General features: G+C 44.2%; 1 protein-coding gene and 3 long non-coding RNA genes across 6 annotated transcripts; 2 read left to right on the forward strand and 2 right to left on the reverse strand.

Annotated features, from left to right (window-relative positions):
* Positions 1-1,446: 1,446 nt before the first annotated feature.
* LOC146210113 (uncharacterized) lies at positions 1,447-5,236 on the reverse strand. Its single transcript, XM_084581913.1, has 2 exons — positions 5,017-5,236; positions 1,447-3,057 (listed from the first exon to the last, which is right to left on the reverse strand). Exons 1-2 carry the CDS (start codon positions 5,129-5,131, stop codon positions 1,934-1,936), a joined length of 1,239 nt encoding a protein of 412 aa, XP_084438039.1. The 5' UTR covers positions 5,132-5,236; the 3' UTR covers positions 1,447-1,933.
* A 20,939-nt stretch (positions 5,237-26,175) lies between these two features.
* LOC146210114 (uncharacterized) lies at positions 26,176-56,928 on the forward strand. Of its 3 annotated transcripts, XR_014708286.1 has the most exons (5): positions 26,176-26,305; positions 26,655-26,759; positions 28,648-28,758; positions 51,794-51,873; positions 54,477-56,928. It is a non-coding gene; the product is annotated as an uncharacterized LOC146210114 (long non-coding RNA). The 3 variants fall into 3 exon arrangements; XR_014708284.1 differs by lacking the exons at positions 51,794-51,873; positions 54,477-56,928 and adding an exon at positions 48,232-49,085; XR_014708285.1 differs by lacking the exons at positions 51,794-51,873; positions 54,477-56,928 and adding an exon at positions 31,107-32,426.
* A 7,825-nt stretch (positions 56,929-64,753) lies between these two features.
* Positions 64,754-69,416, reverse strand: LOC146210115 (uncharacterized). The gene is made up of 3 exons (XR_014708287.1): positions 69,282-69,416; positions 68,825-68,931; positions 64,754-67,763 (listed from the first exon to the last, which is right to left on the reverse strand). It is a non-coding gene; the product is annotated as an uncharacterized LOC146210115 (long non-coding RNA).
* Positions 69,417-116,290: 46,874 nt separating this feature from the next.
* Positions 116,291-118,595, forward strand: LOC146210116 (uncharacterized). The gene is made up of 2 exons (XR_014708289.1): positions 116,291-116,690; positions 118,200-118,595. It is a non-coding gene; the product is annotated as an uncharacterized LOC146210116 (long non-coding RNA).
* Positions 118,596-123,409: the final 4,814 nt, after the last annotated feature.

Below are 123,409 nucleotides of genomic sequence, written 5' to 3' on the forward strand. Positions count from 1 at the left end.
CCTAACACATCCAGAATACTCCATAAGGCTTCTTGAAGTACACTGTCATAGGCTCCTTTGATATCTAGAAAAGCTAGCCATAGGGGTCTGTGTTCCTTTTCTGCTACCTCGATACACTGTGTCAATGAGAACAGATTGTCCTCTAACCTCCTTTGTTTCCGGAAGCCATTCTGCAGCTCTCCCAGCACCCCCTTGCTCTCTACCCATGCCTGCAGTCTGTCCTTTATAATCTGCATCACCACCCTGTAGACCACTGATGTTACTGTTATGGGACGGTAGTTGCCTATGTCAGCTTTGTCCCCCTTTCCCTTATATATCATGCTCATTCTACTTAGTCTCCATTCATCAGGAACTTTGCTATCCATTAACATTTTGCTCACCACCTCTCTTAACGTTTCCTTAGACTTTGGGCCCAACATCTTTAATAACCTAACAGGAATACCATCTGGGCCTGCTGATGTGCTACTTGGTACTCTCTTCTCAGCCCTTTCCCACTCTCTTTGTCCAATTGGAACAATTGCACTAACCGGTCTATCGTCCTCTACTAAGGCACCTACTACATTTCTTTGTTCTTTAAACTTTTCTGACATTGTTAGTCGTATATGCTCTATTGCCTTTTCCCCTTCTAGCCGAATACCTTGATCTGTAACAATAGACCTCTGCTCTAGGCTAGTCTTATTATTCAGGGAATTCAAGTGTTGCCAGAATTTCTTAGCTGCATTTTTATCCCTTTTGTTTACTTCTGACAGCCACTGGGAACCTTGTCTTCTAATTTTCTCATTGATTAAGTAGGATGCCTCCCTTCTACATTTTATGTATTTATCCCATTTTCTCTCAACGTCTGCTTCTGGGTCTCCCCTATGCTTAGAATATCTGTGTTCCCTGGAGGCTTCCTGGCGTTTCTCTATGGCCTTCTTCACCTCCCCATCCCACCAGCTCTTTGGTTTTCGTCTTGTCCTTTTTTTCCTGACTCGCACCTTAGCCAACTCTAGCCCAAACAGTCCCATTAACTTTGTGTATGTCCACTCTGCTTTCTTATCCTTAGAGATTACTGCTTCAATTTGGGTGCTTGCTGTTTCTATTTGCTGCTCCGAGTAAAAGATCCCATCTGGCTGGTCATCATGTTTCATTCCTGAATTAGTTTTTATTCCAAAACTCATCTTGATACGTTTATGATCACTGCCTAGACTCCTGGCACCATGTTCATCTATGTTCATGACCCTTAGCCTATCGTACATCCTGTGTGACATTATCGCATAATCTATTGTCGAATGCCGACTCCCTACCTCCCACGTTATGACCCCGTCACACTTCTCAGTACTGTTACAGACAACTAAGTTGTGTCTTTCACACATATCCAGCAGCATGGTACCTGTCGAGTCTGTGTATCCATCTATATCTTCTATATGAGCATTCATGTCCCCTACTATAATTATTTCACATCCTTTTCCTAGCTCATTAATGTCACCTGCTATACATTCTACCATTTTTTTGTTTTCCTCTTTGGCAGTTGCTCCTGTCCACAGGTATACAAAGCCAAGGAGTGTTTGCTCCCCTGCCACTTTTCCTTTTAGCCATAAATGTTCCTTACATTCCTGTTTGACTCTTTGCCAATTTGTACTTTTATGGATGAATACCCCAATTCCCCCTCCCTTTCTGCTGCCCTCTGTTCTGTTGCAGTATTCCCATGCATAATCAGGGTTACAGGGTGGTTGCTCCATGTCCCGAAGATGCGTCTCCACAAATCCATAAACCATTAACTTCTCCTGCCTAAGCTGCTCTTCTATTTCCTCCCATTTTAGCCTATTCCTGCCTCCTTGCATGTTAATATACCCTATGTCTGAATTAATTTGGCTCTTGCGCTTATGCCTGTTGCTTCTCCTATGGCTTCTATGTTTCCCTAGTCTATGTTCGTCCTCTTGGTCGCCTTTGTTTAAACTGGTGGCTTCAGGGCCCTGGGCCCTCCTAAAAAAGCTGTTGCCTGGCGGCCTATCCTGCCTCCTACCCTCCTACTGGTGGCCCGGCTGTAGTGGATGCCTTCTCGTGCAAACGAGTGGAGGCCGGCCTCGTACACATCCCTGTTAACCTCCATTGTGGTGTACCCAAGTCGTCGGCTTAGGCTCCTAACGACCCGGTTGGCTTCGACTACTCTCCCCTCTGTTCTGCTGGACTGCCCTTCTACTTCCGGGATTGTGCATACAGTCACGTGTACTTTCTCAGAGGCCTCCTTTATGTTATTTATACCTACCTCTAACTGCCTCCCGAGATTCCGGCTCGTCCCCTTCAAGACATCATTGAGTCCAGCATGGATGATGACCAGGGTTTCTACATCCCTGTTGTTCCCTACCACCTCCTGGGCTTTGGTCATCGCTTCAACCATACCTTTCCCCGATTGGGCCTCCACCTTCAAACGCCTGTCACCCTTCACTGTTGCTAGGACAGCTTCCTCAAACCTTGCTACATTTGAGTCCCCCACCACCAGAACTCTCCTACGATCCAGCCTTTCATCTCCAGCTTGCGCTAACTGCCGCCCGGTTCGCTCTCGCTGGTTCTCCTGTCGTAGCGGCGTTTCACCTTTCTCGCGCGATTCCGGGCTTGTCGCTAGCCCTCCCGCCAACTGTTTTGCTACTTCGCTGTAGCATCGTGTAGCCGCCTCTTGCGACTCCACCGCCACCGGGTGATCTTCTCTGCCCGCCTCCTTTCCATCTCCGTCATCATGAGGGGTCTTAACACTGGTCTCATCCACCCCCTGACTTTGCTCCGACCCGGGGTCTTTCGCTGTCCGCGCCATAAGCGCCTTCACCTGACCTTCCAGCTCGGCTCGCTTTTGTTGTTCTTCCCTGAGCTGAGACCCTATCTCCTCTAGCTGGTCGGTCTTTGCCCCTTCCATCCCAACCAGCTCTACTGCCTGTGCCTCCAGCGCCATCCTTTTCTCCCTCTCAACCTTCAGGTCCCTCCCGAGCTCCTGAATCTTTACGGCCCATTCACCCTCCAGCCTCAGAATGGTCTCCTTAAACCTAACGCACAACTTGCACGAGAAACTAGTCTCCCCCGCCCCTAGCAAAAAAATCCGATAGAAAACTAATAGCCTATCAGATTATTGATATTGGTTTTATAGGTCTACCAGAGTATTGGTCTTATGGGTATCCTAGCCGATTGGTTTTACAGGTCTACTGGAGTATTGGTTTTATAGGTCAATTGTTTACTGGTCGTATAGGCTATGGTTTTATCGGTCCTATGGCATCTGATAAACTGATAGGTCTGTAATGCTAGTACACCCATAGCTGTCAATAATCTGATAGACCTACAAAACCAGTAGGCTTCCTATTGGTTTTGTAGGCCCTATGGAATATTGGTCTCCTCGAGTAGCTGCGGGTGTTTTACCTCTCCGGACACCTGAAAGGAGAGGGCAGCTATGTTCCATTTTCTAGGGATGAGTTACGCAGCAGGTGCATGTATACACATTTTAATCCACAATGACAGCGGCAACGCATACTGGCACATAATCCAAACATTGACTGCATCCAGGTAGCCCTCGACTCCAAGATTGCGGATTTCGGCCCGATGATGTAGTCTCTCGAATGCTAAGGCACCTGAAAGAAATAAAAAATTGCGTTACAGCTTGAAAAATAAGCGATTTCAAGAACGCGACACCACCATGACTTCAAAAAATCGGTCCACACATATACCGGCAACCGCGATTGCGCGCGTATTCATGCGGAGGCAGTTAGGAGAGGCGCCGCCATTACTGAACGCCGAGGTAGCTGCTGAACCAACATTCCGCCTTGCGCCTCACCACAGGTTCTGCTACTTAAACACAGTGCGCACGATATTCGAAAACAGTTTAACGCTAAAAAGTTTCATCAATACTTTCAAGAAATCGTGCCGACAACTTTAAAACTCGACGCTGCGTTATATCACACCGCGCGATTCAAATTCCTTTGTTGGCGTGCAGGCAACGGCATTCTGCAACGCAAAGCCACATCATACACTGACAAAGTATAAACGTCAGCCCGAAGTTGCAAGTGATGCACACGCACCTGATCAAAAGCTGACCGTGCGCTGGAACGTTGATATCCTCGAGAAGCACCCCGAAAATCGGCGAAAACTTATAAACACAGGGCACCGACCGAACTGCCGCCCGATCAGCGATCGCGCCAGCGCCAATGCCTCTACGGAGCTGCACATGCGCGCCCAGAGGAGAGGTGGAAAGGAGGATGAGAGAGGCCAGCACGGGAACGCTAGCGCGGGAGTGGGAGTGAGAGAAAGGAAACCTACCTCTCCGCTGCGAAGCGCCGCCGGGATCGCGCTACCGCGTCGGCAGCTTGAGCCGTACTCGTCGCGTGCTCGATGTCGACTCCTCTCGCTTCCGCGGCGGTTGCAGCGTTGCAGTTGCTTGGACGCGCGCCTCTCAATCCATTTCACCGTCCTGCTCTGCACATGTGGGTGATTGGACTGAGCTGGGCCCCGACAGAACCGTGCTATATCCGCGTGCTTTCCCATCTCCATTCAGTGATCCAGTAGCAACAGCGTCGCGCGTCTTGCGGCTCCAACCGTACGTAGTTTGTTGAGACCGCGCGCAGCGTTGCGGCTCGTTGCGGCAACACTCAATAAACAGGATAAATGCGTGAGTTTTGGGGATGTGTCCGAGATGGAAAAGGAAACAATGACAAAGACCTAAAATCTCCAACGTACTGATCCTGCATGCAAGACCCATAAACAAAGGCATACTGATGTATCAGACACATGAACCAATATGTAGTAGTCTACAAGACAAGCATGTATCAGCCTATAAGATGTATGGGCTTCTGCACTGGTCTGATACTTTTCTTATACAACCCACCGATAAACCTATGAAACCAATACTATTGCCTATAGGACAAATATGTACCAGTCTATAAGATTTATGAGTTTCTGAATAAGTCTCATAGAAATGCAGATAAAACACATAGAATACCTACAGAACCAATACCGATTCTTATAAAACCAATAACGCACCCTATTGGTCTTTTTTGCTAGGGGCGTCATCTAAGCTTTCAAAACCAGTTTCGTCCATGTAGCACCAGCGCCTGCACTCGTCACATTGCACCAGCCCCTCGCCCCCCATGTCTTCCTTAACTTTACGACCCATAGGCAGCCCGCCCACCTACCTAGGGAAAATCGGTTACCTCCGCTTTCCCTGGTCCTATGATTGAAATTAGTGCTTTAACGCATGCAGGAGAATACGCTTTCAAAGCTAAACAATAAATATAAAAGTGCACTTAGCTTCGGACGACGTCGCTGGCAAATTCCCTCGGAGTCCCCAGAAGTCTGCACGTGGTCCGCACAGAACAAGTAGCAAGTAGCCTGAGCAAGTAGCAAGTAGCCTTCAATAGTGTTCCTGTATATGCTCCCGCAGGGAGCATATACAGGAACACTAGCCTTCAAGTTCAAGTAGCGCCACCTCCCGCCGGCGCACCCATATGTGGTATGTCTGCTCGTCGGAGAGAGGCGGCGGAGTGAACGCGAAGTCTACTCTTCTCGGCAGAAACCTTGTGAGAAGAAAACTTTTGTCGGTCATTTCCTGCCTCGTGTCACACGCGTACATAACTGACACATGTACCATGTGTGTGTGTTGAAAAATAAACCAAAAGCAAAGCGAAGAAAGCCGCTACCCATTCACGCCGTCTGAGAGAAGGCCGCCGGCGCTTTGGGCGCAGCGCATCGTGCGCGCGCGAGCGCGTCTGCTGGCAGCTCTATGGCTTTTTTTTTTTTCCTTTGAAGTAGGAATTCGGAACCCGAACAATATGGCACTTTGAAAGTAAAGACAAATAAAACAAAAACTAAGCAGTGTGCAATGCGCAGCACTGGCTTTTCCCCTCGGTGGCAGTGTATGTGGAAACGGCATGCTAGACCCCCAGAAGCGACAGCCGAGAGCTGGGCTCCGTTGGTCAATAGAAAGGCTCTTCAAAAAAAAAAAAAAAAAAAAAAAAAGCACGTTTTCCCCAGGACGGGACGAGCAGGCTGTATATGGAGATGTACCCTAAGGCGTCGGGCCTTGCGTGCACGTGCTTTTTCGGCGCTTGGCAGCTCTACCGTAGTTTTTATTTTCTACTCGATGCGTCGAAATAAGTGGTGACGGTTCAGTGCGCGGAAAAACAGCCATGGCTGAGCAAGCTCCACAGCGCGTGCTGTGTGGGGGATTTCGCGTGATCGGGAATTTTGAGACTTAATTTAAGAATGGCTGTGGCTAAAGGTACGTCGGACGGACCCGATCAATGGTCTTAAAGGTACGTCCGACGGACCCGGTGCGTTTTTCTTCGGGATCCGTCCTACGGATCCGGGAAATATTTTTCAGAGGTACGGCGGACGGACCCGATCGGTAGGGTTCTTCCGACGGACCCAACGCATTTTTCTCCGATATGGGCCTTGGGATCCGTCGGGAAAGCCGGACTCAGATGTGGTTGTAGCAACAACATGGTAGCCATATGTAGCCAAATCGAAGTTGGTATGAGGTGTACGTGCGAGGTGTAAGAAGTACGCACTACATACTGCATGCGTGAAATGTGAAATTACAAAGAATAGTACAGTGGCAAGAATAGTGCCTAGAATGGGTGATATACTACGTGATGTCATGATGATAGGTTTACGTGAGTTGGACCGCGGCAGGGTGGCAAGCACGACCAGAGCGCAAGCGCATGTAATCGCGGTGTTGACGGCCAGCCCGCGGCCCGCACGCCCGCTCATTTGGTCCTCGTTATTATGTGGATTAACGTCTACGACGGTCGTTATGTAATTATGTAGTTTTGATTCTTCAAAGTTTCCTCACTTCCATCTGTGATGAGATTCGTCACGTAACGCATCGCTTTCTGCTCGCATTGAGGTTTGATGCTGCAAGTTCTACGTAGTACAAGCGGCGCTGAAAAAGCTGGGCACCGCCGGCGTGTCTCTAGCCCAAGCATCGCGTCATTCGTGTTTGTTGTACAACTGGAGGCGTGGTTTGTGCTTACCGTGAGATGCTGTGATTACGGATTACGTCCTACTAGAGTGCTGTGTGAGACTACGAAGAGTGCTGTGATGAGTGCGCCGATGTCCGGACGGACATCAGTGTGTCCGTTTATGATCGGCGATGTTGCACGTGCATGTCAGTGTTTATTAGGTGCAGTGGTAATTTATTTACACGCGCTGTGCAACAATCAGACGAAAATAAGTCATCGACAATTTGTTAGCCTGTACTACAGAGCTCAAAACTCGGAAAATGGGAATGCACGATGCAGTTTTCGCATGTTGGAGTGGACCGAAAAATAAGTGCCCAGCCCACACCGCCGGGATGCGTATTACTACAGGTGAAATGGTTCAGGTTTCTGTAAAATAGCTGCCTGGCACAGCACCTTTCTAAATGTTCAGGCTTTGTACTATTGTTGAAGGCCACTTTATCATTAATAAAGGAACGAATATGCTTTATGTGTTAATGACTAATGCTTTTTCAACATATTATGTTCATTTTTTTTTTTCGTTTTTCCTTAGTTTCCTTTGTTTTTCATGCTAGACAAACACAAATAGTACACTTTTAAACTTGTCAGTCCAAAGCTGAACATGAATATCTGCCATGCATGTGACAGCTTTAATGCTAGAAAGGTTGACATGTATAGCATGTACGTACACGCTGCGACATCTTAGTGGCACGTTAGGCTACTTGCCCCAAGGTCGTGATGTTTAATACCAGTGATGGCAGTCGCACTTTGGTGCAGGTGAAATGCAAATGCTTCTGTTTTCTGCAAGATGTCAATTCAAAGTACAAAGCCCAGGCAGTCAAATTAGTCTGGAGCTCTCCACTACGGTATTCTTCATAGCTACATATGTCACTTTAGGATGTGAAACCCTACATGCCACAGGTAGGCTGCATTGTTTTTTAGATTTTGTAACCTCTCATCTATGTTTTGCAACATTTGGCTAATTTTAGTTCCCAAACAGTTGCTAAAGATGAAACCGAAGCAGTTCTTGGCATGGTTTGCTGCTTAGATTAATTTGCTAATTGCAGTTCTTTGAAACTTGCATCAATGCTGGACAGTTCAAATAGCAAGCAGTTGAATTACAGAAATGATCTGGATCATGCATTTCAGTTCTGACAAGTGGAAAGTAACGGTCCCCTCCTTGCATGCATAGGTGCCTTTAGACAAATACATACTCGGGTGTGTGATTGTGACGCATATCAAGGGTCAACAGAAGGCCATGTGGAGCCAGTGTGATATTCTTCATGAAGGCTAAAGTAAAATTGTACAACAGCTGCTGTACCACGCAGAAAAAAAATTGATCATTTAGTGTATGATTAACTGACCATGAATAGCATCTTACTCAGAGTATGATGTGATATATATCTGGTTTAGCATCCCAAAATAATTACGGCTATGAGGAACACAATAGTTGAGGGCTCCGGTATAATTTCGACCATATGGGGTTCTTTTACATGCACTGACACCGCACGGTGCATGACGGCCTATTGTTTCGCCTCTATTAAAATGTCCCTGCTGTGGCTGGAACCAAATCTGCATCTTTGGGTTCAGCAGCCAAGCACTCTAACTACTGAGCCAGCACAACGGGGCCAAGTATCAAAATGCATGCCATTACATTTCTTTCTAGCCTGTGGTTTTCTTCACAGAACTAATGTATACAAGGAAAAGTAAACAGCAAGAAAACACTAGTTTTATTGCACATTATATTCACATTTCAGCAAACATTCTCTAGGAAAAAATTTCTCATAATGTTTTCATGGAAACCATGAACAAAACAAAACAATGCACTTACTCCACTCGAATTATTAATGGGCAAGGTTGCATCTATGCTACTACACTGTGCTTATCACAAAACCACAAGCCCCATCTGCTTTGGCCAATCACTTGATGGAACTAACGGAGACAGATGTCGCACACCACAGACTGGTCGTCTCGCAACATATCTCTGCATATGTTGCATTTCAATTTCATGCCTTTCCACTTAGTTTCAACTGTTGCCAGCATTACTAGTCACCCATCTTTTCTGAAATTCCTTTTTACGCTGTTGGGATCAGCATCCTTGTTAACGATGGTCTCTGGCATTTTAGATGCTATCATTTTCACATCTTCCTCATCTGGAAGAACGAAGGAAATGACAAGCTTTGAGCAGACAAAAAATTAGGGAGACTCCTAATCTCCACCTGTAAGGGTATGGTGTGCCAGCGTTAATGGTTCTTGTCTGCAGATCCCACTGTGGATTCTCGTTAATTTACATGCCCTTTGCTACAAACATTACTACTAATTCCTTAATTCATGTCTGTTATCTCAGATATACTCATTAGCATACGGTCGTAGGCTGCCCTGTTAGGTGATAGACAACCTGGCATAGACCTCTGTAAGCCTCAACCTTTCTTAATTGGAGCTGAAACGTTGAAGCTGAAATATTTCAAATATAACTTTGTAAGCTTGGCTTAACAGCTCCTGCCATGTCGTGTGGCCTCGTGACATTTGGCTCGTGGCACTTTTGGCTTGTGCACAGGGGTCATCTGTTAAACACTGGTTAACATGCATGAAAAATACATTTTCACACAAACTGGTGGCAAATGGTCAAGTAAGTGGTGCACTGCAGATTCTGAAATGTATACCTATATTCATGCAAGGATCGCATCATCACATAACATGATCAAGAGTTCTATCAGTACCTGTAGTTACATAGCATTTCAATGCCCATTAAAGGACCACCTCAGACAATGGTTGTTGTTATCTCAAGACCTGTTCTAACAGCGTACTGACGCCATTCCACTGAGCGATGGACATGTATATGCATACCCTAGATAGCTCATGATTGTGGATCTAATTTATTTCTATGACTTCCAAGGAGTTCCTGTCGTCAGAAACTTTATGAAATCGGGAAAGTAGTCTTGAAAGGTGATGAAAAGAAATAACCAGGTTACCTTGACGCAATGCTAAATTACAGAGGGTGAATATGCTGCATGAAGATACCAAGAAGCTTGTACAAAGAAAAGTGAGAGTGAAATGGCAGGATTTTTGAAACATTGAAATAAACTACAAACTATACTTGTCAAACCTGTCATTAAGGAATGGAAATCATGCAGTAATCAAAAACACAACATGGAGGACATTTTAGGTCATCTTCACAAAACACATACCCAAACCTCACACACAGCTTCATACTTATGAAAGAGGACAAACCAATATGCAAGGAGTGTGGAGATGAACTAACAATAAACCATATCTTACACATGCGCCAGAGTCGAGAAAAGAGGAAACATTTTGTACAATTTCCAACAGATCCATTTCCATCCCAGCATGATCCTAGGAGAGACGTGCAAATTTCCTGCATTTTTGGTTTCCTAAAATGTTCCTAAACAAGCTACATCCTAAAGAACATTTTAGTCATTACACACAAAATAAATACATTAAACCTTGTTCTTGGTGCATGGCAGCATTAGTCGCTTAGGCACCATAAAAATCAACACAATGCTGTAAGGTATACCTTGGTTAGCTATGTTATATGAGACAAGCTTTCGGCCTGGTGTGGTCCTTATTCACATGACAGCGCTGTCATGAGGGCCTATGTCCCAGCGATCGGAAAGTGACCTATTCCAATAATTTTACAAACTGAAGGTGATTGTACAGATTTCTAAAGACTGGAGTGCTCAACTGTTTTATCAACGTCCGCCTGCTTTGACAGCCTGGAGTGAAACTGTTGAAGAGAATACATTTTTGAACATTTAACGCGTTTCTGAAGGCGTTGCTTTCAATTACGGGGCCAACAAAATGCAGGTGAATGTCAAACGCCGCCTAGATAGGCTTTCTAGCAAGACAGCGGTGTAGCGTGGAAAATCGCTCCGCCGATCCATCGCTGGCGCCGCTGACTTGAAAGGCGAACTGTTCAAACTTATATAGCTACTGACCACACCTGAAACACTGAATTGCGCATGATCAAGGCAGAATTTCTCTAACACTGAGCACTGGTAGCTATCGATTTCGCGCCCAATATTGTGAAAATCTGTCCTCTCTTCGATCATTGATACGTCCACGGTTGAACATTTATGCGCCTCGGGGTAGGCCAGCCGTGGGAACATGGATGCGTGCTTGTAGCAACGATCGCTTGCATGGTACACTCTGCAAAATTCCAAGAGTCAGCTTCTTCAACGAAATGTGCAGCGCACATTTTCTACCGCGTACCTAAGCCCGGCGATGCATGCATATCGATCCCGATCGTTTCAAAGCTGCGCGGCCGTTCAGTCGGGTCACGCTAACCTCGAGCATGCGGGGGTTTAAACTACATGTACGCAAACTTCAGCGACAAGAAAAAGATGCAGCCTAAGCACTTTAGTCTAGTAATCCCCTATATACCAAAGAACATTGCTGTTCACAGGGAATTCGGATCATTCACGCTTCCGGCTTTCCGGTTGTGCACTCTTGCGGTGCGGTGCAGTAGGTCTTCACCTCGACGAGTCGATGTGCAGGCCTCTAGTAGATTCGGCATGTCTTCTGCCACGGCTCTGAGGTAGAATTTAAACGAAGAATTTAGCTAAAAACATCCTGTTTTCTCGGTCTGCATGTGAGGAACGAGCATAATGCCATTTCACATACATACTTTGGACTGCCGAATGTTCTGCACGGCGAGGTGTGTGTGTGTTGTGCCGGCGCTAGATCTTCAAAGGTCGATGCAGGACCTAAGACAGTGTAAATGCTAGGAATAGCTCGCTCGCATTACGGGCAAATCGAGGTGATAGTTTAGTGCGAAGCGAAAGCTACTCGTGAATGTGCGTATCGCGATGCCAGCTGGTGGAGCTGGTGCAGTACGTAGCATCGCCTGCAGCTATATGCGATATACGTTAGAACGGATGCACTCTTCGTAGCACCTCATCGAGAGTCGCGGCTAGCTGATATCATAGAGGATAAGATTCATTCACGCGTAGCACGCGGAATGTGGCCGCGTTCGACGTGCATATAGCCATGAGCCTGTATATCGACGTCCGCCGTATCTTTACGAGAATCGAATGGATCCGTCGGACGTACCTTTAGACACTTCGTTTAAGGCTAACTGCTTGGTGCGCGGTCAGAAACAGTACGAAGCCAGCATGTGCGTGGAGTGCGCGGGGAACTTCACAGTGCAGAAGAGCCCTCGGATATCTTCAGAAAATGCGCTAACGAAATGAAAACCGCCTTCTATGAAGTCAGCTTGGAGGTAAGTTTTATTCGGCCCTTTCGGCGTCTCTTCACCACATATGTAATTCATTTTTTTGTATGTAGTTGTTGGCAAACCCACGCAATATCACGGATGCCAGTTGCATCTGCAAGGCCGGGTGCCACTGTTAAAGATGCTATACATCGCTCTCGTATGATTTCCAAGGAAACCGAAAAAAAAAAAAAAAAAAAAAACTTGATTTTCGATTGCCTCCCGACGGTTTTTTTTTTAATAACTATTATGACACCCATAAACACAACAGCAGATAGAGCTGTTAGTTTAAAAGGACGTTTTCTCTTTGCGGGGAGCCATGAACGTGTGTCAAGTCAGAAAGCGCGCACTCCTGCAATGTGCTTCGCTCTCCATGTCGTGCTTCTACATCTTCTACGTACGTCAGGCTAGGCTTCCCAAAAGCGAGCGCCGAGAACAGCTGGAAACTATCATTAGGAAGTCGTTAGAAAAAAAAAAAAAAAGAAAAAGCTTCCGTTGGGCAGGAAGGCTCCGCACTCTCTACAACACAGGCCGTGTCCGAAGACCTGCCAGCGCTGGTTACAACAAATTTTAGTAGTTGTTACAGCGAGCTGGAGTTGGGTCCAAAAAAAAAAAAAAAATGACGCGTTTTTTTTGTGTGTGTGTGTGTGTGTTTTTCGCGTGCTGCGCGCTCAATACAAATCAGCGGTCGCTCGCGCATGCTTGAAAAAAACCTAGCGTGAAGTACTGTACAAAAAAAAAAAAAAAAAGTGGGAAATGCACAGCCGAAACGAAAAGCAATGGGTGCGATATGAGATTCGAAATGACTAAGTACAGGCCCTTATTTTAGTCGCTGTTTATTTTTTATTCTTACGGGGAACCAAGAAGAAATCGGAACACAGCGTTGGCGCTACCCACGGTTGCGGATCCAGACAGCCGCCTTTTACAGCGACGCCTCCCAGACGGCGCCACATGTTCGGCCAAAGCTGCAGCGCACCAGGCCCATACTACAGTGTTCTAGAATATTGTAGTGTGCTCACATGGCGGCGGCGCGTGACGCACTTCATGTCGACACCGGCAGATGGCGCGCTTCCCAGCGTAACCTGAAGCTAGACCGCGCGCCGAAGTAGAACGGGTACCGTTCACTGCTGGATTTGCCGAACGAAATGCGATATTCATGGCGTCTGATGCACGATACATCTTTTGCTGCATCTTACCAGTATGCAGTGACCTATGGGGCCGGGTAAGTTTTGCACCGCAGACAATGGCGAAGGGTGCCTTCAGAATGCGCAATGATATTTTGATAATATAACGGTAATGGTCGCCGCATTTTCGCAGTGAGAATACCACAGGGCCAATTTTAACGTAACCCTTTTTTTTTTTTTTACAACTACCATCGGCTGCGGAGATGCATGTTATTAAGCAGTGTTCTTCCCAAACTATGCGCGCGAAATTCGACATCAGCGCATTGCTGCTTCGAGAAGCTATTTATATGCATTGCGTCGCTCTAAACCCAACAGAACATGTAAAGGAAATAAACACAAGGCACTCTTATGTAATAACGTTTATTTTAAGACTTGGAACACGTGCAGCCGAAAAATCTGGCCGAATATTTACAAGTGGACATAATCCTACACCATGCAGACTAGGAACTTTTCGCGATCTTCTTGTGCATGGTCCTCTTTCTTTTTTCGTTTCTCTCTGAGTTAATGCCCTTTGTAAAAAAATGAAGCCGCGTTGTAAGGTAAAAGCTGATCACATTCTTGGCGAGCTCAGCTGAATGCTCAGTGCAACCAATGTTGCGCATGCATCTTGCCTTCACCAGGCTGAGCACATCTAAAATGCTATCGGTATGCAACTGTTTTTTGCTGAAGCATTCCGTGAACACATCCTCAAGAGTTTTCACAAAAGAAAACAGTGTGCTGTGCGGGTATAGAAGCCCGCCTCTGTCTCTGTATCGTATTAATGCAGCCAGCCCAAGACTCTCATCTTCAGATGACACGGTCAGAGCTTTCATGCATTCCTGGCACTTAGTTTTCATTATGCACTTCCTCGCGACGTATCCTGACACATAATAAGTTAAGCGAGAGTCGCTTCTCTCTATGTGTTCGTCATGATCCACTGAAGACAACATCGCTTCAGCATCTGGCAAGTTCCCCGAAGCAATGAGGGCATCCACCCGGTCCCACACATTGCTGGGGGGACCACCTGCACTGCTGTGCTCAGCATCAAGCAAAGCACTGAGTGCACATGGATCTGCATTGCCATATCTCACAGTTTTGACTAAACTATAGAATGACATTCAGTTCATTGTTATGAGAAACTGAGTGGGAGTTGGATGGTCATTACAGCCTAAGGCTGGTCTCACGATTCCAAACAAATTTTCGATAGGATCCTGACTAAGCCGAGATGTCATAAGATAGCATACCCTAAATTGTCTAGGTATGACAGTAGCTCTAGAGTGCTTGGGATTGTCACACGCAGACCATTCGCTGTTGACTCGCTTAAGAACCCTCCTGCTCCACCAGCGTGCTGCTCCCAAGACGTGATATAATTCAGAAAATCCGAGAGTGCTTTGGCTGATGAAGAATTGGGTCGCAGAGCTTCTGCCGGGAACCTAGAAGTCATGATGCTGATGAGCCGGTTGATCCTCCTGTGAAAACAATTTTCTCATATTATGAGTTCAGGTCCCTTGAGATACATGCCTTATATTTTAAGTTTTTATTTTTATTTTATATTTTAAACAAAGACGCCTTCGGCGCGTCTTTCACACGGCTGTAGCCAGTTCTGCACCCAGGAGCGAAGCAGTAATTTCGACGACGGCCAGGCATTTTTCACTGACATAGCACGCTAAAAAAGCGTGAGACACAAAAAGACCACACGGATTTAGCAGGCGATAGAGGACTAACTGATCAAAAGGGGCTGTGAAAAGCAAACCGTCGTTGCCGCTGCCGCGAAGCAAAAGAAGCGACTAGCGAGATCGTTCAGGTGACGCTGGCAGCAGCGCCCCTGGCGGGCGCCGGAGATATCGACACTGAGTGCTTCACGGCGGAGCGGCGCATGGATACGGCAGTGAGCCCACTGCCCCCTTCTAGAACACTGTACCCATACTTACGCGGACGCCGTCTACGAAACAAAGAAAGTGAAGAGAGTCAGCAAGCCACTGTAGTATGGGCAGCATGCCTTTCTTGCTACCCATGCCTTCCGAGACAAAAAAAAAACGTGCTACCAACCCATCAAAAACAGCATTGCTGCCTACCCACGCCTTCCTAGACAAAAAAAAAAAGTGTTACCAACCCATCAAAAACAGCACTCGCCATCTGTTTCAATATCGTAGCCGAGTGGCCGTGTGTAGCCGTGTTCCCAGGTGTTCCTTTCCACTTGTTATATTACTCCTTGAGCTTCGGCCTCGCGTACTGCTGTTCGTCGAGCGGCATGCTGTGATAGCACCGTCTCCGACCTGTGGACTCTGCAACGATAGTTCTGCAATGTGTGTCAGCCCGCCCTTGTCGATGGAACATGCCTGCAGTATGTTGCATATAGACCGTTTTATTTTATCATGGGCGCTGCCATTTTGTGTATGTGGCGCCATCTAGCGGCCGAGTTGTGAACAACCGCCATGCTGGTATGTGGGGTCCCATCCGCGGAACAGGCGACGAGTAGTGAAAATCGGTATTTTGGAGCTTTCGCGTGCAATGTTTTGCTTTCTGAAAGTACCTAGCAGAAAGGAAAAAAAAAATTTCAGTAGCAGCGAAGCTGTTCGGTCAGAAATTACAAAAAATTGGGGCCGTCTGCTGCGACCCGGTTGCAGTAGCGATGCTTCCTGCAACCGGGGGCCCGATCCTCGACATTCGCCTTTTCGGCCATGTTGTGACGTACCCGTGACGTGTAAATTGGGGCGGTGCTAAAACGCGTGTACACAGAAATTGATGACGAAATTTAAAAAACTGGGAAAAAAAGTGACAAAAAATTAACGCCGTCGTCTGCTACTTGGCGCCGATTACAAAAATGCCAACGCTGCGATGCCGAGAAGCTGAAGGGTCGGTGCGAACCGTGTTTACGCTGCAGGGTAAGGCTGAGGAGATAGTGAGATACTTACGTATACATTGCGGCTGTACTGTACTATTAGTTACGGTCGTTGCGACTGGTTGCGACCACAGTAAATCATAGTACACACGCTGTCGGACGTCCAGCAGCAGCTAGGCTGAACGAACGGCGGTACTCGACGCAAACCCCACAAACAGCCGGTCGTCAAGTGTGAGCGATGCCTCACTTGAGATGCCTGCATGTGGCTAGCTGTGCGTGTTTCATTTATGGACTTAGTCGCGCAGAGAAATCGGCGAGTATCAGGATTAAAGAATTTGTTTACGAATACTGAGAATTGGAAGCGCCCAACAGATTTTCGGGCTGCAGTTGCCTCTAGAGAAGAGACGCACCTGTCCGACGACAACGCTGGCCTTCTCAGGGTATCACTGTCGTTGGAAACTGCCGGCGGCAGCCCACCGTTTCCATCATGTTAGCAAGTCTGCTACGGCCGGGTATGCGTGTCGGCTTCAGTGGCGTAGCGTGCGGATATCGGCCCGGTGGAGCGGCGTAGTGAAAACACGCATAGTGGAGAGCTCGATTAGGCCATATATCTGGCGATCTTAGCATGCGCTGACATCGGACCACCTCGTGTTAATTCCATCGAAATGCGATCGTCGTAGCTGGGCTACGCACATATTGCGGGTCAGAGAGTCGAGCGTCTATAATCATTACTGAGCCATCGCGGCGGGGACGTTTTCACGCAGCCGCAAAAATAAGATAACATTTTCTGGCAGCAATGAAAATGCAATAAAAAGTGTATACCCAGATGCCCACTGGCAGCAACAGGTTAGCTTTCACGCTGATGGCATTTAATGTGCCCTGAATTAGACATAGCACGCTGTATGCACATTTCACCGCATGCAGAGTGTCACTGTGTTGTGGCAGATGTATTAATTACCTCGTTAAAATAAAATAAAAAAAAACTGTCGGTATTATTCTGCTTGGTTTCTGAGCATGTTGCATAAAAACATTTTATAAAAGTAGCAACACTGCTCGTCTGATGCGGGTGCACATCACACCACAATGTCACAAGAGAAACCTAGTTCCTTGCTACTGTTTACCAGTTTTTCACTTACAATAGCATCCGGCACTTTCTTTCAGTGCAGCAAGATTCCTCAGAGGAGAGAAGGGTGATGAGGTCGGCTAGAGAAATGCCTTCACATATACTATTTGACGATCAGGAAGTGAAGGAACAGACATGAAGAGTGAATATGATATATGATGCCTAATTACAATGAGCTAGATGCAGTATGGAAACCATTTTCTTGAAGCAATTGTCAATTGAATGTAGCATTCATGCACACATTAACCAGTGCACATGCTACACAAAGCCCGAACCTGTCTCTGAGTGAAGCAAGGGAGCCAAAGGGGAAAACAAGCGTGACTTTAAGGACACCGTAAGTAAAAAAGTAACAGCAGCAAAAAAGAAAAACAGAAGCATGCACGGGGACAATATTAGACAAAAAGAGGCATGAATTGCAAGGCTGATGTGGCCTGCAGCACATTAGGGTGGTGTTCTGGATTTTTTGACAAAGGTTCATTAATGCCAGGTGATAATACTATGATTTGTATTGGCTTTGCCATCCCCTGTGTGCTCTTCCAGCAATGCATAATGTCCAACGTGCAACTGTCTAACATCCACTCTCTACACTCTGACTCAAAAACATGCTCAAATGAACCTCACCTGAATACGGGCATAAATATGGGAACTTTTTCGACATTCTGATTGCATATCATTGGAAAACTAAACGTGATTTAAATGAGCGTATGATTTGCAGCTAGTGTGTCTTGTATGCATGGTTTTTCCAACAGGTTGCAGTATAGCTTCTGTCCTTTATTTTGGTAAAACATGCACACTTTAAGAGACCTGCTACTCACGTAACACATTCCCTGTAGCTTTAAACAGCTCTTCGTTGATTAACAATTGATGTATCATTTGCTTTCGGTACTTTTTGGCATTTTTTTTTACATGCACCTGACATGAAGCCTTGCTTATAAGAAAACTGAAAATTACAATATACAAAACAATACAAAATTTATTTACAGCACTGCACACTCTACAATACACAGCCTAAAATGAAAGGCTGTCACACATTCAAGTAATTACAGTATTGTACTTGTACAGCTCATCGCCATATCTGAAAGGTGGCACGGCCTTGGAGACCAAAGAAGAGAAATTAGTTATACAAAGCAAGGGAACACAAGATAGGGTCAAAAACCCATTCTCCAAGTGTTTGGCCCAAGATAACCCCAGCACCAGCAAAGCAAGCACCCACTGTTTTACCAAAGAGTACCCAACACCACTGAGGATTGGTCCCCAAATGCTCAAACCACTAGGCTGCAACTACAGTCAAGGGATGCTATGCGTTCCGCAGTATTACCAGTATCAAAGATTATGGAACTCAACGTCATTTAAATGGTAGTCGGCACCTGGAACAGAGCAAGTATTCCCTGATTCTGTTATGGGCAGGGCAAAGGTAGTTATAGTGTGTGTAAGAATGATTTTATCTGTGCATAAATGCCTGCCACACCTAGAATGTTCCCTTTATGCAGTCTACCAAAAAGCAGAAATGTTTGTCTCAGGAAGACAAGCCTTAAGCATTATTTCAGCAAGTCACTCAATGTGACAGCTATCAGGCAAACCGGCACAGCACTTGAAAACTTCATGCTCTAAAAACAATTGTGGGGACACGCAAGCTCAGCATTTACCGCTATGACACAACAGCTTTTATGGCTCCTGTCTGCAGACTCTCATTCGTGTGAATCGACTTTGCTACTGCTAACACCTAGCATTTATTCTATGATACATATCAGTGGCATATGCCTGTAAGTTATCCAATTATGTGGAAGACCACTTGTCTAGATACCTATAAAGCCCACTCTAACCAAGCTGTACGGATGCGTTTCCATGGCCTAAGGGTTGCCTGTCTTATTACCCAAAGATCCTGCAAGGTTTATCACCTCACACATTCATCTCAAAGGTGAAGCCAGAGACATCACACTGAGTACTCGGCCATGTCACCTGTCTGAAATGTGCCCAAGGTTTTCCCCTCACAACGTCACATTTTGTGCAGAAAAGAGGCTTTAACGTTGCTGCATCAAAAAAAAAGCAAGAAGCCAATAGCTGAACATCTATGCTACATTAGGCTCTGCTGGCTCGCAAGACATTTGACCACAGTGCCAACGGCCAAGTTATAGATGTAGCTGTGGCAGAGGCTGTACCACAGAAACAACAGACGAATGTGGTCAAGATAAAATGAAATTGCTTTGTTCACAAATTCTTCAATACATCATGAAAAAGAATGGCTCATTTATGGATAGTATGACGTCTACTGTGTTCAATAGGATTGTACCTTCAGGAAGTTATCTTTTGAATGCAATCTTAAGAATATATTGTATTGTTCAATTCAGGCTGTACACATAGCATACGTGCAAAATATGGAACACATTCTGAGGGTTAAATGCAGAGAGGATTGCTGAAGCTGATATAATAGGAAAGCATAGGGATACTAGATAACGTAGAAAACACATGTGACAATACGATAGGTGTAAGTGAAACTAGTGCAGCTGTCACTTATGAGAGCAAAAAGTTATACAACTCAGTACTAGCACAATGGTACAAAATGTTGAAAAGTGATGATGAAACACAAGTTTCCTTGAAAGTGCTTCTACATAAATGAAATGAAAGTGATTGGCATAAAATTTATGCCCCTTCCTTAAAATTCTCAATTTAAAGCTCACAAAGAACAAGAAGATAAGGCTACAAAAGCAACTAACAGAAAAAAAGTAATGAAGCAGTTATACACAGCTCCAATCATTCGATAAACATCTCGAGTGATGAAGCCATGCTCCAGTGGCTTAGAGCATGAATATGTGAGCTTTACCAACCCTCTTTTAACATATGTGAGTGCCGGAGGGCATGTGGCAGCAGCAAGAATGTGTCAAGAAGCAACTGGCCCAGATAGCAGCCTCATAATAGGGGTACGAAAGGTCTACACACAACGCTATCATGGAGGGAGATATTTTATGGAACAAGACATGTAGCAATGCACAAATTTTGTAGAGCTGCAGTCAAAAATTTATGAAGGACAATCTTATCAAAAAGTTTTTATTTCATTCCTGCGCTTGTGCATCATTATTGTGACTATGGGTTATATAGTGAAACATGAAATGTCAAGCAATTTATCTTGTACACAAATGAATGCATTCTTTCCCCTGCAAAGCCACCTTCAAGAACTTTTGCCAGTGGGTGCACATGCACATCAATATCACCTAGTTACAAAACAGAGAAGTCAATAGTTGCCTTTGTGAAAAAACTGAAGAATACAAAAATGTTCATTGATAGCCGAGCCACACAAATGATGCAGAGGTTAAGGGGGGACACGGGTCTTGAGGACCAAAAAATCGCGAAAAAATCACTTTTTAGAAAATGTGATTTGCGAAATCAGTAGCTCTTTATCTACCTATCTGCTAAGTTTTTCATCTCTAGGGTCGGTATTTTAGTCACAATGCCAATTTATATAATCGATGTCGCCCAAATTTGGGCCGAAAACGACCCCCGAAACAACCATTTTCCGCGAGGCGTAGCTCCCATTTTGTGCGCGGCACCGTAGCCATCTTGGTCTCATTCGAAAGAGCCGCCTTTCGTTTTCAAATTGCCGCCTCTGCTGTTTACATTCGCCCATTGGTCGCATAAAAAATAGCAAAAAAGAAAACGTGGCATTTGCAATCCCATTGGCTTTCGGGGTGCACGTGACGATAAGGCGTCCCCGCATTGGTGGAGCTGGCTGACGGCGTCTGCTCGGCGCGCCCGAGCCGCGGGGAGACGGCGGAGACGTGACGCCGGCCGCGCTTGGTTCCGAACCGCGAGGTGCGTTCATGGCAAGAATTTGTGAAAAAAGTAAAAAAAAATAGTTGAATAATCATCTCAAGTGATGCCCTGCCCCGGCTGTGCGCGCTCAGGCCGACGGAAATCGTGCGCCGAACGATCGTGTGTACGAGCATGGCTATGGTACGAGCCTGAAGTAGGCCTAGCGTGTTCCCCAGCACGGGGGACTGCTACTGCCAGCGGTCGCACCCGCCGCGACAGTGATAACGCAGGCCGCAGATAAGCAGAAAGATAAGCTCAAAACAGGAAAAGCGCGCCAACTCCAGCAACGAAGCGGTAGACGGATTGTGTTCGTAACGATGACGGCAGCGCGGCGGACAGTCCGCTTGGCGATGCGGAGTTAACGATCGTCAGATCTAAACAGTTTGCCGAGATTGGCGAAGCGTAAGACATACGGCGGCGATATTGGCATTTAAAAAAGTGAACGGGGATAAGGAATCGCCGTCAAAACTTATTCTCCAATGCGTAAACTGCGGGACACGTAGTCTTCGTAGAGCTCGCCGCGCGTTTGCGCCGATCGGACCTCGTTCATAGTCCTTAGGGAATTCACTTGCTACCAGTGCAATGCAGAGCACTGGGAAGCAGCAAACAGCTCCAAATTACATTTCTTTTCCGCAATAAACGTTACTCACCGCGGTCTTGATGCGAGGACGTAGCAAAACGACGTACGTAAAAAAAAAAGAAAAAAAAAACGAAAAAGTGACAACTGAATGTGCTGCAACTGCAAATCAAAATGAAAGAGGCGACACTTGGACGTTGGAAAGCAAAGAGACTACATTCCTGGAGGTTTATAGCCATTTTAAATTGTAAACGTGTGCATTGCACCAGTGAATGTCTGAGATCAGAGAGGAAGCGTGCTTCCTCTGCAGCTTTTCAGACTGCAGCAAAACGAAAGCAGAAGGGCAAACCCAATGCAGATTACTGTCCAGGAGCCTTCTAGGCCACAGTGGCCTTCATTTCTACAGTTTTTGTTTGATTAAATTAGTGTTTGACATTGCAATTCGTTTTTTCCATTTTTCTCAAAATGAAAATTTTGCCTACCCTTCTATTTTGCGGGTGGCATTGTGGCTCTCCTACTCGTTAGATTGTGATGATTTTTTTTTTTACTGGCTCGTGAGTGTTAAAGGAACACAATAAAGCTATTATACAAGGTCTCAACTGCATGAAAAATTTTTAAACATAAGAGGATGTAGAAAGGAGGTGGTTGCACTTGTGAAGCTGTAACTTAAAACTTCCATAACTTTGGCTTGTAGTAAGGCAGGAGCACAAAACTTGTTTTATTGTGTTCCTTAGACATTCAGGAACAGATCCATGTGCATTTTAGCAATTTCCCTTCAGTAGATATTTTTACAAGCTTCCCGCAAGTCTGGAACAGCAAAGTTGCTGTATCTACTCAGCAAATTTATGTAGAAGAAAACTAACAACATATTTGAAACCAGCACAAGAATTTACATAAGCCCTGCAAATTTCGTACTGATAGGACAAATATTAAGAAAATTTTGCTCAAGACCCATGTCCCCCCCAGGTTATCTGGGATCTTGGTTAACATCACTACAAAGCATCAGTAATTGCAGTGCAAAATGAAACTGGCAAATTTTGCAAAAGTGGAATCTAAAATTGCCAAAATGGGTTGACAAGTTCGCGGGGGCCTCATTTTCCGTGCATACAACAATGAAAGACAATGACCACCAAATAGATGCACAAATTATCCTTGGGAAAACTAGCTGATTGCTGTTCATCTACATTCAGCATATGAAGGAAGCAATAGAAAACAAGCATAAAGGCAACCAAATACAAAGAAGCACAGCTCGCTTCACTCTGCAGTTTGTGGAAAAACACAGTGGGCACCTCATGTTTCACCCTAGTAGCACACAAGATAGGTGTAACGAAATGGACTCTGCTATGGTAAACGACTGCAGACACATCCACCAGGGTGCACGTATGTCAAATATTCTCACTGAAGTAGTACATCGCAGACTGCCTGCTTGCCACAAACACCAAAGTGAATTGTGAACTGTTGCTGCCCGCATGTCCTACTCAGAATGGCACTTCTGGAGGTAGAAGGAGAACGTTTTTGTACCTTCCTGTGTTTCATTGACATGAAGCACTTAATAAAATGCACACTGAGTTTAAGCAGAACACAAAAAAGCAAAGTATACAACAAAGAATGACAGCTCTCAGCAAGGGCCACAGCACTTGTAGAATACACTCAGTATGTCTACAGATGGTAGACAAAAAATTATAGCACCAAGGAAAGGTTTGGTTTGGTTTGTGGGGTTTAACGTCCCAAAGCGACTCAGACTATGAGAGACGTCGTAGTGGAGGGCTCCGGAAATTTCGACCACCTGGGGTTCTAACACCGCACTAATGTGCACTAACATCGCACAGCACATGGGCGCCTTGCTTTTCACCTCCATCGAAAAGCGGCCGCCGAGGCCGGGATTCGATCCCGCGTCTTTGGGAACAATAGTCGAGCGCCGTAACCACTGCGCCACCCCAAAGCTGAACTTGGTTCTTGCACATGCTATCAACAAAATGTACACCAAAGAGATGGTTATATCTCAAAACCACAGAAAAAATTAAGACTTGGACGGCTTTTCAGCAGTATGCTATCGAACATGAAGCAGTAAGAATGTGCACATTGATCACTTGTGGCATATATCAAAATCATGACAGCGAGTGAAAATCTCAAGTGCAGGTGATCAAGTTGTTCCTGTCCGAGTTAATATAAATGTTGCACGTCCTCTTCCTTGTACTTGTTGATGTTCCTGCTGCGATTACCATTTGCAGGTGGCGTCAATGTCATGTGATCTGCACACACTACAAGCTGTAACGATCTTCAAAAAGAGCTGTCCATCTGCATAGCACTTCACATATGATGTGGCCGTCCAGGGACAAGGCGTGGCCTCCCAGATTATACAAGCCTAGCAGAGAGGTTAATGATGTTGAATATGGCCCCAGGACTTCTCGCCCACATGATGACTCGGATCAGAAGTGCTGCAACGGCTGCACAAGGTCCACACGATCACCTGCAAATGTTTAGTGCCTAAATTATATGCAAATAAAATATCAAACACGCATGGCACAGGAACATTCAAAATCATCAAAGCTGCAAGCTATGCTGCGGTAAAGTGTAATCTATGAATGCAAGAAATGGTCAGTGCAAAACCTAAACCTAAGTGAAGTGAACCAATGTATCTTTCCCACTCCCCTTTTTAATGCCTTCGGGCCCTGAGGGTATATGAATAAATGAATAAATGAATAAACCATTTCCGTAACAGGTAAAGACGGCTTGGTAGCGGAAATTTTATTGTGACGGCTAACTTTTTCTTTCTTTCTTTTTTTTTTTTTTGCAATTAAAGGAACGACTTATATCAGGCGATTTCACTTGTTTTTCCTTTCTCGGTCGTCGAAACCATTAACCCAGAAATCTTGACAACTACAAGCACACTCAATTTTTATTTTTTTTTTTAAGTTCGTGCAGTGTAGAGAAGTTGAAGAAAATTATAATGCGTCGTAGAAATATGCAGCTAAAAGCAACGCAAAATGCTGATTAAAAATATCGGATTCGCCGCATGCGTCCTGTGAGTATATTTCCCGCCTGCGTACAACTTGAATGCGAATGACGCTGTATGAACAGTCACCTTTACAGGTTTTCCTACTGCACTTACCTCTGTGATGCTCGACGTGATGCACCATTTCCAGCAGATTGACTGCGTTGCCTACCCATCGAGAAGCCCGACACATTCCGGGAGCTCGTCGCTCGGCCGAACGAATACATTTCGTGCCATCCAACATCAGAGGCGTTCACCACTGGCGATCACACCCGAAACACCAGTAGCTCAACAGTTCAACACTCCAAGCGCAGGGGCAGGGCAATTCTCGCCTCGGAGCTTGCAAAGCCGCCACACTACACTCCTTGTCAGATGACTGATCTGACTATACTGGCGAGCTATCTTTCAAGACAATTTGACAGCATTGCTGTGCTGCAGCAAATCCTCGATCACTACTTGTAGACGACGAACGGCACGAAGACCACTCATAAGCGTACAAGTTCTTTCTTTCCTCCATGTAAGCTATAGTGAACTAGAATATATATTCTAGTTCACTATAATGTAAGCGTACCTCCCTTCATGCCTCCCTCCATGGCCGCCGCCATTGCTGGGTTATCATAACCGCGCAGACCAATGATTTCTTACCATGGGAAGAAAGGGTTTGAAATAAGAAAGCAGTTAGCGTCGTCACGCGGCCGCACGCTTCTGTCCCCATTAGAGATTGTCTCAAGCGTCCTTTATTTCATACGCGCTCATAATTTGCCTTTGTATTGCGTTTAAAAAGCCATGCAAGGTGTATATAAAGTTATCCTTTTACTTTTAATAACAAGCTAAGAAACTACGGCAGGCTAACGGCTGCATAAATCAGCTTGCCTGTCGCCATAGTCTCATTAGCATAATTCGGGCACCTCGCCACTCGGCGAAATTATAGCGGCCAAACGTCAGCATTTTCGGTAATGACGGCACATCACTTACGTCATGACGCGTCAATTTGACGTAATCTAAATATGCTTGCGTACCACGTGTTTCACGTGACATAGCTCCAGCCAATCAAATTTGAGTATCCGCTCCTTCAGCATAGAGTTAATACAAAGACTCTAGAGGGAAAGCTGCCCGTTCACCCAATGCATTCGAGGGGGTGACCGCGGGGAGCGGCTAAAACTCGCCATGAATAATGCCAGTGTTGCCTGGATTTTTGCTGGACAGCCGCCCTGAATCCCTAGCAATCCCTAGGTCGGATTGTCCCTAGTTGGGGGCACGGCGACCTGCCGGTCGCCACCGCGCGATCTTGATAAGCTGCGCATGCGCGAAAAGAAAGAAGGTAGGCGAGGAGGATTTGTTTGTAATCTGGCGGATGTGACGTAACAAATTGCCTATTGTTGTTTTTTGCTTGCGTGTACTCTCGAACCCAGACGCTTTTTTTTTATCGCCGCCTCCGCAGCCGCAGGTGCCCTTTTTTTTTTTTTTTTTTTTTCCCCTTTTCAATTTTGGCGCGCAGTGGTACAAGCAAGCGGGAGGCTTGTTCGCGCCGCGTTGTTTCAAAATGGCCGGACTGGAATGGATTCTGCAAATTAGATTGGGTGGCACGCATCCCTGCTGCTTTCTCCAAACTTTCGTGAGTACTGCGAAATACAGCGCAAAGCACGTGTTGCATTCCGTACTTGCCTCGCCAACCCATTGCACCGCTGCCCTCTCGTTACAAATTGTTTGGAATTTTTTTTCTGCATCGACGCTCTATTGTTTAGCGATCTCAATTATTTTTCTGTAATCTTGCTATGAGTCTATTTATCAGTGACTTCAAGTGAAGTGTAGAGGAACTAAGGAGCCCTTTTTCGTGCGCTTAAAAGTAGTCCCGGCGGCTCGCACGAAAGGGCTTTCCTTTTGTAGTTCATTTTCGAATACGCCTCCGTTTGGCCCCGGCTAGCCCTGTCCCAGCAAGAGCAACCATTTCTGTTTCCTTTCAGTATGTACCGAAATAATCTTGATGCACGGCGATTGTGAGATCTTGGCTTCGTCGCAGCTTCTGCTCATGGCCTCTCCCGATGGTATGCCTTGTGCCTCATGAAAAGGTGAGTAGCACTTGAGTGCACCCGCTTGTAAAAATATGTGCTGGCAAAAACCGGTTGCTCCACAAGGGTGCTGATATATGTAATCAAACTCACCTTATTTATGAAGATAGTCCACAGCATGACTTTGATGTGGCCAGGGCATGAATTTCGATCAGCACCGCCACAGCCAAAGCAATAAAAAGCGGGGGAGTATCGAAATTAATTGTGGCCCAACAGCGAAAAAAATACAGAGACCAAGAAATAAACGAAACGAGACACACGAATAGCGCTGAACTTACAGCTGATTTTTTTTTTATTGGGAAGAATCACATCATATATACGCACACAGAGAAACAGCGCACATGCGCAACGTCAACGACCTCAAGTTTTGGTAAAAAGAAAAAAAAAAAAGCATTTAAAAGCACGAGTGCATCGGCCCACTGTGCAGCATATTCATTTCCCGAGGAGATAATGTGACAAAAGGCGTACTCACGCTCCCTTTACTTTTTCTGATGTGAAAAGCTTCTCTAGTGCACTGGTAAGAATGAACATCACTGTCATCAAAAAATGACGTGCATTCGCACATGGATCAGTGCTTCGCTAGGTTAGCTTCTTTCTTTTTCAGCGAATTAGCGTGCTCCATGAGCCGCACTTTAATGCATTGCACAGTCTGGCCTATGTAGGACAGAGGGATTTGATATACTATGCCAGTCTTACAAGGAACATATCTATTTTCATGATTTATGTTGCGCACATTTCTTCTGCCCCCTCGTGCATTCTTTGAACCGCGGCTCCCACTCTTTCTAGTTTGTTAGGAGAAGGAAACAGAACGTTTACATTATGCTTGCTTCCTACTCTTTTAATTCGGTGCAACAGCGTGTGTACATATGGCATGACTACTACATACCTTTCTTCTTCCTTCCTCCGAACACCTTTCCCGCCCTCACATGCTTGAAGACAATTTTAGCGCGCAGAGGACTTTGTCTGCACTCGAGACGAGAACTGAGTTCAGGAAACCAGCTTCCCTGCATTTGTCCGCCTGAGTTAAGAGACTGGACATCATTTTATGATGACAAGATTTCTTCACTGCCATGCCTAAGCATCCCGTAACAATACTACTTTTTACGAGCTTTGAATGAAAGGACCTGTAATTCAGAAGGGGCTTTTCACTCCTAGGTGAATACTGCCAACAGACATGGTGGGGTTGGAACTTTAAATCGAGAAATTGTAAGGCTGTTTCTTGGGGGACTTCATGCGTGAGCCTTAGTCCCGACCCATTACGTGCAAAAACATCAAGAACATTTGACACAAATTCAGGATTCACAGAGCTAGCTAGCACCAGAAAATCCTCCACGAAACGGAAAATGTGCATGCAGCAACTGGCTAAATCATTCTCAACTTTCATATCAACCCTGCTTAGATAAATGTCGCTGAGGATGGGAGCTACCTTGGCACCTATGCACACACCAGATTTTTGCGTATAAAGTCGACCATCTCACTCAACAAACGTGTTACTCAGGTAGTAAGATAACATTTCCAAAAAGGATCCGGTTAAGGTTCCACACTCATTTTGGAACCAGCATTCATCATTGTCCCCCGTAATACATTGCTGAACATACTGGATGAGTGTGGAAGAGATTACACAAATCAACCACATCTACGCTAAAACCAGCACTGTATACCAAGCTCTCATTTTGGTGCAAATCAGCAACTGCCTCAGAATTAGGAACGAGAAATGGATCCTTTGCTCGAAGTGACGACAAATGTTTGCAAAGATAGTAGACACAACCAACTGCCATGAATTGCGGAATTCATACTTTCATTCATTATACTTTCTATGTTGTAACAAAATCCTTCACATCTTACCTTTCCCAGGAGTGGGCATTTATTGCATTGTTCTGATTTCCAGGTCCTTCCCTGTCTTTGGTGCGTGTGCTGAAACAGGATCCTTTGGAGGCAACCTGGGGCTTTCTTCTGTGCTTTTGATTCTGCCTTAGTTTCCATCGGATAGCTGTGGCTGGTACGTGTGGGCAAAGGCGTTTCATATTTGCAGACCAGCATATATATGGTCTAGTGCTTGTCAAGGCAATTTTTTTTGGTACAAAGTGTGATGCTGCTGCAGTTCCACACAAAAAAAAAATGTTTCTACAATTTTTAGACAGCTTACCTTCAAGTTCTTCGATTTTGTAATGGTGTATATATGGTATGCTACCACTGTTTTTTTTTTTTTTTTTCCTGTCATGCTAATGCATCAAGGATAATGCTAGGCTGTTATGGCTAGCATGATCTGCTAAGGTAAAAGTGCTGGTTTCATTCCGCACCAACTGATACAGGTTGTGGGCTTGACCATCCTCAATTTCTTTTTAAAAAATCATAGCAAATTGTATTGCTATGAGGAATATTATCCCAGCTTGTTTTTGGCGAAAAAATATTTTCTGCCCGTGACCACCATCTTAAAGGAGTATAGACGCCAAATTTTGGTGGCATTTTTGTAAGACATTCCTGTATACGGATCGCCAAGTGGTTTTTGCCTACGACTGCTAAATAATTTTCAGTTCAATTTTCTTTTCTCCCCAATTTCGGTTTCAACAGCTGAGAAATGGCTGTGACATCACAATCAAGTCCAAGCCATGCACAGCATGAAAAAGCCGCAGTATAATCTCCAGCTCTTCAATTGTTGCGATTCCTGTTCTTGAGGCAGGCTGGCTTCAGCGTTGCAGTGAATTTAAACATCACAGGATATCACAATTTTTTTTCACCCGTCACGTCACCTAGACTTAACTTTGGCGTCACAGCCATCACACAGCTTTTGAAACCGAAACGGATGAGGAAAGAAATTCAATGATAAATTGTTTAGCGGTCATAGGTGGATATCACCTGGTGCTTTCTGTACAGTAATACCTTGCACATCATTACAGCTAATTAAACACGAACCCAAACATTAGGTGTCTATAGGTCTCCGCCATGTTTAAAACAAACAAAGCAATCAAAGTGGCGTGGCAGTCGTCTATGGCCCCAGAGCAGGCGGAAAGCACGGGAGCGGCACTGTGGTGCCACCCCACTGCTGTGGCCATACTTGCCAAGAGCGTGTTATTGTGATATGCAGGCACCTTTTTGGCAGATAAAATACCCACGCGCTGTGTGAGTACAAAAGCAATACTTGGAAAAACTTCACGTACACAGCATGCATCGCCTTGTCCTGCACACCGTACCAGACCAAGAGCGGGTTCAAAGCGCACGAGCGAAGTTGTTGCTGCCTTGAAAATGAGTAGCGTTGATTGATATCTATTTGCTATTTGCCCAGCACATTAGCCGCAGAATGCGTCGAGAATTGTAAAGCTTTGGGTGCATACAACAACTTTCAGTCGGGTAAGTGGAATGTGATTTTTCTCGCTCGTAAACAGCACACACAAACCAGGTAGGAAGTATTCCGCTCAAAACATCATTGCATTCTCGGATGATTCTTCATACCGAGCACCAAATGAGCGTTGTTGGTAAGCATGGCAACAGTAGCAAGGGCATTGTGCCTTGGCACCGTACAGGTTTGCTTATCCTTGCATTATTTCTTTAAATCACCACGCTGCATGCCTATCTGTTGAGTTCGTGAGAGGTTATTGGTGTCAGCGTTTATAATTTCTTCATGGGTATTCAAGCTTTTAGCTTGCATTACAAGCTGCAGCGTCCACATGCAGGTTCCGTAGTTAGGGCTACCCAGTTCAGTCCAGGCCGCCGTGACCACGTTTCTATGTAGGATAAACTCTGAATGCGACAGTGTGCCATGCAGTACATAGTTGATGTAAAGATCCTCAAAATCTGAAACAGGGGCCCATATGTCACTCGGGACGCTCGACCCCACAACTCGCATTCAAAATTAGCTGCAGTGAATACCACTCAAACCTCTCGGTATAATAAAATTCATCTCCAATTGAGCAAATCAGTGGCTGTCAGCACACGCACATTTCATCACAAAATTTAAAATAATTTGAGGTGAACAAAGCTAATGTTAGCCATACAATATAACCACGGAGGAGTGCAATACTGATCGCATGCGCAGCAGCTCACTATGCACATAATACTAGAAAGTGAAAAAAAAATTTGCTTCAGGAATTGCTTACATTATAAACAGGTCTACGCATTAATATACTGGCTGCCTCGTCAACATTTTACGTGCACTCACAAAATACCATTACGCGTCATAAAGAAGGCCAAACTCGAGTTATTCATGGCCTTTGAGCCCATAACCGCTCTGGCGTAAAGGTGTCGGTATCCAGCCTTTGCGCCACACTGCGATGGCCCACTGTTTACGGCGACCTTCGCCCATAAGAAACCTGTGCAAGCTTACTAAACTTTGCGTTCTTTGCCTTCCAGCACATGCCACGGTGATGCAACTAGTCAGCATGGTGCTTTGTTTTTTATTTTTTCGGCTGCAGCAAACCATCGCACAATCACAATAGGCGAAAGCAACTGAAGCATTGTTTTTCCTACCACGCGAAAGTCTGTAATTACGACAGCGCCACCGCATCTTCATGACGTAGCCAGAGTGAAGGTGGTCTATACTCCTTTAAGCTTGCAAGTAATAGCAAAACCTAGTCACACAGATAAATTTGTAAAAAAATTAACTTTTTGATGCATCACTATAAACAAAAATTTTCATATTAATAAAATGCATTGTTCTTTTGATGTGCAGGAAATAAACAAACTCTGCCTTATATTTGTTCAAATATAAATCATAAAATATGGTACAAAAAGCTGAAATTTTGAAATGTTTGTCAAATTTTATATTCTTATGGTCTAGGCACTAGACTAGAGTGCCTGGGTTCGAATCTGACTGCCGGCAGCTGCGTTTCGATGGATGCAAAGCGGAGAGGCATCTGTGTGCTGTGCGATGTCAATGCATGTTAAAGATCCCCAGGTGGTCAAAATTACTCCGTAGCCCTCCACTATGGGGCCTCTCTCTTTCCGCTTTCGCTCCCATCTTCCGTCCCTTGTAGCGTGATTCAGGTGTCCACGGGAAAACTTTTCCTTTCCTGTAAACCAATTATTACTATTATAGTACTCAATCTATTTCTCCAACTTTTTTAGAAGACAAAAAACCTATAAAAGAGATCAAACAACTTAAGCTGCACCTGCGAAAACATTATAAAAGAGATCAAACAATGTAAGGTGCACCTGCAAAAGTATTCTAAATCAGAGAAAATTACCTTATTGAGGTTTGAGGTTTATTCCTCCGTCAGTTATGTAATGAAGTGGCCCTATTAAAGATATGAAAAATACTAGTTTGCACAGAGCCATTCATTGCCATTTAATACTGAAAGTTAATTCAGGGTGCTTTTAAGTGAGAAAATAATTTCTCAAGTTGAGCCTTTGCAGGCAACCACGGTGTTGCTCTGTGCCTGCTCATCGCAGCAGCCCACTTTCTGCTGGCTGCGAACTAGCAGTCCACTGCTTGAGTGCAATGGTGCTTTAGGCCTGGGCACTGTCAGCTTTAAATGTGCAAATTTTTTGCAGTTATATATGTGTATTGTAAAGAAGAAGTTCTGATTAAGCGGACAGATAGCCAAGAAGGAGGAAGAGGAAGTGCTTTTGCGGACCAGCTGACTCAAAAGTTAAGCCACCACCGCTCCGGTTCTTCTCGCTACCAGTGCCCGCTACCAGTGCCTGGATCCCCACTTAACACTTGGTGGAGGTGCGGGGTAATATATATATATATATATATATATATATATATATATATATATATATATTGCATGACACAGTACCATTCAATGGCATTTATTTTTTAGAGCTTAATCTAATTTGTGCTTTAGATGAAAAAAAAAAACATTTCCATTCAGCGATCGCTTTGAACCCTGGCGTTGCTCTGTGCTTGCTCTTCACTGCAATGGATGCTGGAGCTGACGTCAAGGAGACATGTAACAACACCTTGTGGGGGTTCTCACGGGACTCGGGCTCTGTGCTCAGAACGGAACGCCTAAAGTCCCTTGATAATTTGAAAGTAGCGACACTCTCCTCCGCGCCGCGCTTTCCTCCTCGATTCTCCTCGCGCGGCGGCGGCGAGCGCTGCGCACGACACGCTTTTTCCCCCTGACGCCCGCCGGCCGGCCGCAGCAGTGAGTGAAGCGCGAGCTTTTGGGCCAGGTCTGCGCTCCAGGAGTGCACAAAATTTTTGAAAAATTGCGAGAAAAGCATTGAGAATGCCGATAGTAAAGTTCATGAATTGATTGGTTTCTTCTTAGAACTGTTTGAATGGGGAATACTGATAAACAAAGCTTTCAGACACTTTTTAAGTCTCATGATAAGGTTTTACTTTGTGCACTTAATCTAGTACTGCCTCTGACTTTGTGTTTGTTTTTTTTCGAGCGTGAAATCTGTCACCGCGGTAAAACTTCAGAAAACGATCCAGGCTGGTGCTTTGAACTTCAAGATTAGAGAAGGTTAAAGCAGGACTTAGTCTATTTCGCTACTGTCAAGCTATCTCTCTAAGCATAGTATATGTCACGTGATCAACCATGAGATTGGATTATTGGTTAATTGTACATGTATTTCAATCAATTACTGGGCCAAATTAATTGATATTTAGTAAATTGCAATTAAAATCTAAATTTTAGCTGCAACACCGAACCGTATACCGTTGGAAAGCTTAGGCCAAGTGTAATGGCACTGTGCTAGTTAGCGATCCGCGATAATCTGCGTTCATTAGCTAATTTTGTATAAAATCAAATTTTGAGCTGTTCCTTGCTGCTTCGAGGCAAGGAACAGGTTTGCCACGGCAGTCTTGATATGATGCTGATGGAGGAATTAAATAATTTTATGAGTACGTGGCCCCTCTCTGACTTCGCGTGTGGTTAAAAGACAGCAGGGTACACTGGCAGAAGTGGTGGGCCCTATTGCCGATACACTGAAGTTCTGGGGCAAGCATGCTGTGGTCTCATGCGCTGTGTAAAAGAGCTTGATTTCATTGAACGCAACAATCAAATAAAAAAATTACAAGGTGCACATAGGTCTTCAACGTGCGGAAATGAGAAAGCATATAACTGCCAATTCATTAACTATCGCTATCCTATCTATCACTATATCTACTAATGCCAGAGACCTATCGTAACTGTCACTATCCGCAACGAACACTATCACCTTACTATCCGGGCCTATTACTATAATTTACTATTATTATCCGTAACAGTCACCATCATTACCTATCACTATTCATAACCATCACTATTTAATCTGATGCCGTCCCATGACCCATTGATATACTTCAATTTTCATTGACTTACGTTGTCAGTCATATCTCTATTATCTCATAATATCTGACGAGACAACTATACATTGACTTTTAATTCTTATACTTTCTTGTTTTCTCATAAATGGAGGTGGGAAAAGAGCAAGCCACAGAAATAACAGTCATATCTCTATTATCTCATAATATCTGACGAGACAACTGTACATTGATTTTTAATTCTTATACTTTCTTGTTTTCTCATAAATGGAGGTGGGAAAAGAGCAAGCCACAGAAATAACTGACTACTATCAGCGCGAGGTTCATGTCTCTGTCGAGGAGGCTTCCTTTACTTCAGGACAGGTCGGTGAGAGAAAATTGATGGAACTGCGTTCGGTCTGTTTTTTTTTTTTTCGAGTTCGTGTTATATTGGCGGCTCAAGCTGGTCTTCAGTGAAATGTAGCTAGAACATAGAGCGATGAGATAATTACCCAGGCTAGGTGAAAAAAAAAAATCTTGCATACAATTGAAATGAGTAATATGTAACAGTGTTGAGAATTGTTGCTCGCAAAATGTTCCCCTATTTTTACATAATAACTATAATCATCATTGATTGTTTAAGTTTCGTAAATACATAAAATTGATGCAATAATTCCGGCTGATTTGACATCGATGGGATAACTTTTCTCGCAATAAATGAATACGCGGAATCGCGCTTTTAGAGCTCCAGCTTTCAAAGCGAAGGTAACCTGCCAACGCCTAGTAGTCATGGTCAAAGTGAAGCGTGCTTGATCATATGAACAGCTCCTGCACATTGGCCGTATCCCTGATAAAACGAACGCATATTTTTTAACCCACGCGTGCGTCGAAGCATGGCAAGACACATTCAAGAATTGAAAAAAAAAAATGCCATACGACCTAACTAGTGCAGATTACCCGCAGTACCTCGGGTTTACTTGCCAAAGAGTTTTTCAGGGCCAGCATTCATTGCTCCCTAGTAACCGACGCACACTACAAGTAAAAGCTGGAAAGGCTAGCTCCTCTACAAGCCCGAATTTTGATTTTTAGTGAAGGAGGCCAGGGATCCTAGCATAATCGCGACAAATGCAATCGAGAGACTGTAATTTTCCAGTTATTTCTGACAGCAAAAAGCAGATTATAGCGCCCTGTTTCTGACTGTACAGAAGTCGAAGCGTGTTAAATGATGGAGCCTTGGAGCCTCGCAGAATATTCAGCATGCTGCAGAGGACAACCTTATTTTTATACAATGAACATGCTGCCGCCGCAAAAATATTGAGCAGCAAGCAGGAATAAAAAACGCAGCGTCAGGTGACGCGTTATTACGGGTAGTGAGAAAGGCACTCGACGTCGCAAACAACTCTGTTGTTTCTAGGAATAAACGTCTTTCGACTAATCTTGTGAATCCATTGACTCGTGCGCAAGCCGTCACGCTTGCCTTGAGATATCATGAATACCGCATAACCATCTTCAGGTCGCTTGCTGCAGTTGTACGCACAACAGCACGGCATAGAGCTTGCACGCTGCAATAAAAGCACAGCGCGCTATATTCGCTCGCCGAGACTAGGGGAAAAATGGCGCGAAGGAAAAAGAAAACACAAGGAAAACGCCGGACGCGCGTCGGTTTCCAATGGCAACGGCAGGGAGACCAATCGTCGCTCAGGAAATCGAGCGGAGAGCCGGCCTTCAGCGAAGGGGCGCGCAAGGGGCGAGGAGGAGGCGAGGAGGTAGCGCGGCGGCGGCAAAGTTCAATCGTTGGCGTAACTTTCAAAGTATCAAGGGGCTTTAGGAACGCCCCGCCGCTAGCTCTGACCACATCCGTGGCAGGGAAGAACGGAACACTGAGGCAGAGCCACCGGGCTGGGCTGTTTATTGGGTGTGCCCAATTTTTATCCTTGGTCATAGCAGCATCCGCGGGCTCTGGCGTCGCGGCGTCGTCTCCCCCCCCCGATGAGATGCTGTGCATCGATATTAGAGGGTAGGGGGAAGGAGGGGCCGCCCGGCACGCTACGCCAGGTCTCTCGCCCCTGCCCTCTCCGCCACTGCTTCAGGGGAAGGAAAGAGATGAGGTATCCCCGTGAGGCAGACAGAGCCGTGTCGTGCAAGCGTGGGTAATCTTAAATTCCCACACCCTCCTCCCTTAATCATGACCTCCACCTGGGTGCCGTTTTCCCCTTAGGAGTCGCACGGCTGGTCCTTCAGCAGGCCCATGTAATACAGGAATCAGGGCAGGGGTCAGGACTTGGGTCGGGACTGCTCCTGGTGCCGCTGCCAAAGTGAGGCAGGCCACCCTCTATGCCGAAAGGGCCCCGCATGCAGGCCGTACGTCCGACTCGTTCTGTTGAAATCCCCGTCGCCGCAGTCACGAGGAAACATAAGGGGGCGAATTATCATGGCTCGCTTACCGGTCATGGGCCGCCGGTACGCCCGTGGTGCGCTGCTCGCCCACGGCTGCGCCGACTTCCCGTAGGTCGTAAATCGGCATCAGACTCCATCCCGATAGGAGCTCCATACTGTTTTTGTTGAATGCCAGTCTCTGTGCTCGACTTCAAACCGAATATGGCACCTGCATTTGATAGCCCTCCTCGCAGCTGCGGGCAAAGAACAGTCTTCTTTGCAGCTTTTTGATCCGCATCTCAAATTACTTTGCGGGGAATTCTGATCCTTCTGCTGTACTACAGCTTCATTTAAATTTTTCTTTGTGTCCGTGGCCTTCAGCAGATTCCTTTATTGTCGAAGCTGGTAGTGCCCAAGCCTAAAGCAGCATTGTATTGAAGCAGTGGAGTGCTGGTTCTGTGTATATTTGCAGCCGGCAGGAAGTGTCCTGCAGTGAAGAGCATGTAAGGAATTTACGGCGTTGCAGCGGAGCACCAGAACAAGAGGACCAGCGTGGCAGGCTTCTCGAACCGAGCAGCCTGTGCCGTGCTTGCTGGCTGTGAACGCCGATCTTAGCGCCTCCGCTTTACAGCGGCGCTGTGCACTACAGGGCCCCCCGACCAAACGGAGCGGCGAAATGTACTAGCCAACGGGGCAGGGATGAGGGTGCCTCAGCGGCAGGCATGTCGACAGATAAGCCAGCAACATCCGAGGGGAGCTCCTGGGGAGGTGTCTCCATATATTTGGGTTTAAGGCGATCCAGGGAGACTACCTTTCACGACCATCCAGCAGGATAGTCGCCGACTTTGTAGTCTTGTTGAGGACATGGTACGGGCCATCATAGGGGGGGCTAAGAGGCGCCTTTACAGTGTCTCGCCTTAGAAAAACATGCCTCGAGGACGCAAGATCTAGGTGCACAAAGATCTGACGGTCAGATGATAGAGGTGGGACTGGGTTTAGGTGTTGAATGCAGTCCCAAAGGCGTTAAAGGTACTGCAGGGGCTGGGACGAGGAAGCCGAAGGAACGAACAAGTCTCCGAGATGACTTCGGCCACCAAACAGCCAAGGTCGCGACGAAAAACGGTGCGTAGGCCAAGAAACACCATAGGAAGGTGACCAGCCCAGTGCTTGCGATCTAGGCGAGCAATGAGGGCAGTCTTGAGCTGACGATGGAGCTTCTCAACCATGCCGTTAGCACAAGGATGGTATGCTGTGGTGCGGCAGTGTTTAGTGCCGAGCAGACTGCTAAGGGAAGTGAAGAGGATGCATTCAAACTGGCGGCCACGATCCGTGGTAACAGCCAAAGTGGGAAATCCATGCTGAAACGAAGGCTTTGGCAACTGTTTGCGCAGTAATGTCCAGAGTGGGCACTGCTTCGAGCTAACGAGTGAAGCGGTCAGTCATCATCAGAATGTGCCGGCAGCCATTAGATGGAGGTGGTGGTCCAACCAAGTCAAGGTGAACGTGGTCAAAGCAACAACCAGATGGCAGGAAAGACTGGGGAGGAGTCTTTGTATAGTGAGTCATTTTGACGGACTGGCAGGCAAAACACAAGCGGGCCCACTGGCGAACGTCTAATGTTTGGCCAGACGTACCGCTGGGTAATGAGGCACTATGTGGCTCTGATGCTGAGATGGCAGATGCCGTGAAGTGAATGGAAAATGGCAGGATGAAAGACCTCTGGGATGGATGGACGAGGTAGAGCCGATGACCCTAATCACAAAGAGCGCACTATTATTAACCCTTTCACTGCCAAGTTTTTTTTTTTGTGACTGCTCCTCACTTCCTTCCAGGTTCTTTTTTCATCTGTGTTACTTTCACCTGATTCAGAATTCGGTTTGGTTTGGTCAGGAATTCAGGAACTGTTGATTCAGAATTCATCAACATTTTCTGAATTCTTTCATCTATCATAGCATGGATGAACCTGGCACACTGACTCGCCATGACTCGCTGCTGAAGCAACAAAGCGACGTGGTGATGATAATGATGCAGGTCTAAAAATACCTAATCTATTTGTAGTTTAATATGAAGGCCCCGCCTTCTAAAGAATGGGTCCGCGAGTCAGGGCCTCGCCCGACTACTAGTCACAAATTCACATGAATTCCATTCTGCTCCAAAATACCAATTGGTGAAATATCAGAGAGGCCTTCACCCTGCAGTGGGTATAGTCTAGCTGATGATGATGATAAAAATGTCAGTTTATTTCCAGGTCAGCAGAGAAGCACTTTGCAAAGATACAACACTGCACGCCACTGCAATGCGAAGCATGTGGTTGAGGCTCGTGACAGGACTATGCTTTGCTACAAAAGTAAGAGGCCAGTGCTTTTACATGGCAAGACAAAACATAGTGGGGTGTGAAGATGGCCTATGTGACATGGCAAAAGGGGCTCCGAGCAGTACAAAATACATTGCTCCTCGTCTGGCTGCAACTCAAGAAAAAAACCCAGCTCAGGAGGCATCGCTTCCGTCTTCATCCTGGTATTGCTCTGCTCCACAGTCCATTACATCAGGATGCTTCGGGCTGCTCGCCAACAGCTAACAACGTGATCGCTCCCCAAGCAGGGCTCCCGCCAGACTCCCCCGATTCTTCCATTCTGTCCCTTTATCTACACTTTCTGCCGCGTCAAGCACAAGTCTCGCGCCGCGATAACCTTTGCACATGCACAGTTCAGCTGCCCCTCCACGTGCTCAGACAGAGAGAAAAGAGCACGTGCAGTTTAATTAAAAGACGAATTGAGGCGTTGGAGCCGCACATATATTTACGCTAAATGTTTTATGAATTTGTGAAGCCTCTTCGTAGACAATACGACTTGTCAGCAATATTTCTTTTTAGTGGCAGGGAGTTACGAGTATACTCAAGAGGAGAGATGAAATGCTGGTGTCACCGTTGGTGACAGATTTCTCAAGTGAAATGTATATGTCAGTATTGATTTTGCGAGTGCAGATCCCAAAAGTTATACTGCTCGGCCATTAATTTCAAAGTGGCGGCAAACTGGCCATTTTAATGAGGTCATTGCAAGTCTGGTTCAACTGGTGGGAAGATTTTTTTTTAATTCACTTTTTTATGTGCTAAAGGAGCCCTTTGTTGCCATACGGTTTTTCTTTGTCCATAGCTCATCATCATTATCATCGTTAGCTGGACTATACCCACTGCAGAACGAAGGCTTCTCTCATAATCCTTCAGTTAACCCGGTCTTGTGCTAGCTGCACCCACTTGACCCCTGAAAACTTACTAACCTCGTCCACCCACCTGACTTTCTGCCGCCCCCTGCCACGCTTGCCTTCACTTGGAATTCAATTTGTTGCTCTTAGCGGCCATCGGTTATCCTCTCTTTGCAATACATGTCCTGCTTGTGACCATTTCTTCTTGATTTCGACTAGAATGCCATTATTTAGAGTTGATTTCTTGGACCCACTCTGCATACTTCCTATCTCTAGACTACACTTACCATTTTCCATTCCTCAGCTCTATGCATCTACTTCAACTTAAGTATAACCCCTTTAATTAGCCTTCACATTTGAGCCCCATAGATAAGTACTCGTAAGATGCAACTGTTGTTTACCGTTTTCCTGAGGTATACCGGTAAGCTGCTAGTCATGGCCTGCAAGAACTTGCCAAATGCGCTCCATCCTAGACTTGTTCTACAGGTTTTCCTTCTGAATTTAATCCTAGTGCCAGCGGAAATAATGTGAGCGCCAACTGATACAATCTGCGCACTGTGTAATTTAACTTTAGTGCCAAGCATTTAATAAAAGCAGCAGTTTATTTAATCCGAACACCAACTCGAATGATGACAGCGCCAAACAATTGAATCAGACTGCCAACGCAGATAATACAAGCGCCAGTGGATTTAATTCATATGTGGAAAATAAATGCGGTAGAGGGCTCTAAAGCACGAAGCATGAATTCCAGAAATAAATCGAAATTGAGATCACTTCGCAGACCATGCGACGCTTAAGCGTCACATCTGCATGCACTATTTTGCTTTGTTCTTGTATCTTGCAAAAACCAAGAACCACGCACAGCTGAAAAACTGCAGTTTATGACACGCCTCTTGCAGCTTTTAGTTTAGACGCATGACAAGTGAATAAATATGACTGTCATCTTCTAATTGGCTGGTTAAGCACTGCTTATTATGGGTTGTCATATGCACTGAATCTGCATGCTGATGGCATTTCGGCCTTCACACAACAGCCTGCTGTTTTTGTGAAATGGCAACCGGTGCAGAAATGTATTTGTGTTTCTAATAATGATTCAACACCACTAGCAGAAAAGAAGGATTAGTGTAAAGCAGAGTTGGTTCAGGCGAGAAGACATGGAGCCAGAGAAACATATCTCATTTTGCCGCTTTCTCAATTTTACACGGCCACTACCACGGAAAGAGAGAGCGCGTGCCGTTGCATTCAGTCTGGCTCTGACATGGCAAAGTGGCTGAAACTATGTACAGCAGAGCAGCGTAGGAAACTGGGCTGGGCTGGGCTGTAATTGTAGGAGCGTAGGAAACTACAGGCTTGTAAAAGCACAGAAGCGGCCGTCTTTAAAATGCAGTTTTATTTTCTGGGAGACATTAGGTTTAAAACACTTGCATCAAGGCAATGTTTGTCATAATACTGATGAAGGCTATCCTATACGTTGACACTTTGCTGATTCGGCGCATTGTCTGAAAGATGATCTCAATTTTGATTTATTTCTGGAATTCATGTTTCGTGCTTTGGAGCCCTCTATTGCATTCATTTTCCACATATGGATTAAATTGGTTGGCACACGGATTAAATTTGCCGGCACTTGTATTAATTGCTTTGGCACTCAAATTAAATTAGTTGGCGCTGGCATTATTTGAGCTCGCGCTTGAAATAGATATGCTGGCGCTTTAATTAAATGCTTGGCACTCGAATTAAATTACATGGCACGCAGATTATATCAGTCAGCGCTCAGATTATTTGCACTAGCACTAGGATTAAATACGGGGGGAAAAACCTGTAGTTATCGCTCTTTCATGGTCCGGATCTGCGGTTGCTACCTGTCCTAAGCAGACACATTTGCCAACAACATCCAGAGCTTTGTTACCTGCAGGGTGGAAGTACTGCTCCATTCACTCCGTTTGCTTTATTCTGCTCCAAACTGCTTTGCCTGCGCCATCCTGCCCCAAAACACAATATTGTTCCAAAACTCCAAAACTTGATGTTTTGCCATGATGTTTTGATGCCTTGGTATTTTGCCATAAAATTTAGCGAAACATGATTTTTGCTTAACATTAATTGTATTGGGCCATTAATTGCGCCAGGTACAAGAAATGCGGTTCGATGCAATTTGGTTAGGTGTCTGTGAGAAGTGCAGCAGGGCAGTGGCATGTTGTGCTATAGACCTTTTCACGAGCCTCGGCGAAACCGGTTTGACTGGGCTGTGGGGCGGCTTTGGGAGAGATAATTCTCAACTTTTCTTATGCTAGCAGCACAGCCCAGTATTCAATATGGCAGCGCCCACGACCACTTTTCGAAAAGGTCTATAGACCAGAACAAGGAGGGTAAATTGAACACTGCCATTTTGAAAGCGTTCTAGCACCATCTATAGTTGCCGCAGCGAAACTATGCCTCTGGGTTGTCAAACGAGGCAGCCGTGGGTGTCTAGCCCTTGCGCTTTTATGTTTCTTTTTGAAGTTTTCACAACTGGTTGCTGATAAAATGGTCAAAAGTTAATTTCTGTCTCACAGCAAGACTATTCTTTACATCTTGCGAGGGCAGAGGCAAGTACAGTGTCCACAAGTGAAGTGAGTGGTTCCTATAAGCGCATGGTACCATTGCATGCAGGCTTGCTATGGCTGTGACTTTTCTGATTTGATTTGCACCCCCAAGTAATGTCCCATGTACCAGCAAAACCTTTGCAGTCTGCTATATGTTTTACCTTTGCGTGGTAACTGCAAAAAATCTGCCGCAGCCCACACCTCACAAAACAGACCACATGCCGCTACTGCGAGCGAATGCTTCTCATTGGCGATGATTCCCCGGTGTCTCTTTTGTTTTTTTTTCCTTTCCAGCAGGGTTGAAGAATGAATCAGCAGCACATCAACCAAACAGGAGATATCAAGGTCTTATTTTTGTGACTGGTTGGCGTTGCTTATCATGGCTGTTAAAAAAAAAAAAGGCACTTCCTTGCTGAAATGCAAACGGAGACATCAGGTTTACTCGCACTTGTGGCATGCCACCTGTTTGTGCGGTGCGGACTGCAACAAATTTTTGCAGACACCACGCGAGGGTAAGAAAAGTCACAACCGTAGTATTTTTCGCATAGAAAGGTACCATGCACTTAACCGAACCACTCGCTCCACTTGTGGACGCTGTGCTTGCCTCTGCCATTGCGAGATGTGTAGAACAGCCTTTCCATGAGGCAGAAATGCAATTTTGACGATTTTGTGAGCAGCAAGTTGTGAAAACTTCAAAGAAACGTAAAGGCGTAAGCGCTATGAATAGCCATGGCCACCTCGTTTGGTAGTGCAGAGCAGTCATTTCGCTGCAGCACCTCTAGGTAGCCTTATAGCGCCCTCAATATGGCAGCGATCAATTTACCCTCCGTATTCTGGTCTATAAGGGTCGTCATAGTTTAAACGATGGCAGCGCACTAGTGGTGGAGGTACAATGCACCTTGGCTGGGCCTAGCTAACACATATAAAATTTTAATAAACTAGAAAAGCGAGCATAAGAAATATTTTGATCTCAAGTTATTCTAAAACGAGTCACAAACGACTGGGAGGAATTAATTGCGAGAAAAATGTTTTGTGCACATGACAGCAACTTCTCCCAGCCTTTTGAATCGCCGGTGGTGAGAGAAGTGAGGGCAAGGAGCAAAGCAATTGCCACAGACTACCACGAGCTGTTGAGGAAACTTTTCTGGTTACAAAGAACTACACGAGTTGTTCCAACAGTTCTGCTGTGAAAATGAGTGTGTACTTCACTATAGAATCGTTAACAACAAACCTGTCCAGTCTACATCAGACAAAAGCATACTTGAAGCATTATGGGGGTGATGCCAGGACGGTGTTAATTGCAAGAAATGCTTTCAAGAGTGTTGGAAAGGCATAGAAAGCCTGTTGCTGACGTGTAGCCCCAGTGTTATTTAAAAGAAAACATGAGTCACTGGGAGACAACCATGAAGTAAAGAAGCTTAAGGAAGAAAAGGCTACCCTTCAGTGCCATCTATCCTTCCTGAAGGTACTACTGAGCAGTGCCCAGGAATTTATCAGCACAGCTGCGGAATCAAAAAGTGGCGATGTGCAGCTTGTTTATTTTAATTCCAAGGTAGTGGTGGTGCTTGAGCGTGGACATGTCTAAAGCTGTCAAGTCAGAATTGGCAAAAGCTTTTAGTCAGCTGTGTTACTTTAACCATCTTTACATGTTGAGATATGCGTGCATAGGTAGTACAGCATTGAATCTTGAATAAAAAGTAATCAAATTGGATTTTTTTGTATATCAGAAAAAAAATTGTAGTTATTAAAAGTGCTTGACCCTAGAAACATGTTCCAAAGCATAATTCGAGTGCTTCAAAACACTCGTTTTACTGCTCCAAAGTGGCATTACCACTGCTCCCTGAGCTGTTCCAAAATGCTCGTGCCTGCTTCCACCCGTGTACCTATTAAGGTGAAAGCCTTCAACGGCTCATACTGTTGCCGTTTGTTCGTCCGGTCAGACAAAGCTATCAATCCTATGACGTCATCACCCAAAACCGAAAGTAACGTCATCAGGAAAATGAACTTCAGTAGAGTAAGTTGTTGGGCTAGTTGGTATTCTATATTTAAGGACATAGTTTTCAGCGCAAAGGCACGTGGCCAAAGAAAAAAAAAAAGGAAGACTATAGGGACAAACACTGCGCTGTGTTCAGCCCTATAGTCGTCCTTCTTCTTCTTTCCTTTGGCCGCATGCCTTTGCGCTGAAAACTTCGTCCTTAAATCTAGAAAAATGAATGTCCGATCTCCACCGGGAATCGAACCTCCATCCCTCGGATCCCCTGCCGAGCGCTTTAACCTACTGCGCCATGCCCGGAATCGTGAAACACATCATAATTCTTCTTGTCTACAGTGAGGATGATAGTAGCGATAACAATAATGCTGCAATTAGCGATAATGACAGTGATGGAATTAACAATGACGATGCAATTAGTTGGTAATGATAATGAGAGCAAATGTGATGCACCTAGTGCACCAACAACACTCAGGCTGTCGCATTTCTGCAGTGTAGATTCCACAGTGCTCTCGGAATTTTTGTAAACTGCTGCTCTTACCCGAGGCTATTGACCATTACCGTAGGCTTCCACATATTAATTTTTAGGCCTATGTTTTTGCTTTGCTTGCCTAGGTCATTAAGCATTCTTTGTAATTTGTCCACTGAGTTAATTAACAAGGCAATGTATTAAATCAGCCCTTATTCATAATTGTTCCCGCTCCAGGTTTCTGAATACTTCCTCTAAGCAAGTGGCAAATAGTACTGGGGAGATCGTGTCTGCTTGCCTAGTGCCTTTCCTTATGGGAATTTTATTACTTTCTTTATGGAGGACTATAGTTGCTATGCGGCCACTATTGATATCTTCCAATACTTTCACATACGGCTCATATACACCCTTAGGCAATGACTGCTGACGTTTCGACTGAGTCAAATGCTTATTCTAATCAACGAATGCTATTTATAAAGGCTGGTTATATCCCGAACATCCTTCTATCACCTCGTTGATAGCATGATGAATATGATCGATGGTAGAGTACCCTTTCCGAAAACCTACCTGATCATTTGGTTGATTAAAGTCTAAGGTTGTCCTGATTCTGTATTTGATCCCGGATATATCAAATGCATATATATCATTTTCCTATATCGAACTCTCAAAATATCCCCCTGAAAATCCCACATTAAAGTTTAGCAGCGTTGTTCATGTCCATCGAATTGCGCGTCGTGCCCTGCAAAGGATTGTTTTAACAGCTCACCGGCAATCATTTTTCATGCATAGAGCCGGGTTGTGCAGTCATGGCAGCTGCTGCCTGCCAAGATTTCTGGCGCCTGCGAAGTGGCATTTGGAAGTGTTCCCAATGTACTCTCCTTTTCGACACTAGGTGGCAGGTGACATTCAGTGCGTGTGTACACCTTGCAGGTCATCGCCGCACCCTTGGTGAGCAGTGTGTTGCCGGCAGGCAACGCACCACTGCCATACATGTACCATATTCATGCTTCTGGGTTATAGAGAGCCTCATCTGTTGGTTTGCCTTATATATGAAATTGCCTATGTATCTAACTATTCCGTGATCCACTTCGAGTTCAATATATATATAACTGTAGTAGCAATGACTTAGTAAATTCCGTATACGCAACAGGTAGTATGTTGATTGGTCTGTAATTTTTCAAGTCCTTAGCATCCCCTTTCTTAAGGATTAAAATAATGTCAGCATTCTTCCAAAACTCCGGTGACAATGTCCAGACATTGCATATGCAGGGTGGCCATTTTTCAAGCACAATATCCCCACCGTCCTTCAACAAATCTGCAGTTACCTGAGCCTCCCCAGCTGCTTTCCTCCTTTTCATAGCTTCTAAAGCTTTCTTAACCTCTTCCTTTGTCACTGACGGAACGTCTGATTGCTCTTCACTATTGCTAATCTCATTATCAGCCTGGTTAAGTGTAGAACTCCTCGGCTACCTTGGTATGCATACATCGGATTTTCACCTACTTAATTTCCCCTTCACCTCTTTCAGGCTAGCATTGTATTTTAGAGCATGCTCGATTCTCTCCGTAATATACTCCCTTGCGTCGAACAAATTACGTTCACTGAGTACCTTTAACATCTCTGCCAGTTCTATCCTGACCCATCGGAGGGAGGTTTTCACGCCTTGCCATTTCATAATCGGATATTTCGTCTGCTTAGATAGTTTACTGGTAGCCTGTCTAATTGTCCTACTGCCTACCTCTGCCATGCACTCATTATCAATGGCTCTGAAATTATCGCTCATTGCTTCTAGACTAAGATCGCCTTCGTCGCTTAAAGGCCCACTGTCCACCCTCCGGTCGAAAATATTTTCTTCCCCGGTGACTGTGAGACTTCGCCCCTGGACCGCAAGGCCGCAAAATGTTTTTGAAAAGAGTAACTAATAACGCAGTTACAGCCACCGCAATCACCCGATTCTATCCTGCCTCTCTCCTTCCGTTCCCTCGCAAAGGTTTTTCACTCTCCTGCCCGAGGTCGTCTAGCCTCCGCAATACAAATTCCCCTTCCTCCTCCGCGTTTGGCGGGAGGTGGGGCGTGGCTCTCCGCGAGCGCGAAAAAAAAAAAAAACGGTCGAGGGAGCGCGCGCCGCTGGATTCAGTCTGGCCGTGGCGAGGGAAAAGCGCGCTGCGAGCGGTAGACACCCATCCTTCTCCCGTCAGTCAGCTAGACGGACCAATGGACGTCGTTCCCGATACGTACGTCATTATCGGCGCCCGTCGGGCCAGCGCAGGGAGCGGTGAAGCTGGCTTCTCAAAGGAGAGCATGAGGGAGCTTTGAATTGTATTTTCGATGCTTTGCGGCGCGCGTGTCGCTGTAGATATTTGCACAGACTATCTCCGGTACCTGATCGAAACACTGGGCTCCTTTTCTTAAAAGGGCCTTCCCGGACAGTGGCCCTTTAAGCTGAGTATCTGTTCTGTTCAGAGATCCTGAATTCGTGCACCGTCCCTCATGTGGCAAACCTTATTCGTTCCCTCCCAAGTGTAGCTTGCTGCCGGGCTAGTTGATCATTCATGAAGTCAAGAATTTAGCGCAAAAATAAAGAGCGGACGAAGAAGGACATATAAAATGATTGACCAGCGCTAGTCAATCGCCTTATGTGTTCTTCTTCGTCCATTGTTCTTTATTTTTGTGCTACATTCTTGACTTCGTGTAGCAAGGGGCAGCAGAAAATGAAGTGTGCGAATGAGATGAAGTTTTCAAGGATTAGGTCGCCACAGCTGGCTAAACATTAAGATAGGTATGTAGGGACCTTGATGTCGATAGTGGGACCCAGCCATTTTCAATGGGTTCAATGACCAAGATACATAGGATTGGCTTACCTCTTACAAGCGGTTAAGCGTCCACAACCAGGGAGACGACGCTGTGAAGCTGAACGACATGGTGTTTTACGTGAAAGGCATTGCCAGTTTGTAGAGCAGAAACCGCAAAGCAAACTTCACCACCTAGTCTGCTTTTAAACGCGCCTTTTCTTAGATCTTTGGCTGCCCTTGCATACAAAAGCTGTGTTCCAAACAGTACTTGTGAGCCTAAACCCAGCTGCAAGGATCCTTCACCAGTTATACTGAAGACATTGTGAACCTGTGTACACATCTAGAAGTCTCCAGCCAGAGATGGATCAGATAAAGCACATTCTCAAAAACATTGAGGCTGACGCAGTTGTCCTAAACCCTATCACTGTTGCCAATATATTCATGCTTTGCCAGGAGCAAAGCAGCGCATTCTGGTTCAGCCACCTTCTGTGCACTTTGAATCACTTTCCAGCTTAGTTCCGTCAGCAGCTTGCTGCTGGACCAGTTTAAAGACTGCGATTGGGGAGGTGATATAACAGCTACTCCTAATTGAGGACATTTGGGGATCTCCATCTAGCCTGGCCATGACCCTTCAGGCTGATTTGAGAGCAAGTGACTGAAGTGCTGCCATTCATTCATCTGCAGGTTCCTGCTGCAATAACGCTCATGTATGGCAACGTCAGATCTGGTCAGACATGTTTATCCCGTTCCGCCTTCCACGGTAGCCTGCCACCTTCATTCCTACGTAACTGTCCCCTCTTTGTGTGGACTCCTGGCGCATATATGACAACCTTCTTATTTGTTATGCGTGCAGAGTTTCTGGTCACATTGTGCGTCATTGTCGCCACCTGCAGATGTGCCTGACTTTATGCGCCTCCTGAGCCCCGGCCACGTCTGTCCTGCAGACAACTTTGACACCTCCACTCACCACCTGCCTACTCGCCTCCATCCTCATAATGCCACTCGGTTTCTTTGCTGCATCTCTGCCCCAGGAAAACTAGTTACTGCCTGAGGCAAGAACTGCGAATACGTCAACAAATGTAGGGCCGTTCCTTGTTGATACTGGTGCTACTGTATCTGTGATGTGTAGGAAACTGCACTTGCTAATAAAAGTGTGGACAACATTATCTGATCTTTCGCTTCTCACATCGTAATGCGCAGTGTCTTTCGCCTTTGACTGCCTGCACGGCCAGGGCCACCATTCACAGCTCATTATGTACCATAGAATTTGTTCTCTCGTCGTGCTGCTGTGACACCATTTCAGGTTTTGACTTTCTCTCTGACCATGGCACCATCATCATCATCATCTGCGTTAATGCCTAATTAGAACTTCTCCCATGCAGTTTGATGATTTGTCTCCCACTTTGAGCAAACTGGCTGTGGCTGCCGACATTGAGCTTCCTGCATGCTCATCTTCCTCCTTACAAGAGAATTAAAGGAGACTTTTATCCTGCAGTGGGTGTAGTCAGGCTGGTTAGGATGATGATGAGGAACCTGTTCGGCTATGCTCTTGCCATTTTTTTTTCTTTGCTGTTGCACACTATCGCATCCTCTTCACCTAAAAAAAAAAAGTGCAAGACACCCCTACATAAAAACGTACACAATATCCATGGAAACCTACTTGTGAGATGCTAGTCATTGTTGCATGGCTAGTGTTTTGTACTTTCCTATGTGCAGAAAGTGCCGAGCATTATTTTCATCGAGTCACACTAGCTTCATTTTTTATTTATCGATTTATACATACTATCGATCCAACTTGGACGAAGATAGGAGTGGACACAATGTCAAACTTGGAATAGCACAGCCATTTCGTATCTAAAAAAGAAAAACAACTTTACCAAAAAAATAAAAGTGGACACTGCTCAGTTCTATGGCGCAGCTAGGAAGTGTTGTATGGTGCTTCATTTCTTTCTTTTCTGACATGATGGGAAGTTTTACTGAAGAGCCAAGATTTTGTTGGGGAAGCAGTTTCAGATAACAGAAATAAGCAGTTGGTCATATATGTGCTTGGTAGAAGAACATAGCTGCTATTCTGCAAGAATGAAACTGTGCGGCTTGTGTGAGTTCCTAACATTTTTTAGTCCCTCCAGTTTTTGTGAAATAGGGGCTTGTTTCTAACTAGACACGCAAGTATTTAGACATTTCTTGACAGATGAACATAACGCATGTCTGCAAGACCTGAAAGGCACTGTGTTTTGTTGTGCCTGAGTGCATATTTAGCAAATATGTTAAGTGCAGCACATGCCCTCTCATTTTGGAGATTTAAATTCAGGGGCTAACCGGATGGGTAGTAAGGACCTTGTAATAGTTGTAAACGTGGTGAGTACACTGAATTCTCATTTGAGGCGGAAAAAGATTGCTAGATCAAAGCAGTGCATCTTACTGTTGCATTTCATATTGCTTCCCCACAGTGGCGGCAAGTTTTAGATGCATAGCTGCGGATGTCCTGCTGATGACAGGAAAGGTGCTTGCATTACAGAACATATTTTATAAGCGTTGTGTTCATCCAGAAAAAAAAGAAGGATTGTAGTATAAGATTATTTCAATTTGAGAGTTTCTATAGGCTCTTCAAGAGCATTATGTGCCTTTGTTTGGACAAATGCTGCATCATTGGTCATTCCTCGTTCATATCCATACAGGTGCATAACCTGCAGGATTTTCATCCTCCTAGTGTGTGGGCGCTCATGCATGAAGGAAAAAATAAGAGTGCGAGACAAAACAAACTATCGCTTGTTTGTATGCTTGGGCCGCTTTGTTTAGTGCATTTATAAAATATCTGTATAGCATGAGTCACTGTAAAAAGTAAAAAAAAAAAAAAAATCGTCAAGGGTGAGTTGTGCTCTAGTTGCTGTCAGTTGAGCACATCAACAAAACTGCCAGGCTCAAATCAGCCACTTGTTTTCCAACATGTCAATCCAGTTGGATTCGTAATGGGACTGCTCAGCGTCAGTGTATTCTTCCTTTTGGGCTCTGCAAAGTATTTTCATAGTCACTTCTATTTGTGCCTGGAATATTGCTTGCGAGAAGAAAAAGGAGCAAGGGAACATCTTCACATTTGCACTGGTTCCTCACAGGTCTGCACGGATGTGCCTTGCGATCACTGCTACATGTCGTGCGTCAAATGCTTCGATGGAGCAAAGCGGCCCTTGCGAGGTCTATCTGCGCAAACATGCGCTCGTTTAAAATAATTATTTCAAATAGGGCGCCGAACCTGCATTTGCGAGCGGTGCAGATGGCGGCACTTACCAATCATTTTTTTTTTTTCTTCTCTTTAGGATGCAACATACTCGGCTTTCTCATCAAGAATACAGTTCTAAATGTTGAAGTCATGTCGTTAGATGTCATTCAGAAGGGAACTTTTTTCTGTTACTAATATTTTGCATGAAGTTGCAATTGTAATTTCCAGTAGTGGCGCTGCATTCGCTTTTGCATTTTTCTTCATGGCGCCGTGCTTGAAGCATTTAACGTACGGCGTTAGAGGCAGAAATATGCGCTGTTATTATGCTGTTACATTTCCTCTTTGGTTGTCATATGCTTTCCCAGTTTTTATAAGTCTGCAACCAGACCCTTAAACGCTGTGCTAAAACTTGTCGTACACTTGCAACGTCGGCGAACCGAGACCACCGACCGATACGCGCAATTCACCTAATCTTGGTAAGTTCGCTCCTATTTAAAAAATGTCCGTGCATCGGAAACGAGCTTAGGAGAGTACAATGATTTCAGCGGCTTCTGCGAGGTTAAAATGGTTCAATGCCATTTATAATGTCAATGCGTGGGGGCAAGTACAGAACTTGGGCGAGCGCACTAAAAACATGTTCGGAATGTATCGGCAGGAAGAAAGTAATTTATTGTTTCCGATGTAAAAAGTGCCAGTTATTCTCTGAAAAACGACAGGACCGTACAGAAACGTGCACGCAAGATTTGAAGTGATCGATGGTGTGATCAGCTTTAACAGCGCTTAATTTTCTTTAGTTCGCGTTCTTTGACACGTCGCTCTTTGCACTACATTGCCGGAGTGAAATAGATTGTTTACTAGGTGGAGGGTTCTTGCTGTGGCAGAAGCCTATTTCATTTACTTCACATACTTTACCACAAGAATCAATCTATTTTGCAGCCTTATCTTTCTTGTACTGCTTCAGCCTTGAAAAGAACAAAGTACATAAAAAAAAAGTTCTGTTGGCAGATAAAGATATGTATTCTGCGGCAAGTTCATGAACAAAAACAAAATGATAATACACCCCAAGAAACTGAAGCTCCTCCTTGGCTAGAAGCAGCTGTGTCTGTAAAACCTTTCAATGAACTGCCTATCGACATTACTAGAATAAACTCTTTTGTTCTAGAAATGCCTTGATACAAGACTTCATGTGGAGATTGTGGCCCATGCAGCTTTCACTTCAGGAGCCTTGCTCTTTGCAGATCACAAGAACACCGGTGGAAGGATGGATGCCATTCACTTGTAGCTGTTATCAGTCGGAACCGTTTCAACTCATCTTGTGGTGAGTATACAGTTCAAAATCTACAAAATGTTTCATGCATGGTAAGCAAATGATAGTAGCTTACTGATTGAAATAATAAAGATAATTTTGTTTCAAAGTGTGTTGTCCACTAATTATTTTAATTGATGAAATGCTCCGACCAGAAAACGGTTGGTTTGCTCAACTGAGGAGAACATTCTGGCTGAGCTACATGCGTTACAGCAATATGATTAGCAGCAGGTGCACTGCTCATCTCAGGCAGAGTGCTGAATTATGCGATGTGTATCAAAGAAAGCAGTACCACGCATTGGCTGCTAGATCAGTCAAATGTATACTTAGTGGAAACAAGATAAAGTAGACTTCAAATAGAGGCTACTTACTCATTAGCACCCATATAAGTACAGCCATACAGGTAAAAAGAAAAGCTATATAAGTTTTCCAGAAGCTTCAGTAGTGAAAAATTTGACGTGGTCCAAGGAGTGAACCCTGGACTGTTACTCATGTGGGGCAGTTTGTCTACCAAGTCATCTAACCAGGACAACCAGTGGATGGTGGGGCTAGACTGAATTTATCAACAATGCACAGGACTATAACTTATGTTTTGATCCCATGGACACCAAAAAGGCCTTCCAGAACTGGCCCTTTATGTCTGATAGTGCACAGCTACACGGTACTATTGCTGCACAATTGTTACTAAGGGCCTTGCACTTGAATGTGCCCATTGGACCTGTAAAGGGACAAAACATGGACCAGAATGTAACAATATGTATTAAATTAGATTATGGTGTAAAAAAAATGTCTGATTTAGTATAGATCGAGCACTACAATATCCAAGAATTGAGGATTTATTTTAATTTGGCACTGAAATTGCATAAAAATGACTGAAGGAATCTCTTGCGGTGAAACACTGTCATCATCCCTGTAACCACGTAACCACGTCTCGGGAAAAAGTCTATGATTTTTTTAATTGCACGTGCTCTCTGTTCTTTAACAAGCGCTCACCTTGTTTTATTGCATTGTTACATACATGATCTCACTAGCGACATAACAATATTTTGAGTGCTGTCCAGTGTGCCTGTCAATAAACTGAATCCAGCTTCAGCAGAGAGTGGCCTGGACTAAATTTGAAAGTCACCATCATGCTTGACATAGCTGAATTAGCCTGAACGTCGGTTTTGGTCCAAATCAGACGAAGTCAAATTTTGAGGGTGGTTTGGACCAAATTTGGGGATCATCATTGTGTTTGCCATTGCCAAATTTTGTCAGTGGGACAGCTCGATAAAAGCTTTGTCAGAGTTGGCTGACAGTGGCGGGGGGGGGGGGGGGGGGGGGGGGGGGGAAGGAAAAAAAAAAAAAAAAAAAGACGGGCTTTCCGGATTTTCAGTGTGGGCGGAAGCCACATACTCATGAAGAGGATTCTGTCATCTTTCATGCAAGATAAAACCTGAATTCGGATAATTCAAACTTTAGCAATGCAAGACCGTAGTCATGTGGTATTTTCTTTTCCTTTCATATTTGCACACTTTGTTTAAATGCTGGAAAAAAACAATCATGCAGGAAGTATGTTAGTAGAAAAAACTGGGTCATTTGTACTTGAACCCCCTCTAAAACTTAAGGGTACTTGGGCCTAAACTGAATATAAAAAAAATAGAATTAATCTCTACTAATTAACTAACTAGATAAAGTATAAGGAATACTCCAAACAGAACTACACGAAGACTAATAATATGTCGTCGGTTTCAGTCAGCTGCAGTGCTCCGCCTTTTTTTTTTTAATCCTTGGTTTACATTACATAAAACTGTGCATGCGCGTTTGGTCTATTCACCAACAGCACAGTGGCCACCAATTTGCTGTTCATGGAGTGTTGCAAAAAACTGCTATGCATGTCTCATCGGCTCACCACAATTTACTCCGGATTTCTTAGCAAAAGCTATCTTCTGGGCAATAAAGCGGCACGTGTGAGGTCATGTAAATACCCCTCTGTAAGCTTGTCATGAATAGCCAAAAAAAGAATAAAAAACAGACAAATTATGAATAACCAAATTTATTGCTATACACAGCAGCACTTGCAGTCTTAAAATGTGAAAGTGCTCAGAAAGACAAGGACAAATGCTTTTGTCTCGTCCACTTCTCTTGTCCTTGTCTTTCCAAGCACTTTCAAATTTTAGAATGCTATACTAGTTAACCCAGCAAACAACTTTGTTAAGCACATGCAATGTAGCTCTGTTATGGACCTTTTTCTAGTCACGCCTCCTCTTGCAGATGTCAGGCAAAGTATGTTTGACAGGGCGGGTGACCGGGTCTCCCTCACATATTTTCTGCAGAAATTCTTTCACAATAGCAGGGTGGGTTTATTTTCCAAGCGGCACTTGATCTCTTAGATGGCATGCCTGGCAGAGTCTTTTCGTTTATTGCAATAGCAGGCAGTGACAATGCATGCGGTCCTGAGAGCAGAGTACATGCTAGCAATGCATGTAATTATTGCGCAACAGCATGGTTTTCACACACGCAGTGAACTGCTGCCCTACTATGTAGAAATAGAGAAGAAGGCTTCGCACATGAGCAGTAGCATTACTGAAAATAAGTCAATTGGACTTTTTTCCATTTTATCCTGTCTCCTGCAGCCACCAATATCCTGTGCAGCCACCACTTCTGCAGCAATGAACTAGGGTCACTCAGGATTGGAGTGCCTACTGAAGAGATCAGAAGTGAATGGCCCACATACTAGGGGCAATGCCTGACACCTCCGAGTGCTGGGAACGGTTCATGAAGAGCATTTTCATAGGAAGTTTTGTTGTAGGAAAAACAAATTTAAGGACGGTTAGTTCGACTGACTGCAGATCAAATTCACTCACCAATGTATTACTACTCTCATTGTGCACTGTGGTGGCTTGGTCATTGGGTGTTTGACTACAGAGCCTGGAAACCCGGATTCGATCCTTGCCATGTTACAATGGAGACAAAATGCAAGGTGCCCACGTGCTGTGCGATTTCAGAGTACATACATTCAAGAACCTCACTTAGTCATAATTATCTGCATCCCTCCACTACAGCGTCCCTCATAGCCAGAGTCAATTTGGAATGTTTCAACCAATCCAATTTTAATTCCATCGTTTTTTCACTCTCCAATTATTCCAATCACGATTATATTCTATTTCTATTCGTCGTGGCTTTTGGTTCAACTTTGCTGTATCTTTCGTGTCCAAATATCTCCCTCCTCTCCCATAAATGGAGGGCGGGAAATACCTCTTAACACCACCTGCCACAGTTAGTAGGCGAAGGCTTCGCATGGACACTGACGCCGAATGCCTGACATTCTTCACGGTCAGCAAATGCTGTCGCATCAGTACTCGTATAGCTCATTGCATTAGGCGGATTGGAGCAGAGATGCCAAGTAGTGAGGAGTAGTGCAGTAGCATGCCAAGAGAGGGTGTGCATGTTCTGCCCCTTGAACGATCACCACCGCTAGCCAGACCGCAGTATTGTGACTGGCATGATTGTAAATGAAATGCTAACCTCCATTTCCTCAGCTTCTCACGGCTAAGACATTGAAGTTGAGCCCATGTCCTCTGTGGCAACAGAGGCACCATGTGTCAAATAGGTATGACTGCACAGGGCAGTAATGCTTTGTCACTGCCATTTTAATGCGTCAGCATTATGTAGGTATATCGGCAGTTTCATGTCACCAGAATTGTCATCACAATTACATTTGAATGAAACAAGTTATAAGAAAAAGAATGGTTGCATTAGATAGAGGGCCAAAAAATCTTGCTGGGTAAATAATTTGATGCATGTGGGTTAACTAGGTAATTAATTAGAGGGGTAATGGCGACATCTAAACGGGTCACGTGGTACTAACTTCCAGTGGCGGGAAATTTGAAATGTTTGAAACGTGAACAAGCGGGAAAGGACGTGATTTGCGTGCACAAATGGTATGAATGGTTAGAAAGTGTGTAAAGAGAGGTAATCAGCCAACTGCAATCTGAAAAATTCCGAGAGCTCTGCAGGATCTGCAGTGGAGAAATGCGAAAGCCTGAGCATTGCTGCTGCACACAGTATATCGCATGCCCCTTGTTGAACACAACCAGTGTTCCATTGAACGCATCACAGTTCACCACCCTTCTATAATTGGTTTACAGGAAAGGAAAGGCGCAGTATCTGTTACTCTCGGAATCCCGCTGACACATCTTGCGGACAACACAGCAATGAGCATGCTTACGCATTTCTCCAGTGCAGATCCTGCAGTGTTCTCGAAAATGTTCTGCTAAAAGGAGTGAAACAGCAATTATGCAGTGTTTTTGATGTCAGGCAACGTCCTTCAAACTTGTGTTTGAAGTGCAGCCTGGACTGCTCTTGACTGTTCTTGGTGCTAAGAAACTGCTCTAGTTCTATCGCTGGATGAAAGTGTTCCAACCCTAGTTCTCCCATTCAGCACCATTAAAGGCTTCGTCCCCCAGAAAAGCCATTGTCCGCATTATGAGCAAAAAATCATGGGCATGGCTCTGGCAAGTGGTAGCTGGCAGACGACATGGTCATGCATGACTAGTCATTGAGTTGTGTGATGGCATGAGACATGGCATGGCCGAATTGGTAGGCGCTGCCAACACAGGTGTGACATGGAAGGGTGAAATCGGAATCCAGCCCTTCAGGACCCCTAGGCCACGAAGATACCTTTGTGTGGCTTGGTTAAAATGGTGCTTTAGATCTTTGTCGCGGTGGTTTTATAATGTAGTATCTTGCGACTATGTATGGGACAATGCAGCCGCAAGTTAAAAGCTTCTGAACAAGTGAGTGGCAAAATGTGTCTACAAGGTCCACAAGGAAAACCGGCAACTGGTGCCATTAACGCTGGCATGCCATGACCTTAAAGGAAGAGTTTAAGTCCCCCCCCTTCCCCCAATATTTTTGTGAGCTCAGTATTCATTTGCAAGTTAGCGCTTTGCCCTGTGTTTCTTTCACGTCACTCTGTTTTGCACTTCAGGCCTCACCAAAATGAGTAAACCCCACTAACTAGTCCAAGAAACAGCCCTGAGGAGTTATGTATTCATTTCCTTTTTTTATATAAATTTGTCTTGTTCATGCAGAGAAAGAACTGTAATAAAAGAATTTGTTGAATGCTGCGACAGTTATAGTACTCTCCGCTGAGTTCCAGAAATTTCACAGAGTACAGAAGCTCAACATAAAATATGAGAATAAACTGGAATAATTGGTTAGAAAAACTACCCTTGCAGCATCCTTCTTTGGCTGTGCCTTAAGCGCGGCTGCACAAGAGGAGGACAACAAAGAATGCACTGGGCCGGAGACACGTGCTGCCACAGCTCAGTAGTTTGGTTATGCCTTAAAATGTGTGGGAAGCTTATATTTCCCTCCGACCTAGAGCACCACATCTACAACTGATTATCTAGGACTAGAGGATGACTGAAGCCGGCACCTGCTCTACAGAGCCGCCCTTACTCTCGCAGAACGTTTCATTGCTGCAACTTTGCCTTTCACCCTTCTGACCCCAGAACCCGCAAATGTGGTTTCTCCAGATTGAGGCACAATTCGGCCCTTACCGTTAGAGGTGTGCGAAGGCTCGGTTTAGCCCAAAAGCTCGTACTCTGGCCGCTCAGAAGCCCTGTGCCTCAAGCTTGGGCGGGGCCAGGCCAGACACACCAATCCAGAGTATTCACAACTTTTTTAAAGGCACGAATATGGTTGTGGTGTGCTAGGTGTCACAATACAGCAGTGTTTTGCAGCATCCTTCCCACACAAGAGTGTGTGAATTCTCTATACAGATGTTTATGCACCTTTACACCACACACCCCTGGCATGAACAGATCTTTGCTAGCTGTCAACGACCAAGCAAAAGGGCTGCTTGTGGGCTATCGAATTTTGACTTTTGTCTCTTCCTCTTCGGCAGATGTTTAGGTATCAGTTTCCAGATTCGCGGTATGCTGTCAGCTCTTCCACGTCTGTTGTGCCAGGCCTCAACAAGCCTCAGTAGAAATGGGCCGTAACACCTAGTCAAAGCATCTGCGGTCCACGACCTTGTCGGTGCCATGAAAGACGCACAGTGAACAAGATAAGCTTACCGAGTACAGTACTTGGCCACAGAATCAACCCCTTGCTCAGAGGCCGCATGTTTTTGGTGAAGTGAGGAAACCATGTACCTAAATCTTTCCTTTCTTGCTAAGAACACATTATCCATTGCAGCCACAAGTTACAGCAATGAAAAGAACTTCAGCGTTGCTGGATTCACAATCCAGGAGTGCCACAAATGTCTTAAGCATTCATCAATGCATGAATTGTTCTTGCATAACAACATAAAAAAATAATAATTCTATGTTGTCCTGTGCCTCTATATATTCCACAAATTTCAATCTTAAATGTGACAACCGAGCATTTCAAGGTCTTTCAAGGTCAACTCATTATTTGGAAATTATTTCTTTCAGATTCTGGGGCAGACCAGGGCCTTAAAGGGCCATTAAAATGATATTTGCTCTAATATTCTAGTGAAAGAAATCCAATAGAGAGGGTCTTTGTGAGTATTTGAGTCAAATTTAAACACTTTGCGTGGAGACAATTGACAACTAATTTTTAAAAAGTGCTCCTGGTTAAAGCTCTCGACTGATTAGGGCGACATGTTCCCCTGCGCAAACCTCCATCGGGGGCTTGCTGGTTGTGCCTGCTCACTGGATGCTCCCAGGTGACCCGGGCAGAATGGAACGTGGTGGGGTGCCGTCTCAGCTTGTTTTCATTTTTTTTTTCTTCCGTGCCGCCGTGCGTCAGGTTAAGCGTGCAGAGGACGAGCGTCATTTTCAGTCGCCAATATTTTCGGTATTACTGACACTAGCATAAAAATTTGCGTGTTGCAAAGAGGACTGATAGGATACCTTTATCTAGAGTGCGTTTTCTAGTTTTCGTAAATAGCTCTTCGTGGGCCCTTTAAGTCTGAACACGTTGCCATGCCAGACTCGGGTCTGTAACACAGATTCCAAGCTAGTTCGGGCTCAGAATTTCCGCCCGTGCACATCTCTACTGACCACATCACCTCACAAGATGATTTAGTACAATCATGTCGTATCTGCGCTCTCTCCTGACATGATCAGTGACCTGTAGGATATTCTTATGAACTCATGGGAGATGCCCTCATCAGCACCTCAAGACCGAAATACCCAAGAGAGCTCTCAAGACCAAAGTACCCGAGAGAACTATGGCGTAAGAACGCTCTCACCTACAGCAGCTCCTTACTGGTGGACCTTGGCGACTGTCTCCTTTCACAACTGCTTCACCGGATTTGGCAGCTATTCGGTGAGGACTCACCACCCATGTTCCACTGCTTCGAGAGCTCTTCTTCAGCTCTTGCTGATGCCCAAGCATCTGCATCTTGCCTTCCCAGTGGCCAGTGACACAACCATGGAGCTGACCAACCAGGTTCATGAGGTGGCCTTCCAGCTAGGCACAGCTGTCTCACCACTGGCAGACTCTGCAATTTCCTGCCTCGAGGCATGTACTGATGAGCTTACTACCTTAGTTGATACTCAGAAGCCTGTCCCAAGAGACCATTCACCATATTCCAGTCACCATTTTCCATCGCGCAAAAAGAGCCATAACTTAACACTGCTGGTATGACTGGCAATTCCTACATCCTGCTATGGAGTGCACGTCTCGTGATTGGGAAAAACCCCTCAAGACCATTAATGGCAACTCGTGGCTCCCCAATGCGGCCATCTTTTGTGGTAATTGACAAGACCTTTCATAATCCATTCTTGTCAACAATGGTGCAGAGGTCAGCGTGATCCTTCAAAAAAAGCCATCGTGCCTAGCTGGCGGGGCAATCGCAATGGGCTGCCATCTCTTCGACCATATTGACATACAGACTTCGCTCCCTTACCCTTAACTTGGTACTCTGCCACACTTTTTGATGAGTGTTCGTCATCGCTGACGTTGACCCAATCATCAGCGCAGATTTCCTATCATACTTTGACTTGGGCTTCATTCAGCATGTAGCCCGACAGACAGTTTCACTCGGCTATCTATATCTGGTGTCGAGTCTAACCTTATCCCCCACTGGCATTGGCATGCTGATACCGTCACCTCCTTTGAGAACATCCTGGTGTAATTTCAGTAACTGGCGAAGCGTTGCAATCTCACCAGCCGCCAAAGCATATGGTGTGACCACCACCAGCAGCACGATCACACCTCTTGTTTGGTGGTCACCTGCTAAACGGGAGTTCAATCATGATGCAGCTCTACATTATACACCCATCATCCAGCGCATGGGCTCTGTCATTCCATCTCATATCTAAAAAAGATCCAAGTGACTATAAAGTGTTGAATGCCAAGACTATCCATGACAGCTACCCACTGCTTCACATCACATCTGAATGGCTGCACCATTTTTAACAAAGTGGACCTGGTTAGGCACATCACCAGATACCCACTGTGTTTGCCAGCATACCTAAAACAGCCATCACAACTGCCCTTTGGACTTCAGAACCCAGCTCAAACCTTTCAGCAGTTCATTGCTAAGGTCACAAAAGGCCTCCCAGCTGTGTTCGCATACATCGATCATTGATGTATGCAAACACAGTCAGCAATATGTCTATAGATAACGAGAACTACCTGCGTGCAGTTTACAGCGCCTCCAACGGCACGGCCTGGTTGTGAATTCTGACAAGTGCGTATTCGCCATTTCCATGCTCACTTTTTGGGCCATCACAACTTACAGCTTATTTGCCAATTGCTAATATTTACTTATTTGTCAACTTTTGCAAGAGTGAAATTCTCGCGGGGACAAAACAAAACAAAAATTCCTTTGAAAGTTTCTTTATTGCGGGGTTCGACTGCATGTGCTCTACATTTTGACAGGGTTGAAAATGAAACTTGCAGTGCTCCGCAACCATTACGGTCTGCTGAAGTGAAGCATAAGTCAATGGAATGGGTGCCAGAGAGGTTTATATGTGAAATACCCCTTTTTTACTTTCAAATGAGGAGTTTGACGCAGAGAGAGATGCGTGCAGACTGATCTGGGCTTTGGGCCGTTTGCAAGCAGCCTTCATTATTCAAACGTTCACCTCTAGTAAACCTATTTCATCCGCTACATTTGGTGGAGGTGCTGGGTAAAACATCCTGGATTCGCCAGTACCTCGTCGCAGCCGCCGTGTGGCAGGTTTGCCACCTTTATCTTCTCAAGAGTACCTTTTAATGGCTACCATCTAAGCGACGCAGACTCGGGAACAGTGAGCTGAAGAGACGACGACCTAGAGATAGGCAAAGTGGCTCACTTTAGTGAGTAGCTCAGAACGGCTCAGCTCACTGAAGTGAGCCGGCTCATTTGAACGGTTCATTGGCTCACTTAAGCCTGGGGCGCTCAGGAGCGAACAGTGGTCTATTGGAGAGAAAGACAACTCTGCCTCTCTCTCGTTCACTGATCCGCACCCGTTCGACCTCCCAAAACTAAACGAAAGCGTGGAAATATTTGTGTGTCCATCCTAACTCCCCTCATGATGACTACAAAATCCCAGTAAACAGCAAAATCCATATTTCATTAGACGTGATTCTTTCTATTTAAGTCCACTATATTTACTGGAGGTGCACCCATTCCCCAAGAGAGGACTTCGTTCTTTTGGTACCCTATCGTTTCAAAATTATCTGAATAACATTGGCCATCATTAAACACACTGAGAATTATCCTTAATAAATACTTCGGGCCATCAATCTCTAGCCCAAAATCTCGTGTGGACTGACTGTTAATAAATACTGATAGTGACAATGTAGACAGATATAGATAGTGAATTATAAATATAGAGAAAGCAGATTACCCGATTCGAGGTCCCTCTTATATTCCCGGAGACAGTGAACTCAGGAGCCTGAAGTGTAAATGCATCATTTTTTTTAATGCAGTGTGCGCTTTGTAGCTCGAGTCCGCGTTAGTCCTTTTTCACTTTCTAAATCCCCCCCTCCTCCTACATGCTTTCTCTAGCTGATTCGTTTTTCGTATATTCTTATAACCCCGTTCAACTTTGCGACAGTTTTTCTCAATGCCCACAGCTCTCAGCGCCCCGGCTTCTCCCATTGCTTCCTTTATTCCTGGCAACAGGTTTTTGGCCCAGTACCCTAACCCAAACTTGTTCAACCTTCCTGTTTCTGCCGCCACATACATACACCGACCGTATTTAATTCATTCATTCATTTTGTATCTACTTCAAGCCGAATCGCTCGCCATTCATGCTCTGAAGTGTGGTTTTAATTTTCTCAAAGCATCTGTTCCCGTTTTGAGCACACGACGCACTGCAGTCGGTGCTGTTCATAACTGAACCAGATATTTTTTTTCTGCTGGGCTGGCTGCGGAAGGGGCTATGCATTCCACATTCGCCCTGTTGTAATGCAGCTTGAGAAAACTATGCATAGCAATTATTGAAAGCAAAACAAAAGACGCACAAAAACAGCGGCGACCACCCGAAGCATGCACACATTGCGGCTGTCAGGTCGCCGGCGCGGAGCCTCGACACGGCGCCGAAACAGCCGACCAACTACGTGCGAAGGATTGTGCAGACAGCACACCTTTTTCTTTTCTTTATATGCCGGCCCAATCCACCTGTGCCTGCCCACTGGAGTTTCTTTCTCGTACTGCTAATAGATGGCGCTAAAGTAGCAGCAAACAGAAGACCTAACTGAACGGTTCCTAACAGCACTCCAAAAGAAACGCTGCTCACGGTTCCCGATGGCTCACTGAACCAGCGGCTCTCCAAAAGAACCACTGCTCACTAAGCGACGGCTCTCCAAAAGAGTGGCCGCTCAGTGAGTCGCCACTTATTCTCGCTCTTTTAAAAAAGTGGCTCGGTCAAAAGACAGTCGAAGGCGAGGAGATGTTTGCGAGGAAGGGCGGGAAGCATGGCCTCAGAGATCACCCCTGCAAGCGTGGGGATGATCTTGGAAACAATATGGGACAGCAGACGCTTTCTAACACTAATAGTAGATGGCGCCGAATTCAGAGGATAGGGAGCCTACATGTTGCGCCGCGGCGCCCGGCTTAGGGTGGTGACATCTCATGCTAGGGTTCCCTATTTTGGCTAAAAACGGCAGTCAGGCTTGGTGGGCCGCCATGTTGGTTCCCAGTTAGTGCGGAAGCACTTAAGCAGGTATGACAGCGATACCACATCTATAAAGGATGATCATGCACAATGAAGAAAAAATACAGGACTCCGTCGCGCCGCAAAGGAGTCCTTTGTTCCCCTTACTTATTCTTTCGTGTCAGTGACGAGACTTCCAGTGCAACAATCTCAGTATTTGGTTTCTAGGGAGCTTCGCAGGACAAAGGCTATCGATCGAACAGAGCTTCAAAGCAGTGGAGAGACTGCTAGAGGTTTTGAAGGATATGCAGGAGGTGCGCCTGCCAAAGACACCCTAAATCTGCGTACCAAGCTATTAACGGAAGGCTGAAAAGAGTTGGTATACTGAATAGGGTTAATAAAATCTGTCGTGCCCCAAGCAGTTAAAAAGGCAAAGACAACAGACCTCTCCCAGGCCTCAAAGAGCAGAAGCGGCTTGGTGCCTGAATATCCAAGAATGATGAGCGGACAGCACACAGGGGTGCAACAGCTGCACCAATTGCATATTTTGATACGGCTACATATTTCTGCACCAAGCTGTGCATTAAGCGTGAAATTTGCGCCATGCTGTGCCAAAATGCCCCGACTATCCACAAAAGTTTGCCATACTCAGTGACAACTTTCTGCGGCCGTGATATCACGATGCTTCAGACACTGTAGCATGCGTCACTGGCATTTTAGTTTTATTTTGAGATGGCGTCATGGCATTCCAATGGCTACTCATATTTTCTTTGCATCCATGTGCTTTCACCGCTTCAGTCACGTTCAGTCACTGTCTATGCGCTGAAGGAACCCTATAACGCAAGTGGGCTGTTTGTGACAAGGCACCACTGCTATTGCTTCCGTGGTGGGCCGTAGTGGTACTTGTGATTTTGGAGCAATACTTCAACCCTGCATTTTAAGTGCTGCATGTTTTTATTGGATGTATCTTAGTTTTTTATGCGGCTCATGGAAGTTTTCGATATCCTGTTGGTGCATTCATGTACACTAAGGTTATTTTTATACTGTCTTGTCGATAGACTCACTTTCCCATCACCAGATAGTGTAGGAGGTGGCTTCTGTGTTTCATCATCAGCCTGACTATACCCACTGCAGGGCGAAGGCCTCTCCCATCCACTTGACCCCTGCGAACTTCTCAACCTCATCCGCTGTCCCCTGCTACGCTTTCCTTCCCTTGGAATCCAGTTTGTTACCCTAAGCGACCATCGGTTATCCTCTCTTCGCATTACATGTCCTGCCCATGTCCATTTCTTCTTCTTAATTTCCACTAGAATGTCGGTAACTTGAGTTATTTCTCTGAGCCACTCTGCACGCTTCCCATCTCTTAATGTTACCCCTACCATTTTTCGTTCCGTAGCCCTCTGAGTTATCCTCAACTTAAGTAGAACCCTCTTGGTTAGCCTCCACGTTTCAGCCCCATAGGTGAGTACAGGTAAGATGCAACTGTTGCATACTTTCCTCTTGAGTGATACCAATAAGCTGCTAGTTATAATCTGTGAGTGCTTGCCAAATGCGCTCCATCCCAATCTTATTCTTGTTATTTCCTTTCCATGGTCCAAGTCTGCGGTTACTACCTGTCCTATGTAGACATATTCGCCTACTACTTCCAGTATTTCGCTACCTAATGTAAACTGCTGTTCCTTCCCGAGGCTGTTGAACATTACCTTAGTCTTCTGCATATTGATTTTTAAGCCTACCTTTCTACTTTTCCTGTCTAAGTCATCAATCATTATTTGCAGTTCATCCCCCGAGTTACTTAGCAAGGCAATGTCATCAGCAAATTGCAGATTAACCTCCTACCCTGATCCCTAACTGCTCCCATTCCAAGTCTCTGAATACTTCCTCTAAGCAAGCTGTGAATAGTACTGGGGAGAGCGTGTCTCCTTGTCTAACACCTTTCTGTATGGGAATTTTGTTACTTTTTTATGCAGAACTATGATTGCTGTGCACCCACTAAATATATCTTGCAGCACTTTCACTCGTCTACCCCCTGATTTCGCAATGCCTGCATCACCGCCGAAGTTCGTGCTAATACAACTGGAGGTGGAACATGTGAAATTTATTTCGAACATCAGAAGGTCGAGAAACGCACAGCAGCCTAGCTATTGAATTCCATAATGCCGTAGTGGAGCCCAAGACTGCCAAAATTAACATTTATGCATGCTGCAACATTGAAGTACTATAAGGTATGCATTGTGCATGAAATACATAACCTAATAATCGTCCACCTCTCCTTAATCAAAATATTGTGTCAAAAGCCACCGCCAGTCCACAACAAGTATAATTTACAAGCCGAAGATGTGCTCGCTCGTCGGTTTTCTTTGCTTAAAACTTGCTTTTGGCATTTGCCATTTCGCCTTTTGGTCGGCGTTTCTTTTTGTCTGTTTCTGTATTTGCTTTTTAATCAAAATTTTGTCTTTGCACTGCGCTCGCTTCTGGACACAGGCTGATCGCAGTCACTGCTTCAAATTAAGCTCTTTCGGAGCTGCCCTCGCACGACACGAGCTGTGGATTTCGCAGAGAGTAAAACAATGTTTTTTGAGCCTTGCAAGCAACATAAAGTCCCATGATTAAGGTTGTCAAACCGTGCTAAATGAAAAAAAAAAAAAAAAGGCATATTCTCTAGCTTTTTTTATTTAGCCTCTTCAATTTTATGATTCACATTTTTGTGTGTGTGATAGCATGCCTAGCAGTACAAAAAGCTCATTTACAAAAATAAATACACGCAGCATCGGTGATAGGTGGCCTTTGCTAGATTTCCTTTGGATCGCATTCATACAGTCCGATATTCACACCTCTTCATTCTTTTGTGCCGAAAGCAAAGTTTCTTCCATGTTTAACAGCTCCAAAATTTGAATTAATTTTTTTTTCTTGTGAGCTGCTCCAAATATGAATTTTATTGCTCTAAAACGAAGATTTTGCTGCTCCAAAAATCGCTACAAATCTTATTTGAGCTTTTGCACCCCTGAGTACATCCTGTTAATGAACCACAGTGTGAGTAATCAGTAGTCTTTCTTGAATGGTTAGTAATAGTGCTGGCTCACTATTTCCTTATCTCAGCATCATTCCACATTACAGCAATGTGGTGGGTTCGACTTCCACTTCCAATTTTCTCAAATGTGTACCAGCTATGGCCCAGCCTGGTGCTTGGCTTACCAGGGCTCATGGCTTAGGAAAGGAGGAAAAAGGAACTGCATATGGGCTTCTGCTGCACGAAGCGGACTTAGGGTTGTCTAATGGTGGAACGAATCGTGAATTTTGGTTCATGACCCTTTTCCTGAAGTGAACTAGAATACCTTTCCCAAGCATCTTATCCCAGAAGAGCCCAGAATCAGACCGGGAGAAATCTTGTACCCACCAGCACCAGGATCGAAACTGGTACCTCCTGAATGTGAGGCAGATTCTGTCACAAGGCCATCATGTCTTGGTGGGGTAGTAGGCTTTCCTCGGGTTCTCGTTCTAATGGTGCTCAACGTGGCTTTGGAAGATCTTAAAAAAGCTCAATGATAGTTCATGAATTCAGAAAGGCCTTGGTCAAAGGTGCGCTGGTGTATGCAGTACATTTTCGTTTTTTTTTTTTACAGAGCACTTGGGGTGGATTCACACACCAGATCCGTGTCATTCCGTGATGATTATGGTTAAAGGATAGTACTAAGTTTGTTCTTGAAAGAACTGACCAAGCTAGAAAAAATTTCATTGCAAGAAGACATCAGTGCTCAGCATACTCACCAATGTTCTTAAAAAAAATAATATACACTGGGACGAGCTGTCTGAAAATTTTCAGGAACCTCATAGCTGTGCTTTTTATTTCTGAAACTTAGCCATTGTCAAATATGTTAAACTAGCATGTAGAACAATGTTTCTGATAGTCTTTACCTGAACACACTCACACACACAAAAACTGGATCGGTGAAATTTTGTGTTTAGCTCTGCACAAATTTAGTTAAGCGGCAACAAATTTCATGGATATATATTTTATAGACAAACAATGCCATGAAAACTAAAAGAACAGTGGGCAATTAGATTATGTACTGACCAAAAATATTTTGTCATTTTTGTTTTCTTGGGGTATTGTACTAAACTTAAATCTAACATATTGGACCAGCCAAAGACACACGGGAACACAAGAAAAAGAAATGCTGCGCATTCAGAAGGTACCAGGTTTGATTTCAGGTGCCGCCAGGTACTCAACAGTTTTCCAATTGGTACAGGATTTCCCCTGACCTGATGCTTGGCTCTTTTGGGGTGAAATGCTTTGGAAATGGGTCTCAGACCAAACAGTGTTGTCCCATGTACTTCTTTGTATTGAGTTCCCATGTCCTTGGCTTCCCATGTCCATGTCCAGCAAGTTAGGTTTGCACCCCAGGAAGCACTACAGATATGTCGCAATAATACTAGCTGTGCCCCCGGGGCCCAACAGGGTAGGCACCTGGATTCACCCCTGCTACCGTGGTAAATATGCTCTCAATGACCTCATTGGATTTTCTCCCTGTCCATTGCCCGGACAGACTGTTTCCGTATTAATGGGACATAGATACATGCTTTAGTGAAGGCCTCCAGAAATTTCAACAACCTTGTCTTTAAATGTGTGTCAACATCGCACAGTTCACGGCATTGCTTTTAGCCTCCATTGTAAAGGGACTGCCGCAACCAGGATTTCATCCTGTGTCCTTGGGTTTAACAATTGAGCACCCTAATCCTGTGCCACCGCAGTGGCTATTACCTATGTGGGGACGGAATCAAGATGATGAACAAAAGCTGCAAATCGCCTCCAAGGGATTCCTGTTTCAGCACACGCACCAGACAGGGAAGGGCCTGGAAATCAGAGCAATGCAATAAATGCCGGCTCCTGGGAAAGGTAAGACATGAATGATCCCGCTGCAACACAGAAGGAAAGTATAATGCTAGTAGCTGTCACATGGCACTCACATGGAAACATTTAATGTTCTATCAGTAAAATAAATGGGCCTCAACCAAAAAGAGCAAATAACATTTGCCCCTAGTGTTAGCAGTGCATTTGCTGTTTGCAAGATAACATATAGGAAAGCGTGAATATGATTTGGCAGTGTAAACCAAAGAAACACGGAGATGAAGAAATGATAAAACAAACTTTGCATTTCCATGTGCGTTCCTTTCGTCCTTGGCCTGTTCTCACAGCCAAACCACACTGCAGTGGTGTGCCAGCTAGCCCATCAAAGCATGCTACTGGAAAGCTCTTCGAGCAATTATACAATTCTATTTTCTACCATGACAGGCCTACGTGGGCACTAGTATCTCCATATGGAACAGACTGGTTCAGCCTAGTCCCACCTTGTGCACCTGAATGCCCTCTCACTGTATTTGACAGCTACTGGAAAATATGCACCAGCATTCATTTTGTTAACGCGCTACAGCTGAAAGAAGCGATTTCACCAGCTCTAGTCAGGAATACAAAAAGGATCTATACAATGGCCACAGAAATAGCACTGTCACTGAGTAGATTTGCTGGTGAACATTGAAAAACATTTTTTTTACCGTGCCCATGAACAGCAATTACCTTGTATGGTACACAAGACAATATACAGTCATAACTAGAAACAGAATTTGAATTCACCTAGGGTTGATGCAAAAATCTCAACATTAATATTATCACGCTTAGCTAAAATGTTATACAATTGTAGTCGTATGACCGGGATAGTGCTATCTAGTGGTTAGAACAATCCGGCAGATATGTACTGGCACCCCCACCCCCCTCCCCCTTTTCTACTGCTTTGGCTGTGACGGTGCTGACCGAAATGCATGCCCAGTGCCAGCTTCATAAATAAGGTCACTTCGATTTCATATAGTAGCGCTCTTGTGGAGCAACCTGTTTTTGCCAGCACACATTTTGTACCCACCTTTCATGAGGCACAAGGCATTCATGGTGCAGGAGAGCCCATGAGCAGAAGCTGCGACGTAGCCAAGATCCCAAAATCGCTGTGCAGCAAGAGTATTTCGGCACACACTGAAACAAAAAATAGAAATGGTTGCTCTTGCTAAGACAGGGCTATTCGGGAGCAAAACGGAGGCGCACTCGAAAATGAGCCGCCGGCGACCGATCGAAGCATGGATATTGAAGGGACTGCTTCCTGGCGCACGGAAAAGAGCTTCGTAGATCCTCTACGCTATGCCACCGACTCACAGCAAGATGCCGCAAAAAGAATTGAGATCACTTAGCAATAACGCATCGATGCAGAAAAACTTTCCAGACAAGCTGTAACGTGAAAAGAGCGGCGCCATGAGCTCTCCTAAGTTGGCGAGGAAAGTACGGGATGCCACCGTAAGTGTTTTGCGCTGCATTTTCGCTGTACTTACGAAAGTCTGAAGAAACTTGCAAGGATGGGTGCCGCCCAGTCTATTTTGCAGAATACATTCCAGTCTGGTCAATCTGAAACACGGCGCGAACAAGCCTCCCGCTTGCTTGTACCACTGCGCGCCAAAATTGAAAAGGAAAAAAAAAAAAAAAAAAACAAAAAAAAACCTGCGGGTGCGGAGGCGGCGATAAAAAAAAGCGTCTGGGTATGAGAGTACACGCAAGCAAAAAACAAAAATAAGCAATTTATTACGTCACATTCGCCAGATTACAAACAGATCCTCCTCACCTACCTTCTTTCTTCTCGCGCATGCGCAGGTATCCCCTGGCGGCGCCATATTGTCTTTCTGATTGGCTCTGAAAAGAGTCACGTGCTTCAAACTTGTGGCGCGAAACCATCAGTTGAGGCAAGCACTTTTAGCGGTTACGTCAAAATGACGTAGCCGTGAAAATTGATTTCAACCGGAGCTATTCTTGTTGCCTGGATGACAAATACGAATGATTTTGGAGTGGAAGCAAAGTTAATGATGGTGGTTTGGAGAACACTTACGCTTGATTAACCAATGTGATGAAAATAATGGCATACTGGGAAGGAGCCGATGCTCAAATTTGATTGGCTGGAGCTATGTCACGTGAAACACGTGATACGCAAGCATATTTAGATTACGTCAAATTGACGCGTCATGACGTAACTGACGTTCCGCCATTACCGAAAATGTGACGTTTGGCGGTTGTTGCAGTAGTTGTACGGTTGTCATGCTCTTTGCGAACGCCGGAGTATATGCATATGAACGATCTTTCAAACGTGAGTTGTTAGGTCAATGTATGCGCTGGCTAGAGGCTAATTTAGCTGTCTTTATGGTCGTGAGATTCATAGCACTGCAGATTCTTTTACCGCGCTTAAGAGGAAAGCGTGCGTTAGATGCTGTTGGTCCTCTTTTTTAACTTGACGAGTTTGTCGTGATGTTATCGACGAACTCGTCGCCTTCTGGGCACCTCGCCGGGAGTCAGGACGGCTGCTGCACGGCGCACGTGTGTGTTTCTATCTTGCTGTAGTAGCCGTGGCAAACTCTTCCGCGGATTTTCAGTTAATCTCGGAAGAACGAACTCGCCTGACGATGCCGACTTGTTGCGCATTGATTTTTTTTGTGCCTGTACATTATTAAAACGAGTTGTTGTATTTGGTTTCCTCGTCTAGTGACTACAGACAACAGGTGTAACGGCACAGTTTTTCGTTTGCTGTAGCCGGTTATCACCTTTCATCCGTAATCCCCTCAAGTTTACAGTATTTTGCATGTTTTCATTCTTACAGCTGTGTGAATGAGACATCTGAGAAGCATGTACACTTCAGCATCAGTAATAAAAAGGAAAAACAGACTAACGTTCTCATGGGGCTCATTGCGTGAGAAGTCGGTCTAACCTATTAACAGTCTATCTACGTTGTGGCGATTACACATGTAATATTGTTGCTGCAAAAAATCGACGAACCGTTAAAAACACGATTTTCACCTGTATTGTCGTAAATCTTTAAAGAAAACAACGTTATAATAGTTCTTGAAACGGTTTAGTTCAACCTTTATGCCGCGAGGTGACGCTAGGCGTAAACAGGTAGACGCGTTCCAATACGGGCCGGTGTTGCTGCGACCCGGAAGCATTTCGCTACTGCAACCGGGTCGCAGCAGACGGCGCCTCCAATACGCGAACCTGTAGACGTCTACGTAGACGTCTACGAAGCAGTCTTGCTAGACGTCTAAGGGTGCGTTCCAATTCGTCAAAATTGTTTTCTCTGCACCATGCAAACTATCGAAAGTATGCACTAGAAAGATGAAAAAGCAAGTAGCATGCACGAAGAAGCATCAAACTAAATTCACGGAATGCAAGGAAAATGTCGTGTACAGGATTCCAATCAGTTGCGGGCTCCAGTACATCGGACAAACTGGAAGGTGTTTCAATGAGAGGGCGAGAGAACACAGACTATGCGTACGCAAATCGGGTACTAACCTCGCCGAACATTGTAAAGCTTGTAAAACTGATCCAACTAACGCATGTCATCCGCTCTTAGATAGTACAGATTTCTTAAGATCAGCCAAAGAAAAAACTGAGCGCGAAGTCATGGAGGCATACTTCATTAGGAAGGCCGGTCAGGATTGCGTCAGCGTACCTTCTATCTTGAAAGCGAATTTGAATTCCTTGATGGCCACATGTAGGTGTTATAACCCTTTTTGCTTTATTACCACAAGCAACCGGTTGCTGACTGTTATGAAACGAGTTATCGTCTGTGGAATTGCTTTTACTTCCCGGTTTTTGGTGTGTTTATTCCCCTGATTTTCTCATTCTTCATAATTGTTCTTCCACTCGCCCATCCTGATTATTCTTGCTTAGCACTTCAATGTTTTAGTGGGGAGCCTTCTACACTCCTGAGTCTGTTTTTAGTTTTTTTAGTTTTTTTAGTTTTGACTCTGCTTTTCTTTTGCTTCCCACGTATGGTCTGATTTAGCTTATGACTCCGCGTTTGCTTCGCACGTTTCATATGTCTTTAGTTTTGACTCTGCTTTTGCTTCGCACGTGTCATCTGTTTTTAGTTGTGACTCTGCTTTTGCTTCGCACATTTTATCTGTTTTTAGTTCTGACTCTGCTTTTGCCTCGCACGTTTTTTTGGTATTGTCCTATGACTGTTTTTACTTCCCTTGTTTTGAGCCCTTTTAGGCTCGCTCGTTGCTATGGTTGGGTTGGCACCGTCCCTTGGCCATGATGTTGTTCGCACCCCATCTGTTGTATTATATTCACAATGAGTTTTATATAATCTGTTGATAATGCTATCCGGCCCCCTTGTTTCTTTTTTGGTTTCTCCGGGTCAAGATTGTCGGCCGCCCTTTGTCAAACTGTATTTGGTCGTAGTATAAGGCCCCTTGATTGTCACGTGAGTTTTGACATAAATTGTGCTGCGGTTTTCCTCGAAAATAAAGTTGTCAGTTAGCGCCTGTCCTGTCTACATCTGTGTTGTCCCCGTCTCTTTTTTGCGCTATGTCTTCAAGAACCTGTTTAACCTCTGCATCATTTGTGTGGCTCGGCTATCAATGAACATTTTTGTATTCTTCAGTTTTTTCACAAAGCAACTATTGACTTCTCTGTTTTGTAACTAGGTGATATTGATGTGCATGTGCACCCACTGGCAAAAGTTCTTGAAGGTGGCTTCACAGGAGAAAGAATGCATTCATTTGTGTACGAGATAAATTGCTTGACATTTCATGTTTCACTATATAATCCATAGTCACAATAATGATGCACAAGCGCAGGAATGAAATGAAAACGTTTTGATAAGATTGTCCTTCATAAATTTTTGACTGCAGCTCTACAAAATGCTTTTCTCCTTTTGTGCATTGCTACATATCTTGTTCTGTAAAATATCTCCCTCCATGATAGCATTGTGTGTAGACCTTCCATACCCCTATTATGAGGCTGCTATCTGGGCCAGTTGCTTCTTGACACATTCTTGCTGCTGCCACATGCCATCCGGCACTCACATATGTTAAAAGAGGGTTGGTAAAGCTCACATATTCATGCTCTAAGCCACTGGAGCATGGCTTCATCACTCGAGATGTTTATCGAATGATTGCAGCTGTGTATAACTGCTTCATTATTTCTTTTCCTGTTAGTTGCTTTTGTAGCCTTATCTTCATTGTTCTTTGTGAGCTTTAAATTGAGAATTTTAAGGAAGGGGCATAAATTTTATCCCGATCACTTTCATTTCATTTATGTAGAAGCACTTTCAAGGAAACTTGTGTTTCATCATCACTTTTCAACATTTTGTACCATTGTGCTAGTACTGAGTTGTATAACTTTTTGCTCTCATAAGTGACAGCTGCACTAGTTTCACTTACACCTATCCTATTGTCACATGTGTTTTCTACGTTATCTAGTATCCCTATGCTTTCCTATTATATCAGCTTCAGCAATCCTCTCTCATTTAACCCTCAGAATGTGTTCCATATTTTGCACGTCTGCTATGTGTACAGCCTAAATTGAACACCACAATATATTCTTAAGATTACATTCAAAAGGTAACTTCCTGAAGGTACAATCCTATTGAACACAGTAGACGTCATACTATCCATTAGTGAGCCATTCTTTTTCATGATGTATTGAAGAATTTGTGAACAAAGCGATTTCATTTTATCTTGACCACATTCATCTGTTGTTTCTGTGGTACAGCCTCTGCCACAGCTGCATCTATAACTCGGCTGTTGGCACCGTGGTCAAATGTCTTGCGAGCCAGCAGAGTCTAATGTAGCGTAGATGTTCAGCTATTGGCTTCTTGCTTTTTTTTTTTGATGCAGCAACGTTAAAGCCTTTCTTCTGCACAAAACGCGACGTTGTGAGGGGAAAATCTTGGGCACATTTCAGACAGGTGACATGGCCCAGTACTCAATGTGATGTCTCTGGCTTCACCTTTGAGATGAATGTGTCAGGTGATAAACCTTGCAGGATCTTTGGATAATAAGACAGGCAACCCTTAGGCCATGGAACCACATCCGTACAGCTTGGTTAGAGTGGGCTTTATAGGTATCTAGACAAGTGCTCTTCCACATAATTGGATAACTTACAGGTATATGCTACTGATATGTATCATAGAATAAATACTAGGTGTTAGCAGTAGCAAAGTCGATTCACACGAATGAGAGTCTGCAGACAGGAGCCATAAAAGCTGTTGTGTCATAGCGGTAAATGCTGAGCTTGCGTGTCCCCACAATTGTTTTTAGAGCATGAAGTTTTCAAGTGCTGTGCTGGTTTGCCTGATAGCCGTCACATTGAGTGACTTGCTGAAATAATGCTTAAGGCTTGTCTTCCTGAAACAAACATTTCTGCTTTTTGGTAGACTGCATAAAGGGAACATTCTAGCTGTGGCAGGCATTTATGCACAGATAAAATCATTCTTACACACACTATAACTACCTTTGCCCTGTCCATAAGAGAATCAGGGAATACTTGCTCTGTCCCAGGTGCCGACTACCATTTAAATGACGTTGAGTTCCATAATCTTTGATACTGGTAATACTGCGGAACGCATAGCATCCCTTGACTGTAGTTGCAGCCTAGTGGTTTGAGCATTTGGGGACCAATCCTCAGTGGTGTTGGGTACTCTTTGGTAAAACAGTGGGTGCTTGCTTTGCTGGTGCTGGGGTTATCTTGGGCCAAACACTTGGAGAATGGGTTTTTGACCCTATCTTGTGTTCCCTTGCTTTGTATAACTAATTTCTCTTCTTTGGTCTCCAAGGCCGTGCCACCTTTCAGATATGGCGATGAGCTGTACAAGTACAATACTGTAATTACTTGAATGTGTGACAGCCTTTCATTTTAGGCTGTGTATTGTAGAGTGTGCAGTGCTGTAAATAAATTTTGTATTGTTTTGTATATTGTAATTTTCAGTTTTCTTATAAGCAAGGCTTCATTTCAGATGCATGTAAAAAAAAAATGCCAAAAAGTACCGAAAGCAAATGATACACCAATTGTTAGTCAACGACGAGCTGTTTAAAGCTGCAGGGAATGTGTTACGTGAGTAGCAGTAAAGTGTGCATGTTTTGCCAAAATAAAGGACAGAAGCTATACTGCAACCTGTTGGAAAAACCATGCATACAAGACACACTAGCTGCAAATCATACGCTCATTTAAATCACGTTTAGTCTTCCAATGATATGCAATCAGAATGTCGAAAAAGTAAATTTCATGCTTTATTCCCATATTTATGCCCGTATTCAAGTGAGGTTCATTTGAGCATGTTTTTGAGTCAGAGTGTAGAGAGTGGATGTTAGACAGTTGCACGTTTGACATTATGCATTGCTGGAAGAGCACACAGGGGATGGCAAAACCAATACAAATCATACAGTATTATCACCTGGCATTAATGAGCCTTTGCCAAAAAATCCAGAACACCACCCTGATGTGCTGCAGGCCACATCAGCCTTGCAATTCATGCCTCTTTTTGTCTAATATTGTCCCCGTGCATGCTTCTGTTTTTCTTTTTTGTTGCTGTTACTTTCTACTTACGGTGTACTTAAAGTCACGCTTGTTTTCCCCTTTGGCTCCCTTGCTTCACTCAGAGACAGGTTCGGGCTTTGTGTAGCATGTGCACTGGTTAATGTGTGCATGAATGTTACATTCAATTGACAATTGCTTCAAGAAAATGGTTTCCATACTGCGTCTAGCTCATTGTAATTAGGCATCATATATCATATTCACTCTTCATGTCTGTTCCTTCACTTCCTGATCATCAAATAGTATATGTGAAGGCATTTCTCTAGCCGACCTCATCACCCTTCTCTCCTCTGAGGAATCTTGCTGCACTGAAAGAAAGTGCCGGATGCTATTGTAAGTGCAAAACTGGTAAACAGTAGCAAGGAATTAGGCTGTACCTGACAAATTTTGTTTCTCTTGTGACATTGTGGTGTGATGTGCACCTACATCAGACGAGCAGTGTTGCTACTTTTATAAAATGTTTTTATGCAACATGCTCAGAAACCAAGCAGAATAATACCGAGTTTTTTTTTTTTTTTTTTTTTTTTTTTTAACGAGCTAATTAATACATCTGCCACAACACAGTGACACTCTGCATGCGGTGAAATGTGCATACAGCGTGCTATGTCTAATTCAGGGCACGTTAAATCCCATCAGCGTGAAAGCTAACCTGTTGCTGCCAGTGGGCATCTGGATACACATTTTATTGCATTTTCATTACTGCCAGAAAATCTTATCTGCTTATTTTTGCGGCTGCGTGAAAACGTCCCCGCCGCGATGGCTCAGTAATGATTATAGACGCTCGGCTCTCTGACCCGCAATACGTGCGTAGCCCAGCTGCGACGATCGCATTTCGATAGAATTAACACGCTAAAGGTGGTCCGATGTCAGCGCATGCTAATATCGCCAGATATATGGCCTGATCGAACTCTCCACTATGCGTGTTTTCACTACGCCGCTCCACCGGGCCGATATCCGCACGCTACGCCACTGAAGCCGACACGTATACCCGGCCTTAGCAGACTTGCTAACATGATGGAAACGGTGGGCTGCCGCAGGCAGTTTCCAACGACAGTGATACCCTGAGAAGGCCAGCGTTGTCGTCGGACAGGTGCGTCTCTTCTCTAGAGGCAACTGCAGCCCGAAAACCTGTTGGGCGCTTCCAATTCTCAGTATTCGTAAACAAATTCTTTAATCCTGATACTCGCCGATTTCTCTGCGCGACTGTCCATAAATGAAACACGCACAGCTAGCCACATGCAGGCATCTCAAGTGAGGCATCGCTCACACTTGACGACCGGCTGTTTGTGGGGTTTGCGTCGAGTACCGCCGTTCGTTCAGCCTAGCTGCTGCTGGACATCCGACAGCGTGTGTACTATGATGCACTGTGGTCGCAACGACCGTAACTAATTGTACAGTACAGCTGCAACGTATACGTAAGTATCTCACTATCTCCTCAGCCTTGCCCTGCCGCGCGACGTGTATATGCAGCGTAAATACTGTTCGCACCGACCCTTCAGCTTCTTGGCATCGCAGCGTTGGCATTTTTGTAATCGGCGCCAAGTAGCAGACGACGGCGTTATTTTTTGTAACTTTTTTTCTTGTTTTTTTAAATTTCGTCATCAATTTCTGTTTTAGCGCCGCCTCAATTTTTACGTCACGGGTACGTCACAACATGGCCGAAAAGGCGAATGTCGAGGATCGGGCCCATAAGACGTCATGGGTTGCAGCAAGCATTGGCGGAGACTGTTGACACGCACCGTGGCACCATCAAAACGCTGCTGCCACGCACAAAATACGTCACCTACGTCATCATAAACTAAGCAGAAGAAAAAAATATGCGCAACAGCAAGTGAAACCTTTATAATACTAATTTATAACTTAAAATTGTGGCTTAAAATAAGTTATTGTTCATTTTATTAATTATTTTAACTTATGTGTATCGGCGGCGTTGGACATTGACCTTGGCGTTGGCGCGTTGGTTATGGCGTTGGTCGCGCATGGTCGCGCATTTGTACTAGGCACTATACTTGTACTATGGCTTATTTCCATGCCTATTTCAGTCGAAGCGTTTCGCGTACTCATATATCAAATAGTCCTCTCTAATCTTGCAAGGAGGATTTGAGAAATCCGCGCTTGGTTGCTACAATCAAGCGCGGAGTTTGGACGCGCTTGATTGTGACGTACAGTTGCAGACGAAGTTTTTCTCGTGTAGTGCAATTTCCAGCTTCGCTCTGGGCTTCGGGTTCGGCTGTGCATTGTGCGCTTCATTCGACGCAAGGGAATTAGGCTCCCCGTGGGCCGCTTATCTCGTTGTTCTGCCGAAGGTATTCCGCCTTCAAATACGCAGTTGGTGCAGTGTTCTGTTCCATAGCTCTAAGGCTGTACGTTATGGCACTGCATTTATTTGCCTCCGAATTCCTTTTTGCGGTCAGTTAGGCCACGCTTTCGCAATTAATAATTCAGTGTTTAATGTATCTGATAGAGACAGGAAATGCAGGCTGTATGGCCGGTTAATATCGCTTGTCAGAAAGAAACTGCAGGCAGCAACAGCTGATGAATATTCGAGGTTGCTTTGGTTGCCTTTGGTACTTATATGAAACTATATATGTATGACCGCAAACTGGGTTTGCATTATGGCTCAGCAGTGTGGCTGATCAATCTGTAAGTCAGAAAAAAACGGTACATAATGCAAACTCCTGTTTTTGGAAGGTTCAGTTGTACTGAGTGTGCCCTGTATCTGAATTAACTCGGCAGTTTTCGTGGAGCCTCCCCGCCCATGCCTCTATAGTTTCCATCTTTCAGAGATTTGTTCAAGTCAGTGCAGTGGCATCGTCTTTTGACTTGTTATTATGTGAAAGTTGCGATATGGGCAGTATGGTATGTTTTTCATCGAGACACTGGCCCAGTCAAGAAAAAAAAAATGATTTTCAATTGAGGTTTGCAGTTGCAAAATTTCTAAATATGCTTTTGGCACAGACTCGAAGCACCAGTTTGAATAAATTGAACATTCCGATTAGGCAGTTCAGCTAAGGCTTCCAGTTTTGATGCTTATTTTGCTGGCACTGACCTGAAATGGCAGCTTCAAGCGGGCGACAGGCAAGCATGCATTCATATGACACATAGACCATAGGAACACTATATATACCCAAAGAGTTGACACGATCTTTTCTTTGTTGGGGCTTAACCTCGCACATTAGACCCTCCTCTTGCATTCAGTGGCAGATCTTCAGGAGTCAGAGTTACCTCGTTTAATCTCAACTTATGTGGTTATAGAAATTATGCAAACTACACGCAGTTTAAGTTGTAACAGTTTTTTATTGAATGTTCAACAGGGCCTTCCAATTGAATGTTCCGAAGTAAGTGCCAATCAGAAGTAGAGAAACCATTTGAGCTACCTGATTACATTCACAAATCTAGCTGGCATGTCTTAATCTATTTCATTCCTAATAGACACTTGGTGTCTTTTATCCTGGGGTAAATTGGCAGCACACTTTGCAAAGTTACTGTTCAAAAGCAATTAAATTACATTACCAATTACTTGCTAAGCCTTAAAAATATAACGAAATTGCTAAATACTGCTCCCAAAAAGTAATAACATTACAATTACTTCCGCAGAGCAAATTCCTTCTCATTAATTACTGTCTGGATTTCATCTGCATATAAACTAAGTAAAGCTTGTGAACAAAACCTCTCCAAACACTATAGAGCACATTCTTTCATTTTCCTGCCAAATTCTATCCAGTAAGACTATTCCCTCCCCTTTTCCTATAGAACAGGCTATTAAAAATATAAGACAATGGCAACAAAAATCCTGGTCAAACACGCCGTGAACATTTCCACCTGTCTTTTCCCCCAAACCCCTTGTTTGCCCGTGATGGCAAGTGTAACCAGGCGCCACTGTGCCTATAGCCAGTATGCAACAGTGAGTGCTACTGCACACTTTCAACTAGTTTTGACCTTCTTCCATTTTGCACCATCTGTCACTTCGATAGACCCTCAACGCCTTACATGTATACTTTCTGCTTAGAGAATGGTTGTGATCCGGAGACACAGGGCAGGTCTGAGGCCTTGAACATGTAGTTCTACTCAATTCTGTCTTTTTTTGCTTATCCATCACTGTGGGACAGGCTTGCTGCATGTCATTACTGCTTTCTTGGCATCGTACCGGGAGTACATAGTATGAAGTATAGAAACAGCAGTGAGTCACTTTAGTAAAAGTAATTTCGAAATGAATGACTTACTTTCAGTGCTTAAAGTCTGGCTCTATCAGAGAGACTCTAGAAATTTGAGCGCAATTGTTGAGGAGGAACTAAGAGGGTGAGAGAAAGGGCTGGCGGCCTTTGCACATGTTTCTATTTAAATGGGAGAAATTATATATATATATATATTAAGGAGGTTTTTCTGATCATTTTATGACATGCACCTGAAAAAGTGATCCCTGCACTCTGCCAGCATGATCGATGATCTGTGATGTAAAGCAGCTTATAGTGAAACAACAAAGTGTCAGCACTTGTAACATATGCAATATTTCTTTAAAGCACTTTATATAGAAAGTACAATCTTAATTGCACGTTAAATATAAAATCAACTAAGTAAACAATATATATGCTATAATTTTTACACTTCAAGTGAACGCAATGAAAATTAGCAAAAAATATTGTAAGAGCTACCAGCTTGGTTTGTCTGGTGACAAGTACATCATCTGAATAATATTGCGTGAGCATATTGACAATTTGCTCAGCTAGTACCAAAACACAGTGCGAACCGGCAAAACCGAAGAGATGGCATGTGAAAATACCTTAATTAGTTCCAGCCTCTGTGTAAACGACTAACTTTTGTTTTCTTCATCACAGGTTTTAGAAAATTCTAATTCTTACTAAAATTAAGTAATAATTCTTACAAGAACTTGCTGCAAAATTTTCTAACAATCATAAGCATTCTCTGATTGCCACTGAAAAGAATAAAATTCGAGGACACTTTGGCGACTAAAGTGATGAAAGGCGAAAGCCTGAGTGCTGCATTCTGCTACGCGACTGTTGCGCATGTAGCGATGAGTGCTGCTACAAGTAAAGCGAGTGACTACTCTTTCACATTCTGCAAGTGCATTTATTCAGTTCATTCTGCTTGGCAGCGCAGTGACAAGATCGCGCTCCTTGTATCTTTGCAGTTGTTCTACATTTACTGTTGTGTGGTTGATTTTACCAGGTGTGTGGCATTAATTAGTAATTATGAATGAATTAGGCATTAATGTGTAATTAGTAATGAAATAAATAAGTCATTTATTTGCAGTTAGCCATTAATTGATTAGTAAACAGTCATTGATTGCCATATGGCCATATAAGCCACGCATTCGCGCATACTGTGGTGGTACTCTGTGATTGGTCGAGACCTCCATGACGTCATCCTGTCTCGACCGATCAGAGCTGCTGCAAAAGTGTGATATTTTGGCTGACGACAACGATGAGGCAATATAAAGGCCTTTGCCAAACGGATGCACCTGCTTCATGTTCGTGCAGTGCTGGACACCGGATATATTCAAGTGCGGGGGGTCTCAGACCTCTCGTAAAAACTGATGAGGGTTCTCAGACACAATGACACCCCCCTGATTTTAAGTGATAATCTTTTCATGTATCTAAAATAATAATGTGGGCTATTGTGAATTGCACCTTTATTGTAATGCTAGTGTAGTGCATCTGGCAAGTATATTTCCACTGAATTCAGGGCTAGCAGCTGGTAATCGATATGCCTCCAAGAGTATATGATACCTATATGATACCTTGCTTGTGACTATTGATGAGATAGAAACTTCAAAAAGGCTTGAAATTGAATCTAAGACAGCAGCAAAGGTAGGAAGAGAGCCTAGTGGATTAGTGAACCAGCAGGAGCTCAAAGGCAAGATATCCAACAGTTAGATGTAAAGGAATGAATTCCAGGAAAAGATATATGTAACAAGGGGACCCAGATAGCCAGGTGGGCTGGTGCAGTAGATAGCTTGTAGGGATAAAGCAGTTTACACTGGAGAGGGTTAGTTGGAGAAAAACTATAGATGCCTTTGTCCTAGCTGTATAGTGAATGCGATTATGCTAATGATATGTAACTTGAAACTTACATGCCCTGGAGAGGAATATGCTGTGTTGAACATTTTCATGCCTAAGAGAAGCTGAGATATTTAATGTTTAAAACATCTGCATTGTACCGTCATATATTTAATACAAGCTGTTTTCATAGGCAGCTGAATTTGACACACATTTAAGATGGCGCACATATCAAGCACATTAATTTGAGTGTACTAAAATTGCCCTTAGTAACTAGGTCTAGGTCGGTTATCCCCCATGAAAATAGACACCTAGTAGACTTTGTTCAAACGTACCCATTTCAGCTGGAAAAGCACATTTCCAGCTGAATTTCTAGCTGGAGGGCCATATTTTCCAGCTGGAAAAAAAAATGATATTCCAGATAGAGGCTTGACTGGAGGTGTAAATTTTCCAGCTGGAAATCTCAAAATTCCAGCTGGGCATGAATGATTTCTGGTTCCATAATCTAGCAGGAAATAGAGGTCATTCCAGCTGGAATTGCTTTTTCCCAGCCGGAAATCGCAGTTTTCCAGTTGGATAATTTCGGTACACGGTTCCATAATCCAGCAGGAAATGTGTGTTTTTTTTCGTCTGGGATGAGCTTTAACATCCTAGAGCGGCTCAAGCTATGCGACATGCTGTAGTGGAGGGCTTGATAAATTTTTACCACTTGTGCACTGACATCCCATAGCACATGGGCACCTCCAAGCAGTCTCCACAGCCGTGAATCGATCCCATATTCTTCAATAGAGCAGTCGAGCACCCAATCACTGAACCATCAGGTTGGAGCGCTATTTAAATACTTATACTTACCATGTGGATTGTATATAGACATACGGACATCAAATGACAAAACAAAACAAAAAAACAAGTTATCTATAGGCGGCAAAATGGAACTGCAGTTTCACTTCACTAGCTGTACCATGCATGTTCTGCAGCATACAGTTTTACTGATTCTGACAGAATGTATATGATAATATCGATAGTATTAATTGGTAACTCATGGATGCATTTAGAAACACTGAGCTTTGTTCACCACTTGATGCAGCATATAACTACAGTAGAACCCCGTCGTAATAAACTCGGATATAGTAAAGTGAAACTGAAGTCCCAGTCCATCTTCCATAGACAGCTGTACTTTTTCCCCCCTTTATGTAAAGATAATTTTGGTAAAAATCGGTTATAGTAAAGTAGGCCTGGCCGCGGCGACGACTCCCAAGATATGACATCGCCGCCCGCGTACTACCTAAAATCACGGGGAAAATATATATATATATATATTTGTATTTCAAGACAAAAATAACACCGAGTGTCCTTTCAAGTGGCTTTACCACCAGACTTAGCAGTATTCAGAAGAAGCCTACTTTACAAAGGCCTTGGAGCCGTGAGGGAAAGCACGCAGCGCGTAGGATAAAAAAGGAAAAAGCTGTCTACAAACATGGAAAGGAAGCGGCGCGGTCCGTTCAGAGAGTAAAGGAGAGTAAAAGTGTACCAAGAAATAGTTAAGGGGAAGAAACGGGCGAACATTCCCAGCACTGTGCAGCAGAAAGCATGAGGCAGTGGTGGCAAGAAGTGAAGGTGCAGCGTGTGTAGTTTTGCAGCGTTTTATATGTTCTGTATGCTGATGATAAAAGCTTTTTCTTACTGATTCGTCCATATATAAGTAACCTATTAAAAAGAGGAAACATTCAATGCCCATTTTATTTACCTTAAAAATTAATATCAGAATAGAAATTATCTACAGCTTTAAATCGCTGGGCGTCATTTTTGATGCACATACAGAAGGAACAGAACAGATTACATATATTGCAAAAAGAGTGCCACAGTCTGTTGGTGTCCTTTGCAGATGTCTCAGAATTTTCTCCAAATCTAAAGTTGATAATCTACAACACAATATTTGAATCTTATCTTAACTATTGCCATTTGGTCTGGGCCACTACATCAAGCACTAACATTAATAAGTTACTAATGCTTCAAAAGAAAGTAATTAGATTAATTGTCGGGGACAGTTATACAGCTCATAACAGCAGATTTGTTTTCTTAAATATAAGATTATTTGCATTAATGTCCTCTCTAAATACCAACTAGTATATTATCTGAGGTTCTCTTCTCCCACAGCAGCTGCTTTTCTTGTGTCCCTCGCTAAATTAAAACCAAAAGAGAAATATATCTTCACCCGATGCACTGATAAATTGGTTCTGCCACCCTTAAAAATAAATTATGCAAGACACTGCAGGCACTAAAGTAGTTCTCATTGCCTCATTTAATTGGTAAATAAATATACTTCCAGGGTAAATGATTTCTTTTCCCCATCTCTGAGGGCACTGAAGTTGCATTTTGTCGTGAGTATGGTTGATGTACACCAACATTATTATTCCATTATATATATATATACATATTGCCGTGTAATTCGATAGCTTTGTTTGCAAGCTCCCTTGTATGCCATTTTATTGTTTATGTTGCTTTTGCACTGGGTCACTCACTTTCAAGCTACAGAGTGGTGGCTTTTTCGTCTGCGGTCGCTGAGTCACAACCATTCTCCGAGCAGAATTTAAGGTACGTGTGGCGTCCAGGGTCCGTCGAAGGGACAGATGGTGCAAGGTGGTTGAAATTCAAAACTAGTTGAAAGTGCTCAGCAGCACTCACTGTTGTGTCAGCTATAGGCACAGTGGTGCTTACACTTGCCGTCACGGGCGAAAAGGGGCGGAGGGGGAGGAGAGACAGGTGGAAATGTTTATGGCGTGAACATTACCAACTGCAAGCTGCTGTGGTCAAGTGTAAAATATATAATGTTCATTCATTCATTCATTCATTCATTCATTCATTCATTCATTCATTCATTCATTCATTCATTCATTCATTCATTCATTCATTCATTTTATGGATAGGGAGACATGAAGCAGTAATCTACTGCTTTTGAGTACTGCAATTCCTTTATTTATATTTGCAGTCTTCTGAAAGTGAAGCTTCCAGTACAGCACTTGGAAAATATTATTTAAAATATAAGACTGTTGGGACTGTGGTTGCTTCAAGTACCAATGAAGAGAAACAAGCCATATATATCTCCTGCTTGCTAACTTCACCTTGAAAATAAACTGACATCTGATGTACAGACCAAATGGTTAGCCAATTGAACTGAATTGAGCATAGAACTTGCTACAGCAAACAGCTCATGGTTACATTTAATGAAAACTCAAGTCCCAGTTCGTCTTCTGCAGACAACTGTAATTTTTTCACTTTTATAGTAAATACATTTTTGACAAAAATTTGAAGTGCGTCTGGCCGCGCTGACGTACTTCCCATGAATTAAAATATACCTATAGAAACGCAAAAGCAAAAAGCAAAGTTTTTTAAACTCTTTACCACTAGGCTCAGCAGCTCTGATAAGCAGATATAGTAAAGAAATTTGCTGGTCCGAGTGACTTTACTATAAAGGGGTTTCACTAGTACTTATTCAACCTGAATTAATGCTTTCAGGGCCTGCATTATACGAGCTCAGTCAAAAAAGACCAATTGGATATTTTCAACTGTAACCATTTAATTTTCCAACTGGAACCAATGGTGTATTCTGACACTTAACCCATTGCAGCCAATGGGTGAGACCAATTGCACTCAGTGGGTCCAATGGGATGTGCCAATGGTACGTATATACAATGGGTCACACTCATTGCATACAATGGGTCCAACGAAACATACCGAATGGGACAAAAGGTAGACTGACTTACAGTTTGCATGGAAACATGCTTGATGGATATCAAGGAGTACAGGCAAGCATACGTCTCGCATAAGAAATGCAATACTGTACAGTTTCACAGATGCATATAACACAAGATTCCATACACCCAGCAAACAATCTTCTTAATTCCTACTCTCATGCTGGGGTCTGTCTTGCCATTCGAGTGTAGCTATTTCATTTAATTTTGTAGGCGCAGCGATAGTAAGAGGAAGAATTGTGTTTTACAGGTTAAGCTACTGATAGTCATATATCCAAACCAACTCGTCCAGTTTTCTGTCTTCCAGAAGTTAACTGCTGATTGTTGTTATTTTGAATATTGTGTTTGTTTTCTTTGTGAAATATGGAAATGTCCCCATGGATGCACCCAGTGCAGCTGGCCAGACCAATTGGACTCGGATGGTAATTGTCTCACTGTGTGCATATGGGTTTGATAAAGTGGGCTAACCAGTTGGTAAAGATTCATTTAACCGAGTAATCATTTGGAACATATATGAACTGAATAATACTATAGTTATGCACACATGGCACTCTATAGACTACTTTGCACAAGTAGTTGCAGGATCCAATTGACCTATCAAATTGGAACCAACTGGAATGAGATTTTCAAATGGAATCAAGTGTTCCAAATAGACTTTCCAGTGGGTTCCTATGAATTCCAACTGGAACCCATTGAGCCCAACTGGGCTGCCTACTTGAAAGGAAAATTCCAATTGGAAAAAAATTGAGTGCATCAGTACGATTGACATTCCAGGGGGTTCCACTGTTTTTTGTTTTGTTTTTTTTACTGGGGCCACTTTAACTCCCTCTTTGCCATCGCACAGATGAATCGTAAGTGTATCATACTTTCTTGTGGTACACTAGCTTCGACGTTGACATTTGTTAGCACTACATGTTTACAGAATTTTCAACCTCTATAGTTGCTTATTTCATCTGGAAGTTTTCTAAATGACATGAAATAAGGAAAAGTTTTGGTCATATATAAAAGATGAAAGAATATTTTCCAAGGGCCTTGAAAAGGTTATTCTAAGCCACCTCGACATAGTCAAGCAGAATATTTTATCAAAATCTTGGCATGGCTTTCGAAAGGGCAGGTCGATCCGCCTTTCTATGGTTACAACATTAAGGCTGACTTATTCACTTTTGGCATTTTTGTTTTATTTATTATGCCATGTGACTCTTAATAAATTAGATTAGTGTCCATGCTCTTTTGCAATCATATCTAACCGGCTGAACTCAGTACATTCACATCAATGGCTATCATTCTAATTTGCTATGCCAGGTGAAAACCTTAACTGGTCTAACTGGTTTAAGGAACAAATTTCCAGTTAATCGCAGTTGAATTACAGTTGGGGATCCATTGTTATCCAACTGGGATGAACTAGAAATTTTTTCCTTAAGCCAGTTAGATGGATTTGCACCTATGTTCCACAAGTCAGCATTCTTGGGCTGTTCTTAAATCTAATTTATACATAAATGATCTCATGCATCAACTTAAGTTTGTTTTTTAGCTCAACTAATAAACTTGATATGTTTGAAATGGCTAACGGCTAGTGCACTGTAAAAACTACTTGAACTACCAAATAAACAGCCTAAAAATTGATGAAACTAAAATCGAAGGAATTTTATTTGCTCCTAAAAACAAACATGTTTCCCCAAGCCTCAATTTAAAATTAAGAAGTCATGAAATAAACGTTGTGATACAGCATAAAATCTTATTCTCAAGTCAGCTGACATGGGATAGTCATATTGAGCAGGTATCCAAAAAACTCCTGTGTTGTAGGTATGCCCTCTTTCAGACTCAGTATCAAGTTTACCATGTCATATTTTGTTCCCACCTTAACTATTGCACGCTGGTATGGAAGGCAACTACTAAAAAAAAAAGACATCAGTGCACTTCTGCCTCTAGAAAAAAAAAAGCCGTTTGTTTCATAAACAATTACTGTCAAGCTTCAGCAGAGCTAACCATTCAGCATCAAATTGTCTATCTATATTAGTTCTTTATAATTTATTATTACCATCTTTTTATCATTTGCACTTTGATGATGAAAAATGTCAGCAATTTAATAATCCAATCAGGGGCAACATTGTTTTAATATTTTGTACCTGTGAAAAAGGGATGATTTGACATTGCCAAACTAATTACCTCCTTCAGTCTTTTAACTTGTACAGTGCTGGTTCTACTAAATAAACTGTATTTTTCCAATATCAACCTTGTGAGTGACAAAGTTTTGTGTTTAATATTTCTAGAGGGGCCTGTGTTTTCTATTTTACTGTGCATTTATTGCATGGTATTTTATTGCATGGTACCTTGTTCACTGAACCTATAAATGCGAATTTCGTGTGCATTTTGCTATGTTATTTTAGGAATAGTAATGTTGCATATTGTCGGTACTTTGGTTCATCTTTCATTTAATGCATGCACTCAGAAAAGGCTGAATTTCTTCATTAGAAACTTCTTGTTTGAACTTTTGATAATTCTGTCACTGCAGCCTCCCTTAGCTCGTCCTAAACTGTCTCTGCAGTTTTTGTCCGAGAGTTCATAAATGAAATGTTCAGCATAAATTAGATGAATTGAATTAAAATAATTTGAATTACAGCTGGGCTTTTGAACGGGAAATCACTTCTTTCCAGCTGGAAACCATATATATTCCTGCCAGAATGACAGTTTTCAGGCTGGATTATTGAACTACCTATCCATCTGAAAAGTATTTTTGTTTCCAGATGGAAAATTTACATCTCCAGTCAAACAGCTAAACAATTTTTAGCTGGAGTGACTCTAACAAGTCATATATATGATCCTGCACAACACTAAACAACATATATAACTCGGTGCACTCGCGTCGATACCATGCATGGAGCCAAGCATACAATAACTAGGCCATAATTAAGATGTGCTATATAGTACTTGGTTTTATATGCTAGTGTACTGACTGTGTTTGTGTGATATTATGTAGATATGTTAACATAATGCTTAATGTCAGACCAGGTGATTCATATGAGTGGGTGAAAATGAGTAGCCAGAGCCCTCTCCTTTATTGTTTATGTAAATAGAAAAAAAAAGGGTGCCCCACGGGGTAGTGATGAATGGGTAGTAAGCAAACCTTTCTAACAAAATACTATATCTGTGCATGCGCTCTGTTGCAGGCAGAATTTAAGAGATTTAGTTGCAAAGTACTGTTAGTTAAAAATGTCTTCGCGGTAAGAGACAGGGAGAAAATTCTGCAACCCACTGCTTCAAGTATATTTTTATTATGTTGTTTAACAGTTATTATTGAAAAAGTGCATAACGATGTAGAGAAGACTATATCAAAGGGATTTTGCTTTGTAATGTTAAATAATGTTTATAATACAACATAATGATATTCTTTGATAATTTATAACAACATAATAATTATAACATTGAAAAGATCAGATAATTACTTATGTAACAGAAACAATAATACAACTTACACAATAGTTTTATTATTCTAATGTTGCTACCAGCTGAAGAATTATTTGGCAATTGCTGAGTTGCTTCTTGTTCATTGTTTATTGGCATATATGAAGCATGTATCTATGAGCGGAAACAGGTCTTGTCATCACCTTTGCATGCGGTTCACTCTGCGGAGCAAGCACTTTACATTAACATGACCAAAATATGTGCAGCAATCCCGTCCTTTGAGCTAAATTGTAGAATATATTTGTAGCAAAAGTTATAAATTTTCAACATGGATCTTTTTTATTACATTAACCAATTCCTATCACTGATTTGCCGGCTTCCGCCCACGATGCAGCATCACAGCCAGTGAAGAGGATATCGGGTACTTCTTTGTAAAAAAATATCATAATGGGTGGGCTTTACAGCAACATAAGTTGACATGCAGAGAAGCCCCCTGTTTGTATACTGAAGACGTCCTTGCATTCCATCATTCTACAGTGTTCCTTTTTCTTTTCTCTTTCAAAAACAGCGCACCTGGAAAATCATTGAGATGGGGCAGTAAGTAAATATTTTCCAGCGCTGAAAAATTCGGCAGATATAATATGTGCCGCGTGACTATAGTTCAACCCGCATGCATTAAATAAATATTTTAGTTTTTTATTATTATTTTGCATGATCACCACAGCTCGTTTCGTAATATATTCAACCAGCTGTTACGCCCAAATGCGAGCACCCTGTTCTTTCTGTGGTACATATGTCTCACTTGTAATATATGTGGCACATATGATAACAAGCCGCGCGCACTACCGCGACCCTAGTGTGATTCGCATTTCATATAACCTAGAATTGCTTACACGGAAGCTCTACGGATAATATATAGCTACGCTTCGGCTTCGTTTGGTCGGATGTCCTGTTCACTGCAATTCTCTGAGACACTCGAAGTTGTATACTATCTCGTGTATGGTGTTCTCGTGTCTCCCAGGCCGCGTCGTCTGCCATCTCAGCTGCAGCCATGGATGGTATAACAGAATCGGCAGGCGAAAACTAAAACACACCATCTATGCGGACCTTTAGAGAGCCTGAAATTTAATTTTTAAGTGCAATATTTTCATTTGCGGTTGCTTTCTTTTTCTTTTTTTGTCAACAAATGGTACAGTGCGGCACTGCTGCAAGCTACTTTCACTGCGGGACGTATTACAAATGGCGGCGCACTGAGGATATTCTAGGCACTATATAGAGGCTAGTCAAATGTGCTCTTTCCAGGGACCATTACCACATTGAGAACACTTCCCGCATTGACTGTTTTGGTAAGGCTCTCTTAGCATTACTGAAAGTTATATAAAAAGAATTCACAGTGGATTTATTGCATCAGTCATTTATCGTAAAATTTGCGCGTAGATACTTTAATCATTTGTGCTCCCGGTTCCTTCACGTCGTTGGGATACAAGCGGGACAGTGTGTGTACTTGCGAGGTTTGTGTACAGTGCGAGTTGCTTACAGCCCCTTCGGTCACGTCTTCTTAAGTGTGCAGTGCTGTACTTAAAGTAGTACGTAGTACATGTTAATTTGGTGCGGTAGCTACCCGTATAGCTACTCGCTGTTGCAGTATTCTTTTTTTATGTTGCTTTCCCGAGAACTGGCCTTCATATGTAAGTGCATCGTTGTTGCTTTCAGCTGTTTTAGGCACAGCCTGCCTGTATGCTAGCACACCGTTTGTTGTGTATGCTTCGCCCCTCTGTACCTGTGCACTGCAGAGAAGCACCAGGGCAGATGATCATCACTGTATTTTATTTCATGTCATGGGCTGCCGGGACTTCATGTACTGCCTTGTTGTACATGCTTACATTTTAGTTAACGGTTAATTCGTAAAATATAGCTTTCTCATATAACTTTTCTTATATAGCTGTAAATATTTCGTCATATTGTCTAGGATGCCAAATGAGTTGTTGAAATGTCAGGATGATGCTAGAAATATATTGATCCTTGTTTACCCTTTTGTGCTGTGCTACTACCACAAATTCTGAACAGAACCAGTCAATTCATTTTCTATTGCTGTCCAAAAGAACTTCAGTATACTTTCTTCATCAGTTTAAAAGCACTTCTGCTTGTGTTGCCTCATATATGTTCTGTTTTCACCCAGAACACCTCCACCTTCCCCAGTACTTCAAGAAATAAAAGTAGTCACTGAGCCGAGCTTAATTGTCCTTTGCTACTTTCACTAGAAAAACATGACCCTGCTCGTCCATGTCATGGGAACGGTTAATGCAGACTTTGCAGAGCATGCTTTTCTTGTCTGCAATATTTGGGCATTTTCAAAACGTATTCATCATTGCTCGTAGCAGGCATGCCCATGTGGACTAAAATACTGACTCTTCTAGAAATGAGCCCCACCTTGGCTTATGTGTCATGACATCAACTGTAGTTGATGTTGGGACTTGAGTCACAGGTGCTGACTCTGTAACTACAAAAGGCCTCAATTCAACCGGGAAGGGCATTCTTACACATCTGTTGACTGTGGACCAGTGCACTTGTGCTATTTCGAAAACATGAAAAAATACAGATCAAAACAGGATTGGTGTGCTGGGTGTTTAAATGTACAGCAGTGGACAGTAGGTGCAGCAATTTCACAAGAGTCCATGTGCCTGGTACGTTGTCACAAGAATGCACACAAAGAGACATATATATTACTTTGGTTGTTTTTATTCTAAAAGTCTTGTGAGCTTGAAAAATTCCTTTATGCCGACAAAAGTATGTTCTCTGTGCGAGTTCAAAGTGTTGTGGTGGTGCCTGCTGGCCACAAGGTCAAAAGACATGCACAGAGAGAGACCCTTTAATGAAGAACAGAGATTTTAGCCGTTTAAATTTCTCTGACATGCTACTCTGTGTAGGAAGGGGAATTCGGGAGGTAACGATGGAAAAAGAATCCTGAGGAGATTAAAAGAAATGAAGAGGGAGATAAAATGCAGCCATTAAGTGCGTTCTAAGGTGTATCGTGGAGTCATGGTATAAAATGAAATGATGAAATGCATAGTCCAATAAATGTGCTTATAGAGTTCACAGTGTGAAAAATGCTACAGTGTGACATTCAAGGTGAACTTAGTTTGTCTAAAAGTCCAATGTCTTTCAAATACGTAAATAAAAAGTTTGTTGCGAGTCTCTGTTGCCTAGGGCAGGCTGAGAGACCGAAAACAATACCCATTGTTAAAGGCACTGGAAAGAGCTTTTCTATGCTATGTTCGTAGTATGCACGCTCGTCAGCATATGCAGGACACTCAAAAGACATGCACATGTTTATTCAAAGCTTTAGGCACTAAAAAAAAATTATTACTGCTTAGAAGTGTGCTTCCTGTCATAGCAGTATGTGTACACATGCATGTCCTTTTAAGAACCAGCTGGCAGTAAATTTACTACCAGTAGATTATTATACCTACAGCTGTATGCGCTCACATTTTCTGTGATTCAGTTAACTTTCTTTTCAGCCGTATAATGTGCTACTCCTGTGTGGGTAAAGAAAGATCACTTGGGGTTTACTTTTTTAGTTAATGGGTTTAACGTCTCAAAGCATAGTAGAATGGTCCAGAAATTTCAACCACCTGGGTTTTATAACGTGCACTGACATCGCACAACCCAAGGGCGCCTTGGTTTACTCATCACAAAAGGGGTCGCCGCGGCATGGAACTTAGGGTCTACCTCAGTCTTTTTGTGAGCCCAAGTATTCAATGTAAGTGTAGTTAATGCAAAAATGATCATACTTAGATCTGTACTGTAACGAAGAAATGCTGCTCTTTTGCTGTTATATACACCTGAAAAAAATTTTTAATGTGGGAAATTTAATAAAGCAAGCAAGAACACTAGTTTGGCGTAGTTTATTTTGATATACGTGATATAAGGTGTATGTAGATGACTTTGTATCTTCTTGCCTGCTGTTCCTTGTATCACTTAGCGCAAGTTTCTCGGCATTTTACAACTGCCACAAAGGGTCAGGCCTGCTATTTTAAAGCAGATTGAAGATCAGGACAGTTTACATGGTTAAACCACATGAGAACATATGTCGCTGCTGATGTCGCACGCACATTTAATGTAAGCAAACACAAAGGCAGGTAAATTTAAGACAGATGACGTCACAGAAACAGCCGAAAAGTGGCCAGCCATGCCACCTGCCAGAGGCATGCTGTGAGGTGGGCCGTAATGTGTGTTGCTCAAGCTGCCGGGAGTGACATAGATATAAAGCCCAACTTTAACCAAGCTGTATGAATGTGCTTGTGTGACCTAGGGTAGCATGTCTAGCCTGGGACTCAAAAGGCGATTCTGATCTCACCCTCCCATCTCAATGGCGAAGCTAAAGTTAGCAGCACTTGCCGATTCCACCGTGACGTGCGGTCTTGTGACCTGTTCAGTCACCTGTTCATGTCACCTGCCAACTGCAAGAGGCATCCACAAATAGTTGAAGACAAAGGCCACGGCATCAGACATACCTCACATCTTTATTTACCCCATGCTTTTGCAGTAAATTTGAATTCGGCATAATGTTTTTGCTTTATCTTGGTTATTGAAAAGTCCTACCTTTCTTAAGAAACGAAGGTGCCATTTAAAAGCACTTTATGAAGCAGAATGTATATAATAGGTCACAATCTTTTGACTCTTTTATGAGGCACAAATAGCCCAAAGCTCAAGATGTATGTAAGGTGAGGATGGGTCTTGTCTGCTTCCCTGAGAAACTTTGGCTGCTTCACAAGTTCCCCATTGTGCAGCTTAACTGCACACCCCAAGGCATGGGGTCCTTTGACCAACCATGCAGGTAACCTGCATGCAACAAGTGTGCTACGAAAGCTTTAGTAAAAGTTCACGAGGAATCTGTGCTTGGCTTACTGACTACTGCTGTCAAACCTTATAGGCCACAATGTCATGCAAAAGGTGCTGTCACAGATACCAAAGCCAAGGGAGTAAGTAGACGAGGCATTGCGACAAAAGCAATCATTTCTGAAGAGTAACAAAATCATAGGAAGTGCCAGGCAACTCTACTCTTTGTTCTTGCAGAGAATCATGGTCTGCCATTATGGTACTCTCGGTGGAGTGGCACAAAGAAAAAAATGGGGGAGAGAACTGCTCTTCATAAACATAATTCAAAAGAAAAACAAACAAACAAACAAACAATTGTAACAATGAGAGCTTCACATGCTTACCAGGAAGGAGGCATTATATGAAAGTGTTCTTTCTGTCAGGTCCCGAAAGGGGCTATCGGATAACTTTGTAGATGGTGCCCGCCTGCCACCGTCTCTCGCCTTCCTTCGCCATAGTCATTGCATACAGTGCATTAGGAGTGCACAGTAACTGTTCAAGCTTTGCAACTTGTCACCAAAGTTGCAAGATCACTTGACTGGGTGGCAGCAGTGCCCTCAGCACTGCATGGGCTAAGATGGCCTTAGAGCTTGGGTTTAAAGTTGCGGCTCCATACGCAGAATTCTATATGGGGTTTTATGGTGCATAAGCAACTGTGGCTATCACAAATGTCTTGGCTTTTGATTCATTATTGTCAAGTGAAGTAAACTTAGGGTGTTACAGCAGAGACATGGATGAAATAAACTATGGTGTGTGCAAAGAAAAAAGTCAAGGCTTATATACCTCTTTTTTTACTTTTACCCCGCCACAGTGGCTCGGTGGTTAAGATGCTCAACCACTGAACCAGGGTACAGTGGTTTGAGCTGTGGCAGCCGTGTTTGAATTGATGCAGAAAGCATAGCACCCGTGTACTGTGCACAGTCAGTACCTGTTAAAGAAGTTAAAGGTGATCGAAATGATCCAGAGCCCTCCCCTACAGTGTCGCTCATAGCACAAGTTGGTCTGGAATGTATACAGCTGTTGTGCTTTTCGTCCAGTTTGATCATGAATTCAACCCATAAAGCTATTGATTAAAAAATGTAATTCCACTGGCTGCAAGGATGTTTTAATATTTAGACATAGTACGTCAAAAAATATGACTGAATAAACATGTTTACTAAATGCTAAGTAATTTAACTGCATGTGTATGCAACATTCCCCATTTAGGCTCTTGGAACGTCCGATCACTGTTAAAAAGGGAGCTGATCAGTGTAGCGCCTTAACAAAGGAGCACTATTTAATTATTTTCATGGAAACCTGAAGTAAAAGCAGATAACCTTATTGGTGGAAAGTAGTCCTAATAAATAGCGTCGCAGGTCAGTTCCAGCCCAAAATGGGGAGACTCGACTATTCCTCCAGTAGGTGCGCTGAATAGAGCGCCTCTGCAACTCCAGCCAAGGAACAGGCCTACTGGTAGTCTACCAGATATGGTTCCCTCACCACCTTGGATACACAATGCAGTGCCTGCCTATAACGAGATCGTTTGTGTGTAGAAGTTGAGTGGTCTGGCTTACATTAGCTGTGTACTTGTTCTGGTCTCACAGGAGAATGGCAAAGAAAGCGATTTACGCCAAAGGCTTGCTCTCGACAATGCCGTAAGCTAACCGGTCAAGTGAATTGGTAAATGAGAACATAGATGTCATTTGCCCCGTGCAAACATCTTTAGCTACTTCTGTCTGCTCGTACAAAATCGTGACTGCGACATGATGAAAAATATTGGTCAACGTAATTCACTGTCCTAGTCACCATGCAGCCACCACACGACACACTATTTGAAGGTTAGCAAAAGTAAGGAACATCCCTTTATCTTGCGCGCGACAATATGCACAAAAGGCCAGAAGGGCTATGTAATATATGCAAAAGACTAGCTCATTCCTACCAAATGCCTATACCTGAATTGAGCAACACTTTACATAACCAACTACTGTTCTGAAGCACCCGGGTTCGAACCAAAGAAACATAATGCAACTTGTAGCGTAGACAAGACAGCAATGCAGCAATTGACTACTCTCCAGCCATTCTGTATTTCACTTCCTAGTTTTCTTGCGTACACATGTGCAACAACACCGTCTTCATCACATTTCCACCGCACTTAAAAAAAAAACAAAAAAACCTTGCTGGCAAATGGCTAAATATCCTCTAATACATCACAGTCTTTTAAACCTTGCGGGAAGCTTCTTTTCACATTTACTTCTGCGGGGAGAAGGAAGAGGAGTAGTAGTTGCTGCTGTTGAGGCACACTTTGGTTGAGAGGGGTCTGTCGGTTCTGTGTTGGGCAAAGCCACGAATGAGGAAGTTCCTGGGCTAACATCTGCGTTATTGGGGTTATGCGAGGTTGGACTCTGGTCTGCGTTTCTGGTAGTGGACTGGTCGACACTCGGGTGCAGTCAGTGGGCAACAAAATGTTAGCGGGGAGAGCCATCAGAGCTGAGGGCGGAGGTTGGCGCTGAACAACTGCTTTTCTAACAGCTCATAATTTGGACGAGTGCCACACTCGCCCATCATTCAGCAGGTGTGAGACTGGTCCAATTCGCTCGACAACTCTTCGAGGCTCTGAAACCGAGCAGCCAGCTTGCCTCACACAATCGGCTTGCAAACTCGCACATACAGTTGAATCCCGCTATAACGAAATTCACGGTGCACGAAAAAAAATTCGTTCTCGCGGAACTTCGTTATCGCAAAAATTTGACGTGAAACGCAGAAAGAATTGCCCAAGCAGCAGCAAAGGCGTTTAATGCCAAAAATCTGTAAGCTTGGTTTGCTTACGCTTCACGGCGAGCAACGCCGTCACGCGATTTTCGCACTCGGTCAGCAAACCCATTGCAACATCGTCGTCTCGGACAGCAACGAAATTCCTGATGACATCAAAAGCGTCCATCACCTGTACGGCGGTTGCCGCAGCCGGCGCTTCCTGTACGTCGTCGTCTTCTTCATCGGAAGAGTCCTTATCATTCCGGGCAGCTTTTATGATCTGCTCATCACTCACATCTTCGTGAACAACAACACAAGCGTCAGCGCCGATGTATTCGTCGAGCTCGAGATTAGGCGGCACGGTTCCTATTTCTCCCAGCGTTTTCCAGGCGGCCGCGATCCCCGGAGCCGGTGACGCCTCTTCGTCGTCGTCTGTAACGCCTGGTGTTAGGCCAGCAGAGTGTACGGGTCGACCTTCGGCAAATCCGGCGTGCCTGAAACAGTTCACAATTACTGAGCGCCCCAGTGTGCTCCAGGCAGCAGACATAATCTGCAGTGCCACGTACAAGTCCACCTTCGTGTCTCGGCCGGTTTCAGTGTTAAAAAGCAGCCGCTGAATTAACCTCCCGCAGTAAGCGCGCTTCAGGCTAAGAATCACGCCCTGATCGAGAGGCTGTAAGACAGACGTGCAATCGGGAGGGAAAAACCTCAGCTCCGTGTTAGTGAGCTTGACTTCGTCGGAGTGATGCGCTGAACAATTGTCCAAAAGCAAGCAAACTTTACGGCCCTGCCGCTTCATGTCGCGGTCGAATGCCATCATCCACTCGGTGAAAATAGCGCGGGTCATCCATGACTTGTTGTTCGCCTTGTACTGCACAGGTAGGCTACGAGTTCCCTTAAAACAGCGCGGCTTGGCACTTTTGCCTATGACTAACGGCGGATGCTTGTCCGAGCCATCCATGTTTGTGCAAAGCAGCACTGTGATGCGTTTTTTGCTGTGTTTGCCGCCGTGACAGCGCTGCCCCTTGAAGTCGAGCGTCCTAGCCGGCAACATCTCGTAGAATAGCCCGGTCTCGTCGGCGTTGTAAATGTCTGCAGGCGCGAAGTTGCTTAAAATTCCGGCCATGTTACTCGCCTTCCAAGCAGCTGCTCCGTCCACGTCTGCTGACATTGACTCGCCGCACAACACTTTTCCAACGATGTTATGGCGGGCCTTGAAACGGTTTAGCCAGCCAATGCTGGCTTTAAAATCATCAATGCCAAGTAGGCATGCATAGTTCAAGGCTTTCTGCTGGACGATGCTTCCGGACAGGGGGACGTTGCTGGCTCGTGCTTCCACAAACCACGCATGCACTGCTTTGTCCAACTCTTCATGGAGGGGCCGCGTCACCTTTTTGTGCTTCGAGGATGTGCCTGAAGCAAGTGCCATTCTCACGCTGTCCTTATTGCCTAGAATCGTTGACAGCGAACTTGCAGGAATTCCGAAGTCTTCAGCAATTGCCGCTTTCTTCCTTCCGCTTTCTGCTTGGGCGATTATTTGAGCTTTTTGCTCAAGGGAAAGAGTTTTGCGTTTTTTCACTTGCGTTGCCATCGTGTCCTGCGGATGAAAACTCGTCGTTGTCGAAGAGAAAGGCAAGGCAGCGAGTGAACAACGCGACCACGACACCTGAACTTGCAGAGAGCCGGCTCCGTGAACTGCGCATGCGCGCACAGAACCAAAGTGGAAAGGAGGACGCGTTGATTTTCTCGACGGAAGTGACGTCAAACAACATTTAGTATTTGCTGTTTTCTGGAAATAAGCCTCAAACCCAGATGCCAATTACCCCGTCTCGAACCACCGCACCCGAGCAAAAGCTGGCGCGCTTTTCGGGCAACGGTTGCTCGCGCTTTTCGGGCAACGGGTGCTCGCGCCTTGCGAGCCCTAGGTCGCTTTTCATGCGTCGGCTTGTTTTAGTTTGCGGGGCATCATCCCGATAGATGCAAATTCGGTGAAAATCTGATTCAGTTTGTGGATTGTTGCCCTAAATTCAACAGCGCAGCCTTCGGTCCTGTCCCTGGCCTGTCTGCAGCCTCCGACTACGGTGAGTCGTACGCGAATGATGGTGTTTCGTACATGCCCGCGAGCTCTAGGTAAAGCACTTGTCGGCGTTCTGCTACCGTCTTAGCTTTTTTAACGAGTTTTTACACGGCAGTGCAGCTATGCGGTAGTCACAATTACTGACGCGGCGTAATCACGCGACAGTCTCCGGGCGAAGGCATGTGGAGACTGCATAATGGCGTCGATCCCGTTTCTTCGCGCTTGAAACAACCGTTGCATACCTGCTGCTGTGCACCGATCAGTCGCCGGTTGCTGTTGTCTTCGGGGTGCACTGGGGTATTGGGACGTACGCGGCGACTTACAGATGATGTGAAACTATTTGTGAGTCGAGAGTCGCGGAAGTTTGTAATTTGCTTTTTTTTTTTTTTTTTTTTTTTTTTTTTAAGATTCTTCGTTTGTGGTCTAGTTTGTTTGGGCAGTAGCAGGCATTTTGGTGTGGTGCGCCAGCGTGAACGCGCTGGTTTATGATCAGGAGGTTTTATTGCCTTCCTCGCAGCTTCAGCAGATAGAGTGGCTGGGCCCATAGAAACGGTCGTGCTTCCGTCAAAAAACTGTCGTAAGGTATTTATCTATGCGGCCCATACGTGGTGCTGCAGTGCAAGAGGTCAGCTTCTTTACAGTGTCGACGAAGTGCTAAAGAAGGGGAGTTGCTGGCTAGCTGAGAGACAGTATAAATGTAAACTGGCCCAGTGCGAAATGAGCCCCGGAGTGAAACGAGCCTACTGCTCAGCATAAAATTGCTACAAGATACGGGCGTATACCCGCACGAATTTATTGTGCTTATATGCTCACACGTTCCACTGGTCGAGTACTCACATCGGTGCATGCAGCAATGAGGGTGACTCTTCGGCTATCATAGGTTCTTGCCCATGAGAGTATCTGCCCTTTTACTACCAAAATAACTGCATTGGTAGAACTCGCTGAGCTTGTTTATATAGACTTAACACTTCGAATGCATGTCGCTACCGCAGGGTTCCCTAATATATATCTTTTGCTTGCTCCAACAGCGTCATCACTTTGAGAAAACTGGGAATGATAGCAGAAACAATGCCTCCATAAATAGTGGGCAGTGCTTGGCTTCAAGCTTCTGTCAAAGCCATGGACAGCTTATTTGAAAACAAAGCAATAATTAACCTGAGGTGGTACGTTTTGTTGAGGGGAGTGAGGCACCGTTGCATGTACAGCCTTTGTCAAAAGTGTAGAGCCGGGGGGGGGTCCGCTTCTGAGCCGAATAGTGGCACTGATGTAGAATTAGTTGAGGCCTTTCCCACTGAAGGGGGTAGGACAAAAATCTTCTTGCCATCAACAAAGTTGGAATACCGGAAATTCATTACAAGCCGCAGGAACTGGCCCAGAAGCAGAACCCCTGGGCTCTACACTTTTGACAAAGACTGTTTCTCGTAATCCTGTCAAAGAGCTTGGCAGTTGCTGCTATAAGCACTCTTGATTACAATTCCATGCAAGCCGCATAACAGCATATTCCGCATTTACTGCACACGTGATTTACCTTAGTCTCTTTGTTGCTATTTCAGTGTTTTGCAAGTGTGCTAAATATTTGTATTTGTGCTAGCATTGACTGCTAGTCTCGTTACTGCCTTTTTCCTTCTGCGGCAGGCACTCTCACTTGCTTTATTCAAATCAAATTCTACTGTGAGTGAGTTTGCTGAATTTATGCAAACTAAATGTAATTGCTGTATTACTCTCATTTATTTACATTTACAGAGGCAAGGAATACTCGAGGCCGACGTACGAGTTTCCTCTACCAGTTGGATTCCGCCGCTACCTCAGTAGTGCAGTGAGCTGTGACTGGTGTGACCAAATGGACACTCACTCCTTCTACTGGTTTAGAGCGTGCTCCTAGTTAAGTTTAAAATATCTTGCTTGCAATGTATTTAATCTTGTTGTGGAATATTGTCACCCTTGCATTTGCTGATATGTTATTATTTGGAAAGCATTCAGAGCGATTTTGGACGCATGATTTGCAGTGGCGGGAGGTCGAGAAGCACAAATGTGTGACTGCAATTTTTTTCCTCTCTAGTTTTCAGCCTTTAGAATTAAAGCAACAGATTGATATGTGAACAGGCCTGGCATGGATTAAAGAGTTTGTCATATACAACAACACTTGACCCTTGCGGGGGTAACACAGCTGTGGTTATCTGCGCAAAAGTTCTCTGTATGTGATGGTGTCCGAAACACGACATTGTCTTAAGTAACTTGGCATGGAATCGGCCACTTCTTGCATTCTCTTGACAGCATCTATTGTAATGTGTGCTAGGCGACATGCCTTAGGATCTGTCTGCAGCAGTTGCCTTGATGTATCAAGATGGGGTGGTTGTTGCGAGTTAGAAATTCCTATTCTCCAGACTACACCAATAAAATGCAGTGAAGCCAAATACCAGGAACCAATGTGTTATGTGGTTCATTGTGAAGGCTTGCCATTCTCGTAACTTTGCCAAATTGCTGGAAACATTATTTTTAATCCCGGTCTTCTTTTGCTCATAGCACAACTCATTTCGTGCATTTGTCAACTTTTTGTGGTTTATGGTTGGCACATTTTGCAGAGGGTGACAAAATTTGAGCTGGTGTGCCACGAAGGTTAAATATCTGTTTATTGAACTCTTCTCGGGAAGCTACATGCAAATACTGCCTAATGTGGCTGTGAGGGCTTTGCACTTGATTGATGTACCGGTGCATTACTTGTGGCAGCTGGTCTACATTGTACAGGACTGCCACTTTGAGGAGCACCAGCACTGCTATGAAGCAGATTCCCAGCATTGTTCCTGGTGGAGGCAAACCACTGTAGATGTCCTCATTCCAGTGCAGCTTCAGCCAGTGAAGTTTCACAATGCCCGTGTTGGACAAACAAGAGGCCTATGAACTTGAGCATTTCACTTAGTCATTTCTTCTAAACATCCGTCAAAACAAGCAACCTCTTGGTTTCCCCAAAATCCCTGTACAATCATATTTATTTTTATTTTTACAAATCGTTTGTATAAGCTGGAGAGCCTTCACTCAAGTATACACTAGGTTCCTATCTACGTGAAAACTACACACTTGTGTGCCAGTATCCGCAGATTGTTGCTAACGATTGTGGAAACCCTCCTAAACAGAGATAAAACTGAGGACATGCAGCGATCATGTGTACATACTCAAAAGCAAGTGGGTACGGAAACTATGTGCACCTTTGGCCACTAGTTGGCATTACAGGTGGTTGTAGTACCTGAATCGCTAAAAGCTGAAATCAGAGCTTCTTCTGACAGACTCTTCTGGCTTCTTTGCTGCTAGTGTGATAAAAAAAATCTGTTGCTGAAGTTGCTGAATCACACAATTTCAGTGTTTTTTGTTGTGCGGCCTGACATGAACATTTCTTCATCTAAGCTGCCACCATTCTTCAGATACAGATCGCTTGTGTGTCACCACTTGGTGCGATGTTACTCTGTCACCAGGGGTAGAGACAGACAATTGGAGGAGGAGGATACGCTACAACAGGACATGTATTTGCAGACTAACAGGAAAAATAAGGAGGCCTTAGGAAAGCTAAAGAATACGGTAAACGCCGCCATGAGGCTCACTGAAAGAATCGTCAATCTAAAGAGAGGATTGCAGGAAAAGGAGTCAAGTCATTTGGTACAGGCATTCGTGATCAGTAGAACAGTTTATGCGACGCCTTGTATGAATATGGACGTGACGGAGGAAAACAAGGTGGACGCTATGATTAAGCTGGCGTATAAGGCGCCCTTGGGTTACCTAACATTGCTTCTACCGAAAGTCTGTGGGATTCATCATCATCAGCCTGACTATACCCATTGCACACTCCCATATTTCTCCACTTAACCCGGTTCTGTGCTAGGTTGCATCCGCTTCACCCCTGCGAACTTCTTAATCCGCCCATCTAACTTTCTGCCGCCCCCTGCTACGCTTTCCTTCCCTTGGAATCCAGTTTGTTACCCTCAGTGACCATCGGTTATCCTCTCTTCGCACTACATGTCCGGCCCATGTCCATTTCTTCTTAATTTCCACTAGAATGTCGGTAACTTGAGTTATTTCTCTGACCCACTGTGCACGCTTCCTCTCTCTTAATGTTACCTCTACCATTTTTCGTTCCATAGCCCTCTGGGTCGTCCTCAACTTAAGTAGAACTCTCTTGGTTAGCCTCCACGTTTCAGCCCCATAGGTGAGTACAGGTAAGATGCAACTGTTGTATACTTTCCTCTTGAGCGATAACGATAAGCTGCTAGTCATAATCTGCGAGTGCTTGCGAAATGCGCTCCATCCCAATCCTGTTCTTCTTAGTTCCTTTTCATGGTCCGGATCTGCGGGTACTGCCTGTCCAAAGTAGACATATTCGCCTACTACTTCCAGTACTTCGCCACCTAATGTAGACTGCTGTTCCTTTCTGAGGCTGTTGAACATTACCTTAGTCTTCTGCATATTGATTTTCAAGCCTACCTTTCTACTTTTCCCGTCTAGGTCATCAATCATTATTTGCAGTTCATCCCCCGAGTTGCTTAGCAAGGCAATGTCATCAGCAAATCGCAGATTACTGAGGTATTCTCCATCTACCCTTATCCATAACTGCTCCCATTCCAAGTCTCTGAATACTTCCTCTAAGCAAGCTGTGAATAGTACTGAGGAGATTGTGTCTCCTTGCCTAACACCTTTCTTTATCGGAATTTTGTTACTTTATGCAGAACTATGGTTGCTGTGCAGCCACTATATCTTCCAGCACTTTCACGTACGGCTCGTCTACCCCCTGATTTCGCAATGCCTGCATCACCGCCGAGGTTTCAACTGAGTCAAATGCTTTTTCGTAATCAATGAATGCTATGTACAAGGGCTGGTTATATTCCGAGCATTTTTCTATCACCTGATTGATGGTATGGATATGATCGATAGTAGAGTACCGTTTCCGAAACCCTGCTTGATCCTCTGCTTGATTGCAGTCTAAGGTTGCCCTGATCCTATTAGCGATTACCTTAGTAAACACCTTATACCTAACAGACAGTAAGCTGATTGGTCTGTAATTTTTAAGGTTCTTAGCATCCCCTTTCTTATGAATGAGGATAATGTTTGCGTTCTTCCATAGTTCCGGTACTATCGATGACACCAGGCACTGCGTATACAGGGTAGCCAGTTTTTCTAGCACGATATCTGCCCAGCACGGCCGCCCCAGGAAATACATACTTGCCACTCACATTGCCACTGCTTTCCTCCGTCCCCATTCCAACATGCGAGAGCTGTCATTGGAATCTTGCGAGCAGTTGCATGGTTGTGCTGTTTACCTTTAAATCTGTCAGTGAAGAACTTGGTGATAGATACTGATTGATAATGATAGTGACAGTGATGATAATGACAGAGATTACTATGATGTCATGACGTTACCAGGCGACTCGAGCACATGTGAAAGTTAACCTGATCCAGTCGTCAGTGCAGCACCTTTCATTTGGCGTTTGCTCTAACGCCACATGACACAGCATACAAAAGCAGACGCAGTACAGCAAGCATCAGCAGCATTTCAAATTGGTTTACAGGAAAGAAAAGGCGTATCTCACACTTCTCCGCGAACACCTGAATCGAGCCATAAGGAAAACGAGGAAGGAGGTGCCATAGTGGAGGGCATCAGACCACCATGCAATAAAGGCTTTCACCTCATTGCTCTTTAGTGGTCCAAAGTGCCCCTAGAGTTTTTACTTTTTGCTCGTATGAGCATTCAGTTCAGTGCTGCATAGTGTGATGTTAAAAAAGCACGAGTACCAGGGACCGATGCATTTGTCACCTGCAGTCACTCATTGCGACCTTGGCTGTTCCTTTTATGTTATTTTGTGTTTGTCATGACACATTCATGTGTTACCCCGCCGGGATGGCGCAGTGGTTAGGGCGCTTCCTAAGGATGCGGGATCGAATCCTGGCCTCGGCGACCGCTTTTCGAATGGAGGCGAAAAGCAAGGCGACCGTGTGCTGTGGAATACCAGTGCACGTTAAAGAACCCCAGGTGGTCTAAATTTCCGGAGTCCTCCACTACAGCGTCTCTCATAGCCTGAGTCGCTTTGGGACGTTAAACCCCACAAACCATTCATGTAGTTCTGCCAGATATACAGTAACTTGGCACTAGCTAACAGAAAGTCACTATAGAGAGTAGTGATGTGGTACTAGCTGGTAAATGGTATTATATTGCGCAGGGCCACTCTAGCATTTTTTTTTTTTCCCGGAAGCTTAAATGGAATTCTTTTTGACTGGGGCAGAAAAGTTTCGCAATTTGAACGCCTGTGCTCTTCTCTAGCGTTGTTCTGTGCCTGCACTTCAGTGCAGTGCAGTGTTGAGCCAGCGGCAAACGTATACATAACCAGCGCTGCCAGCTTTGGCGAATTAGTCTGCTCGAGGTTGCGGTTACAAAAAATAAAAATAAGCATCAAGATACCCCGCATGCTCACTTGAGATGCAGACTAAAGGTCGTTCCTGCAGGAAGCATAATCAAATTCAGATGTGGGTTTCAGTTTGAGCACAAGCAGAGTGGTGAGTGCTTTTCCACATTAACAGTGTTGAGTTGCCCTTCTGCCAGGAAGTGCTCTATGCGAACTGATAAGTACAGAACCCCATTACAGTAAAGTCACCGGGACCGGCCAAAATCTTACTATATCAGTTGTTAGTGATGACACGGTCCTGAAGATACTATCTCGTAATTAAAGGCTGCTTACTAAGCACATCTTGTTGCTTTATGAAAAGAACGCTCTAAAATGCCTTCCATCACTCTCTTATCATCTCTGTGCCATTTCCTTTTTCATTTTTTTTTTCTTTTACAGCTTGTAGAAGTACCTGTTTAGCATGAATGCAACATGGATACAAATACAGCCGAGCTTGATTCCAGCTGAGAACCAAAACATTGCGTGAGCGCAGCATCATCTTCCGCTGTTTCCATCTTTTAAGAGGCAATAGATGAAAAATGCGCGACAGTCCAGCACTGCAAAACCTCACAAGCCACGCCTCCAATTCTTGCCACTACTCCTTCGTGCGGAACAGTGTTGTGTGAATGTTCGGCCGTTTCTTCGCTTCCCTTTTTCTTGCTGCACTTTTACTCTATTTTTAAGTGACCGGCCGTCTTCTTTTTGTGTTTGGTCAGCTTTACATTTTTCCCGCTACGTGCTGCATGCTTTCCCTCACGGCTCCAAGGCCTTAAAGTTGGCTTCTTCTCAGTGCTGATGAGCCTAGCGGTAAAACCATAAAAAAAAAAAAAAAAGCACTACTTATTTTTTTTTTTAAGAAAAAATTTCCTCGCGATTCCATGTAATGCGTGTGCAGCAATGACATTTCGTGAGAAGTCGACGCCACGGCCAGACGTTTAGTATAACCTAGTTTTACCAAAAGCACTACTATGATGGGACTTCAGTTTCACTTTACTATAGCAGGGTTCTACTGTACAATGATAACCGGTCATAGAGGCTCCTCCATATTTCACGAGTGGAATGAAGTCCAGTTTTGTGCCCATTGCAGAAACAAGCTGAACAAGCTGGTCATTCTATGTTTCGTTTTCTGGAGAAGGTGCTTTGCAGCAATACCTAGCCTTCAGGGGCCGTGCAAAAATCTTAGCAGTGACATCCTACGAGATATTCAGAAGAACTTGTCCAAGAAAAAGTATAGACAATGAATACGATCTGTGCAGGGGAGTAAGAGCTAGGAGTTAGCATTGCTGTTCTCAATGCAGCTGATGGGTTACGACCATGCAAGCGGGTTGTGCCACCTAATCTACAAATCACAGTGCGACACATTGTACCCGTTCTCCACCCTCTGCCTCCTACCTTCTCTTCATCATCCCTCTTGTCTCTACTTTGCCACCTGCCAATCAAGGTCTCAAAGGTACGAACAACACAAGCTGTCTAAAGCCACCACTTGAAGGAAACCAAATTTTGGTTACATGTTGATATGACAGCGTTAAAGGCTGCCATTCACCATAAAATTTGGTATCAGGGTTGTGAATGAAAAATTGTGGGTGATAGCCGGGAATTGATGGTGGCAGGGTTGTGCAAAGTCACTTGATCATATGATATGGCAGATTTGGCAGGAGCTGCCAAATCAAGCTTCTCGAATCAGATGGGTAGGTGAAATGAATCGAACCCTCCAGGACTCTTGCATTTCAAGTCAGACATGCTACCCGTAGACCACAAAGGCACTTCATACGGCTAGGTTAAGGGAAGCTTTATATTTGTGTCGGGCAGTCTTTCACATAATGTGGTAGTTCATGACTATGCTAAAGAGTATGTATAAGATAATGGAAGTACCACCATTGCCAAAAATAACCAGGCTGCGTGCTCCGCTTTTCAGCCAAGTAGCAGATAATTCGTACCACTTCTGAAACTGTAAATCTGTGCAAAGTAGTAAAGGCAAGCTGCAGTCCTCACTTCTCAACAAGTTGTGATCCTCTAGGAATTCATGTTGACCTTAGGATACAAGCTAAAATAAGGCCTTGCCTTATTTTTACCTCTCTGCAAGTTCGATCCCTGCCAAGGCGCAGGGGTACAGAAAAAAATTAAGGCAGATTGCAGTCATGTACAAGACTGATGACACAATGATGTTGTTTCTGTTTGCCTCAAGTTATCCGTGATTATACTTCGAGACTCATCGTGGCTATCTGTTGTCAGCGGACAAGTGCAACAGATATTATGCCTTTTCTTTCCTGTAAACCAATTTAAAACACTGCTGATTCCTGTGTGGTACGGCGTTTGAGGAAGCGACAGATGAAAGGCGCAGCACGGATGCCTGGATTGGATGCCTGGCAAGGTTAGCTTCATATATGCGTGAATCGCACGGTGAAGTCATCGGTCATGACCGGACATGATGTCATGTGGTGACCTCAGTTCTGGTTATTAGACATGACTGGATGTGACGTCATGATGATGTCACATCCGGTCATGGTGACATTACTGCGAACACATTAAGCTGCGCACAATAGATGAAACAACCTCCAGCTTAAACAGCATCACTGTTGAAAGTGGCCGTTGTGCAGTCTAGTTGAAGGTTTGGGCGGCTGTATGCGAGCAAGGAACTGAGTGCTGTGATTTAACTTCCCAAAATAAATGCCACCGAGCGGTACTTTTTTCTTAATACAGGTCATACATTTACTAGAACAACCTTACTTTGTATTTTACAGCTGAAAATGCTGCAAAAAGCAAATTTTCTAAACTTGAGAATTTTATTCTGGCATGGCTTATATTCTCTAATCTCCAAAACAATTTTCTTGGGTTCCTTTACTTCTGGAAAACTTGGGGTATTGTTGGAACAACTACGATGAGAACAGCAAATTTTACAAATTTGAAATTAAAGTGTATGAGAACATGCAAGATGGCGACCATGGCACAAACTTTTTTTTTTCCGCCTAAAACAAGCTGGGGTAACGTTGTCGTAGTAACCCAATACAGTCCTTTTCTAAACTGACGGCGGTCGAGCGTAAAAATTGCGTCAAATGGCATGATATGGGTCTGTGTGCAGGCTTCACACAACTCGTACTCTCAGGCAAGTCCAGTAAAAGAATCTGACTGCTGAGCTGCTACCCGGCACAACAGAACCCAGAATGCAACCTAATCCTACGTTAGCCTGAATACTTAATATTTTTGAGACAAAGCATTCATAGAAGGTTGAAAAAACTTGTACATGCAGAATGCGATCAAAAAATCTGGAACAAGTTTCATGACACGCATGTCATTTTTCACAGCATATCACACAACTTGGAAGAAAGTCGACAACTTCACTTTGGAAGCAAATTTTTGTGAAAATGTACAACACCACTGGGAAGGAAAACAATTGAAGCAGTTGAAACAAAAAATTTGGTGGCGCATGTGTCAGTGAACCCTCAGTGTCTATTAAAGAAAGTGAAATGAATGATCTTCGACACTAGTAGAACCTGAATAGCGCTGTGTTATAAGGCTGTCCATAAGTGGCAATAAGCAAAGTTAAAATCAAAACAAAACCAAACTTGACAGAACTTGCACCAATATCACTGCTATGCTAAAATAAAATACACAGACACCATATAACCACTGTTCACAATACAAGTTCTACAAACCTGATGCGAATTTTTATATCATAGCTGTAACGATACTAGCACAGCCTGATAACTACAGTACACCTAAACAATCACTCTACCTGCCTCTATGCATATATTGTATGCATATAGGCACTATGCACATATTGTACTTGACTACAAAGTTCAGCATGGTAGTTAACAACCATGCACATGAAACAGCTCGGGTATTGAAAAGCCTCTTCCAATCATGTTCAAAACCAATATATTCTGATCAAATCAACATGCAAAATGTAAATCTTTCGTAAAAAATTTCATTTTGCACACAAAGACAAAGGTAGCTATACTGCACATACTGTAGCACGAGTTGAATGCTCCGGGCAAATTTTTATAGTGCTGCAGGGTTTTTATGTGTTTATTATATGAACGATGCAAAAAAAAAAAAAAATTGTGAACTCCATAAAAGGTGCCACATTAGAACAAAAGTTAGCAGTGCTATGCCTAGATCATTCCACTGCAAGAATGCATCTGTGCTGACTCATGTTCTATTGCCATAAACAAAGTACAGTATGTGAGGAATACAAGGTATGGAGGTTTGATTCCCAATGGAGACAGTATTTATTTATTTTATTTACCCCACTAATCACACATGTGCTCTGTGCTGTCGTACAGTACAGCAAGTAATGGCATATGGTACCTGTAGTAAGACACAGTTCATGCTGGATACATCGGCTGTCATGCAAAGATGTAATCAATGCAATTAACACTTTTTGTAGTGGCTTGAAATTGTTGACTGCGACCCCGAGCAGTTCGCATGTGAACACTGGCAACCACTGTGATTTCGTAGTATCGATGACAGTCGCCGCAGATGATGAGGGGAATGTCTGGTGCCCTCACAATGCATCAGCCATCTCGCAGATAAGTGCTGCCCTTCAGCGCCACCATTGCAATTCTTGTTTAAATGGCTATGGGTTGTACAAACTGGAAACTCTAGCAGACTAACAATCTTGTGCATTCACAATGCCGTAATAACAACATTGCGTGGGTAGTAATTTAGAAAAAATAAATACATTCACAGTTAAAACTGGTTCACTGGACAATATTTTGTAAGTAATAATTCAACAATACTGCACAAGAATTTTCAAAACTCCTCTGAGCCTCACTAGGGCACCTATGAATGTCGTGCAGCCTTGGTGGATGGAACCGTGACAGATTATTGTAGATGAAAATGTAGCCATTAAATACTGTCCTTTTTAAAATGTGTGATAGAGCGTTACACTGCAGTGCACAGGTGTAGAACATAAAAACATGGCTGCAGCTGCGAGCTATCAGGTGGCTGTCGCACATACTCCATGATAGTAAATCAGGTATATGTATCTTCCATGGGGCAGGTAGCTAGTAGCAGGCTAGGCAGGCAAACAGGGTTCGTTCATGGCTCTGGTCCACCAAGAATGTGACAGTGCTGCAAGTCATCTATACTAGGGAAGATTACCTAACATGCAGACAACTACTGTAAAGTCAAACACTGAAATTACAAAAAAATTAAGTTGATAAATGAAATGTACTGCCTTTGGATCTGAGCAAGAATGAGAACAGAGGCAAGCCATTTGGTAAGCCTGTTTCGATGCATTCCCTAAAGCCACATCTCTATGCTGTTCTGACCAGTTTATTTGTTTTACAAGAATACACTAGGAAAGAACCAAGCGATCCCACATTACATCTACGTTGTGCACTACAGTTATAAAAATAAACATCATAGCTAACGAGTATGTGACCCCGTTCGGTAATGCAGTACATTTACTTTGCTGTACAGCGTACCACTCGTCTCGGGACTGACGGACAGCGTGTTAGGCCCTTATCATTTGCCAAAAAAAAAAGCGAAGCTTAATTTCTAGTCAATCAACATTACACACTATTAAGAAGCGGTCAACACACTTGAAACACAGTTCTATATTCAGCTAGTCTGCAAACTATTACCACAGTCATCATACATAAAAGCAACAACAGGCGCATACATGCAGCATGTGCTGAAAAGGCGCGTCCCATGCAAGTGCAAAACTGACGTTGGCCTCGGTGATCTTACGACTGCTAGGGAAAGCTACATGCCTCACAGTCACACTAAAAATTAATTCAAAGCACTTCTGACACAAACGTAAGCCTTCGATGTCTCTGTAGTCACAATGCCTAAACACTTTCAGCGGAGCGCTTTATTTAGTTCTGCGCAGGCAAGCTCAGAACTTCGCTCAGACAACCTCAAGTGCAGCAAGAAAGTAACCTTGCTGCAATGTTCACAGTTAAACGTCCCGAAACAAATCGTTCCCAGCTAATTTCACACAGCGATTCGCGGAAGAATCGCGGTTCTAGCGCAGGCACCATGCTTACCAACATGGCACTCGAGTACGTTAATGTTCCACAAATCAATATATTAACTGATTTCCTTCCAAAGAGCAATCAGCTGGCTTTCTATTAGACTTACCAAAGTGATGCTCACCGTGCGAAGTGCGTCGCCTGTGCTGTATAAACACAGAACACAGCCATTTTATGGTTCGTTAGCATTAACAACAAATAGATAAAGCGCAACACAGGGTCCGCAAAACAGTGGAAGGAGAATAACTAGAGTCAATAACGCGTCAAACATTTTTTTAAAATGTTTCATGTAACGCGCCGCAACTCAAAATAATTTAGCGGAGGGGCGATGATGATGATAATGGCGCACGCACCATCGTATCTAAAATTGTTGCAAATGAAACTATACAGTTTCAGTTAAACAAAGGAGGTGGTGACGCATAAACTACAAGAGCCAATTTTAATTATCTAAAGCACGGCCGCTCAATGGAGGCGCACTTGGGTGCGGCCCGTCGCGTCGCCAAGAAGAGCCGTATTGCGCCTAGTTCTTATCGCCACCGCTGCGGCGCCACCGCTCCGGGACGAGTCCAGGCGGAGAGCTGCGCGCAGCGGCCGTGGCTGTGCTTTCGTTTCGGCGTCCGCGTGGTCGGAGCTTGCTCAATTTAGGATTATGAGCGACGTTTCACAGAGTATGTGATGCTATGTGCAAATTTGCTATTGATAAGGTGATAGCTGCAAGTCATCATCACTAGGCTTTTCCAAGTCATTCGTGAAACTCCGTTTACAACGAGAACGAGGCATTCGTGTGCTTCGTTCCATTTAGTTGCGTTTCAACCACTGTAATAACGTATTAGATATTGCAATCTTGAAATCGGGACATGGTTTGGGGCCATTTATTCAGCGTGCACTTTTCTGGAACCTTACAATTCAGGACGTAGCGTTCAACATTATTATTTTTATTTTTTATTTATTTATTTACTGAATCCTCAAAGGCCCCATTTAAGGGGTATTACATGAGGGGTAAATATTTTTCAGCCTGTTCCTCCGTTTTCACTGCAAATAATATTCAAGTGGGTACCACCACCAAAACATACTAGTTAACACAAACTGTTGCAAAAGAAACAACACAAGACAGCCAGTTCAACGACACGCCCGCAGGCTCGGGCAATTTTTTTCTCGTTCGATTATGAAGCCGCATGATGCACAGAAGACACGCAAGCTTATTTTACAAGCGAAGAACTTTTCTCGAAAAAGGTTTATGTGCAAGAGTGATTTTTTCCACGTCTGATTGATGTTGCCTGTCCAGTTGGTCAGCAGTAGTCGCATTAGTTTGGTTAGGTCTTTAGTGTGACTGCGGTCTTCTCTCTCGCAAATCAACTCCGGAAATTGCACAAAATAGGGAAGAAGGGATGAAACTAACATGTTGCATAGCTTGCTGCTTCTTATGACCTGCGGGCACTTCATCACCTTGCTAACAATGGTGCATGGTGATTTTCAGATACCTTAGGCGTCCATCATCAAGAATTTTGATAAGTCCAGGGTTTTGCAGGAATCACAAGGCACAAAGTTAATAAAAGGATGGGGACTAATAAAATAAATTTAATGCACTTTAAAGTAAGCACTAGAAGATATTTAAACTTTGGTAATAATTATAAATAATGAAAACACGGGCAGGCACTGAAAACAGAATAAATAAAAATGTTTCATGAGATTCTGTAAAACTATTCATACTTTCTCTTCAAATGGACGTGCAAGGTAACCAGCCAAGAATGCAATCGGTGCCAACTCTATGTCAGCTGCTGGTTCACACCACACATGAATGAATCCAAGCTGACTCGAAAACTATCTCGCAGCAGACGTGATATGGCAGTTGGCAAGGTACGACTTTCATAATCACGAATGCCAAGTTTTATAGCTGCCTATTGTTGATAGGTGCTTTTGCAGACTGATGCTTGCAAGATGCCAACCTGCACAAAGCATGGCAAAATGTGTATCACATCAGTCGATATAATATTTTTTCGCTAGTGGTACCTTCAGTATTTTCTCCGAGGTGAAAACTGCAGCCCTTGCGTCAACTTTGTCGTTCCCGCCTTTGAATTGCCTTAGGCTGCTAAAAAGCAATACTATAGGCCCGCTTTCAGAGCCTGCTTTAGGGCGTATCGGAAGCTGAAAATAAGATTCGGTTAAATGCAATGCACTAGTAAGGCACACAGAAGACATTGTTGTAAGATACTTGATGGGATCAAGAAGGTACATAATTTGCGCCACTGTGGATCTGGTTGTCATGATTGTTGCTTCGTACGTTTGTTTGGTTAGCCTTTGCTTCGACGTGCCTCCTTGGACCTGGATGTCTTCGATATGGCAAAGTCCAACTCTAACCAAGAGAGTCGCTCGTCATCTGACAAATAGAGCGTCTCCTCTTGGTGTCTCCATGGCTTCACTTATGCGATGTTGGGCAAGGCATACCATTTTGATATCATCGTCATAAAAGTGATCGTGGCGCAGCTATCTTGAAACACACATGCTTCAGGATGACACGGGGGGTTGTCCAGGAGTAAATAAAGTGTAGCTATAACAAGTGGGGAAAATAAAGCTATTGACCTGTGCACATTAACTTTTTCAAGGTTGTTTGGCTCAACATGAGCCCGCGTGAGTAACTTAACTTGTAATGTGGGCAGTTCGGGAACACGGAGGGGACAGCTGAAAGAAGCAGGATCCTCAGTTTTATGTTCTTCCTGTAATCGTCATCTGTGATGTGTAGTGAGTATACCAGTGACTTCTCACTCGGCTCTCACCGGCTTCCTTTTCCATCCTAGCCCTCCCGAGATATGTTTTTCAGCCATGCTGCTCGACGTTGTGAATCGCACGGGAACTCATGGTAACCAATCTTTTCTTGCTTTCGTGGTGCACAGCGGCACACAGCAGTTGCCTGGCATGGTGCTGCATACGCTTAGGACGCTGTTATGCTGAGTAGTCAAAACGATAACACGCGCCAATCCAGCCAGCGCGTTCCTTCCGCGTCGTCTGCTCGTCCGTGCCGGCGGCGCCTTGTCCTGGAGTGGTGGCGCCCCCGCGGAGAATGACGGCAGAAACTGTAACTTCTCCCAATACGCGCTTCCCCAGCCATTGAGGCGCGACGCGACGGGCCGCACCAAGTGCGCCTCCATTGAGCGGCCGTGTCTAAAGGTTTCCTTTTACTGAATTAATTTTTGTTGGCATTGGACGTTTTCGCCACCTGCAGCGCTGTCACTCAACCGTTGCAACGGCGCGCCATTTGAACCGGCTGATTGTACGGTGCTCGCACAAGTCTCTGCTGTTCTTTCTTCTCAGTTCAGCTCTCTTGCAAGCCTCCCAGAGGCTGTATGACTCATTTATCTCGCCACAAGTAACTTTTAAACCACAGTTCAGCAATGCGACACTAGAGCCATTCAATGAAGGACTACACTTATTCCTAGTCTGGCATTTATTTCCTTTGCGCATTTTCACTCTGTCCATTCATAACAAAAACTTGGAAGAAAAATCAAGAGGCTAAGTGGGCTTCCCACAGTGCAGTTACATATCTATAGTTATTTCATAAATTGGCAACACAGTTTTGATTCATCATCACTGCCTGCATTAGGTATGCTGAAGGGAATTAATGGTCTGCAATCATCGCTGCTTCATGCGTTAGCTGCAGCCGCTAACCTTGGCTCATTTGCCGACATTATCTCTTCATCCCAGTGTCTGGAATCCCTTACTTGTTTCACTCCCTCGAAACCTAATCGATTAGCTGAAAAGCCCTATTTCCTGGATCACATGTCCCTCTCTAATGCTTCTTTTCAGTTTTCTGCATCTTCATACTCAAAGATGTGCACCATGTGCTGCAATCTCAACTGCAGGTACTCTACTGCAAGATGCCCAGCACTCTGTGTCATATGGTATGGTGTTGCGGCAGCATAGAAGTGCCACCCAGACAAACCATCAGATGAGGACCTGCTTATGCCCTCACCTTTTTGGACCAAGGACGCCACCTGCCCAGGGCAAATAGGGCCTGCTCATTTCAATAATAGCTGATTACTACTTCCTTGTTATGATTACCTTGAAACTGTACTTTAATCCACATCTGTGTTTGTGAAGGTTTTCCAAATTATTTTACTTTCTATAACCTGCTGCACTGTCCTTTGCTTAGGTATTTTAAACTAATGCTTTAATATCCACTTTTCAGCCTTTCAAATGATCACATGATAGCAAGCTGCCTTTTATTACATTATATGTACAGCACCTTCCAAATTTACATTCACCTCTTTTTGCTCTTGGGGAAATGTTTCTCATGGTTCAGATTCAACCTGGCTTAAAAACATTACTCCCTTCCTACGTCCGAAACCTTCCTACCTATGTGCAGCAGTGACTTTGTGGCTATGCATTCGACTGCTTATCCTAAGGTTTTAAGATTAAATACATGGCTACATTTTGGCAGAGGCAAGATGTAAAGACACCTGTGGGCTACATAATGTCAGTGCATATAAAAAGGACACCAAGCAGTCAAAATTAATTAGCTCTTTCCCATGCTTGCCGTCTTTCATAGACCGCATTAGGTTTTGGCATTCCCGATCCCTGTGTGCTATGTCAATACCTCTACCTGTTGTAAAGTTGCTCTCATCACAAAGGGTTGAAAAATAAACTTTATTCTTGTTTCCGCACAGGGCTTGTTTGGCTCATTCCGCACAGGGCCAACTCACGTTTAAACCATCTCTCAGCTGGCCAGCAACCCCCCTTTATCAGTCCGCAGATATACTCATGTATTGCAGCACTACCACGTATGGTCTGTACAGATGAGTGCCACTTACCTTCCAACAGTTTTCCGAAAGATGCCCGACATTTTCTATGGGCTGAGCCGCTCCATCGGTTGAAGCTGCGAGGAAGGCAATAAAACCTCCTGATTATAAACCAGCGCGTTCACGCTGGCGCACGCAAAAATGCCTCATACTGCCCAAACAAATATAAGCGAACTCAGAAACAGTTTTACGTTATCTTTTAGTCGCCTCATATGTCCCAATACTCTAGTCCATCCGGAAGACAACAGCAACCGGCGATTGATCGGTGCACGGCAGCAGGTATGGAAGCTGTTCCAAGCGCAATGAAACGAGATCGTGGACGCCATTACGCAGTCTCCTCACGCCTTCGCCCGGAGACCGTCGCGCGATTACGCCGCGTCAATAATTGAGGCTAACGCATGCTTGCGCTGCCGTGCAAAAACTCGTTACAAGAAGCTGCAAGGAAGGCGATGGCAGAAAGACTACAAATGCTTTACTTAGAGTTCGCGGGCATGTATGTACGACTCACCGCAGTCAGAAGGCTGTAAATAGGACTGCACCGAAGGCTGCGCCCTTGAATTTAAGGCTATAATTCACGAACTGAATTCGCATATCACCGAGTTTGTATTTACCGGGATGATGGCCCGCAAACTGCAGCAGACCGACGCATGAAAGACAACCTAGGTGCCTAGGGCTCGCAAAGCGCAAATGCTCGTTGTCTGAAAAGCGCGCCAGTCTTCCTTCTTTGGGCCATACTTTGGGCGACTCAGTGAGCATCTGGGTTTGAGGCTTACTTCTAGAAAAAAACAAGCACTAAAAGCTATTTGACGTCACATCCGTCCAGAAGAGCAACATATCCTCCTTTCCACTTTGGTCCTGGGCGCGCATGCGCAGTTCACGGAGCCGGCTCTCTGCAAGTTCAGGTGAATATCGAGGATCGGGCCCCTGGATCGACCTGAACTTGCAGAGAGCCGGCTCCGTGAACTGCGCATGCGCGCCCAGAACCAAAGTGGAAAGGAGGATGCGTTAATTCTCTCGACGGATGTGACGTCAAATAACTTTTAGTATTTGCTTTTTTCTGGAAATAAGCCTCAAACTCAGATGCCAATTACCCCGTTTCACAGCGCCCGAGCCACCCGAACAAAAGCTGGCGCGCTTTTCGGGCAACGGGTGCTCGCGCCTTGCGAGCCCTAGGTCGCTTTTCATGCGTCGGCTTGTTGTAGTTTGCGGGGCATCATCCCGATAGATGCAAATTCGGTGAAAATCTGATTCAGTTCGTGGATTGTTGCCCTAAATTCAACAGCGCAGCCTTCGGTCCTGTCCCTGGCCTGTCTGCAGTCTCCGACTACGGTGAGTCGTACGCGAATGATGGTGTTTCGTACATGCCCGCGAGCTCTAGGTAAAGCACTTGTCGGCGTTCTGCTACCGTCTTGCAGCTTTTTTAACGAGTTTTTACACGGCAGTGCAGCTATGCGGTAGTCACAATTACTGACGCGGCGTAATCACGCGACAGTCTCCGGGCGAAGGCATGTGGAGACTGCATAATGGCGTCGATCCAGTTTCTTCGCGCTTGAAACAACCGTTGCGTACCTGCTGCTGTGCACCGATCGGTCGCCGGTTGCTGTTGTCTTCGGGGTGCACTGGGGTATTGGGACGTACGCGGCGACTTACAGGTGATGTGAAACTATTTGTGAGTCGACAGTCACGGAAGTTTGTAATTTGCCTTTTTTTTTTTTTTTTTTTTTTTTTAAGATTCTTCGTTTGTGGCCTAGTTTGTTTGGGCAGTAGCAGGCATTTTGGTGTGCGCCAGCGTGAACGCGCTGGTTTATGATCAGGAGGTTTTATTGCCTTCCTCGCAGCTTCAGCATAGTGGCTGGGCCCATAAAAACGTTCGTGCTTCTGTCAAAAAACTCGAAAGGTATTCATCCATGCGGCCCATACGTGGTGCTGCAGTGCAAGAGGTCAGCTTCTTTGCAGTGTCGACGAAGTGCTAAAGAAGGGGAGTTACTGGCCAGCTGAGAGACAGTATAAATGTAAACTGGCCCAGTGCGAAATGAGCCCCAGAGTGAAATGAGCCTACTGCTCAGCACGAAATGGTTACAAGATACGGGCGTATACCCGCACGAATTTATTGTGCTTATATGCTCACACGTTCCACTGTCGAGTACTCACATCGGTGCATGCAGCAATGAGGGTGACTTGGGCTATTATAGGTTCTTGCCCATGAGAGTATCTGCCCTTTTACTACCAAAATAACTGCATTGGTAGAACTCGCTGAGCTTATTTATATAGATTTAACACTTCGAATGCATGTCGCTACCGCCGAGTTCCCTAATATATATCTTTTGCCTGCTCCAGCAGTGTCATCACTTTGAGAAAACTGGGAATGATAGCAGAAATAATGCCCCCATAAATAGTGGGCAGTGCTTCGCTTCAAGCTGCTGTCAAGGCCATTGACAGCTTATTTGAAAACAAAGCAATAATTAACCTGAGGTGGTATGTTTTGTTGAGGAGAGTGAGGCACCGTTGCATCTACTACCTCATAATCCTGTCAAAGAGCTTGTAAGTTGCTGCTATAAGCACTCTTCATTACAATTCCATACAAGCCGCAGCATATTCCGCACTTACTGCACTCATGATTTAACTTAGTCTCTTAGTTGCTATTTCAGTGTTTTGCAAGTGTGCTAAATATTTGTATTTGTGCTAGCATTGACTGCCAGTCTCGTTGCTGCCTTTTTCCTTCTGTGGCAGGCACTCTCACTTGCTTTACTCGAATCAAATTCTACTGTGAGTGAGTTTGCTGAATTTATGCAAACTAAATGTAATTGCAGTATTGCTCTCATTTATTTACATTTGCAGAGGCAAGGAATACTCGGGGCCGACGTACGAGTTTCTTCCACCAGTTGGATTCCTCTGCTACCTCGGTAGTGCAGTGCGCTGTAACTGGTGTGACCAAATGGATACTCTCACTCCTTCTACTGGTTTAGAGCGTGCTCCTAGTTAAGTTTAAAATACCTTGCTTGCAATGTATTTAATCTTGTTGTGGAATATTGTCAGCCTTGCATTTGCTGATGTGTTATTTGGAAAGCATTCAGAGTGATTTTGGACGCATGATTTGCCGTGGCGGGAGGTGGAGAAGCACAAATGTGTGACTGCAATTTTTTGCCTCTCTAGTTTTCAGCCTTTAGAATTAAAGCAACAGATTGATATGTGAACAGGCCTGGCATGGATTAAAGAGTTTGTCATATACAACAACACTTGACCCTTGCGGGGATAACACAGCTGTGGTTATCTCAGCAAAAGTTCTCTGTATGTGATGGTGTCCGAAACATGGCATTGTCTTAAGTAACTTGGCATGGAATCGGCCACTTCTTGCACTCTCTTGACAGCATCTATTGTAATGCGTGCTAGGCGACATGCCTTCGGATCTGTTGTATGTCTGCAGCAGTTGCTTTGATGTATCAAGATGGGGTGGTTGTTGCGAGTTGGAAATTCCTATTCTCCCGACTACACCAATAAAATTCAGTGAAGCCAAATACCAGGAACCAATGTGTTATGTGGTTCATTGTGAAGGCTTGTCATTCTCGTAACTTTGCCAAATTGCTAGAAACATTATTTTTAAGCCCGGTCTTCTTTTGCTCATAGCACAACTCATTTCGTGCATTTGTCAACTTTTTGTGGTTTATAGTTGGCACATTTTGCAGAGGGTGACAAAATTTGAGCTGGTGTGCCACGAAGGTTAAATATCTGCTTATTGAACTCTTCTCGGGAAGCTACATGCAAATCCTGCCTAATGTAGCTGTGAGGGCTTCGCACTTGATTGATGTACCGGCGCTTTACTTGTGGCAGCTGGTCTACATTGTACAAGGACTGCCACTTTGAGGAGCACCAGCACTGCTATGAAAGCAGATTCACAGCATTGTTCCTGGTGGAAGCAAACCACTGCAGATGTTGCCCTCATTCCAATGCAGCTTCAGCCAGTGAAGTTTCATAATGCCCGTGTTGGACGAACAAGAGGCCTATGAACTTGAGCATTTCACATTCCTTCCAAACATCCATCAAAACAAGCAACCTGTTGGGTTTCCCCAAAATCCCTGTACAATCATATTTATTTTTATTTTTTACAAATAGTTTGTATCATAAGCTGGAGAGCCTTCACTCAAGTATACACTAGGTTCCTATCTACGTGAAAACTACACACTTGTGTGCCAGTATCCGCAGATTGTTGCTAACGATTGTGGACACCCTCCTAAACAGAGATAAAACTGAGAGCATGCAGCCATCATGTGTACATACTCAAAAGCAAGTGGGTACGGAAACTGTGTGCACCTTTGGCCACTGTAATTGTAGTACCTGAATCGCTAAACGCTGGAATCAGAGCTTCTTCTGACTCTTCTAGCTTCTTTGCTGCTAGAGCGATAAAAAAATTCTGTAGCTGAAGTTGCTGAATCACACAATTTCAGTGCTTTTTTTGTTGTGCAGCTTGACATGAACATTTCTCCATCTAAGCTGCCACCATTCTTCAGATAAAGATCGCTTGTGTGTCACTACTTGGTGTGATATATGTCAGGGATACACATAAGCTCTGCGTTTAAGCGTATGACTCAACATTGTTAACAGCTATAGTCGGCAGCTGCACTTGGGAGTCTTCTGCATATTGATTTTCAAGCTTACCTTTCTACTTTTCCTGTCTAGGTCATCATTATTTGCAGTTCATCCCAGAGTTGCTTAGCAAGGCAATGTCATCAGCAAATCGCAGATTACTGAGGTATTCTCCATCTACCCTTATCCATAACTGCTCCCATTCCAAGTCTCTGAATACTTCCTCTAAGCAAGCTGTGAATAGTACTGGGGAGATTGTGTCTCCTTGCCTAACACCTTTCTTTATCGGAATTTTGTTACTTTATGCAGAACTATGGTTGCTGTGCAGCCACTATATCTTCCAGCACTTTCACGTACGGCTCGTCTACCCCCTGATTTCGCAATGCCTGCATCACCGCCGAGGTTTCAACTGAGTCAAATGCTTTTTCGTAATCAATGAATGCTATGTACAAGGGCTGGTTATATTCCGAGCATTTTTCTATCACCTGATTGATGGTATGGATATGATCGATAGTAGAGTACCGTTTCCGAAACCCTGCTTGATCCTCTGCTTGATTGCAGTCTAAGGTTGCCCTGATTCTATTAGCGATTACCTTAGTAAACACCTTATACGTAACAGACAGAAAGCTGATTGGTCTGTAATTATTAAGGTCCTTCCCCTTTCTTATGAATGAGGATAATGTTTGCATTCTTCCATGGTTCCGGTACCGTCGATGACACCAGGCACTGCGTATAGGCACCATGCAGAAACCCAGGGGGCAGCACTAGCGGCGAACAGGCAGCGCCACGAGTGAGCGCCGGAACAGTTTGATAGGGAGACGCGCAGCCGGCGCGACCGCCTGGGCAGCGCACTTGGAAAAGGCGGCCTGCGCAGCGAAATGGTAGCAGTTTCAGCCAGCTCAAGTTACGTAGCGAAGCACAAACAATGCGAGAGCCACAAGACGCAGAGACAGGGACGAGCCCTGGCCGCCCGCTGGGCGTTTATTTCTAGGCTGGAAACACGCGAAACGGAAGACGACAGGAGAAGCGCGCGCAGTTGGAAAAGGCCGAGCAAAAAACTGATGGGGTGGGAGGGTGGGGGGCGTAAAAAACACGGTAAAAATGTAGAAAAATACAAAAACATTTGTGGCGAACGCCCCTCCTCCCAAGTGTGGTACAGCTTCACAAAGGCCAGCTCGAACGCCTCAAGCTGAGAAAAAAAAAAAAAAAAAAAGCTGCGGGGAATCGAGCGGCCGAGAAGGATGAACAAGTGTGGGAGAAGAAACGAGAATGAATGAAGCTGTAGTCGAAGAAGAGAAAAAAGCCTAAAAAAAAAAGCGACAAGCCTGAAAACTCGAGAACGCGATTACCGGGGTCTGAAAATGCCGCAGGCACTTATATTATGCAGACGGATTTTGAAGAGCTTTAGCTGTTTTCTGGTGAGGCGGTTGCCACTTTTCTCGACGATAAAGGAAAGGATGGCAGATGGCACGCGGTCGCTGATACAGCGACACAACTATGAGAATGAAAACTCCCTTACAGCACTGCACAAGCGATCTACAGTTTCTAATACACATGCATGTCTTCCTTTCTGTCACATGTCAGACTTGTAGCATGCTTAATTTTCTTTTTCGTTGAAAGAATGTCCTGCCTCATCCTGACTTGAATGCTAGTTTTCTTTCGTTTTTTTTTTTTTTTTTTAACGATCCTTAATGCTTCTTTAACGGTACTTTCAAGTTCTCTGCCACAAAATTAAGTTTTGACAGGGGAAGGTAACAGGTGGCAGCCAGCCGCTCGACAGGCAGCCAGCCGTTTGGAGCAGGATGGCATGTAATGAATGCGAGATCTGGTTGGTTTGTGGGGTTTAACGTCCCAAAGCGACTCAGACTATGAGAGACGCCGTAGTGGAGGACTCCGGAAATTTCGACCACCTGGGTTTCTTTAACGTGCACTGAATGCGAGATCTGTTCAGAGCGTCCACGAATAAGTAAAAAAAAAAAAAACATAATTTCTTTTACTTATATTTTACTATAGTCTCGATTGAGCAGTATCGCATGAGAAACAGCTTATCATTCGAGGTTCAACAGCTCAGTAGACATCGAAATGTCATTAACACAACTAAATGAATAAAGCGTATGGAATGGCAGACAGCTAGGGGCTTTATGAATCGCATCTACGGAGGAGGGCGAAGCAGACAGCGAAGGATGGCGAGGAAACAAAATAACGTGAGGCTCGGGGACGGATAAAGGAAGCCGCCCAAGAGGAGAAGGAAAGTAGCGGCATAAACGCGGAAGGAAAGGGTGTGGAAAAAAAAAGAAACTAGCTGAGAGGGAGGAAAAAAATAACGAAAGCAAGCAAGCAAAAAAAAAAAAAAAAGTTGCCAAGGTAAATTCGCGAAACTAATGCGCAAGACACAGTAAATGCGCTATTAAAACGATCCATTCCTGTTGGTTACTCTCTGCATTGTACTGGTGATTATGCAAGCTATCGTAGACAGGGAAATATAGACCACAGGACAGCTTAAATGAAAATTATGCAATGAACAACTGCATCCATGAGCGCGGCCCACTGGGCGCGCACGGCGGTCCCAGTAGCGCTGATGCCTATGAGTTGCCCGATTTCTTTGAATATATATTCTTTTGCGGCTTGAGAAAGGATGCTAATGCAGGTGAAGGTATAGTGTGTCCTCTTTCAGAAAAAATGCTTCGCGGTAAATCTGGACGCGGCAATACCCGGGCATGATTGCCAGCTCACTGCTCGTTGGAAGGCAGCGATTCACATTTAGTGTCGCTTCGCTTCGTAAAGCTTATTCGGTGATGCGAAAAATATTTTATAAGGCCAATGAAAAAGTGTGCAACAGCAGCAATCCAAGGACTGCAGCCTAGCAATTCATTTATGACCATAGAATGCCGCAAATCGAAAGAACGAACGGCGAATGCGCCCCACGCACAGCAGATCCGCCGCGTCTCCGCTGCACGACCGGGCGCACGTCTCCCTACCAAACTGTTCTTCCCGCCGAGAGGGGAGCGCGCGTTGCACCGCGAGTTACTCCTGCACGGTGCCTATACGCCATGCGCAGCGCCTATAGGGGCGCCACTGAAAGCCGCGTAGCGGCGGTCGTCGGAACCCGAGGCGGGCCTCGTGCGGCAAGCGTGCAAGTGGTGCGCGCGTGCGATCTGCCGTTTGTGCGCTTCTCGCGCGGGCACTTCCGCGGTGACAGTGTGCGCAAGGGGATCGCACTTTATAATAGTGTACATGTGTTCGATATCACGGCCGTCTGGAACTACATCGCCTCCGTATGCATCAGTGTCTGCTGCAGACGAGCGTCAACAAGGTTGCGTACGAAGTGGAGCTCATAATTCGTCCATTCCTTGACCTATGAACCAATGTTCTTTCTTTGCTTAATGGTACACGCTTGCTTCGTTTATATGCAATATATTGCTACAATAAACTAGGCAGCGTCGTCGAAACTGCGAGCGGTTTCGTAC

This window comes from Amblyomma maculatum, chromosome 1, assembly GCF_055883805.1.
Source record: "Amblyomma maculatum isolate TAMU_Amacu chromosome 1, ASM5588380v1, whole genome shotgun sequence".
NCBI lineage: Eukaryota > Metazoa > Arthropoda > Arachnida > Ixodida > Ixodidae > Amblyomma > Amblyomma maculatum.

Excerpts from the sequence above, each read along its gene's own strand:
- LOC146210113 (XM_084581913.1), bottom strand. The coding sequence starts at position 5,131 with ATGGGTCGTAAAGTTAAGGAAGACATGGGGGGCGAGGGGCTGGTGCAA. Across the intron at positions 3,058-5,016 it reads AAGCTTAGATGACGCCCCTA|GGGCGGGGGAGACTAGTTTC; the intron begins GCAAAAAAGACC and ends TTTTTTTGCTAG.